Genomic DNA, 128,190 nt, shown 5'->3' with positions numbered 1-128,190 from the left:
CACTTTATGCTGTCTCTGATTTTGTAGCTAGAACTATTTTAGATGTACTTTTTTTGAAATAAAAAAGAACCACAGTAACTCCAGATATCTTACGACTTGTAGGGTTTATCTTAAGCTCCTTTCAGGTAGGTTTGATGGTGTCTTTGTTATCCAGGGACAATTGACAACATGAAATGCCTGAAGACAATTTTGATTGTCATGTATTTGACTTTGATTGCCTGATATCTGGTGGGCAGCAGACAAAGAATGCTTTTACATATTAAGTCTAATTCAGGTTGGCCTGTTATAATGCCTGTAGGGGATTATCTTGGGTTTCTTTAATTTGGGTGGGCAAACCCATACTTTATGGGTGGCACCATTCCCTAGACAGGAGATATTCTAAAGAGGAGAAATAGAACTGACCGTCAGCATGCATACACCAGGACTGTCACCAGTAATTGTGAGCTAAAAATAAACCGTTTCTCCCTTAATCGCTTTAGTCCAGAAATTTTATTGCAGCTACTAGAAACAAAACCAAGACAGCCTGCCTTGCAATACTGCCCATTAGCTAGCTTTTGTCAAAGATGACTTTGGCTCTGTTTTATCAAGAGTTAGAGTCAGCAGTAGAGTTTTGACCTGGTTGCAGGCCCCACAGGTGAGCTGGCCCTGACACTTATTGGCCACGAGGTGAGTGGGCATGGGGCACAGGAGTGATGCCCTCTCCTCCTCGCCCCTGACCACCTGCAAGTGTTGGCCCTGAAGGCACGAGAGCCAGAGAGCTATTGCCCCTCAGTGACCGCAACACTTGGGAGAGCAAGACCTGTACCTCAACTGAGCAGTGTAGTGAAACTGGCTCTGGAGGCATGGGTGCAGGTGACCTGCTCCAGCGGAGACTGAGAGCATGAGAGCTGACCCTGCTTCCTGGGAATGGCAGCCTAACCAGAACAGTGCTGGAAAGGGCACTCCGGTGGTATGGATTAGGGAGAGCTCACAGGATGATCAGCTCAGCTAAACACCCAGACCCAAGGGCTTTGAGTTGGCCCACCCCAAAATCTACTTCATCTATGAATTGTTGAAGTGCCTGAAAGCGCCAGTCCTGCTGCTCCAAAGCTACAGGATCTTCAAGACAAAGGTGGCTGAGAGGAATCCTGATGAGGATCCAATATTGATGGTGTCACAGAAGCCAGAGATCTCCAAGCAGACCAATGACTCATTGCAATGAACATGTGCAAGTGAAGATGCATGGACAGAGGGGTATACTGTGCAACACACTGTGACACCCTGTAACTTCCACAATGAGATGTTTTCTATGCTTTGCTTTGTTTATTTTTTGTTTGTTTGTGTGTTCTTTATTTTCTTTTTGGGGGGTTGGGTTTACAAGGGTGGAGACCAAATACTAAGGGACGAGCAGATGAATGGGACTGGGGTGCACGATGTGAAAGTCATAAGTAATTAGTAAAAAGTTGAAAACTAAAGTTTTAGAGTCTTCTTGAATCTGATAACTCAGACTGGCATTATCCCTTGAGAACATCAAGTAGACTTGTGATTCTATTGAGCAATACAATAAGAATGGAAATGACATTGTATGACTCCCACATCTAAACCAGATCAGAAAAATATGTGGCTTCTACCTACTCCTTTTTCAAGAACTATTGTTATGGTGAGAGTCCCTGCTCAACCACTTCAGCTTAGTTTAGTTTCCAGCTATTCTAACCTGTCACCCACATGTGACACCATCATGACTAACAGTTCAGGTGAACCTATAGTTAATTGTCATCTAGTCATGCTGTCCCTAAGCTCTTAAAAAATACAAAAAACAAAATAAAAAAAAAAACAACCAAGTTTCCTATTTATCTTAGTTAGGGTTTTCATTGTTGTGAAGAGACACCATGACCAGGGCAACTCTTATAAAGGACCACATTTATTTAAGCCTAGCTTACAGGTTCTGAGTTTCAATCCATTATCATCATGGCTGGAAGTAAGGCAGCATCCTAGCACACATGGCACTGGAGGAGCAGAGAGTTCTATATCTTGTTCCAAAGGCAAACAAGAGAAGACTAGGCTTCCAGACAGCTAGGAGGAGGGTCTAAAGCCACCCCCACAATGACACACTTCCTCCAACAAGGTCACACCTACTCCAAAAAGACCACATCTCCTAGTAGTCCCACTCCCTGGGCCAAGCATATTCGAACTGCCACACCATTCTTATAAACCTTAACCACAACAAAGAATATCTAGTCAACCTTCACATTTTACAAAGGCACACATCTTTAATCCCAGTACTTGAGAGGGTGCATCTCTTGGGAGGGTTCTATGAAAAAAAAAAAAAAAAAAGGCTGATCCAAGCCACTGCTTTGTAGTAGTGAGTTAGTTAAATCTCTTTGGCTCCTGGCAGGTGACATGCATGTACTGCACCCATCCAAGAACTTTCTGGATTTGCGAATGAGAGACACACATGCCAGCTAATTTTGATATGGCTTGACTAGCTCAATGGTTGGGGACTTCTAGTCTTCCCTATGATTAACATACATTCTCCCCTCCCCCAACTTTCCCAAATCAACTTGCTAAATGAACATTTCATCTTTGATACCCCAGACTCAGTTGTGGGAGTGGCCCCTAGGGCCATTTTCCCGAATTCTTACATGGCTATTTGCTTTCTTGCCTGTAGCTCTTATGTCTGATGCCTCTGCTAGGAGGACTGGCCCACTCTATCTTTTGTAGCAAAAGATGACAGAGACTGGATGTGGATAGAGAGGTTTCCTTTGATTTTCTAGAGTTTATGAGTATCTAATTAAAAATAGATATAAACATGACTGTGTGAGATAACAGCGCATCACCAAGGTCAAACCTGTTTCATCACCTGGTTCTTTGGGATCCCTGGGTGAAATCTTGTGAGGGAACCTGTTAGTAATTATAATTGATTGGCTAAGCACTGAATCACATCCCTGTTCTCCATCTTCAGTTAATACCATGAAATCTTTGCCACAAGATGGACTGTATTTGGAGGTGGGGTTTTAGGAGGCCATCAAGGTTGAACTAGGATAGAAGGATGGAGCACTAATCTGATAGGAGGGGTGACATTTAAGGAGTGAGAGAGGCCTTCTCTGCACTCATATGGTAGGAAAGGCCATGTAGGAGCTCAGTAAGAAGGAGCCCTATATAAGCCAGAAAGAGAACCCTTTCCAGCAGCTGAACCTACCAACACCTTAATCTTGGACATCTTGCTTCCAGAACCAAGGTATGTATGCTTCTGTTGTTTAAGACACACATTCTATGGTATTGTATTAAGAACACTAGAGCAGAGTAACACATCTTCCTCTTTGTATCTGGACCTGTTTACTCCATTACTTATGCAATAGTGAGAGTCTTTGAAGAATGCACATTAGCTTATGTCCACTGGCTTCTCATGCTCAGTTGGACTGATTTAACTGATGCTGGGACTACACATGATGTGACTCCTACTTGTGTTCCTAGACTTATCTCCAAGCTCCTCTCTCATTCTGTCATATAAACATATGATGTACTTTTATCACTTCTGCCTCAGGACCTTTTTTACTTCTGCTCCCAATCATGGCATGACTGTCTCCAGGTCGTGACTCAGATCTACTATTAGGTCTTCCTCATGAAGGTTTTCCCTGACCGTATTTTAGTCACTCCTGTCTTAGTTAGGTTTCTACTGTTGTACTAGAACACCATGACCAAAAGTAACTTGGGGAAGAAAAGGTTTATTTAAGTTTACAGTTTGTAGTCCATTATCCAGGGAGGTCAGGGAAGGAACTCAAGGTAGGAATTGATGCTAAGGTCATGAAGGGGTGCTCCTCACTAGCTTGCTTGTCATAACTTTCTCTATTTACTTTTTACAGCACTTAAGACTGCCAGCCCAGTGGTTCCACCAACATTGAGCTGGTCCCTCCCACATCAACCATCAATCCAGAGAATAAACCACAGATTTGCCACTTTGGTGGGTGCATTTTCTCAACTGAAGTTCCTCATTCCTAGATGGCATGTGTCAGGTTGACATAAAACTAGCCAGCACACTGCATAGGCACATTTTATTTAATATTCTTCAGATTATTTAGCAGGTGAAAATATTGTGTATATTCATTTATGTTAACCACTAGCAAGAGAGCAAGGCTCCTGCCTGTCTTCATTACCTCTCATATCCCAGGGTCTAGAGCCATGGCAGGTGGTGGGAAGTTGTTATACCTGGTTAGTGGATGAAGAGCTGGAGATGGAGTTATTTCCTACTCATTCATGCTTGTTGGATTCCCATTCATTCATCCCTACCAGCCTAAGCCCCGCCCCTTTGTTAGGAGCTTTAAAAATTGTGTTAATCTATTAAAATTTTTAAAAAATATTTATTCTTATTATATGTGCATGAGTTTTTTTTTTTTAAACCCGCATGTATGTCTGTGTACCATGTGCTTGTAGTGCCCATAGAGGACAGAAGAGAGTGTTGGGTCCCCTGGGACTGTAGCTACAGATGGTTGATAGCCATCATGTGGCTGCTGGGAATTGAATCCCAGTCTCCTGGAAGACATCAAGTGCTGTGCTCTTAACCACTGGGCCATCTCTCCAGCATTTATTTATTTATTTATTTATCTTTCTGTGTGTGTGTGTGTGTGTGTGTGTGTGTGTGTGTGTGTGTGTGTGTGTGCATGAGAGGAGAGAGAGAGGCGGTTGGGGGGGGGGATGTGGAAATTAGGGACAACTTTCTGGAGTTGGTTCTCTCCTTCCACCATGTGGGTCCTGGGAACTGAACTCAATTAAAGTCACCAAGCCTTGGTAATAAGGGTCTTGACCTGCTGAACCACCTGGTGGACCCCTGTCTCATACTTTTCATTCTGACTAGCACTTTATAACTAATAGATCATGGTCTTACTGAAGCCTACTTTGGGATCTTTGGCCATGTGAAACTCCATGCCACATTGCAATCTCTTTGAGGACCAAGCTGGACTTATGATGTCTGTCTGTTGTTTGTGAACTGTTGCATGGATCTATTTTGATTGCCTGCACAGCAGAACCATAGAGCCTTCTCCCACAGCATCTTCAGGAGATCAAAATGATACAGTCTTTAGCAAAGTAGATTTCACACTGACTGAATTCTCAAGTGGAGGAGTGGTGGTTAAGGCAGGAGATTGTTGAGTCTGGCTATTGTTGAACAGCTCTAAGTGTTTATTCTCAGTAGAACCAAAGGGGTTACGAGAGGAGAGGTGGAGACCTGCAAGAGTTGTGAAATTCCATGCTATCAAGGAGACAGAGCTTCATGGCTTCACTCAATTGCTCCTCTAGGCAGGCCTGAATAATGTTCTGAGACTCTCCTTTGCTAGAATAATTTCACCTAAGAATAGTAAGCATTGAATTCCAGACAGCTCAAGCTGGGAGATCACCCACTTGACTCTGCTCAGTAAGAAAAGAATCTGCCGCTGTAACATCACCCAGTAGGAACAAGCATAGGAAGCCCATGTGGGGCTGCTGACCCAAGTCAATACTGCTTCTGTCTTAGTCTTAGTCCCTTGGCCCCAGTAACACACCACAAGAGCACACACTCTCCTCCACTGGCTCCTTCCTTCTCAGAGTTTGACCTGTTATTGATATATGGACTTGTATTGTAGGGACAAACTACTTTCTGGTTGGATGCAATTGGATTTTGGAACTAAATGGGAACCTGGAATTCCTATAGGAATGAGCAGGGAAGAGAAAAAAAATGTGCATTATCACAGGTAGGAGTGAGGCCTGGAGGCATAGGCCATGCACCTAGGGCCCAAAAGATCAGGCACTGTTCTCTATCTTAGCCCCCCGTATCTGTTTTTTCTCCATGCAACCTAAAATATACTTTAAAACAACAACAACAACAACAACAACAACAACAACAACAACAACAACAACAACGACAAAAAACCCCAAAACCCAAATCTCCTGAGTTTTAAACATAGGCAAAAATTGAAAGTCAAAATAAAACATCAACCAGACCCTTGGTATTTTATATAGAGATATGAAGCCATCTGTAGAACTTTTCTAGTGATTTGGGCTGAGTCCTTTCTCCGGGATCTGCATGCAGATGGAGGTATGGGAGACATGTGTAGGAACCAGAAGTAGTATGAGGTAAGTGGGTTGGGGTGCTCACTGTCATGGTTGACCCCAACCTAGCATAACAAAGAGGGTGATTTGGCATCAGCCACGTCTTTCCAAGGCACTTGCGTGGACTTTCTGTGACCCATGCCCAGAGTCTGGGAGTGGTCAGGGAGAAAAGAGGGCCATCAAATCTGCAAATAAAGGTTGGAGAGAAGAACCCAGAAGGTAAAGGTAGTGATGGGAAGGCCACTGAAGAACAGTTCAAGACGGTGTGTGTGTGATTCTGTTCCGACTTCCCCGCCTGGGAGGGAGTGGGACACAGTGTCCAGTTCTTATAGCCACACTGTTTGCTTCCCTGCCACAGCCTCTGGAAGTCTTTACTCAGTCCTGCCCCACTGACCCCAGGGTTGAAAGTGTGAGAAGACAGGAACAGCCTGTTTTTAATTCTTAAACGAAGCCCAGATAACAGTTGAACCACAGTGTCCAGCTTCAGGGCTTAAAGTTCCTTGACTGTCTAAGAGCCCCAAAGCAATAGGGGATGATTTGAGGTGGGCAAGACATGGGTATCAGCTGGCTCAGAGGACTCAAGTGTGCAGTGTGGGCCTCCACTGCCTAGGAACCTACCGGCGAGGAGGGCAGACTTCCTGTCCTTGGAGAACTGCTTGGTGAGTCTAATGAGACTGGAGCTGGGTCTTAGGCATGCAGCCTCTCTGCCCTGGTGCAGAGCATAGCAGGAATCTGGAGGGGCAAGCCTCTGAGTGGCTCTCCCTGCTGGCTCTTTGGCTCACCAGCCAAACTCCTGTGGTTTCAGCCCAGCCTTGGGGACAGCTGGATTTGTTTTGGTGTTCAAACCTGGAGGGGGCAGGGCATGGTTCTAACCCTGAAAAAATAAATTGTTTTCAGGAGAGAGAGAGAGAGAGAGAGAGAGAGAGAGAGAGAGAGAGAGAGAGAGAGAGAGAGACTTCCAGTGGGAGTCCTTGAAGGCTCCTAACCCTGATCACTCCCTCCCAATGCCAGAAAAATGAGTGGCTGACTGGAGCCAGCAGTTAGCAGGTTGCCCTGTGAAATAAAAAATAGGGAAGTGCTGGTAATGGACCCCTGAGATCCAAGACATGGCCTCAGCATAGAATCTCTGGGACCTCCCCATTCTTCTGGATCCTTGCTGTAGGTAACTTGCTGCTTCCAATGCCTGCTGCCAATGTCTGGGTCTCCCAGTTCAGTGAGGTTGCTTCTGGAGATGAATGTAGATCTTCTGGGTGAAGGCAGAAACATGACCACTGAGTGCAAATGTTAGATGCTCTCATTTCAAAATTGAAACAGTAAAGCCTCTGGGCCCAGAATATGTAATTAGAACCAAGGGATGAACCTAAAGGAAATATATTGTCCTAATATAAGATTTATGTACTGGAGCTGTCCCTAAAACTGTTGCCTGTCTGTGGAATTTGTCCCCCTAACTGGGCTGTCATGTCTGGCCTCAGTAGGAGAGGATGCACCTAACCCTGCAGAGATTTGCTGTGCCAAGGTTTGGGGGAATACGGGGGGGGGGGGGGGCGCCATCCTCTCAGAAGAGAAGGGGGATGGGGAATGGGAGAGGGGCTGTGTGTATGGAACTGGGAGGGGGTCATCAATTGAAATGTAAAATGAATAAATGGATACACTTTAAAAAGATATATGTATATATAAGTATAAATGTAAATACTTAATATATGTATATATACATATGTATATATACACATTTGTGTAATATATACATATGTATATATGGTCTGCCATATGTCCCCGGTGGTTGCTCGACCTTAGGCGTCTCTTCAGTGTCAACTTTCCATTTATGCCCCAATCCCCATCTAAACCTCCATCTCAGAGATTTTGTCTCCTCTGTTACTTCCTTGCAAGTTGCTTATGGAAGTCTAGAACGATCGCCCTCCTTGCCTCCTTACTTGCTTGCCACTCAGCAACCTAAGCTGAACCTTGGTGAGGACAGAGATCTTGATGTCCTGTTCTTCACTGCGTCCCTTCCAGCTCAGTGCCAGGCACCATGTAGGAGCTTAGTAAATGTTGATGGAGCACAGAAGGAGTGACTGAAGGAACACTCTGAGAAGAAATGAGCTCTTCCTGACTGAGAAGTAAAGCAGAAATAGGCAGAAGACCTACCCACCCTCTGCTTTAGCAAATATTGGCAAACTCATTCGGGTTTTGGTGGCAAACCAACCTAAACTCTGTAATGACTCAATCGTTAAAGGGAGTTACATCTCCTCCTGTAATGCTTCTCCTCTCCTCTAGGAGGCGTCTCAGGTCATGTTAAAACTCCATTCCTTTTTATATGTGGCTTTTTAGGTCGCCATGTTCAAGTGCATGGAATAGTTTAAAAGGGGTGGAGAGGGTGACAGGCCTGATCGGGGGAGGTCCATATCCTCCCTCTCAGACCCCTTTGACTAGAGCTCCAGCCTAAACAAGAGTTTTGTATGGGTCATGGCCCAAGAGGAAGAAGCGCGAGTTTGGTTTACAAACAATAGGCTCCATCATGCTGCCTGGGCACCAGGTGGGGCCAGGTGGCTTCTGGGAGCCTCTCTTATTGCTGGCATCTCTAGGCTTTGCATTCCCCCGGCTCCCCGCCCCTCCCCCTCCCCCTTTTTGCTAATAACTCAGCACTTAAGGAGAAGTAAGGTTCTTGTCACCTCTCTTTCTTTTCCAACTTTGTAATTCTAGTTCTTTTGGCTCAAGTTTCCCTTGTGTGTTTCTGGTGTGTCATTATGGACAGCTGCGAACATTCGCTTAGCAACCACAAAATTGCCCAAGGCAGACAGACCTGTCGAAGAATGCTGGCTCCATCAGCTCCTAGGTATGCACACTCGGGCAAGTTACCTAACCTTTCTGGCCTTCTGCTTTCTCCTTGGAAATGCAGACAATCACAATAATTATCCCTACTTTGTAACACTGTGAGGCTTAAAAGATCAGAGAGGTGCACCATTTACGGTGCATTTATTCCAGGTCACTGTCCTAAGTACTTTATTTTCATTCTCTTTTAAAAGTTTTGCCTCAACCCAATGGAGAAGATCTATTATTAGCCCGGGTTTTATAGAGGAGAGAGCAGAATCACAGGGAGATTAAGAGGCTTGCCTGAAGTCATGTAGCTAATGGGTTAGGAACCAGGGCTTGAATGAAATCGTCCAACTGCAGAACGCACAAGGTATGGAAGAGACAGAAGCAGTTAAAAGTTGAAAAGGACATTTTTTTTTTTTTTTTTTTTTGATTACTGCTTTCTCTAGAGGCTGAACCAACCCTTGGCTTCATTCTTACAGCAGGAATCATTTGTAAAACATTTCATAGTCCACAAACTGTCTTTATGGCTCTTAGCCCAAGGACTCTTCACAGTAACCATAAGAAACCTTCACCCCTTCTGTCCCCATATAGGGGATAAATGAACCACACAAGGCACAAGGTGCTGGCCAAGGTCACACAGCCAGAAACTGGCAGAGCTGGCTCTTAAACCCTGACTTGTGATAAGGGCAGCACTCTAGCTAAGTTCAAGTTCATCTTTGCTAAGTGCTTAGAATGGGGCTGGGCACAGAGTAAACACGATATAAGTGTTTACTAAAAAACTAAAACTAACAAAGCTCACAGCCCGTTGCTCTGTTCAACAAACAGTTCTCTAGCACCTGAGACATCTGGGGAGTGAGTCAATGCCACCAGACTTCTGAGACGCCTCTTACTCTTCCTTGCCTCTTGTCCCCTCTGTCCTAGGTCGCCTCTGGGTCGGGCTGGTATGTATCTTCTCTCCTTACTCTGCTTGGCTCTTGTTGGCTGCTTGCTATGATCTGGGCTCCTCCCACAGTCAGAATTTGGTTGTTCCTGTTCCTGTTTCTCAGGCCCCTGCCTGCTACAGTCTGATGGAATCTTCTAGGATAGTGTTAACTGGCAGTGATTCCCTGTGTTATCCTGAACTATCAGCTTACTCATCTTCTAACAGGGATGTCAACTAATCCAAAGAAATGCTCTCAGGATCCCCACAAGCCCATGGGAAAGACCCTTGATGAGAGTCTGTTTCTGACAAGACTTTACAAAGGAAGGAAGGAAGGAAGGAAGGAAGGAAGGAAGGAAGGAAGGAAGGAAGGAAGGAAGGAAGGCAAGCTGAGTGTATGCAGGGTTTCACATGAAGTGTTTTCCACTTCGACATGACCCACGGCACTTCTCCTTCATTCCTTTCTTGCTCATTCCTTAAGTTGTTTTAGAAGATTCCTAACATTTCTTGTCAAATTGGTCCCCAAATTATTTCTGACTTGTGCTTTTAGTGGAACAGGTCCAGAAACTCCCAAGCTATGGGAGCATCAAATTGGGACACACACACACACACACACACACACACACACACACACACACACTTCTCTAGTAAGGGGGACTGAGCCTCTATGATGTGTCATATAGCATTTCAGGCACCAAGGCAGCAGGAACAAACAGGCCAGCCATGGCTTCCTATCTCCATGCTCATGGGCACCAGCAACCATAATACCATAAGAACCCTTATCTTGGGGCTGGAGAGATAGCTCAGTGATTAAGAGCACTGACTGCTCTTCCAGAGGTCCTGAGTTCAATTCCCAGCAACCACATGGTGGCTCACAACCATCTGTAATGGGGTCCGATGCCTTCTTCTGAAGTGTCTAAAGACAGCTACAGTATACTCATATACATAAAATAAATAAATCTTAAAAAAAACCCTCAGTTTTTTATTCTGCTGGTTCTGGAGGTTGAGATTTTCAGGATCAAGATGGTGGCATATTTGGTATCTTACATGGGTCTGTTCCTCTCAGGTAGTGTCTTCTTGCTGTGTTCTCATGTGGTAGCGGGGAAAACAAGCTCCTTTATTTTTTTTCTTTTTTTTTATTAGATATTTTATTTACACTTCAGATGCCATCCCCTTTCCCCATTCCCCCCCCTTAGAAAACCCCTATCCTATGCCCCATTTTCCTTTTTGCATTTATACATTTTTTTAAATAATGTTAATCATAAGCTTTATAAGTTTGGAATTGTTCAATCAGAGGTGTAACCCACTGACCGACCTAGATATAACAACTATCTTTGACTGGTGGAGATACATGAATATCTGCCTCCCTGTCTCCCCCCTCTTTCTCTCTTTCATCACCTAGCTTCTCCTATCCTTCTTCTCCTCCTCTTCTTACTCCTTTTCTTCCTCTCAGTACTCCTCCCACCTTAGCTCCTCCTACACATCACCCTTCCTGTTAAAATGAAACTTTTCTCTCAAAATAAAATTAGAGCATAATTATGCCAATTTGTACCCGTGAGGTACAAGATAGTCCTAATACCCAGTCCATCCTTTTGTTGACTAACCAGCACCTCTGTCATCTATCCTAACTAAAACATTTAGTTCTGAACCTGGCTTTAGGATGAATGTCAGCTGACGACCATCCACTCAAATCTTTTCTCTCAAGGTAAATAGCCAGGATTGGCTATGAGGCTATAAGTTTTCAACCCCGTCAGAAATCCAGAATGACTGAGTTAACTATAATTGTGGGAAGCACAAAGCATAGCTTCTAAAACTTAGCCAATTTATAGAGACCTCTGAACACCTGAAAAGCCCCTATACTACCGAACGTTGGAGCATCAAATCTTCAGCCTTCTGGCCCAGAATCATCTGACAGACCTTGGTGATGCAGGATTATTAAGGACTGATTACTCTGTCTAGGCAGATATAATCAGTCGACTATTCTGCATGTGTGTCCTTTTCTGGACAGTAATTTGTCTGTAGATGGAGAGAGGCAATTCTTGCCTAGTGGCTGTTACCACACAACTGGAGTAACTCCAAGGATGCTCAATTTCTTCTTAGAATCCACGACAGGAAGCTGTCAGGAGCAGACAGGTCTCTAATCAATATGAACATTAATATATAAATATTTGTAGCATCAGTTCTATGGACTTCTGATGCTTTGAAAACCAACTATCCATGTAAGGTAACCTGGACTGTTTTCTGTTAACTCCTCTCGGCTATTTCTAAGTAAAATATGGAAAGCACCCTAACAATAAACTCAAAAATATGAATTTGCTATAGTCCCTTAACTCATAGGTTAACCATCCCAAATCAGTTAAAAAAGTTAAAAAAGGGCTGGGTCTAGGCATTGTATTCCTAAATGTGTTATACAGGCACAATGCCCATGAGCGTATCAATATTCATCTCATTTTTATATTAATAAGAGGCTCGTACCAATGAAAACCTTAAATTTGAGATCAAAGTAAATTTTGTACCATTTAAGAATTTATAACTTCATCTTGATAATAATTATACAGATTTCTACCAGTAGGTTATGGCTATGCAGTAAGTCCTAGCTAATCCCCCCTGTTCCAACAAAACCACTACTTGTCCCTAGAAAGACAGACCATTATTAATCACATTAGTCCCCAAGCTCAGGGAATAGGGGCGCTGACTCTTCTTTAACTTCTTCAAGCTGATTAAGGGCGTTGAGATTTTAGAAGAGGGGTGGGGGGAGAGTAAGTTGATAAGCCTCTGATGCTGTGTCTTCACTGAATCCAGATGGAATTCCAGGACATCAGAGGTTTGGGCAGGTCTGCTCAGTATGCTTGATGAGTAGATACACCAAGGCTGTGTATTCTGCAATATACAATTCTCAGAACAAGTTTTAGTATCAAGAAAAAAAAAATTCCCACCCCCTGGGGGCTGACATTTTTTTTTTTAAAGATGTTGGTTCTGAAGACTTTTTTTTTCCCGCTTCTTAAAATTGGTTGTAGAATTTACGTTTCAGATTTTATCCCCTTAGCCTACTTCCTCCCACCACCCAGAAACCTATCCCATCCCCCTCCTCATGCTTCTATGAGGCAGTGACCATACCTACCCCCCTCACTATCCCCTCCCCGCCCTCACATCCCCCCCCCACTGTGTGTTTATTCATTCATTTTTCATTCATTTTTTTATGGGACCAAGAAACTCCTCTCCCACCTATGTCTGACAGGGCCATCCTCCCCTACATATACCTCTGGAGTCTTGGGTCCCTCCCTATGTGTTCCCAGGCTGGTGGTTTAGACCCTGGGGGGCTCTGGTTGTTTGGTATTGTTGCTTACCACCTGGGGTCAATAACCCTTTCTGCTCCTTCAGTCCTCTCACTAAGTTCTCCATTGGGAAACCCCTGATCATATCAGTGGTTAATTGTGAACATTGTCCTCTGAGTGTTTTAGTCTTTGGCTGACCTCTAAGGAGACAGCTATATCATGTTCCTCACATTATGCACTTCCAGCCATCCACAACAGTGTTTAGATTAGGTGGCTGTACATGGGGTGAATACCCAGGTGGAAAGGTCTCCTGATGGCCCCTCCTTCAGTTTCTGTTCCATGTTTTGTTTCCCTATTTGCTCCCTTGAGCATTTTTATTTCTCGTTCTAAGTAGAACTGAGGCATCCCCTCTTGGTCTTCCTTCTTCATGAGCTTCATGTGGTCTGTGGGTTGAGTCTTCGCTAATCCAAGCTTTTGGGCTAACATCCGTGGAGATATGTTTGTGTAACTATCTTCTTTTGGGGTTTTTGGAAGATTACTTTCTTGCTTTTTCTAGGTTGTAGTTTCCCTCCTTGTGTTGGAGTTTTCCACCAATTATTCTTTGAAGTGCTGGATTTGTGTTGAGATACTGTGTAAATTTGGATTTGTCATGGAATATTTTGGTTTCTCCATCAATAATGATTGACAGTTTTGCTGGGTATAGTAGTCTGGGCTGGCATTTGTGTTCTCTTAGGGTCTGTATGATATCGGTCCAGGATCTTCTGGCTTTTATGGTCTCTGGTGAGAAGTCTGGTGTAATTCTTATAGGTCTGCCTTTATATGTTACTTTGCCTTTTTCCCTTACTGCTTTTAGTATTTTTTCTTTGTTTCGTACATTTGATGTTTTGACTATTATATGTCGGGAAGTATTTCTTTTCTGGTCTAAACTATTTGGAGCTCTGTAAGCTTCTTGTATATTTATGGACATCTCTTTCTTTAGGTTAGGGAAGTTTTCCTCTATAATTTTGTTGAGGATATTTACTGGTCCTTTTAGTTGGGAGTCTTCCCCTTCATCTATACCTATTATCCTTAGGTTTGGCCTTCTCATTGTGTCTTGGATTTCTTGTATATTTTGGGTTAGTAGCTTTTTGTATTTTGCATTTTCTTTGACAGTTGTGTCAATGTTTTCCATGGTATCTTCTGCACATGAGATTCCATCTCTTCCATCTCTTGTATTCTGTTGGTGATACTTGTGTCTATGACTCCTGATCTTTTTTTTAGGTTTTCTATCTCCAGGGTATTGTCCCTTTGTGATTTCTTTATTGTTTCTACTTCCATTTTTAGATCCTGCATGGTTCTGTTTAATTCCTTTTCCTGTTTGGTTGCATTTTCTTGAAATTCCTTAAGGGATTTTTGTGTTTCCTCTTTAAGGGTTTCTATCTGTCTACCAGTGGTCTCCTTAAGTTCTTTAAGAGTGTTATTTATGTCTTTCTTAAAGCCCTCTATCATCATCATGAGAAGTGATTTTAATTCTGATTCCTGCTTTTCTGGTGTGATGGGGTGTTCAGGGCTTGCTTTGATGGGGGAGCTGGGTTCTGATGATGCCATGTAACTTTGGTTTCTGTTGCTTACATTCTTGCTCTTGCCTTTTGCCATCTGGTTAACTCTAGTGCTGCCTGTACTTGCTGTCTCTGACTGAAACCTGTCTTTCTAGTTATCTAGCTTGTGTCTGATCTCCTAGGGGTCCAGATGTCTCTGTGATCTTTTCCAGCTGCACTGATTACAGTGGTACCTCTAGGATGCCTCAGGATATGGTGCCTCCAAGGTAGTAGTCCAGCTAGGTGTCTGCTGTTCTGGGTGCAGTGTCTCCTCTAGAATATCTCAGGATATGTTGTCTGAAGCTCTGAGTTCATTTGTTCCTCTCTGGATCTTGATTGAGTGAACCTTCCAGTATGTCTCAGGTGGAATCTGGGGTCCACACAACAGCAGACCTGGCAGAGGTCTGATCTAGGCCTCAGATCTGAGAAGTAGTTTCTAAGACACTGTCCAAGTTAGAATGCCTGGGATCCCTGCTTCCTCTGGGTTCTTGGAGGTTGGGGACAGAGCTGCCACCCAAGATCTGTTCAGTGCTCTGGCCCAGACCCGAAGGAACCAGTGTTCCGGGCCAGGAGTGACTTCCTGGGTCCTTTTGGTTCCCAGTTACTCCCTGTTTAGGGCGGGCCCTGCTGTCTGCTTACCTAGGATACTGCCTGAGTTCGAGTGCTTGGGATCCCTGCTTCCTCTGGGTTCTTGGATGTTGGGGGCAGAGCTGCCACCCAAGATCTGTTCAGTGCTCTGGCCCAGACAGGAAGGAACCAGTGTTCCAGGCCGGGAGTGACTTCCTGGGTCCTTTTGGTTCCCAGTTACTCCCTGTTTAGGGCGGGCCCTGCTGTCTGCTTACCTAGGATACTGCCTGAGTTCGAGTGCCTGGGATCCCTGCTTCCTCTGGGTTCTTGGATGTTGGGGGCAGAGCTGCCACCCAAGATCTGCTCAGTGCTCTGGCCCAGACAGGAAGGAACCAGTGTTCCAGGCTGGGAGTGACTTCCTGGGTCCTTTTGGTTCCCAGTTACTCCCTGTTTAGGGCGGGCCCTGCTGTCTGCTTACCTAGGATACTGCCTGAGTTCGAGTGCCTGGGATCCTTGCTTCCTCTGGGTTCTTGGATGTTGGGGGCAGAGCTGCCACCCAAGATCTGCTCAGTGCTCTGGCCCAGACAGGAAGGAACCAGTGTTCCAGGCTGGGAGTGACTTCCTGGGTCCTTTTGGTTCTCAGTTACTCCCTGTTTAGGGCGGGCCCTGCTGTCTGCTTACCTAGGATACTGCCTGAGTTTGAGTGCTTGGGATCCCTGCTTCCTCTGGGTTCTTGGATGTTGGGGGCAGAGCTGCCACCCAAGATCTGCTCAGTGCTCTGGCCCAGACAGGAAGGAACCAGTGTTCCAGGCTGGGAGTGACTTCCTGGGTCCTTTTGGTTCCCAGTTACTCCCTGTTTAGGGCGGGCCCTGCTGTCTGCTTACCTAGGATACTGCCTGAGTTCGAGTGCCTGGGATCCTTGCTTCCTCTGGATTCTTGGATGTTGGGGGCAGAGCTGCCACCCAAGCTCCTTTATTTTGAGAACATCATTTTCATTTACTTATTTTTTTGAAAGAAGGTCTCATTATGTAACCCAGGCCATCTTCTGAATCATGATCCTCCTGCCTCCATCTCGCACGTTGCTAAGATTACAGGTGTCTATGAGCGTGCTCAGCTAATTTCTTTAAGAACACTGCTGTAGAATGTTGTCCTGTGAGCATTTAATACGCGTTGCTATTTTGATCAGCGTCCCTCTGACTGACTGCCTCAAGAGACCTTCAAGAGCAGTCCTGCTAATGTTTCCTCAGAGGAAGAGGAAGTGGGAAGGATTAGCAGAGTCCCACCTGAAATCTCAGCCAACACCCCTGCACATCCCTGCCAGCTTTGTGCACATCTATCCTAATTGATTCTGGCTTTGCTGTCTCGGGAGGTGCTGGAGTCTTCTGAGGGAGGTGGGTTAACTGAAGAGGGAACTGGAATGCTATGGGGAGGTCATCATCTGTACAAGGGTGAGACTCTATCAGCAATGCAGGTGCTCTGGGGTCACCACACTCTGGTAAGCAACCCCTTGACCTGATAAACTCATAGATTTAAGAAAATGGACGTTGGTGGACTCATACTGTGGTCTGTCATGGGTGAGTATGCACTTGTGTACGTGTCCTCAGGAAAAGTTAACAAAATAGGCACTGATGAAACTAAATGGAGTCTTTTCCCAAATGGCGGTATCTCATAATGCTATTGTTTTGAGACTTAGGTTTAACATACAAAGTTTGAGAGATGCAGCACACGAGAATTCAGACCACAGCATTGCAATCTGCTACTCCCCCTCCCCCCACATGCCCTTCTCAAATGTAAATTGTATCCACTCTATCCCAGTAACCCCGGAGTCTTAACTGTTCCATCATCAATTTTGAAGTCTCATCTAAATATCATCTAAGTCAGATATGAAGGTATGATTCATCCCGAGGAAAATTGCTCTCCAGCTGTGAGCTTATGAAAGTGAACGTTATGTGCTTCCAAAACCTAATGGTGGGGCAAGCATAGTGTAGTCTCACTGTAAAAGAGAGAAATAAGAAAAAAAAAAGCGGTAACAGGTTTCAAGTAATCTGCAAACCTTAATGCCTAGGAAGAGTCTTAAGTCTAGCCTTTGCCTTTAGACTTAGTGAGGAAGGCTTGCTTCTGCAGGTTTGCTGAGCTGTGGTTGTTCCTTCACCCCTGCTAATCATAGCCTCTGGAAGGTCGTGTCCTCACTGAAGTTCTAACACAGGCTGGAGTCTCAAGCTGGCTGTGGGGATCTCAGGGATGTTTTTACACCAATAGTTTCACTGAGTGATACCCTAGTGGGGCTTCCCTACAGTGGTCGTGTCTCTGTGGTTAAAATTTACTAGGGTTCTGCCCCAGGGTTCTCTGAACATCCCTTGAACTGCAAACAGAGGCAGCTACATACTCGTAGGTTATGGACACCAAAGACAGAATCCAATGGATAACAAATATATTGTCTGTACCCTTGTAGTGGTGGTGGGTGGCAATCAAGCCAAGCCATTCACACAGCCTCTAGGTCTGCTGGAGCCAATCCTAGGGCAGCATAAGTTCCAGGACACAGCAACCTGTCAGCAAGCTTTACTATGGAACACTTGGCTTATGGTCTCCTGTGTGCCTCTGAAATCACTGGTCCATTGTGTTGGTAAAACATACCCAACTTCCATGCTAACGTCACCACCAGGTCACGTGGTACATCTTTATACCCTTCCAAACAGCCTTTCTCATCTTTTCCAATATGGATAGGCCAGGAATTCGCATTTTAAAAAGTGCTGCTTCCCTATCGATAAACAATCCTGTCGAAGTTGATTCTCTCTTCTCTCATTTTACTAAAGTTCCCAGAGGAGACAAACTGAACACTTTGCTTAGAAATAACTCCAGATAAAGACCTGTTTTCATTACTTAAGCTTCTGCCCTCCCTGAAATACTGGCATATGAACACAATTCAGACAAGTTTTTCCTGCTTTAGCAAGGATTGCCTTTCATCTGTCCAACAATACATTCCTCCTTTCTGTTTGAGACCTTATCAGAATGAGCTGTTGTAGTGTAGCGACTTCCTTTAAAATGAAGTAAGGAATGCTCCTTAACACTCAAGAAGCAAGCAACTCACAAGTCTCAGGAAATCCCTGAAAGCAAATCCACAAGGCTGGTTCTTAAAAAGGCTATACAAGCAATAAATGTTGCTAAGGACAGATCCTTCAATTTATGGAGTCACTGGAAGTTATACAGAGAGCTCCAGGTTTCAGGTTTTCTTGAGTTGTCGCTCATACTGGGATGGGCTTTTGGTAATACAGAACTTCATTTGAGTCACCTAGGCTTCTATAAGTGACCCCAGTAAACCTACTGATTCACCTAATTGGACTTTGGCAATAGCTTTAATTTTTTGTTTATTTGTTTTTTTTGTTTTTCCCCCATCTGAGGTGAGTCAATATCTATACATGTCTCCACAGAAATACAATACCTTCCTATCAATTCTGCTCACATTCACTTTGGGATTCCCCGAGCACTGAGGCTTTCTCTGAAGGTTTCCTGTTTCTTTTCTGTGCGCTGGCTAAAATCTCCCCTTAATGTCCATTCACAGCGATGTAGGCTTTGTGTAGCATGAACCTCAAAACTCCTCTACCCACGATACGTTACTCATTTCTGAAACTGAAGTACTTGTTCAGCAGCATCTCTATTTCTTGCTACCTATTTTTGTTCTGTCTCTTCAGGCTATTATAATAAAAGTACTGCAAGCTTGTGGCTTATAAATGACACACGTCTATCTCTCACAGTTCTGAAGGCTAAGAGAACTCATGACCAAGACGCCTGTAGACTAAGTGCCTGCTGAAGGCTTGATCCTCCCATAGCTGTGTCCTCATTTGGTAGAAAGGACAAATAACCTCCCTTGAAATTGTTTTGTCATGACAAAATCATTCTTCAAAGGATCCTAATTCCACACGCCATCACTGTGGGAGTTAGGTTTCAGCACATGACCTGGGTGAGAGGAATTTAGCACATGCTCCAATCCAGGCTGTTTGTAAAATCTAATTCTACCTTTCAAGCTAAAAGAGGAAGCCATTCCAAATGACATCTGGATTGTTTGCTTTTAATATCTGTGATAACGTGACATACAGTTCCTGCTGCTGTGTCTTCCCCATTATGATGGACTGCATCCACAAACCGTGAGCCAAAAGAAACTCTTCTTTAAGTTGCTTTTGTGGGATATTTTGTAATACAATGAGACAAGTATAATAACTAATACAGATCCTCATTCTTTTATGTTACCAGGACCCTGGTTTAAAGAAGACCATGTGGTTACAGAGAATAGGACTACATTTCTTATCCTATTACAGATCTGAAAGGGCCATGTATTTGAATTCTGACCAATGATATGTGAGCAGAAATATGTAGGTGGCAGGACACATCCCTCCCCCATCTGTTCTTCTTACTTGGAGAACATAGTGTTGGGCCAACAAAGATAAGGGCAACAGCCTGGAAGAATGTATCAAGAAACAAGATGGAAGGAAAGATAGAGACAATATTTCTTCCTGGTATAAACTACTAATATTTTGTGTGTCCATTACATTACCCAGCTCATTTCATCAGTCAGTGAGAGAGAAAATTTAAAGCTTTTTGCTATGGTTATTACTTGTCTACTTCCTTTGACTTTACCAGTCTGTCCCTCATGTATTTTGATAAGTTTTCATTGGGAATTTACATATTTATAAATACTCCATCTTCCTGATGAGTTGACCCTCAATTAGTTTGTAATATCTTTATCTTTGATATGACTTCTTTGCCTTCATATATCTTTAATTTCAGTTTTATTAGGCTTACAATTCTTCTCTGTATGGTACATCTATACACTGCACAGAAACCCATGGGATGTCTGTTTTTTTTTCTGCCTACATGTCTATACTTAAAACACTTACTTAAAATACTTAAAACACTTCTGTGCAAAAAGGTTTTCATTAAGTCTCCCTTTTATATCTAATCTCTCACTTTTTTGATTATGTGAAGTGCTTCATCCATTATCTCTTTTATAAAACACTTTACATTTTATTAAAAATTTTAGAGTTACAGGAAATTTCAAATGTTCTCTGAAGGGTTTCCCACTTACCCTACATTTAGGTTCCACTATTAACAACAACCAGAGTTATGAGTTTTTGCCTTTTAATGACTATTGATGCAATAGCACTTAGACATATCACCTTTCAGTATTTGATTGTTCTCACTTTGTAATTCCTATTTTCTTCTTTTAGATTTTCTGAATGTTCTTTGGAAATCCTTTTAATTTCTCTATTGATTTGTCAGCTATGCCTCTTCAGCTACTTTCAGCTATTATCAATGGTTTCTCTAAGGATTGCAGTGTAAAATATTTTTTGCCTTGTACACTACAATTTGAATGAATATTTTGTGATCTTGCATAAATATACAAAACTCTTGCAATGACATAGTTCTAGTTGTCCCAGCCTTTCTTCTCTGCATTCTGTATGCCATAGTTGCTATGGGTGACCTAACTATCTATATTATAGGCCCATCAAAGTAACTTAAACATGGTAAGTTTAATATTTAATTAATTTGATAATATTTAATAGTTCTTTGACTAAATGTTTGCTTTTTAATATTTTTATTCTTTAGATTACATAATTTTTATGGCTCTCTCTTTGATCCTCTGGTCTTTCCTCTTATTTTAATTCTATTATTAAGCTTACTTAATATTTTTTAGAGAAAAATTCAGGTGCATTCTTTAATTTCTGTAGCTTCTACTAGGTTTTAAAATACTTCTCTCTTCCTTTTTAAAGATTTTTTATTTTTAATTTGTTGTAAGTCTATTCTCTTGTGAGTTATTTAGCAGAGTTGCTTTTAAGTCTATCTATCTATCTATCTATCTATCTATCTATCTATCTATCTATCTATCTATCTATCTATCTATCACCACATCTGGGTCATCTAGGCATTTGGTCACCTCTAGAGAGTGATTTTCATTTTTTAAAAAATTCTTTATTTTGTTTAATTTCAAGTTGTGAATTATATATCACAAGGTCTATATTGTGAAGACTCTGAATCTGTGATAGTTGTGTATTGTTTAAGTTTGCAGAGATACGACCAAAGGCCCAAATGAGTAACTTGAAGGGAAGAGGGATTTATTTTGGCTCATGGTTTCGTAGGGGTCAGTCCATAGTTCTGTGGCTTCATGCTAGTGAATAGAGTGATGTGAAAATTTCTGGTTTCTTTGGAGACTCAGTTGTCTTATGTGATGTTTTTCTGGAAACTGTCTTATGAGTGAATGTTTTTGCTGAAGCAGACACATGGGAGGCTGTTTTGCTAACAGACACATGGTGTTTTTATGGAAGCAGCCTGGTAAAAGGCCATGTAATGTTTTGCTAGAGCAGATGCTTGAGAGAAAACATGATGTTTGGGAAGGATATAAATATAACCCACCAGACAGTGGATGCCGCTGTGTGGTATTAGCTCACCTTATCATTCTTTGCTAGTTATTATTAGTTGTGACTTCATAGAGAAAAATACCTTCAAAGAACTGATGGAGTTCCTGCAGCTTCTTCCCACTTCTGTGGACTTGAGGCAATTGGCAGAGCCTTGCTGTTTCTTCTGGATTGACCTGCCATTGCTGATTCCTGAATGGTGTTTGCTAGTGGACTGAGCTGCTGCTGCTGATTTTTTGTGAACTGAACTGCTGATATCCTGACAATGAAGATTGAATTTTCCCCAAAGAACAATTTCTAAACAGATTCACGTCTTCCTTCACTCTATTGAACTTTCTTTTCTACTCTCTCTCTGGTGGGTGGTGGGCTAGAACGAAAGTTAAAGCATTTAAGAACCCTCATTAAAAGTAGGTTTTGAAAAATCTAAGCCTGGCAGTGAAATCGTGTGGTAGAGAGTTTTTGTTTTTGGGTTTTTTTTTTTTTTTTTTTTTTGAGCTTATGGGAGACCAGAAGCAGAGAATGAGGCAGGAGCCAATAACAAGATACCAGGGACCCACATCCACAGTGATCAACTTCCTCCAGTTAGGTCTTACTCACCAAAATTTCCCAAACCTCCCAAAATAGCATCACCACTGAGAATCAAGCATTCTGATGAGCCTGGAGGGGACATTTTATATTGAAGTCCCAATAGTTTTGTTTTTGTTTTTTAAAGCTACCAAATATCATGTCAAGTATCAAAAGCATAATCTTGACTATGATGACTCGCATTTCAGATCTGTTTCAACGTTACCTATAAGATGCTTTTAATCAGTTTTGTAGACCCAAGGTAGAAGAGTTGAGCAAAGACATTGGAAGGGTTCTCTCTTTCTGTCTCTGTCTCTCTGTCTCTCTTTCTCTCTCTCTCTCTGCGTGCACATGTACACATCACAGTAATTGTGTACATATCACAGTGCATGTGTGGAGGTCAGAGGAAAACTACCAGGAGTTATTTCTCTCCTTTCATTTTGTTTGAGGCAAGGATTCTCTTGTTTCTACCTCCTCAGCTGATACATGCCAGGCTAGCTGGCCCATGAGCTTCTGGATTACCTACCTCTAACTCCCATATTGCTGTACAAAGTACTAGGATGAGAGATGGTGGAGCACATGGATGGTGCCACAAGAGGAACTAACACAGAACTGGTGTGTTAAAAGCATGTTCAAACCCTAGAAACCTCAAAAGACCCACAGGAGTGGATCAAGCGCTCTCTCTCTCTCTCTCTCTCTCTCTCTCTCTTGCTCTCTCGCTCTCTCTCTCTCTCTCTCTCTCTCTCTCTCTCTCTCTCTGTGCCTGCCTTGGAGCAAGTTAGCAGGTGACCCCCAACTAGGTATCAGAAGCAGACATTAATATACCCAGCACCTGGAACACCTCTCCAAGCTAATGCGGCATCTCAGTGACCTTAGCCTTCAACCAATGACCTTTTTCTTCCCTGTATATTCTCATACCCTTCCCCCAAACTGGTTCACTCCAAATAAAATGTATGCATTCAAACCTACCCTGAATAAAAGAAATATGAACAAGCTAAAATTGTCTCAGACAATTTTAAAGATTGCTAGAGAAAGCCTTTGCCTAAAAGAACTGTAACACTAAGATTCTCAGAGAAGGCCTGGCAGGCAGCATCTAACATCCCAGAAGGAAGAAGTCCCTTTCAAACTCCTTGGTACACCTAAATATGCCCACCTCCCAACTTAATGTCTGCTTCATTAAATTTTTTAAGTTAGATTTTTAAAAACTCTAACTTAACAAATCTAATTAAGTCTCACTTTCAAGGCTTTAACCCATTCTGAATTTATTTTTGTGCATGGTGCAAGATGAGGATCCAGTTTTGGTTTTATCTCTCAGTTTCCCTGTTTAGTCTCTCTGTTCCTCCCCAACTCTCTCTCTCTCGTGTGTGTGTGTGTGTGTGTGTGTGTGTGTGTGTGTGTGTGTGTGTGTGACTATCTTGATGTGCCAACACCATTTATTGACTTTAATGGTGCGTATTGTCAGTATGACAATCACCCAGATGATTCTGAATGTGTCAGTAAGTTATTAACCTTGCTTTAGTTGTTGTGGAAAGTCTCATCTTAATTGTGGGCAGAATCAGTCTCTCAGAAGGGAATCCTGAAGTGCATAAAATGGAAAAAGTAATCTGAGTACTAGCTCTAGCTTTCCTTCAATTCTTACTGCTTCTTTACTGTAGGTGTGCTACGACCGCTTGCTTTAAGCTCCTGCTGCCTTTACTTCCTCACCACGATGGACTGTACTCTGTAACTGTGAGCCAAAAGAAAACCTTTCTCCCTTAAATTGTCTTTGCCAGTTTTTTTTTTTTAATTCTAGTAATAGGAAAGAAACTAAAACACTATTTATCGAAGAGACTATTTTTCCACGTTTTTCTTTCTTTTTCCTTCCTCCCTCCCTCCCTTCTTCCTTTCTCTCTCTTTCCCTCCCTCCCTCCTCCTCCTCTCGTTCTTTCTTTCTTTCTTTCTTTCTTTCTTTCTTTCTTTCTTTCTTTTTCTTTTTGTTTTTTTCTTTAATTCCTGATCTTGTTGTTTCTTGCCTGGTACTCACTGTGAACCTCAGGTTGACCTTGAACTCAGAAAAAGTCTTTGTAATTCCCCCTCCAGAGTACACAGCTACACACTGCCATGCCCGGTTCTCTCTTCTGTACTCTAAGCATGCACACTTTTTTTTCTTTTTTTTTTTTATTTATTAGATATTTTATTTACACTTCAGATGCCATCCCCTTTCCCCATTCCTCCCCTTAGAAAACCTCTATCCCATGCCCCCTTTTCCTTTTTGCATTTATACATTTTTTTAAAAAAATGTTAATCATAGGCTTTATAAGTTTGGTATTGTTCAATCAGAGGTATAACCCACTACCCAACCTAGATATAACAACTATCTTTGACTGGTGGAGATACATGAACATCTGCCTCCCTGTCTCCCCCCTCTTTCTCTCTTTCATCACCTAGCTTCTCCTCTCCTTCTTCTTCTCCTCTTCTTACTCCTTTTCTTCCTCTCAGTACTCCTCCCACCTTAGCTCCTCCCACACATCACCCTTCCTGTTAAAATGAAACTTTTCTCTCAAAATAAAATTAGAGCATAATTATGCCAATTTGTACCCGTGAGGTACAAGATAGTCCTAATACCCAGTCCATCCTTTTGTTGACTAACCAGCACCTCTGTCATCTATCCTAACTAAAACATTTAGTTCTGAACCTGGCTTTAGGATGAATGTCAGCTGACGACCATCCACTCAAATCTTTTCTCTCAAGGTAAATAGCCAGGATTGGCTATGAGGCTATAAGTTTTCAACCCCGTCAGAAATCCAGAATGACTGAGTTAACTATAATTGTGGGAAGCACAAAGCATAGCTTCTAAAACTTACCCAATTTATAGAGACCTCTGAACACCTGGACACCCACTCTACTTCAAAACGTTGGAGCATCTGTTCTTCTGCCTTCTGGCCCAGGATCATCTGACAGACCTTAGTAGCATGCACACTTTTGTAACTTGATTGTCCTTACATGTTTGAGTTTATTACTTAGTGTTTTCCTTGGATATCCATGTCTCTTCCAACACAATACCTTGTGGCTTTAGTGCAACAGCTTTGTCATATAATTTGAAATAAAAAGAAATATTTGTCTCTAACTTTGTTTTCCTCTTTCAAGATTGTTTTTGGTCCGTTTGTAGACTTATATGGTTCCATTTTAATTTTGTAATTATTTTTATTTCTGTTTCTATGAGAAGAACTTTTTGGGCTTTCAACAGAGATTACACCAAGTCTGCGTATCACTTTGGGTCTAATAATACTTTGGTTTTAATAATATTAAATCTTCGAATCCATGAAAATGGTTTATCTTTGTATTTATATTTTCTCCTCACTTTTTAAAATCAATATATAATTTAAAATATGTGTCTTCTTTTTTTGGCTAGGCTCATTGTGGGATTGGGATTGAACCCAAGCCTTCCTCCATGTAGGCAAACACTCCACCAATTGAGCTACCTCTTATCTCTGGGATTTCTTCCATCCACTTCGCACAGTTTATTGTGGTAAAAACTCATGTGAATTTTGAAATGTAGTTTTCTGTCTTGCTATTTTGCTCAATCCACTTATTAGTTCCAACAGGTGTTTGTTTGTTAATTTATTTTACTTTTATCTTGTAGAATCTAGAGTTTCCTGCACACACTGCCATTTTACTAGCAAATAGCATAGCTATGTCTTCCTTTGTAATTTGGATGTCCTTTATGCAATTTTCCTGTCTGTGTTCCTCTTGAAATCAGAGCTAAAATACTATCCTGAATTCTGAACAGAAAAGGCAGTAAAACCTGTGTCTGATTCTGGGAATTACAAGATATGTTGGTACTCAGTGGCTTCATGCAGGGGAGGATGAGGAGCAGAAGCCAACCAGGTCTGGAAATCACATACACTCCGGGGCTCGTAGCTTGGCACACATGCACTCCTCTTTGAGAGCCAAGTCTTCTGCTCTGGTGGGAAATTAATTTCTTGCTTTAAAGACAAGGAGCTCAGACTAACCCCAAATGTCCAGTGGCCCTACAAAACACAGTGATAACTCTGGAAAGGTCAATCAGAAGCATATGGGTTAGATTTCGTTTGAAATCACATGAAGATTTTAATAGAGAAGAAGTTCTCAAGAGAACAAGCATGTTTTGACATTCCTTTCTGAAATCCCAAACATTCGAGAGATGCTTTTGAATAGTCCCCTAAAAGTAAAACAAATGAAAAGCCTTTCGAGTTTTAGAACTTGAAAGAAAAGCTGAGTAGGCTGTCTCCATTCCTTTTGTATACTAGACTGACTATATTCCTGGTATAAAGCCATCTGGAGAAGATCAAAACAACGACAGCATGGCCTGTGTTCAAGATCCCTCTTCTGCCATGTCACCCTTGGGAACTAGGAGAGGCTATTTGAATTGCCTCAAGTTTAGTTCCTTTGTGTGTTAAATAAGGTTATTACATCAGTTCACAGTGCTGTAGAAAAGGGAAGATATCTACGATGGTACTGTGTAAAATTTCTGAATTATAGCTAAGCCCTGATAATGTCCTGTCAATCTGTATTGTTATAATGTTGAATGAATCTGTCCATATAAATAGCATTTTCTCATTCTTTTAACAGATAGCAGTAATTTTAAAAAGTAAGTTGAAAGGAATGGAGAGATTGGCTCTGAGATTATAGATTTATGCTGCTCTTATAAGGGACCCAAGTTCAATTCCTAGTACCCACCTTAAGGGACTCACCACCACCTGTAATTCTAGCTCCAGGGAATCTGGTAATCTCTTCTGGACTCCTAGAGCTCTGCATGTAGTAAGTGTACAGCCCTGCCAAGTACAAATAATTTAAAAATAATAAAAATACATCTCCAAATATAAATTTCTATTTAATTTACTCTTGCATTAGAATAAGGAAGTTCAAGATTTAGCTATAGTACTCAAATATGTTATTTTTGATCATGTCAGAACTGGATTCAATATTTTCTCTACTATTTATTAGTTATATATGTTTGCTGAAGGAATTCACTTCTCTAAATATCTCTTCTCCAAATGCAGTTGTCTCCTTGTATTGCTATCAAGATGAAATAATTTATGTGAGCTGACTGGCATAGTAATCATAAGTTGTAATTGATAAAAAATAGCAACCACCACTATCATCATCAACCACAAATAGTCATTCATTTTCTTATTTCTCCCTATATTAAACATTGTAGTCAACTTAAATTCCTCAGGTATCCATCCAAAATAAAACATTACAAGTACAATTACTGGATACTTGACTGATTCTTTCGTTTTCTTTTTGGGTCAATTCTACTTAACATTGCCCTTCAAATGCACTTTCAAGGAGTATTAGAAACTATATCATCCTTAGAAAGATGGCATCTGGTTATAGATTCACTACAATTGAAATCATTGCAATTATAGGATGCTGCAATTTTGGTGACACGAGGAAGGGTCATCAAATGAACAATTTTTACACCTCTTACTTTCAACCCTGGGGTCCTTAAGCCACAATGCCACAAAAAGAGTAAGAGAGTCTAGGTATAAATTTATATTCTACATCTTCTTGAAAAGTCTTTTACAGCAGAGGAACTAGGGAACATTAATTGTCATGATGAAAGCAGGAGAGAGGAGCTAGTGTGTGTGATAAGAGATTTCCCCTTTCATTCTTCAGGCCTTATGTTGTATGTGCATCTTTTCATCTTCCTTTATCAGATGAAGAAATCACAACAGAACTAAAAATTAAAAATAAGTTCTCACTTGCATAGAAATTTTTTTTCTGGCTTACAGAAAGAAGGAAAATTCAAGAGAAGTTTTCCCACTGTGTCCATCTGTAAAATGGGCTTTCTACAAGGAAACAAAACACGATCTTGTGTAAGATTTTTTTTCTATGAATAGAATACTATGCAAATATCCAGTGCATGCTCAGACCCGATCTCCAAGCCTTTCTTTCTTCTCTGGCAACTCCCCTAAATCACACTGGCTTCTCAAAAGTGTTCTTGAACGTACTAAAACATCATTCCACTCCACATAATGAAAGACCATCTAGTGTACATGCAGATCGTTTTTTTCCAATAACGTTGTAGTGACAAAAATCAACAAGTTTCTTGTCAGAACATCTTGGTCATTAAAAATGCATTAACAACTCATTATTCAAGATGCTGTACTAATTCTATTCATTTCCTATTGAAGCTTATTAAATCCTAAGAGCCTAATCAACCAGAAGTAGTGTTCAGTGGCCACAAAGAATATGTTCCATTAAAAGGGAAAAAAAAGAAATATGACCAAAGTGGTAATTATAAAACATTGTATTTATCTGGCACAAGCTCTTCTAATGGGTTGAATGGTTTTGATGTTCTCATAGAAAAGGGGTTGGGATACAATTTATTAAAAAGTAAAACTAAAGGGGTGTTTAAGTGTGTGTATGTGTGGGAGGCAGGCAGTAAGGCCTTTAAAGGGAATTCCAGAATTCTCTAGAAATGACAGATTACTAGAAGCAATTCTGTAACGGATTTGAAAACTTTACTCCCCCTTTTCATCTGTTGTATTTTTTCTTATTTACTTTACGTCCTCCTCTCATCTTCCCTTCCCTCCTCTCCTCCCAGTCCTTTCCTCTCATTCCTCTCCCTGCTACATTCCAGTCCTTTCTTTCTCCTCAGAGAGGGGGAAGCCTCCCATGGATATCAACCTGCCTTGGCATATTGAACTGCAGTAAAACTATGTATATCTTCTCCTATGTGGCTAGGCAAGGCAGCCCAGTTAGGGGAAATGGATCCAAAGGCGGGCAACAGAGTCAGAGACAGCCCCTGCTCCTGCTGTTAGGAGTCCCACAAGAAGACTGAGCCACACCACTGTTCTGTATGTTCTGAGGGTCTAGGTCTATCCCATGCATGATCTTTGTTTGGCAGTTCAGTCTTTATGAGCCCCTATAGGCCCAGGTTAGTTTATTATGTATGCTTTCTTATGGTGTCCTTGACCTCTCTGGCTCCTTCAGTCCTTCCTCTCCTTCTTCAATAGAATTTTCCAAGCTCTGCCTAATGTTTGGCTGTGGGTCTCTGCATCTGTTTCTATCAGTTGTTGGGTGAAGCCTCTCAGATGACAGATATGCTAGGTACCTGTCTGCAAGTATAGCAGGATATCATCAATAGAGACAGGGGTGGAAGTTCTCTCTTATGGCATGAGTCTCAAGCTGGGCCAGTCATTGGTTGGCCATTCTCTCAATTTCTCTTCCATTTTTACCTCTGTACATCTTGTAGGCAGGACAAATTGTGGTCTAAGTTTTTGTGACTGGGTTGAGGTCCCAGTCCCTCCATTGGCAGTCTTTTTTCTGGTTACAGAAGATGACCGTTTAGGTTCCATATCCCCTATGGCTAGGAATCTTAGCTAGGGCTACCCTCATAAATGCCTGGGAGTTTCCATTGTTCTAGGTTTCTAGCTCATCCCAGAAATAACTGCCTCCCAACCCCACCACTGATTCTTGTTCTTTCTCCCCTGTACTCTCTCCCCCTGACCTCCTGCTCCCCTTCTCAACCATCCCCCACCCAGTTCCCTCTCTCCATTTTCCCCACCCTGTGTCTATTCTGTTTCCCCTTCTCAGTGAGAGTCAAGCAACCCTCATTGGGCCCTTCTTGTTATTTAGCTTCTTTGAGTCTGTCGATTGTAGCGTGGTTATCCTCTACTCTATGGCTAATATTCACTTATAAGTGGATACATATCATGTTTGTCTTTCCGGGTCTGGGTTACCTCACTCTGGATGATATTTTGTAGTTCCATCCATTTGCCTGCAAATTTAATGATGCCATCATTTTAAATAGCTGAATAATATTCCATTGTGTAATTGCATCACATTTTCTTTATCCATTCTTTCGTTGAGGAACATCTGGGTTGTTTCTAGTTTCTGACTATTATCAATAAAGCTGTTATGAGCATAGCTGAGCAAGTAAGTATGTTTGTGGTATAATGAAGCATCTTTTGAGTATATGCCCAGGAGTGGTATAGTTGGAGGCAGGGCTAAATATCATGGAGACAGGAATATTCCTCAATAGTAGCTCTACTTTCTAAATATTTCAGAGCCTTCCAAACTGCAGAGTACAAAGCTTTAGCCTCTTGGGTCATGACTTCATACATAAATTCACAGTTGTATAGAGATTTAAGATGGATGTATATGGAATAGAGGTACAAAATACATACCTAACAAGTGGTTGTGTTGCTCTGTCTACTCCATTAAGTGAGTCCCTCCAAAGGAAGTGTGACAGTTAACTTTGATTATCAGCTTAACAAGATTTAGAAACAATTAGTAGACAAGCCTCTGGATATGTCTGTAAAATGTTAGCTGGATTAGGTTAGCCCATAGATGTATTTTTGAGCGATATCCTTGGTTAGGTTAATTAGAGTGGCAAGATCCCTTAATGATGGGAGGCACCATTCTGTGAGATGGAGTCCTCTACTAAATAAGGAGATAGTGACTGAGCGCTGGCATTCATTACTCTTTGCTTCCTAAGTGCAGATACAATGTGACCTCAAGGGATTGTTGTTATACTTTCTCACCATAGAAGACTGGCCCTCCAATTTCTGATCCAAAAGAAACCCTTCCTCTCTTAGATTGCTTTCGTCAACTTCCCCGGCACCAGCATAAGCAGCTAACACTGGCAGGGACTACATAGTATTAACTTGGTGTGGGCAGCAGAACCACCACCTTGAGACATGGCATAGATTCAGGCTACATTTGTTGCAGTGACCCGAGTTCCATAACTGGAATGCCTCGGATCTTTGCGACCTTTCTGAACACTCTAGTACTGTGTTCTCTATGTTCATACATACATATTTGCTTTTGATTAATCAATAAGAATGTATAGATCATTGGTTAAATATTGAGCCCTGTTTCACCCTCAAAGAGTTGAAGCTTAGTTTGGGAAAAATCAAGACTTATGCATATGAAATAATGGAAGAGCATGACTTTGGATAGGTAGATTCTGCTTTCCCCCCAATATTCCATTTCCTGTCTCTTTGGTGATAGACTCCAACCCCACTTTTTTTGTGGAACTGTCATTCTGTGCTTCGTGCTTCATGCTCTCAGGGACTATTATCCAGTCTTTCAAACACATATGTTATTAAAGGTATCCACCATTATAGTGAGCATCATGAAGCTACTTAAGCAGTCACATGACCTAACTCTTAACTAATTGGTGCATAATATTTCTCTTGTTACGATGCTTGGTTCAGAGATGGGCATAAAGTTATCAAAAGTCTGGCAAAATATGGTTTCTGAACTAAATTCTTGGAGACCTTTGGGCTCACAGTGGCAAATTTAGAAGATCCATTGTCTGCAAAATGTACCAGGGTTTTAAGAAGCTGTAGGATGTAGATTCATGACATGCCCAGATATCTGTGGGAGATGCTTTTGAAAGGAAGCTGGTCCTGTCAGGCAAGAGATGCCACCAGTCAGCTTAGGAAACTCTTAGCATCATGCCATTTAATTCCAGCCATGGCTAGAAAAACTACTTCATCGTGTCTTGGCAGTATCTTTGTTTTGCTGATAACATCATATTATAAGACAGGTTATATTATGACAACCAAGTGTCCCTAAGCTGATGCTCTAACTATCTAATGATGACAATATCACAGAAATCCCAAAGGAGATGAGTACACCAGACTTCTAAGAGACATGGGATCTAGTCAAAGCCAGTAACTCCCTACTGGAGAATTCTAAAGCACCTCCAAGAATGTGCTTCTGGGTGGTGCTGTTAACAGGGCAAGATTCTGCATGTAGCTGTTGGGAACTATCTTGACATTTTGAGGTGGAGACTCTGCCTGACATGGGAGCCATCCCAGAGAAAGGGAGAGATGGGAGAATTTGAGATGACTCCCGACACCAGCATCCATGTCTTGCCTGGAGAGAGAGCTACCTCCAAGCTTTTCAATTTTGCAGCTAACAAAAACCAGCTCATTTTACTTTGTGCTTAACACAATTTAAATTGTAAATTGTCACTTGCTGAACACCACACAAACAAATGCGTGACTCAGATTACAAATGTGGTGATTTCAGTAAACAAAGTGGAAATGATCCCTATGGAAATTAGCATAGCTTCTGAAAGCACATGAAATGGTGGGGAATGGTCTTTGAAAATGAGAGGATATCTGTGTTAGAGCAACAGAAAGGATTATACACGCTATAATAAATTAATCAAAGCAGCGTGGAAATCTGAAAAGAGAGAGAGAACAGAAGCAGTCTGATGTGATAGTAGAAGTAGCAGACAAGGAGTCAAGGTCCTGATTCTTGCTCTAGGCCCAGCCAACCGATATGGCTGACTCAAACTTCGGACTCAGTTTCACCTTATGTTGATGCACAAGACTGGACTCCGGGATTTTCCAACTTTACCTTGTGTAAATCTACCAAGTCTCACATGGCTTCCCAATCCTGTATAGTTACACATCTCTGGAGTTACTTTTTTTGCTCTTGAAATATAAGTTCTCTTGGGTCTTTTGTCTTACTGTCTTTCTCCCAGTTCTTACCCATTTGACAGAGAGCAATCTCTTTTCTTCATGTTCTGAATGAAGTGGAAACGGACAAGCGGGCGGACACTGAAGAGCTGCGACTTTTAAGCTCTGAAAGCACTTGATTGCACCCCCAGCAAGCTCCTTTCTGAAGGCGGGTGATGAAAGCCTGTGGGAAGGGGCCCCTGGTTAATGTGCTTCTGTGGCTATGAAGGAGCAAGCGAGGAGCTTGCAGGCACTTTGCTCTTGGCTTCTCTGCCCTCTTCCCTTTTAGTGGAAAAGGCTTTGGCACCCAGGCCTAAATTAAGATCCAAGATGTATTGTATGCAAATGAGGTAGTGCATTAGCACTGAAGTGAAGCATGCTCCATTTGCAGAACTAACTTCTATTGTCAAGATAACTGGTTTCTTCTTCCTAATCCAGGGCAGACTGGAATCCAGACTCACTGGGGCTTACATCCTCTGCTGGAATATGTTCTGGATCAAAATCATTACAAAAAGGCTTGTTAGATTAATGAGAAATCCTCAAGGTGCACTCGAGTGGGAGACTTAGACACAAATCTCTGAGTTCTAACCACCCAAGCCACCATTCCCAACATTACTCTACAAATGTATTTATTTGCTATATGATACTGCCTTGAAGTTGGGACTTCCTCTTTTTTTTTTTTACTGCTGAGCGCAGAGCCTGACATAGTGCAATTAGTCAATAAATGTTTATTGAATGAGTGAGTGAGCAAATGTTAATGAGAGATTTGTGTGAGTTCTTTTAATTAACCAGAAGCATAAATAGATGCCTATCAGGGTTTCTGATTAACATGAGAGACTCAAAGATACCCAGTACGGCTATGGTTATATTTTTTTAACCATAAACAAAGACATCATATTTGTTTTTATTGTGAATCACTGTGTTTATATGTGTCAGTGTTTATATAGTGTTTATATGACATTCTGAGACTTGACAATAGTCTATGGTCCTCTCGGTTTAAGGAGTGCACAGATTGGGAAGCTTTGGTCTTTTTTTGCCCCATCATTTTTGCATGTGAAGCATAGAAAAGATGATTTATTTTCTTAACAAACGCCTGAAACACCAATTTAGAGAGAGCTTGCATGAGGCCAGAACAACACTGACTAGATGATCCTGCTTGGCTGGTGCGTCCTTGCAGTCCTAGGAATACTGGCTAAGCCTACTGCTCTGAATTCATTTTGGGTATCCTTCAGGAAGAAAGGAGAAGGGTTGAGAGATCAGTTGAATATACTTTATGCTACATATGCCTGAGACCTCTCAAGTTGTTTGAAAGTCATTAAGCCCATAGCTTAGTACTGGTGAGTTTTTGCCAAGTCTATACAAACCCAGACAAATTTGGGAAGAAAGGATCACGGATGAGGAAATTGCCTCCATCAGGAGCCTATGGGTATAACTATGAGGCATTTTCTTGATTAATGATGGGTGTGTGTGTGGGGGGGCTCACAGCACTAGGGGTAGTACTAACCATGAGAAGGTGGAATGAGTTGAGTTGTCTAAAAACACAAGCTGAGCAAGCTATGGTGACAAAAAAGCCCCCCTCCATGGTTTCTGCATTAGTTCCAGCTTTCAGGTTGCTATCTTGAGTTCCTATGTCTTTCCACAATGATGGGCTTTAATGGCTGCAAGGTGAAATAAAGCCTCTCCTCCCCACGTTGCTTTAGTCAGTGTTTACTATAATGAGAAGAGTCCCCGAGTTGTACTTCTACATGTGTGGTTGTTTCTTCATTTTTGTTTTTAATGCAAGGGGTATGAGTTCCTCATCTGAGGATGTTGCCCTGTTATGTGTATGGGCAGTGCTTGCATATTTGAGGTTAAAGATGCTCAACCATGAGACACATCCTTCATTTGCAGGAAGTATGGTGTTGCTCAGGGTTGTGATGGCATGCTGGGTAAGCCAGGGTTATGTAGGTATTTGGAGGCTGAAGGCTTCAGCTGAAACTGGAGTTACATTGCAGATAAGGCAACCTAGGCAACAGGATGCTTGTAAAAGCAAGCAAGCAAGCAAGCAAGCAAGCAAGCAAGCAAGCAAGCAAGCAAGCAAGCAAAAACCATGCTGTAACAAAACCAAAATGACTCCTCCAGTGACCTTTTCATGGGGGTCACTAGACCATTGGAAAACAGATGTTCACATTACAACTCATGACAGTAGCCAAACTACAGCTATGAAGTAGCAACAAAAATGGTTTTATGGTTGGGGGTCACCCCAGCATGAGGAACTATATTAAAGGGTCACAGCACTAGGAAGGTTGAAAACCACTGCTTTAGAATCTAATGCCAAGTGAGTTTGAATTTCAGTAGCTCTACATGGCCCACAGCTATAAGCCAGCCCTAAGGCCCCCGGGCCTCTATTTCCTTCTGTTCTAACCTTAGAAAGTTATTGTGGGGGCATCAAGACAGGGTACTGGTCTCTGTAACCACCAATATTGACCAGTATTTGTCATTATTTCAGGGTTAATTGAGACTCTCAAAGCTCTTACACCTGAAAGGGTCAAAGCAAGAGCTAGAACCCAGCCCCCCACTCCCAAACTCGGAGGCTCCATCAATTCATTTCAAGGTGACAATTCTATATTTGTCTCTATTGTTTAATATTTTTAGCCACCCAGCAGCCATTTCTGCCTGTTTTCTTGCCCCCCCCCGACACCCCAACCTCCCACCTAGGTTAGCAAGTACCTTATACCAGCGTTGAACTCTGTGAAAGCCAGCTGCTACTTAAATCAAAAATATCCTGCCCAAAAGAGGAGTCATAAAAGTGAGGACAATTTTAAATAATAACAGTGAATTATGACTTCCTTTATATTTATTAGGACAACACTGTAAATGGGAAATTGCTGTGCTGTCCGTGGGGAGATGAAGAATTTATTTTCATGGGAATCCCATTGTAGTCTCCCATTAGAGATCTCTTTGCTGGGAAGGAACCGTGTTCATTGGCCAATACATTTACGGTCTTCTTGAGACCCTTTGCCATGCCAATGGACTGGAGTCATCTGAGATGGAAGCTTTGGGGAAGCAGAGAAGCAGGGGTCTGTTTTTCTGTGCAGGGAACACTGTTTCCTGGATTCAAGAACAAAATAATTTTTTTATATGGTTAGATTAGTCCCCGTTCAGTGTCATCACGAAATGGAAACAAAGACGGGATAGTGTGATTTAGGTTAAAATTTAAGGGCAGTTCCTCAGACAAAGCACTGCGTGAATGCAATAAAAGCCCATTTCCCAGCTTCTGCAAATGAAGGCTTCCCTTTGCTGACATGCTCTGTGTGCCTTATGTAGGCAGTTCCTTGTGTCCGGGGCTGACTGCACAATATGTAGCTTTTCTTTCTCTAATATACTTGGACCAGATGAGCTGCAGCTGAACAGTGTCAAATTCTTAGTTTTGTCTTGTCACCCAGATCTTTTTCTTTATTCTGTCATCTGCCCATGGGACCTGCCCGGGCCTGTCCATGAGGATTCAGACTTTAGATAGAATTCAGATTAGGTCTTCTTTGAAGATGTTAGGCTCAAATAGGTTAAGTAAATTTTTTCAAGATCAAAAAGGAGGCAGCTAACAGATGATTTGAGCTTAGGAGTTTCCCTCTGCAATACATTTGGTTTTCTACTGCCCTAGCTTGTCTGGGATCCAGTTCCAGAATGTTTTAGATGTCCCTCACAAAAGAGGGACATCTGAAGGTTGAGTCCACCCAAGTTATTGTGGAAGCCCATGGCTTTCCAGAACGATGTCCCCTGATCTATGTAAAACCCTCATTTGACAGGGTCAGGGGATGGGGTACCCATCTTGCAGGCACAGAAAATACTCTAGTGTGGACTCAGGTACTGTAGAAAGATCAGTCCTGAAATGAATGCTACTCTGGTCCTGGGAAGGCAAAGGCAGGAGAATCGCAAGTGTAAATGTTACAGAAAATTAACAGAAGATGTATTTAACAGGTAACAAGGATTGTGATGGGCACATGCAGGAATTCACTCATCATTATTGCTGCTCTGCTCTGCTGTCTGATCCAGACAGCCTGGAGTACTTGACAGCAGGGTGGAGCAGTGGAGATTCACAAGGGCACCCTTCAGTGACACCCTGGATCTCATGCTGTTCCTGAGGTCATTCCCCTGTTCTAATGTCGAACCAGACCCAGCTTGACTCCTCATGCCTAGGACACACAGGAGTTGGAGAAATGATTACTAATGTACTACTCAGGTCATTTTATAGACTGGTCTTGGAAACTGGGATTCCCAAGCTCTAATAACTGGGTGAGTTGACCTGAGCAAACACCTGCTTTCTCTGAACATAAGGAAGCTTCCTCCCTCCCTCCCTCCCTCCCTCCCTCCCTCCCTCCCTCCCTCCCTCCCTCCCTCCCTCCCTCCCTCCCTCTCTCCCCCTCCCTCCCTCCCTCCTTCCCTCCCTCCCTCCTTTTCTCCCTCTCTTCTTCCTTTCTTCCCTCCTTCCTTCCCTGACTTCTCTTCCCCCCCTCTCTCTCTCCCCCTAGCCCCGTTTCCCTCTCCCCATCTCTTTCTAATTATCATGCTCCCTTATCTCTCAATTTGTGAAAACGTCCGTAATTTGTTGATGTATCGAGTAAATTTGAACTCTGTAAGCTGAAGAACAGATGATAATCTACTTTGCATGAAGTTTATAGTTTAACTGCATGTAGATAACACGCTATATGTGAACACTTAAGAACTGAACTGCAGGTATTAAATACTGAGACCGTCAACAGCTCATTATAATGAGTTTGATTATACAGCGTAGGGAGTTAGCAGCCATCAGTTGTCCCTGTGCAGTATCATAAGCAGCTGAGAATCTGGGATTCCCAGTGGCTCTGTTAACATGCCGAAGGGATCATTTGGATCCTTTTGCTTTGCTCTCAGCCAGCAGACCTGGGCCATGACATCGTAGTTCTTGATGTTAGTGGATATTCTCTATCTGTGGCAGGTTCTCTACCATCAGAACATATCTGCTAGATGTAGTAATGTGAATTAGTAATCATAGCACCTAGGAGGTGGAAACAGCAGGATCTTGAGTCCTGTGCCAGCCTGGACTACAGAGTGATTTCCAGGTTGTTATGGGTTACACCCCAAGATTCTATCTTACAAAACAAAACAAAACAAAACAAAACAAAACAAAACACAAGGGCCGGGGATGTAGCTCAGTGGAAGGTTTCCATTAGCATGCACAAGGATTTTAATGCTATGTTTAAAATAAAATTGGTAACACACATCATGCAGGCATTTGCCCAACTTTTCATCTCTCTGTTCCCTGTGAGCTGATAAAATTCTTTGGTTCTACAAAGACCTCAGTAAGTTGTTGTTGGTCCCGCAGCTATCCCACAGCTTCTGACCCAAGGTTTCCATTTAAATGCCCCACTCACTCCTTGTTGGCTAAACACATGCTCAATGAATGGATATGCTAGATGCCAGTCTTATGATTATATCGGCACTCCAACTGAACCCTCTCCACAGTCCCGTGGCGCTCCACAGGCAGAAGAACAACTCTTAGAGGGGATTGACTCACTTGTCAAAGGCTGCATAGGCTGTGGTAGATTTGACAGCTGATGTATCCCTCACCACATGAATTCTAAATAACTGTGGGGTTACACCTACTGGTCTCTGGCTTTAGCACCCAACTACAAGCATTTGGATGAACACACTCATTGTGGTGGTTTGAATGAAAATATCTTGCTGTAGCCTCATATATTGGAGTGTTTGTTCCTCAGTTTGGTGGAACTGTTTGAAAGGATTAGGGGGTGTGGCTTTATTGGAGGATGTGCGTCACTGGGAGTGAGCTTTGAGATTTCAAAATCCCATGCCATTTCCAGCCTCTCTCTGCCTCCAACTCGTGGATCAGGATATAAGCTCTGTTACTGCCTAGCACCTCTCTACCTACTGCCCACCTCCTCACCAAAATGGTCATGGACTCACCCTCTGAAAGTGTAAGCAAGCCAACAATTAAGTGATATATATATATATATATATATATATATATATATATATATATATTCTATCTCCCTGGTCACAGTGTCTCTTCACAGCAATAGAAAAAGTAACTAGACAGTCTTCCTTCCCTCTTTGGCCTCAGACATTCAGTTGCCGAGTTTAGAGGTTGATGCCCAGTCATGCAAGGGAAAGCCCTGCACCTGGCTCTCCATTAGGACTTCATAATTTCCCAGAATTCCTGGGGAGCCAACTCACTGGGAAAGGAGCAATCACAGCTGCAATCAAAGGCAAGCAAATCAGAGACTCCTTCCCTTCAAATATTTTGATTCACTGGCTACTTATTTGAGTGCTAATCTATATTTATGTCTCTGTCTTTCTGAAATGAATTTCAAAAAGAATGTGAGAAATGGGTGGGGAGATGGAAGCATCTCTTTTCTGGACAATTAGCCAGGGTTGTTTACTGGAGGTTGATTTTTCTCGTCCATAATTGTGTGGGCCCCCTTCTTCTCATTGCCCCCAGTACCATTAATTATGATTTTAGCTGCCGATATTTTGGCTGTCTCCATAATGATAAGAAATTGCATAATGACTCTGAGAGAACAACTGTGGCAGTGCCATTTGAGTGAGGGAGAGAGAGAGAGAGAGAGAGAGAGAGAGAGAGAGAGAGAGAGAGAGGCTTTAAAGAATTTCTAGTTCCTAGTATCCTAGTAGAAGATGTACTTTTGCTGGTTGCATGACCCCTATCATGCCTCCCTTCAATAGTAGGAGGGAAAGAAACCTGGAAAATACAAAGGATGGTAGGTTGATAGTAAAAGGGATAACCTCTTGGGTTTGACTCCTAGATCTCCCCACAATATCAAAACTATCTTCTTAAAACCAATAACGAATACCATTCAAATAAACAAATAAAATATGCTATGACACTGTCACCTCCATTTTTAAGAAAGGGTATGGTGGTGTCCATTTGTAATTCCAGTGCAAGGGAGGGCATAGATAGGGGGGTACTGAGGACTAGTTGGCCAGATAGCCTTTCCTACTTGATGTGTTTCAGGCCAGTGAGAAGCTCTCTCTCAAGAAGTAAAGATGAGAGTGTGTGAGAAACAGCATTCAAAGATGTTCCATTGCCAGCCAGCCAGCCAGCCAGCCAGTACCCTGTTCCAGAGAAACAGGCAGATAGAAGCAGAGACAGAAAAACAGAGAGAACCTAAAGAGGCAGAGAATAAAAGAAAGACAGACAGACACAGTGACACAGAGAAAGAGAGAGACAAAAAGAGACACAGACTAAGGTTAAGTGAGGTTACATTATGTCCCAGCTCATTTCTTGGTAGACAGCAGACCTGGGAAGTGACATTATCTAATGTCAGTGTACTAGCATCTTGGGAAAACTCCTCTGACCTCTCATTAGTATCCTATTCACAACCACAGCCATCAGTTGTCTCCGTAATAAATGCTCAGATATGTTGTTTTATTTCATTCTCATGATGTCAGTGAAGTTGGCACTATTTTACAAGTGAAGACGTTTGGGCTTAGGAATAAAGTGATGTGCTTGAGCCATTCCACTGGTTCAAAAGTCTGTGCTCTTTCCTTTTATCCTTTCAGTCACAACGTAGTGATTTGAAATTTCTTTCTTAGCTGGAAATTTACTTGGAGGCATTGTACTGTGGCTCACAATGCTGTGTGTATGCGTGAGTATGTGTATGTATGTGTGAGTATGTGTGAGTATGTGTATGTATGTGTGAGTATGTGTATGTATGTGTGAGTATGTGTATGTATGTGTGAGTATGTGTATGTATGTGTATGTATATGTGTACATGTGTATGTATGTATGTGTGTGTATGTATGTGTATATATGTGTGAGTATGTGTGTATGTATGTGTATGTATATGTGTATATGTGTATGTATGTATGTGTGCATATGTATGTGTGAGTATGTGTGTATGTGTATGTGTGTGTATGTGTGTGTATGTATATGTATGTGCGTATATGTGTGAGTATGTGTATGTATGTGTATGTATGTGTGAGTATGTGTATGTATGTGTGAGTATGTGTATGTATGTGTGAGTATGTATGTGTGTGTATGTATGTATGTGTGCATATGTGTGAGTATGTGTATGTATGTGTATATATGTATATGTGTGTTTATGTGTATGTATGTGTGTGTATGTGTGAGTATGTGTATGTATGAGTATGTGTATGTATGTGTCTGTATATGTATGTATGTGTCTATATGTGTATGTATATGTGAGTATGTATATGCATGTGTCTCTATATGTATGTATGTGTCTGTATGTGTGTGTATGTGCATATATGTGTGAGTATATGTATGTGTATGTATGTGTGAGTATGTGTCTGTATGTGTCTGTATGTGTCTGATGTGTCTGTATGTGTCTGTATGTGTCTGTATGTGTATGTATGTGTATGTATGTGTATGTATGTGTATGTATGTGTGAGTGTGTGTATGTATGTGTCTGTATGAGGAATGTAGGAAAGTGGCTCAATGTTTTAAGGCTTAAGGATGAGACAAGAAGTCAGAGTAATCATCTCTAGATAGAAATAGTAAATTTTAGAGTTTAAAAAAAAGTAGCAGAATGCAGGATTCTGTGTAATGAACATTTTGGATATTTCAAGATGAATGCCCCTCCCTCTTTTTGATGGCCTCTCATATTTACTACATATCTCAGGCTAGCCTTTTATTCCAATTCTCCTGTTTTTACCTCCCCAGTACCAGGATCACAGCTAACAATTCAGGGTTGCTCTTTCTCCAGTGCTTGGGTTTACATTGGTCTCTTCTCTGTGTCTGTGATCTGTCTCCATGATCTCGTTCAATGAGGATATTGCATAGAGCAGAAGACATTGTTTGGGAGGCCACGGGCTGCCACAGTGACTCAGTTCTTCACAGCTGAGGTGAGCAAGAAAAGGGATAAGAATCATAATGAGAATGTACCCATTGCTTCTTATGGAAAAATTAGACATTGGATCCCCAGATGCCAGAGTCTGAGAAAGCTCAAAGAAATTAAATAAATTTCCAAGGTCAGAGAGGAGGCAGCTAATAGAGGATTTGAGCTTAGGGGTTTCTCTCTGCAAAACAGTTTTTTTTTAAAAAAAAAAAATAATTCTAGCCTGGCTGGGATGAAGTTCCAATTCTTCCTGATGGTGACCTTGAGCAAGGGCCACCAACAAGACATGCACTGCCATCCTCCCAAATCTACAGCTTCACCCCCACTTCCTGAGTCCTGCCACCTGCCTTCCTCCCTCCTCAGCAAAGAGTATTTCCAGATACATCTTCTACCTGGAAGTAAATTTCTTTCTTCCTCAGATATAATTTCATTGCCTGAATAGCTGAGCTATACAACTTGACCAAATTTGGTATTCCTGAGCTTCATTTATCTGTCTGTGAAAGAGACTAATAGTCCTTTATATTGACACAGTGTTCAAATACATTCATATTCCTTAGGATTTGACTTGCCTTTGTGGAGTTTAATTAACTAGCTATTTTAAAATGCTCACATACTGAGTACTTAGTATGTGCCAGGACACAATCCGTTTGTATTCATGTTGTCATATAAGCTTACAATACCTCTACAGAATGCGTACATCATTAGTCCCATTTTAAGAAAACTATGACAATGTTATTGGTTAACTTGATGGAATCCAAAGTCATCTGGGGACAGGAGATGACCCTCTGGGCATGCCTGTGGGGGATTATTTGGATTATACTAATTGATGTTGGCAGACCCTTATCAATTGTGGGTAGGACCATTCCACGGTCAGGGGATCCTAGGCTAAATGAAATAGAACAAACAAGCTGAGCCCTAGTGCGCTTGCAAGCATTGCTCTCTGCTTCTTTATTGTAGGTGAAATGAGGACACCTTCTTCAAGTCCCTGCTGCTTTGAGTTCCCCATCATGATGGACTGGCACTTGACCAGTGAGGTGAGATAAGACCTTTCTCCTTTAAATTACTTTTGTCAGAACATTTATCACAGTAACAGGAAAAATATTCAGACAGTAGCTCATCCACAGTATATGTGTATGTGTGTGTGTGTGTGTGTGTGTGTGTGTATGTGTATGTGTATGTATGCATATATTCACAGAGCAAAGCAACTTGTCTGAAATAAGAGTTCTAATACACCTCTGCCTTCCACAAAGGAAGATAAAATGTTTTTTCTTTTCTTTTTTTCTTCATGAGAAGACCTCATGAGATCTCTAGGTGCAGTTAATAACTAGTCACACAGATTAGGAGAATAAGAATAAGAATCAAGGTACCTGGAGTTGGAAAGATGACTCAGAGTGTGCTGTTCTTACAGGGGGCTAGAGTTTGGTTTTTAGCATCCACACTGGTGGCTCAAAACGACCTCACCTGTAACCCCTGGTCTGAGAGCACTGGTATTCATTTGTGCAAACACACACACACACACACACACACACACACACACACACACACACACACGGGGAGAGAGAGGAGAGAGAGAGAGAGAGAGAGAGAGAGAGAGAGAGAGAGAGAGAGAGAGAGAGAGAGAGAATGAATATGAATTATGATGGTCTTACCTATGTTCAAATTTCAAAGAATATAGACTGGGAACCACAGAACTGGTGATTCCAAGAAACAAGTTCTGCTTCAGTGAAGCCTCCAGGCACATCCCACCTTTCTTGTCAGTTCTGGAAACTGCCAAGGTCTTCCTCATTTTTTTCTATGTTTTCTGCTGGCTAAGTCAACAGCTCTATATACATGTGTGAGTCTGGGGTTTATAGCTGGACCACCTTCACACTTCTTCACACCTTTTCCAAGCCTCCTTAACATGTACTGTGATCTGGGACCCTTGGTTCTTGCCTTTCCCAGAAGGCATTGGGCACTATTGGCAAGGCAGGCTAAAGCCAAGGATAAGAGATGAATGAATGTAGACAACTTGATTGTGTGTCCTGGCTTTGGCAGAGAGAAACACTCAGGGGACCTGGAGTTCCAAAGGCCAGGCCTGAAAGCTTTCAGGGAGTTTTAGCTTGTACTTGGCCCTGAATAACCCCTTGCTGGATCTGTGGGTACTATGGCTGCCAAAAGGCTCAAGAACCACATGCAGTCCTCTTCCATAAAGACTTTCAGCCCAAGAGGCTTCTTGGATGTGCACACTTGAGCCCTCCTCCCAGGGACATACCCTGCAGGCAGCATGCATCTCTCAGGAAGGTTGACTGGGAGTGGATAGGCAGTAAACAGACAAGAACACCAACCCCCAGGAGCTGATGATTCTGTTTATCTATTCAAAGTTCCCTCCCTTCCTCCCTCCCTCCTTTCTTTCCCCCTCCTTCCCTCCCTATCTCCCTTCCTTTCTCCCTCCCTCCTTTCTCTTCTCATCTTTATTCTCTCCTCTCCAATCAGAGAACCAGGTCCAGATATCAGCACCCCTCATCATCAGCCCATTAGCTATAACAGTAGGGAATCCACCTAACCTTTTCTGCCTCAGATTTTTCAACCTGGAAGTAGAAATGATAAATCTCTGTGTGTGTGTGTGTGTGTGTGTGTGTGTGTGTACATATCTATGTGTGTATGGTTGGCAACATAGATAATGTGTATGACTGGTCACATATATGAGGTCACATTTGTGTGCAAGTGTATGTGCCCGTGGAGGCCAGGATTTGATGTTAGGAATCTTCCTCTATGGCTCTTCCAGGTTATTCTTTGAACCACGATCTTAAACCCAGGGCTCAATTATACAGACTAGTGTAGGTAGTTAGCTTAAGCAGGGGACACCCTGTTGTCTCTGTCCCCTTTTACTGGTGGTAACAGGGGAGCCACCATGCTCACTTGGTATTAGATTTTCTTGGGTTTGATATCAGAATATTGGCCTTTCTTTGAGACAAGGCTTTTCTTTCACCTTGGCTCATCTAGAATTCACAGAGATCATACCTGCCTCCATTAGTCTCCCAAGACCTGGCATGTGGTGCCACCATTCCTACACAAAACTCTGGTCCTTCTGCTTGTGCGGCAAGCACTTTCATGGATGGGTACCATTCCCCTAGACCAATCTTTGCAGTTGTCAAGAATCAGAGAGTAGAGTGTACTGCACACTAATATTTAATAAGAGAGGATAATGCTAACTAAACTTTGTTAGTCTCATGTGTGACATGGTAAGGAAAGTAGATAAAGGGCTTTACTTTATCTCTATGTATACCATGCATGTCACTGCAAAATGGAGACTTAGAAATAAGCCTTTAGTCAATGCTCAGAAGGCTTTTATGAACAAAACCATACTTTTGCTACAGGAACTACTGCAGAGACCATCAAGCCTCTGCAACACTGTTACCTCTCTGAGTAGAAAGATATCTCTATCCCCCTGAGTCTCTCTGGGTCCCTGTATATGTGCCCCTGTCTTCTCAGTTCTGTCACTGAACAATATACACACAGACTACACCTCCCTTGGGTCCTTCAGCCCTGAAGAGAGTGGAAAATGCTTGTTAAGCTCATTGGCCATGCTCTCGAGAAAGCAAGAAACCAGCTGTGATGATGGATGGGCTCAGGGACCCTGTCAGTAGAAGACACTGTTGGCCAATGGAGCTGACCACGAGGACATGTTGGAGGTTCACGGGTTTGACAAGTGCGGCTCCTAGAGAAGTTACTGTCGACAGAAGCTTGTGCGTATTCACCCTGCACCAAGCAATCTGTTCTCCAAGCAACTGGCTCTCTGTGTGACACACTGTAGGATAACCAGATACTAAAGCTGGGAAGTCAGAAGCCTAGACAGGGCATTGTGGAAAATCAGGAAAGCAAAATTCAGGAGACAACAGGTAGGCTCTGCGTTCTTCATGTAAAGGCTACTTATCTGCTCATGTTTCTAGAGCAAGAATGGGGAGAAGGGGAGGAAAAGGAAGGAGAGAAAAAAATCAAGCATCTTATCTGAACTTGAAATGCTTTCCCTGAAAAAAAGCACACATCTGGAATCTATTCCTTACGGAAGCCAGCCGCAGACTAGCTCTTTAGTAAGATGGTCTCAGCTGCTGGTCTCAGCTACCCCGATGCTGACCAAGTGTGGCTTGTGCTTCATGGATGGCTGCTAGAATTTTTCTCTGACAAATATTCTTGCCAAAGTTAGTTTTTGGGCCACGGCTCATAAATACACAGTATTTTAGTGAAAGAAGTACAGAATGTCCTCCTGGGGTTGACAAGCAAATAGTTTCATAAATAACCCTCTTGACACGTGCAAGATGTTAACATTTTTGAGGTTTGGGGCAGGGGCAGACACAGATCTAATTGCTCGATTCAGTCTGAAACCACAACTGGACTTTTTTTTTACCTCTCGGGGAACCATGGAAATGTTTTTCTTGGCTTGAAAGTCCTTTGGTTGCTTGTCAGCAGCAAACACAAAGCAATCACTTCAGGAGATCCTGGGCCAGGGCAGATCACAGCCCAGGTGAGTGACTAGACCATCGGTTGAGCCGACTCTCAAGGCACAATTAAATAATATGCAATGTTCTGTGCAAGCAGAGGTCTGGGCCCAGCCATAGAATAGACTATTGTAGAGGTGACAGCCTGCGAGATGGTGACTTAAAAGAGGGAGAATATTCTAGTGAAACATACTATTTGGATATTATTTTAAAAAATTCAACAGGGTTAGTAAGATGGCTCAGTGGACAGAGGTACTTGCCACCAAGCCTGACAGCCTGAGTTCAATCTCCAGGCCCTATATGGTGGAAGAAGAGGATGATTCCTGCAAGTTATCTGACCTTCATGCGCACACACACACACACACACACACACACACACACACACACACAGAGGTGGGGGGAAGTATAATATAAAAGTGTTTTCAAATGGAGTACATTTGGACAGAAGCTGTATTGGGCTAGATCAAGCACTAAGTCTGTAGATATTTTGCTATCAGAAGCACAACAGAATCTTTTAGTCATTCATGGGACAGGCGCTGGTTTGTCAAAAATGTGATTTGTGCTCACCCTGCCACATTGCTAAAGTTCACCCTCTGAAGTGCATTGAAGTCTAATATAGCCACATGAGGAGTGTAATGAATGCAGACACCACATTCTTGGATCCCTGGAAATCCTTTGTGTGTGCTTAAAAGTTTTCTGAGCCCACCACATCTACACCTACAGCTGATTCTCAGAACAGCCTTGTAAGATGAACAGGGTAGACACTGTTTTCCCATTTCATAGGTTGAAACGCAGAAGTCATATGGAAGGATAATTAGCCATGGCATTCTAAGGGTGAATATCAGAACAAGGCTATGGAGTTGGGGCAATAAATGGCTTGATAGATCAGACATTCTAAGAAAGAAGAGAAGGGTCTAAAGGAAATGAGTTCTAGGGTAGGACAATCTATATGGGACACAGGAGAAAGGGCTCTGATGACACAGGTACTCTGTTTCTATGGAGATTCACAGCATCTTCTCTTTGTTTCGCCCTCACTAAGCATCAGAACAATGACCAGTAGAGGCGATTTCTCACACATTTCTTGTCATAGGAAAGCTATTACCATATTTTAAAGCATGAAAAGGTCCTTTGTTTTAATTTTTAAGAGTTCTCTTTAGAAGCAGATGGCTATATACTTTGTTCATATGTTGGTTCTGTAAAGATGGGAACTTTGTAGAGAGCTGTTTTTACTTATCTGTATGTCTATATGTGTCTCGTGACTGCATCTTCATATGTATATGTGGGAGATGTGTTAGTAGAGCCTGTGACTCCCTTGGAGTTGGAATTTACAGCAGCTCCAGGATTCCCATATTGTTAAGTGGGGGCTGGGGTCTGAACTATGGTCCCCATGATTGTGCAGCAAGCACCATTAACACAGAATCATTTCTGTATCCCTAAACATGAGGACTTAAAAATAATTAAAACAGAGTAAGAAAGCACCTCATCATCTTATGCACAAAGTATGTTGTACCTCAGTATTGACTAAGACGGTGTAAATCAGTTTATAATGGAAGTTATGATAAAACAATAGTAATAGGGTGAGGGAGAGATGATTTCATAAGTAAACTGCTTGCAATATGAGAATGAGACGAGACTTCTGATTCCCAGAACCCACTCAAAAGCTGGGTAGGCCAAGTGGCACCAATAGCCGCACAAGATACAATAGTGAGCTCTGGGTTCAAGGAGAGACCTGCCTCAAAATATGGGATAGAGAGAGATTAAGGAAGACACTCAACATCAACTTTAGGCCTACATACACATGTGTACATCATGAGTGCTCCTACATTGAGCATGTACACACACACACACACACACACACACACACACCCCACATACACATACATCCACAAAAAGAGATGCTAATGATCACTGTCATCTGACCACTGAGCCATACTCCCATCTCAGATCCATTTCTTGAGTGGGGTGATTTCAATGAAAGCATAAATGGGAAATGGAGTTCTTTTTCTCTTCAAAGACTGGGCTCTGAAATACTCTGAAGACTCCCACCAGCCTCCTGATGACACCTGAGATGCATCCACACTTTGTTTTATTGGTTTTGATTGATGTGTGTAGTTGGTCAGTTACCCTCAGTTTCAGGTACTAAATAGTTTCTATGAGGCTAGATTCACCCTTTAGCGTACTACCCCAGTTAAAGTCCATCCTGACCCAGTTCAAGTTACAGAGCTTAGCTAAGAGCTTAGTCAAGACCTATAGTAACAGTGGCATCCTTTCTCTCCTGCCAGAGAATTTGAATGTCTTCAGAGACAGGAGAGAGGTAAGGATGAGGGGAATAGATGCTTTTACAGGAACACTGCAGCACCCACTGACACTCTTTTTGGGACAGATGCCTTCTTCTTTTTTTTTTTTTTTTTTAGATGGAAGATAATTTTATATTTATGTACAGAAAACCCAAGTGTACATTTTTAACCCAGTTTAGTGGCGAGTTCTTTAGCCTTTGCCTTCTCCAGCTTGGCAATGCGAGCCACAGACTTAGGACCCAGGACGTTGCCTCCCCAGTGGCGGCGGATCTCGTCGTATCTGTCATTATAATTGGTCCTAATGGCTTCCACCAGCTTAGCTAGAGCACCCTTGTCTTCCGAGTTAACCTGTGTGAAGGCAACAGTGGTGCATGTCTTCCTGTGGACCAGGCGCCCCAGCCTGGCCTTTCCCTTGATGATGCAGTAAGGCACCCCCATCTTTCGACACAGGGCAGGCAGGAAAACCACCAGCTCAATGGGGTCTACATCATGGGCAATCACCACCAGCTGAGCCTTCTTGTTCTCCACCAAGGTGGTGACTGTATTGACTCCTGCTCGGAGGACAGGTGGTCTCTTAGTTGGGACGTCCCCTTTGCCAGCAGCCTTCTTCTCAGCACGGGCCAGTAGCCTTTGCTTCTTCTCTTGCTTCGTCTCTGGCCTGTACTTGTGGGCAAGCTTAAGCAGTTGAGTAGCTGTTTGCCTGTCCAGGGCCTGGGTGAACTGGTTAATGGCGGGAGGTACTTTGAGCCGCTTGTAGAGGATGGCTCTTTGCCGCTGCAGCCTGATGTATCGGGGCCACTTAACGAAGCGTGTTAGATCTCTTTTGGGCTGGATGTCCTGCCCAATGCCGAAGTTCTTGGGCCTTTTCTCGAACAGTGGATTGACCACCTTTTTGGCCTCCTGTTTCTTGACGACGGCGGGGGCCGGGGCCACCTTCTTCCCCTTGGCCTTCTTTCCTTTAGGCATCTTGCGCGGCTGGAGGAGAGAGAAAGAAGAGGGAATTGTGGACAGATGCCTTCTTGATGGACCACTATGGTCGAATGAAAGTTTCCAGAGGCCCTGAATGAATATCTAGGCTTACCTTCCATGACAGGAATCCATGGCTGCCCTGATTGTAACTCCACCATGCAGCACTGTTGAAGTGCGGTGACTATGAGCTCTTGTAGTCCCTGAGAATCTCCATGTTTTGCTTTGTCAAACTGTTAGCATGCTCTTTCCTCCATTCCTATCTCTAGACCTTACCATGGCACAGGGTTCCACTCTACTACCTGCCTTCTGGGCAGACCTGGCTCTGAGGTCACCAACGCCATCAAATGTATGTCATACTGTGCCAGCTATCCTCTGCTTCCCTTGACCCCTGTCTAATGTTAGATGTTTTTATTTTTTTATGCCTAGGGTGATGCTAAAATACTGTGAGGAATGCAACTCAATGGAGAAAGGACTTACATTAGCTCAATGCTCAGGTTATAGCGTGTCTCAGCAGGGAAGTCACAACAGAAGCTTGACGCAGCTGGTTATACTGTGTCCTCAGTCAGAAGAGAGTGATAAACGCTTGGTTAGCCTGTTTTCTTCTTTTATTCAGCCCAGGACTCCAAGCCTAGGGAATGCTACTGCCCACTTTTAGTCTGGCTCTCTCTATATCAATCAATCAATCAGTGTAATGAAGGTAGTTCCCCACAGGCATGCCCCAAAGTCCATCTCTTGATGATTCTCAAGTTGACAGTTAACAGTAACCATCACAAAAGAGCCAAGTCTTTCCATTCTTCATAGCTATGAAGACCCAATACAGGACTTAATTCTACTTAGCCATGTCCAATTTTGTGACACTGTGATACAATATTGTCACCTGCCAAGTTTCTTCTTGAGAATTACATAGCTGAGGTGAAAACCAAATTACTTCAAAATCTCATAATGTGTTAGCTAAGTTTAGGATGGTGTATTGGTCAATCAAGTTTCCTGAGATCCTTGAATGATGCTCCCGGCTACACACCTCTCCTCTTCCCTTGTTCCTGAGCTTTGGAGAGGGCATCTTTTTTTGAGACATTATGATCTCTTTGAACCTATTGTCTATTGCTGGTTAATGAGAGTTGTGGTATTGGGCGAAATGCCTTTCATAGGCTCATGTGTTTGAATACTTGGTCCCCAGATGGAAATGAGATTCGAGGTAGGGCTTAACTAGAGGAAGTATGACACTGGACATAGGACTTGAGGTTCTTAGCCAGCTCTACTTTCTGTTTGTTTTAGGCAGTATGGCCACCAGTGACATGCTCTTGCCACCGTGCTTTCTCTGCCACGATTGGATTCTACCTCCATGAACTGTAAGACAAAAGTATACCCTTACTCCTTTAAGTCGCTTCTTTTCAGGTTGTTTTTATTATAACATAGAGAAAAATAACAAATGCTGTGGTTATTGTTGCTAGGCTTGTTCTGCTATGCTGCCCATTACTAGGTGTGTCAAAGGGAGCTAGCGCCTTCCTGCAGCATATAGATCCGCTTGCTTCTATTGAATTCTAGTAGGGGCTTTAATTGAATTTTAGATACAATAGGAATTGAAGTTGAATATTCTGTGCCTACATTTATACCATGAAGCATGTATGCCAGATAGCACTAATTATTCATATCTTAGAGATGAAGGCACAATGGCTGAGACAGGTCAACAAGTTGCCAAGAGACATACAGCAGGTTTGTGGAAGAGCCTCACTGTTCATAATCTGTAGTCCACATCGTAGAGAAAGCAGTAGACTCATAGATATACTAATATGTCTAAAACTTTCATCTCTTTTGTAAACTTAAAAAGTCCATGTAAGCTCCAGGGAAGTGACTTGGATCCACCTCTCACAGGTCTAATGGACTCCAGATAAGTATTCCTGTCAATCAACAACTTAAGTTTTTCCACCTGCCTACTTCTGAGGGCAGAATCTTTCTGTTCCCCTGAACGTGGGACACCTCCCGTATCCCAACTACCAGGATGATGGGCCTGAAAGTGTCAAGTGCACATCCAAGATAAAGATTTTCCTTAACTCCTTAATCTTATTTCCTGTTCCTGGTCTATACCTGTCCCAACAGATTTCCAATCAACTGAAGATTGCAAACTGCTCCAAATGTGCCAGCCCTGGATGCTTCTGACAGAATTTCCAACCAACTTGAGCCTCTATGTCTTAAACTGGTTGAAGGCCATTAGTCGCAGGTGGTCCAACATCACAGACTGCTCCAAAGTGGTCTGCACTTCCCTAGCCCCAGGTGGTCCCCTGTCCCCAGGTGGACAGTGAGCCAAACAGGTGTCCCCCAGCCTATACTTCTTTCTCTCTTGCTGGCTTTGAGCATCATTCCAGCCATCCTGGGCCCCCAAAATGGATGCCCAACTTCAGATGAATGTAGTTATAGAAGATGTTGACCCTTATGAGCACCAAAAAGGCTGGAACGTTAGACCTCAAAGAAACTCAGGACAAATGGTGTATATAACATATCAGAGAGGGCAGTGGCTACCAGGTTCTCTCAGAATCTCTCAGCATCTCAAATACTGGCTACAGAGTTGTTCTGCCAATTTCTTACCCTAAATGTCTATAGCCTGTGAGCTTCCCTTTCCTTCCCCAAGCCTCACTTTCCTTTATAACTCAGTGATTTTGGCTATGTGGTTCTTGGTCCCTTGGCTTTTCTCTTGCCCCTCTCTTCCTTTCTCAATCCCTTGCCACTCTATAGCCCAGCTCAGTGTGATGGACCAGTTCAGTCTGGACTCTTCTAGATGCTCCTGGTATTATTTCGGCTCAGATCTACAATAAAGACCCCCTCCCCCATTATACTTATGAGTGGTCATTTCCTCATTTTTCCATTCAAAGACAAATTCTCAACTCTGCTAGCCCTTTCTACTAATTTTAAAAATAACTTTCATTTATTAGACTAAAAAGAATTCCATAAAACCTTGCTTCTGTTGTCTGTCAATGACAGCGGGTTTGGAGTGATTTGGTTAATTCACCTCGTGTGAAAACCCAATTGAACTGGCCATCATTGACAAACCTGCATGATCTGGTGAAGGTCGTGGAGCCAAGCGGGAAAGCCTGTGCTATTAGGGTTGACACCAGAATCGTGATTAAATGGGGTTGGGGGAGTCTCACTGTGTGGCATCAGGCCTCTTACCATCTTTTACCTGCACTCAAATGAATAATTATACTGCCAGGGGGAAGTGTACTTTACTCTTATAGTGCATTCAGATCTGCGATCGCTTTCATGTGTTCCTCTCAGTAAAGCAGTCACAACCAGTGCTACTGGCCCATCCTCACTTAAGAAAATGAAGATCCCAGAAGATGAAAGGATTCCCAAGCTCCCCCAGTGGGTGAGAGGCTAGGGAGGGAGGGAAAACTCCATCATTTCCCTTCAGAGTCCTTGGCTTGGGAGAGACTCTTCAAAAGGACAGTGTATTCAAAGGGACATTCAGAAGCACCTCTCTTGTCTGACTGTGGAGCTGGGCTTCCTGCTGCACTGCCTCTGTAGCCTAGAGAGATCTTGTCACCTGTCCGAGCTCTGCTTTTGCTGAGTAATCCTGACAGTATGCTGGTGCATGAATTACATCCTATGTATTCCTCGAAGTTTTACTTCCTGCCATTTTCTTTAAGAAAGTGGAAGATAAATCAAGAGATAGAAAATTGCTAAGGACACCCGTGATTCTTTCTTATTTCTAGGAGCCCTTAGAGATACCTTCTCCCATGTTCTCTTTCCTCTCTCTATGAGAAATAACATCACTTTGGGGTTCATTGGTAACTATTTATTGAGCACTTAGTTTATGCTCATTGCTTTGCTTGTATCTTTTTGTTGTTGTTTGACTTTAGAAGAAGAGAAAGGGATACTTCGTATCCAATTGCTTCTCCAACACCACCAAAGTTAGATGTCTTTCTGAACTGTTTGTTTCTAGTTTTCAAAAAGGTCATATGTATAAGTATATACACACATACATATACTTATGTACATATGTACATGCTTATAGGTATAAGTATCATCATTAGCTAATATCTTTGTCTAAAGTGGTGTCTTGCCAGCAAACACACTCACATTTCTATGATGGAGCATGAAAATAGCGAAGAGAATAAGAAAGTGGTATAAACGTCCAGGTCAACTTTCCCACCCAGGCTGATGCGTAACAACCTTAATGAAGACAGTGTGGCTCCCTAGAGTTCTTTAACCTAGAAAATTACAACAAATGGGTCTGTGTTATCTGTTTACAGATGTCCACACAGAAGGGCAGAGAAATTCTCATCTTGGTCATATGGCTTACAAGTGACACCGCTCTGTTAGAAACTAGGTCTCTTGATTTCAGCACCTATGCTTCTAATCAAGAAGACCTCATGAAGCATTTCTCTCTGGAAGCATATGATATGGATATTTGCACCAAGAGGTACCTGTAACTTCTATTCTTGACATAGGACAACAGAAGTATTGGAGTTTCTGGAATAGATTTAAGGACACATTTTTATCAACTATGTTTGGTACTCTGTGCTCTAATGTGAAGTCCATGGCCCAGTCACCTTGGCACCAGCTTGTTAGAAACATGATCTCCCCATCTATGACCTGTTGAGTCAGAAATAGGGGTTAGAAGGCTCTCGAAGCTCACTGGCAAAGGCCAGTTTGAACAGCTGTAATCTGAAGCATTCTGCTAGTATGATTCACCCACACAGTTACTGGGTGAAATAGGTGTTGTTGACACCTAGTGTCACCTAACACAGCTCAGGTGAGGTCCGGAGAGATTAAATGACTTGCCTAAGGCAAGGGCATACAACTGGTGTGTTCCTGACTTGACCAGATGACAGTCTGACTCCATGATCCAGGCTCTTCACCCTGAGATATTTTTGCAGGAAGTAAAGTCATAGCTATGCTGGGGGTGGGAGCGGAGTTGAGGAGCTGTTCTTGCCTGTTTGGGTGAGAGCTAGAAAATCACTTGCTGTTCAGCTCCCTTCTCTCTACCTAACTTTCCCTAAGCTCCTTATCCTATGACACAGCAGAGCTGTTCACTTCAGCTAACATTTTTTTTTTTCTTCTGGCACATGGTGCAATTTGCTCTCTTATGTCACTGTGAGTTCACAGGGCATGTCGCTGCATCAACCAATGAAATGAGAGGGGAAGTGACATGCCGTACTTCCGGGAAGCTGCAAAACAGTACATCTGGCAGTTTTGCCTCCTGCTATAGGGATCCTGGAAGGACTTAAAAGGAGGTAAAACCCCCATCACCTGGGTGTCTGGAGTCCACACTGGGCGCACATTGCAAGGGAGAAAATAAAATGTTTGTGCTTGTAAACTTGTGGAAATCTGGGGAGTTGTTTGGTACCCTGGCACAACGTAGTCTGTCCTGGCTGACTCTCTGACTCATCTGCCTTTTCTCCAGAGGCTGATTTACACTGCAGGAATGCCAGCCAGCAGCTCCGTGGGTGGGAAAAATGTACCTGCTTTTATGTGTTCAAGCTAATAGCCTCTTTTTCTTACTGCCTGTGAGGGTTTGTCTTCTTTTTCGGTGCCAACTTTATTTCTGATTTGTTTTCCTTGTTGGACCTCTACAACTTCTTATTTTCCAAGGCTATTTTTAGTGCCTCCATTCTACCCTGAAGGAAATAGTTCACATCTTGGTGCCCAGGGCTTTTTTAGCTCCTTTTAATGGGGAAGGACAACACATATCAATTCTTTTAGTCACCATGTCATTTCCCCAAGAGGCTCAGAGAAGAACAAAATGTCTCCTTAAAATGACTTTGGGATGTTAGTCTGCAGCTTCCTTTCCACAAGGAGATTTTTGGTTGTCTTCCTTCCTTCCTTCTCCCCTTTCTCCCTCCTTTCCTCCCTTCCTTTCTTCCATATGTAGGTTATCCTTTGAACCTAGTGACTGGCTAGCTTACTGAGTCAGTCTTTTGGGAATTGAGTTCAAAAAAGAGGTACCATTTCCAAGTTCCCTGTAATTTATCTACAGGTCCAGGTATTTTGGTTGGTCTTGGGTTGGCTATGCATCCAACATTCTGAGCTATATATGATGTTTACTATAGCTTACCCCCATTCATCAAAAAGTTACAATGGATAAAAATAACTAAAACCAGGAAAAAAATCAGCAACTAAACCTTTGTGCTTTTAAATTGTGGAGATCTGGGGAGTTGTTACCCTGACAACAATGTAGTCAGTCCTGGCTGAGATCATTCTCAAGATGTTTGTAACGACTGTTTGTAAATATCCCGACTGGGAAACAGAATACCCCTTAATATGTGAATAGATAAGCAACCGTCATGTATCTAGATTATAACAAGGCATTCAGTGATTAAAATAAATCAACTCTGAAATCACGAGAAGATATGAATAAGCTTAAATCCATATTACTAAATGCAAAAACTATGTGGGAATGGATGTAGACTATATGATTCTGACTCTATGACATTCAGAAAAAGGTAAAATTGTGAAAGAAGTAAATGATTAGTGGTTTCCAGAGGTTTCCATGTGGAAAGAGATGAATGGACATATGGAGTTTAGGAAACTTTTAGGGCAATAAATCTATTCGGTGAAGTGCCATAGTGGTAGGAAAATGTCGTTATGTATTTACCAACATTCACAGAACGTGCAACCCAGTAGTGAACTTTAGGGCAGACCATGAACCCTGGGCAATTATGACACATCAATGAGGCTCATTGCTCATAAAACCTGGACCATGCCAGAGGGGAATGTGGGCAGTGGGAGACCATGTGAGTACAGGCAGGAGTTATAAGGAAATAATCCATTGTTCCAGCTTGATTTTGCTTCTAACATAATTTATATTAATTTGAGTGCTAAAAACAACACCCCCCACATTCTCTTCTATGTTTTTAGAAGAAATCATGTCTCCTTACAAGTAAGGATAATGGCCCAGCCATTTCCCATTCAGTGCCGCCCATCTAAAAAGGAGAGCTAATCAGGAGAAAAGTAGGGTGTGTGTAGCTACAGTTGTGTGGGAAAGTGCAGAAGCCATGGACTGGAATAATCAGGACAATCAGGGTCCTATTTACAGCAAGTTGTGACCTATTTCTTAACTAGCAATTCTCAGCCAGACTTCTCCAATCTGCCTTCATGAGAGATGCCTGGGAATCTCTCATGGTAGAAGAGAAACACGAGTCTTCTTCAACTCTAAGTCAAGTTCTTGGGTTTGAGCACTCACGTACCTCTGGAGCACTCAGGCAGTAGGGCAGGATATGCCTCAGAAACCTTTAGAGGTGGGAAGTCTAAACAGACTGTGGATGTGGACAAAGAGTCAAGAAATACACAGAATTTGAAAGCTAGGAGACCAGGAGCCAGGTATGGAGTCTTGGCAATGGTTGGAAGGGGGGAGTTATGAACAGCATCGAAGCTTTGAAGTGACTTCCTTCTAGCCAGGGACTCAGCATTCAACTGAGATCTGTGCTCTGTAGAAGACATAACTTACCTTGAGGCTTATTCTTTGGTGTAGTGTTTTTGGAGGAAGCTTCCCGGAATTTGCCCAACCCTTTGGGGGTCTGGAATGATAAGAAAAAGAAGTTGGGGACCTTGAAGAAGTGGGAAGTCTGAGGCTTGGAGTTCAGGATGCCACAGGCTCAGCACCTGAACACATAATGGGAAAAAAGTTATCAAGTTTCCCCCAAATCTCTGAGGAAGCCAGCTGCTGAGTGGAGAATCTTTCCTTACTGGAAGGAAGAAAATCAGTTGAGATAGCCAAGGATGCATGATATTCCACCAAATCCCACTACAGCATTGTGCCCATTACCCCAAAAGAAATTGTTTCCGCTTCCTCCTGTTGGGCTAGGATTTACTAGCCATCTAAACCTTCCCTTTGGTACAGCTTGTGAATATTTTAAGAGAACATCTGTTGATGCTTAACATGAATGAAAACAAAAAGATTGGCTTAGTTTTTGGGTCGTCACAAAAACATCAGCAGCAGAGCTTACACTGCACGGAAGAAGCAGTTATTTGTCGGGTTCGTGTTTGTTGAGCAATTTAACTGTAATAGTAAAAGTTTTACTGACTGTGAAAATAGCAACAAAAATAACAACAACAATAACAACAAATATGTCAATTGCTACTGAGTCTCTCAGCTAAGGTCAAATGTTTGATGCTGTACAGATCTGGCCCAGGGAAAATTTTCTGGATTCTTCAGTGGCTTTCCAGGTTTATTTCCTCTCTGTCACAACCCACTCACTGTAAGTGCAGGATCACTACAAGTACACACTCTAGTATAAAAAACTTTAAATGTCACCAAGGTGCCTATTTTAGAGGGGGGGGGATCTCTTTGAACTGTATTTGAATGCTATTATGAAAGTTTGCATCTGTTGCAATTTTAAAGTTTAAAGTTGAGAATACAGTGGGGGCTGAGGCTCAGGGTTGAGGATAGTATTTGGCTAAAGGCAGCCTGGACTTTTGTTAGGAGTTCTCTGGTCATCCTTTAAAAAAAAAAAAAATCAGCCGGGCGGTGGTGGCGCACGCCTTTAATCTCAGCACTTGGGAGGCAGAGGCAGAGGCAGAGGCAGAGGCAGGCAGATTTCTGAATACGAGGACAGCCTGGTCTACAGAATGAGTTCCAGGACAGCCAGGGCTACACAGAGAAACCCTGTCTCGAAAAACCAAAAAAAAAAAAAAAAAGCTCATAAAAAATCATATAAATGAAAACATTTGCAAACTACATGGGACCATTAGATTCAAAAAAAAAAAAAAAAAAACTATTCTTATTCCAGGTGACCAAGGACAGATATTGATATGAGTGGATGAAGAAACCAAGCCCCTAACGTGAATTATTAGCAGTCTGCAAGTGTATGAAGTGGTAAGGTGTGGCTTTTGAGAAGTAGCTATTCTGTGCAGTCATTCAAGCCAGAACACTAAGCAGGAATGACAGCTGGAGTAAATGACAGAGACACAAAGTCATATGACACACGGTAGGCAGAGGAAATCAGCTTTCATTCATGAAGTCCCTCCTAAACATTTACTGAGTAGCTGTTATACACCAGGTACTCAGTAGGTATTGGGAGTGCAAAGATAAAAGCCCAGATATCTGGTTCCATTTGGCTCACAGAATCATGGATCTGCTGGAATATATGCCCCTCGGGGGCCAAGGTACACCTGCCAGGTCATTACCTCGACACCACCGGGCCTCCCTCCCAGTAGATGACTAATTTCGATGGATTGCATCAAAGAGTGAATTTAAGTTCAACCAGTGGGAAAGACAAAGTCATCTGGTAAACCAAAGGTCCTGTAATCCAGTCCAAGGTTGATTTATTTCTTCCTGGACACTGGACAGGAGCTGTCAGAGCTCTCCTTTCCACTGAAGACTCCATTTCTCTGGAGGCCCGATTCCCTGGTGTGCTGATTTAGGGGAGAGCTAAGTGGTGACTGGATTGCCAAGTCTCACAAGTCAGACATGAGTCTTCCCCGGCATTCTTTGTCAAGTTCTTGGGTTTGAGCACTCACATTTAATATCAAGTTGCTTCCTGGTCTGCTCTTCCAAGTACACAGGCTGCTTAGACCTTTTTTGGAGCTCCATCACTCCAATCTTCCCCACTGGAGTCAAAACACTGTCTGGTATCCTGCAGGACAATTGCATATCCTCAAACGGAACGAGTCACCCAAGAACCAGCTGGAAGGCTTCCATCCGCTGCTTGCCTCACTGGAAACGGATGAGTGAAGCATGACAGCTGGGTTGCTCATTATATTCAACCTGCATGTGACTGGATGTCCACTGCGTAGAGATGGTAGCTTTGTCTATGAGATTCTTGAGCTCTTGCCCGCATATCTCAAGTTAGTCTCCTTCTTCTTGAAGCCTCCTGGATGATACTCACATAGAGACCTTGGTGTTGGAAAAGCTCCTTCCTCCCTGTTGCTTTTTTTTTTTCCACATCTCAATAAACCCTTCTCCTCTCATATTTTTCAAATGCAATCACAAAGGGACCACTTAATTAACAGGCTGCCATTGTCTAAAGGCTGATTTGGAAGCTTACAGCCATTGAAGGAACCTCACACTGTTCCAGACGACAGAAACAGTGGGATGCACCATCTGGGAGGGAGTTTCTGAGGAAACAGATGCCAGTGTTTCCGTGATTAACAACCTAATATCATAACTCCATAGTATGTTGTGCCATTTGGTTAGGAGATACGGCCCTCTGAGCCAGTATTCTGACGTCTCGCCAAATCCTGCAGCATCAAAATATTTGCTCTGGCATTGGGCCTTCATTTACTCTCCCCTTGTGTCTGTTTTCTCCTATACAGCCTCAGCAGGGCTGGGTGGGTTGAAAGGGTTCAGCTGAAACTTAGCTGATGAGTTTGTTGTCTTGGAGTGTGGTCCTTACATAGCTGGAAGCCAACAACAGGTAGATTCGTAGTCCCAAGATCTGTTTCAAGATGAAGCAATTTTTGGCCCAGGACTCTGAACTTTGGTTCAGAACAAAAATGCCAGCCTTGGCCTTCTATCACCGTGTCTCATTTCAACCTTTATCTTTATGTTCCTCTTCACTAGTTCACTTGACTGAGCTCCTACTATGTTTGGGGCACCTAGATGGGCCCCCTAGTTGGCTGTAAAAATGCATAAGCTTTCAGTGTTTCACCGCATGAGCTAAAAAATTTACATAATCTCCTTAAAACATAACCACACCTGTTCAGTTTATTTGTACAAGAAATAACTACTTTTTATAGAAAAATTTATAAAAAACACAGGAACAACAGACGGGGGAGGGAGGAGAGATAGATAGATAGATAGAGAGAGAGAGAGAGAGAGAGAGAGAGAGAGAGAGAGAGAGAGAGAGAGAGAGATTTTGTAATATGGTTTCTTCTAGTCTTTTCTCCTGCAACAGTTTTGCCCAGGCTAGACAGTGTGGGTTGTGCACACTTCCAGGAGAATAGCTCCTTTGATTTGGTGCCATGAGGTCATTCTTAATCCTTTGTCTCCTTTGTCAGTGACTCCTTGCCCTCCTCAGGGAAACTTCTTTACCCTTAATCCTACTTTCTGCTTCCTTCTGCTTGGGCTAATCTCATCTCCCTCAGGAGTAAACTGGAGTTATGTGGACTGTTTGCTGTTGCCTGATGAATCTTGGTTTGGATCTCTGTCTCTTCCACATAGCTAGTAGCTAAGAATATGGCAAATCACTTCACTTTTCAGCACCTCAGACGTCTCCTCCCTTAGATGGGCGATTAGAACCTTGCAGAATTATTGTCTAGGTTAAACCAGGTGAGCTGCACAAACAGTAAACCAGAGACCATGTCTTTCAGCCTCTTCCATGCTTTTTTGCATACTGGAGTGTGGGGACCAGTGTTGCCCAGGTTACAAATACTTTAAAATTACCCATTGTTCCCAAGATATGGCCTCAATCTTTGCATTCGGTAATAGGACCCTGAATGATTTAATGCCTCCCGACTATTCTTACTTTGTACCAGGCTACTTTGTTCTGCATCACCGTGTGGTGTGATTCCATCTTCCTTCCTGCTGAGGATGTTTGCATGGATTTGTCTCTCTGCCTGAGGGCACCTTCCTCTGCTACCCATGCCTCTTTGCCCTTGTTCTCAACCTTTTAACCCTGGCACAACTGTCCCATCATTAATGAACCATTTCTGAGCTCTCCAGAATAGGGCAGTCCTCCCCAGCCTTGTGTCAGCACCAGTCCCTGTGCCCACAGGCACCTTCATATCTGATATAGATTTATGCAGTTTTCACTTTCCTTTCTAAAATTAACTCTCCTAAGGAGAGATGCCAGGCTTGGTTTTGCTCTCTGATGAATTTTTAGTAACTACAACAGCACCTGGTACACAGTAGGTGCAGCATAAATATCATTGAATAATAAGGGAATTGTTTCCTCATTGCCAATCTCCATGCGTAAAAGCTGCCGTGTCTTCCTTTCAACTACTGTCATCACGAACCACTCCAGCCACATACTAGGCTTCAAGTGTCCAGAAAAGAAAGGGTCCAGAAAGTACTAGAATGAGTTCTAAGACTTGACATCTTCCCAAGTTGTTCCCTTTCTCTTTTTGCAGGAAAAAAAAATCAATCAAGCCGGGTCTATTCAAACACAACTTCTTCACTGGAAAGCCTTCCCTGGTCTCCCCTGAGTGTGGCACTAATTGTACCCTTTGTAGTATAAACAGTCCTGATTGCCTTCACTCCTTGCAAACACAGCAGGCTACTCGGGGAGGTATTAGTGTATCTTCACTCTGGCTAGTTCAAAGTGTGAGTGTTACAACTCTGAGGGGAAAGGTATCCTGACAGTCGAGGAATATCACAAAGTCACACGACACAACAAACCTCAGACTGGAAGAAACACAAGAGGATGACTGCCTCTGCTTGGGTGAGATGCATCAGGGAACGGAGCAGGAGGCAGGCTCTTACAGGTTCCTTGAGGGCAGAGTTTTCTGGGATAGAGATTTCCAGTCCAAGGATTGGTGGAATTTTGGGCTCAAGGATTGGTGGGTTATTGAGCTCAGGGACTGCTGGGTGTTTGTTTGTTTGTTTGTTTGTTTGTTTTTTGTTTCTTGTTTTTTGTTTTTAAGCTCAAGAATTGGTGGGTTGTCAAGGGAAGAGATTGGTGGATTTGGGTGAGTTTTCAAGCCTGAGAGTGGGCTTGGACCTTACACAAGGTTCTCAGCAAGGGCTGGCTCTACCTTCCAGCTTCTTCCTCCCCTGCCTCCTGGGCCCCACTGCAGCCTCATGCTCTTTCACTCTTCAGACTTTCCACAGTTTCTGGTCTCTCTGGATTGAGATATTCACTCTCTCCTGTCTGAAACTTTCCCACCTCCTCTCCACCTGCCTAATTTCCATCTTCCTAATTGATTATATGTCAGCTCTTCTCTTCAAAGTGGCTTCTGACTGGAAGCCCTTAATTATGTGGGTCACAAGTGGTGTATATCAGCCTGGGAGTGCAGATCGGGTGTCCTTCATCTGAAATGTGTGGGACCTGGGTGTTTTGAATTTTTGAAGTTTTAGATTCTGGACAGAAAGGGTCAGGTTTTTTGTAACATTTGACTCCAGTGAGTATATAGCTATTAAATGCCCAGATGGGCTTAGGATAGCACTCCAAGGCTGCAAATTTCAGTGGCTTTCTTGCCTAGCATTTGTTCCTTATGGAGATAACACATTAAAAGGAGTTAACCTTAAGGGCTGGGAAGATGGCTGGTCAGTAAAGTATCTGTACCTGCCTGGGAAGTATATAAAGCCCATGTGGGTTATTGAGGTAACAATAACATTACAGATAGACTACCTGTAACCCTTTCACAGGGTTGGGGGTGACAGGCAGATTCCCATGTACTTCCAGAATGAGCAAGCTTTGTCCTCTATGAGAGACTGTCTCAAAAAAAAAAAAATAATGTGGAGAGAAACAGAAGAAGATGTCTGCCCTGGACCTCTGGCTTCCCACATACTCCCCCCTCCACATGCATATACACCCACACTCACATTGTGTATCAATTTCCTCCAAGGTAAACATTCATTTTGGTGGGAAATTTGTTAAGATACAGGGTGCTCTCAAAGGAGGTGAAACATACCATCCTCCACGGAGACTTATTAAGTTCAGGAAGTAAACAACTAAAAGACTTCAGGAAGTTCCTAAAACTGACCAGATTTGCTAGGGACTTCTGAGAGACAGTTTCAGACAAGCTGCCTAGAAAAGGCTCAGATCAGTCAAGAGCAGAGACCAGCAGAGCTATCTACAAGAGACTCAGATCACCCAAGCAAGTTACCTAAAAAAGAATGTTCTCCGACTTGTCAAGCTGCCTGCAAGTTGTGTTTATGCCCCAGGCTTCCAGCTTTGATGACCGTCACCCATGCTAAGGTGGCCTTTTGGTGAAACACAAATGTTCATTTCTATTTCTGTAATCACCCTTTACCCACATTCCTATAACCCTAGTACAACTTAGTGGTTCACCAAGTTGAACTTTGATAGTATCTGAACTTTGTATGTCATTGGTTCTCTATCTGGTTGGGTTGACTTTTATTCATGTCTTCCCAGGAATGGTGTCACCAAACTAGTATGCACACATGTAAGCACACTCATGCATATGTTATACAGACATATACATACAAATAAGATAAAACACAGCTAGAGAGATGGCTCTGGCTGAGAGCACTGGCTACTCTTGCAGAGGACCTGGGCTTGCTTCCCAGTACCTACATAGTAATTCACAACCCTCACTATCCCCAGTTTGAGGGAATCCAATGTCCTCTTTTGTGATCCATGGGCTCCTACATGCACATGGTGCCCATGCATACACTCATGCCAGTATTCATCCATATAAAGCATCTTCTAAAATAAATAAAATAATAGTTAAGTTTGGTCAGCAATGCTATTTTCCTAAAGCTGCCATTTTCTTCACTATAAAAGTAGATACCCTTCCTAGAGCACTTTTATTTTTTAATCTCAACCCATTTGCAAGGAATGATGTGTCTGATAAACTTATTTGAATCCCAGATTAGGGAGTAAGAGTGGGGTCCAGAGGAAATGAGGCATATCTATTTTTATTCACCATCCATGTTTATAAGAGAACAATTAAAACTCATCAGAAAGAAAAACTTTTTGATTCGTTTATCTAGAAACTACGTGGTTTTCTGTCTGTAAATATATTTGGGCTTTAGTGAAAAAAAATAGATTCATCACATTATAGAGAAATTTAACAATGTATAATATCATGGGAATCTGTGCGGTACTAGAAAGACATCCACACCGCAAAGGGACAGTAAGTTATTGTCCTGGCTGCTGCATTCTCTCTTGTTTACTTTCCTCTGTCCCTTCCTGCACTCTCTTTCTTTTCTCCTCCTTCTGAGCTGGCAGTCCTAGCTGCAGACAAGAGGATCCACACGGATGAGTTTGGGTAGTTGAGATTTATTACTAATAGAGCAAATGTGCACTTGATATTTGTTTTTGTTAGATCATTATTGCTAAATAGTTCATAAAGTTATTGAGCAGGTTGAGTAAACAGTGTCTGGAGCAAGCAGTTGGGAAGATTGCTCTGCAAAGCACAGCACAGAACCAGGCCACCAAAGGATCGGAAGAGTGAGGGAAACCACTGTCACGTAAAGCAGAACAAAACCAAGCCAGAGCTAGCCCTATCCCTACCACACGCAAAACAAGACAAGACAAAGCAAAACAAAACCCCTCAATGCTTATGTTTGTGTGGAATTATAAAACCCCATTTGCTTTAGAATCAAGGTGCACAGAAATTGATTTCACGTCTTTATGGAAAGAGTTGTAAATCCCCAGGAAGGGGCAAAGAACCAGGACAGGGTGAAGACTCCAGGCCAGTTTCACTGTCTACAACATGAGGAGGACCAAGGCAGCAGGGAGCTGAGCTAGTTTTGAAGGCTGTTGTGCAGTTGTGTCTGTGACAGGGTGATAGGTGAGTGAGCACTTGTGGGAAGGTAACTTGAAGCAAGGATAATAGCATGCACAAACGCTCAAGGCCTTATCTGGGGTGGGTAGTGGTTCTTTATGTGGGGGTACATTGTGTGAAGGTGAGTCTCTGCATATCCACTTGTTAATTCTGTACTTGCAGAGACCTAAGTGCTAGCAGGATGTTTGACTCATTACTGGTCTATGAATATTCTGTAAATATTCATTCTCCCTCATCTGCCTAAGGCAATGTAGAATTGTATCTGACTGGCTGTAATACAGATTTGATGACCACTAGCTGGGCAGAAAGTGGAAGGTGGATCTTCTGGGCTCCAGAGAGATGCTAGGAGAAGAATGAGATATGAGATTCAGCCAGAGAATGTGGAGGTGAATGGATGGACCAGAACAGAGCAGAAAGGTAGAGCTGGCCATGTGGTGGGATGTAGTGTCAGGATTAGTCGGTTTAGAGTAGCTCTGAGATTGCGTTAGCTCAAAGGCCCAAGCTTTAAGATATTCAAAAGCCTCAGCATCATGATGAGTATTGCTGGCGGGTCTGAGATAGTCCCACTATACCCTTGTTTGCAGCATTATGAGTCTAAGATGAGAGGAACAGTTGAGGTAAGTGAGGAGACAGATCATGAAGGGTCTCATCATTACAGCTGGGGAAAGGACACACTTTCTTTGTACCTTAGTCTCAGAACACTTCTGACACCAAATGCCTGAGTTTTTTCCCTACATTAATTAATTTTCCAGCTCTCTGGACACTGTCCTATGACTCAATTGCAATAATAACTGTGTGTTGCTGAAAAAACTCAGAGGCCAAGGCTTCAGTGTACCATTTAAGGCACAAGTCACAAGTCCCAGGGTAGCACCTGTACTGGTCACTCTTGCGTAAGTAAGGGATTCTCACCATCTTCTATTTTGGTTTGAAATTTTCCCAAGTGGCTCACACCGAGAACTAACCATTACCTGGGGACAGGAAAATGGCAGAGATGTTAAGGAAAAGGCTCAGGGTGTGGCAATGCACGATGAATCCATGTTCTATGTGGGTATGCTAACCTCCAAGAATCTGAATAAAATCACCAGTCTGTAAACTCTGTGTACTCCTAATTTTATGGAGGTGTCATATACTGGTGTGATTGATCAGACGATTGGCCATTTGGAGATTGAACTCAATATCCCTGGAAATTAGAGGCTGGAGCTCAAAGGCCCAGTCCTTTAATCCCATGGCTGCTTCTTCTGGCAACCACTTTCAAATGATACTCTGGAAATCCCAAGCATTTTAGGAGCTTTGTGTGAGGAATCAGAAATGAAGATAAATATATACTAAAATATCCTAACTAAGGAGCCCTGATCATCTCTGGTTAGTAGTGATGTTGGAGGAGGGACTTTATGAAGAACCTTGAGAAGTTAACATCTGCAACTGAAAGAATGCTCTGTGGACAGCTTTCAGAATAAATGAGAGGGAGTCAAGATTGGAGGACAATGGGGAAAAGCATATTAGAACGATGGTGGCACAAGGCATCAGCAGTAAGGTAGGGAGATATGTGTTTATTTCCCAGATACTGAAGCTTGACAGGATGTGCTACCTGAGCAGATTTAGGGATACAAGGAACACAGTCAATAATGCTGCCATGTTTCTGGGTGACCAATGGCGTGGATGGTGATTTACCACCAAGATGGAGGAACCTTGGTGAGAAAGAGGATTCAATATTTGGGTGATTTGAGGTTGGGGTACAGGATAGATAGAATAATGGTCCCTCAAAGAAACTCTCATATATTATTACCATATTTGTCAAATGAGACTTTGCAGCTATGATTATGGGTTCTGAATGGGAAGATGAGTCTGGACTATCTGGGTGGACTCAAGGAAACCACAAGGGTATTTGTAAAAGGGAGGGAGGATGTGACAATAGAAGATGAAATTGGGCTGAACTAGCCACAACCCAGGCTACCCTAGAAAGTCAAATCAAATGTATTGTTCTAGAAGACTTCCAAAGATGATGTAGATCTGTGGGGAATTTTCATTTCATCACACTGAGACTGACTTATAACCTTCAACTTGTATTGTTTTAAGCTAATGAATACATGATCTGTTCTAGAAGCAAATTAAAAGATAATTCTAGAGGGGTGTGGGAAATCCACTAGGATGTACTTGATCTAAGGATAAAATACCCACACTGGAGATGCAGACACTAATGTGACTGGCAAATGGCCTTGGATTTCCCAGGAAGACAGTATGGACTCAGAGGGTTTAATTCAGGAAGTTTGTTTGAGAGTAAGCAGGGAATATAGCTTGAAGAAATCAAAGGAATAATAAAGTGTGGTGTTGGGATATCTAAAGGCAAGGTATCAAGATGGAAGTCTTTCCTGACAATTACCAATCAAGCAACTTGTGCCCATTAAATCTGGCCAGCAAACTAAGAAATCTTGAAGGATGAGATTGGAGCTGACTCACAACTGAGCAGGAGGAGCTATGGTACAGGGTGAAGTAGTGGAAGGTAGAGAGTGAAGATCAAAGGTAGACCCTTGGCTTTGATGGGGAGAAAGAGATTGAATAGGAGCTGGGAAAGGATGAGAGATGATGGGAGGTGATTTCTTTTTAAAGATGAAAAAGTGAGAATGGTGAGAATTTTGACTGCAGCTATGAAGAAGTTGAAAAGGCGTCTGGGACCAGGACAGAGGAAAGTTGATGGACAAAGTCAGGTATTTGAAGAGTCTGTTGAGGCATGGGCCCAAAGCAAACACCAATGTCAGGATCAGTCCTAGATGGGAGAATGATAATACTTCTGTCAGGAATGAAGAGAAGGAGGCCACACGGATTGGAGGATGAGGAGACAGTAAGCTGTGCAAGAAGAGATGGAAATGGAAGGGAACATTTCATGTACCAGTTATTATGTTCTGACACTTCACAACAATCTCCCTTGCTTCTCTGGATGTGTGTCCAGAGGTCAGTCATTATTAGGTGTCTTCTCTAATTTTGTATCTGTGGGGAGCCGACAGAAGTTGGCTATCATCCTTGCAGCCATCTTGAGCCATATACTCTGACAACAGACTTGATTACAATAGCCTACAACAGCTGAGCACACTCTGATAACATCTTGTTTTAGATACCCAGGATTTTCCCTTGGGTGTGTGAGACTTGAAGCTGTGATTTAGAGCCGAGACTTAAGGGCGTGACTTAGCGATCAGATTTAGAGACAAGGCCTAAGGGCATGACTTAAAGGCGTGACTTAGAGGCGTGGCTTAGAAGTGAGACATATAAAAGGAGAGAGGCAGACAGAAGAGTTCAGTACAACTTGCAGCAAATTATTAGGTATTAGGCACTTAGCACTTGGAAGAAGTAACTTGGAACTTGGAGGCACTAGGGACTAGCAACTAGGGACTAGGAACTCAAGACTTGGGACTTGGACTAAGAAGAGAGACTGAAGAGTAAACGGGATTGAATCATACTCTGTCTGGTCTCCATTCTTTGAGTCCTTCCTCACTCTCTCTCTTGCTGAACCCCGACCTTCGGACTGGAGCAGCTTGAGGCAGTGCGAGCTCTAACAATTTAGCCCCCAAGGCTTCTGGCAGTGTGGGTTCCAACATTGATAGAGCGGTCCCTGACATTTTAGCCCCCAAACGTGGGGTAGAGCGGTCCGCAACAGTATCTGCCAGATCGTGTGTGTGTGTGTGTGTGTGTGTGTGTGTGTGTGTATCTGAGTATGTCTGTGTACATAAGTGCATGTGCCATCAAAGGCCAGAGGAAAGCACTGGAGTAAGAGGCAGCTGTAAGTTACCAGATGTGAGTCCTCATGATTTAACTCCAGTCCTTTGGAAGAGCAGCTAGCCCTCTTAACTGTGGTGTCATCATCCTGACCCACACACCTCACTCCATCTTATTTTTAAAAACAATCTTCTACATTTAACATGGAGTTTGAAGATTGGCTAAACTGGGTGGCCTGAAATCCTCCTGTCTTAGCCCCCAATGTTAGGATTGAAGGACACACCAGACATTTTAGATGACTTACTGAAGGACTGAACTCAGGTCCTCATGTGTATTTATGCAACAAGAATCTTACTGACGGAACCCACTCCTTAAGTTACGAAAATTCCTTTTTAAGTCATGGTAGTAAAATGTGACATTTTTTCACTCTTAGTAGAAGACTATAGACATTGGAATAAAGATGATGATGTAACAGTGGGTCAGCATAGAAATCAGAGCCGCAGATGAAAAAATAAAAACCCTCTACCCATCATAACAACATAAAACGTAGGAACTGCCATACTGGGATAGATCCATGGTCTATATCAACACAGGCTGACAGTCTCCTGCCAACAGAGGTCCCATGGGATGGGCACCCAGACAGCAGAGACATGCCGTACCCTTCCTTGATCTTGGTTAATAGACAGAGAAACCATTTCCCCCATGACGTCAACCACAAAGGTTAGGTATATCCCAGCATCCATTTATGGTTCTGTTGTGCATAAATACACCCAATCTCTTTCCAACTGCCTCCACCATTCCCCATGGGGTTATGTGTTTCATTAGCTATTTCCCACCATGTGACACATTTTAAAAACTATTTCTAGCTTACTGTGAGGCCCAAAGAGTGGCCATTTATCCCAGGAGGTATCAAACTTAATTATGCAAATGAAGTCCTTCTAGCACACCATAAACCCTAGCACATCAGACAGTTCAGAAAGGTTAGCAGTGACGGAGAAGAAGGCAACAGCATTGTTTCTGTCTTCTGTGTCATTGTTCTTGTGTGGAGGAAGGGTGCACCGAGGAAGGCCAACTGCAGCTGTGAGGTTTGATAAAGGAGGTCAGGGAAGAAACCAGAAGTCAGGAAACCAACTCACAAAAACGCTTGAAGTATGGGCTTGTGGGCTTCAACTTTCTGTGGCTGAGGCCAAATAGCTGAGAAAATCAACTTAAAGGAGGAAGGAGGATTTTTTTTTTTTTCTTCAGGCAGTTCAGTTCAACGTTTGCAGTGTCCATTGCTGTGTACTTGGGATCATGCAGAGTTGGGGAGCATCCTGCCAGGGAACACGAGCTGGAGAAAAGCTGTCCCAGAGGGAGAGACACATGAGACTTTTGGAGGAGGTAGAGAGAAGGGAAGAGAGGGAGAAGGAGAGAGTCAAGGAGAGGATATGAGGAAAGAAGGGGAGAGCATCTGGGACATGCCACACCCTGCAAAGACCTACCCCCAGGGGTCTGCTTCCTCCATTTAGGCCTGTACTCCTACAGTTTCCCCTCCTTCCTCCAATGCTACCAGATGCTCCCAAGCCTGAAATATCTGGGAGATATTTCAGATCCGAGCTGTAACAGGACTACAAAGCCCAGGAAAAGCAGTATTAAGACAAGATCCCTGTAACATGTCCACTCCCAGCTCAGAACTACACAGGCAGACTGCTTCCCTTTGCTAGGTAGAAGTCTGAACCCATCTCAGGCTGCACCTAGGCCAAGCCATCTGACAGACCCTTCAGCTTCAGTACCCCCAAAACACTCATTTTATTTATTTTACCATTGTGATGGATAAAGCCCCTAGTTGGTCTCATGCTTACTAAGCTATTTCCCAGCCAAAGCAATCCAGAGAATGTTAACTATCTCCTTCCATTCCCCACCCCACCCCCCACACACAATGAATTATTGACTTCCAGAGCACGCAATCTTTAACTGTGAGGTATTCCAGAATGCGCAGGTTATCAAAAATGTGCAGAGGGAGAGAGTTTTGGTTCAGCCCTGGGAGGCTGAGGTGGGAAAATTTATCCTTATTTATTTACATGGAAATAGAATGAGCTTTTGGCCAGCTTGTTAATGGGTTCTTAAAGAGAAACAGGCTTCCTGTGGCCTGCTTAGAATGATTGGTGGTCCTCCCTGCCATGTAAAACATCAAACTAAGAAAGCAGGACTTCTAGACTCTTCCTATGTTGGGGATGGGGGAGCAGAGTAAGTAGGCAAAGACAGTGTCCACTCTCAGTTGCCCTGTCTCTGCCCTCATTTATATAACTGGCTTTTGACAGTGCATTTAATCTTGCTCGGGTCTCAGTTTTTCTACCAAGCAAATGGGGATATGTTCTTTACCCAAGCCAACCCAGTGAATTCTGGAGATGAGATTAAAAAGTTAGGTTTTCAGGGTGCAGTTTTAGTTTGTGTTTCTGAAGAGCACATGTGATTTTTCCCAGAAAGAAAGAGACAGGTCCTAATCATATTTAAAAATAAGCTTTAGCATTTCCTAAGTGCTTGGCCAATTATTCCAAATAACATTCATTCCAGAGGCTGCTGGGGGAGCGGGGCCATGGTGAGTCACATGATGGATGTCTTAGATGGTGGAGCAGCCAGAGACAGACAGTGTCTCATGCCACAATCGAGCAGGGAACAGATCACCTAAGATTTCTCTTGTACAGCCACTGGTGTCTACAGCAGGTGCCTGAAGGCCTTTCTGGGTTCCTTCTACAGTGTTTCTGCCGAGAGCTTCCTCTGTGCCAGGTACTGGGCTATGTAGGTGCTGCTTAGATACACAGTTGATGGATAGAGGGAGGGAAGTTGCTAAACTAAGATGCAGTTACCATGGAAAGCAGGTACTGCAGTCTTGTAAGGGAGATTGAGTGAGGAGATGTGAGTTAGAGGAGAGGGTCCAGGTAGGTCTCATTGAGTTGTTTCTGTCACTACTAGCAGGAAGGGTCATATGGAGGGAAGAGTGTGCGGGCCCTGAGTTGGACTGTGCACTGTGTTGGAAGACTGAGAATAGGGGTGGCTGAGGATGTGAGCAGAGATGGGGAGTGGTGTCAGGTGACACAGAAGAGCAAACTTGGCTTGGGTTTACCCCAGCTCTCCTACCTGTCATCTGTATCATCTTGGGCAAGCTAACTCATCTCTCTGAGTTCCATGCCCTGTGTAAGCCAATGAAGAACTGGTAGCTTGCAAGTCATAGAGGTTCAAAATTGACAACAGTCTAGGAGTCCTCTCTAATCTGGCCTCCGTTAGCTTCTTGTTCTTCCCTGTGTTCTTTAGTCCCAGTGTGCTCTTTTCTGCTGTTCTCAGGCTTGTGAGGCGTAGCGTACCTCTATACTATGTCCTCCAACGTCATTTAGTGCTCAGGGGTGAGTCTTACTTCCTCAAAGACTTTGGTCACCACTTAAATATTGTATCCCTTTCCTGACCAATTGATTTAAAATGGTCACCCCAATGAACTCCAAACATCTGTCCCTATTTATTTATTTTTTTAGCAGTACTGAGCACAGTGAAACTCTCTTACAGTCACTGACTTTGTGTATTATTTACTCTCCAGAAAAAGAGAGAGATGCTATGAGGCCATATTTATCCATTTTGTTCAACCTAGTATCCCTAACATCCAGGGAAAGGGCCTGGCATCTAGTAGGAACCCAATAAATAATACTAGAAACATAGAAATGACAGTGTATAAAGAAGTCCTAAACGCGGACTTTTGTGTTTTGCTTTTAGCTTCATTTCCTTCTTATTCAGATAGTTATGCCCCATTAGACATTGAAAGATGCATTCTTCTGATCCATCTCTCCATGCTTTGATACCTCAGCTAGCCCAGATTCACGCAAGTTCCAGTTTCTTCATAAATCAATCTGAAACTCTCTTTCCTGGGGCCTTCGAGATCTCGTCCCCTTGTGGTTATCTCTAATTTTTCCAGTCTTTACATCTTTCGTGGACTTTATTATTTGGACACCAAGTGGAACTCTGTATTTTAACCTTTTGAAATGTGTACTCTAGCCAAAACTTTGATCTCAGAGCTCATAACATTTTAAAGTGAGCCACAAACTTAGCGATTCTTTTATTGAAGGATCTGCGTGCCAAGTCTCAGATGAGGTGCCGTGATATGATGTAAGACTTGACATAGCTTGAATTCTGAAGCTCTGATGATAAACATATTTGTGTGAAAGGAATGAATGAATAAAACACATAGCTAATTTGAAGTTGGGCATGAGATGGAGTTAAAAATATTGAGGTCACTTTGGTAAGTTATGGGAAGTCAGTTCCTTTTGGGACAGGAAATACTATTTCTTGAAGATTTTGGAGGGGGAAATCACTTTGGTAAGTTATGGGAAGTCAGTTCCTTTTGGGACAGGAAATACTATTTCTTGAAGATTTTGGAGGGGGAAATCACTTTGGTAAGTTATGGGAAGTCAGTTCCTTTTGGGACAGGAAATACTATTTCTTGAAGATTTTGGGTGGGGAGACATAGTTATGAAGGTACTTCTGAGGACCTGAATGAAGATTCCCAAGGTCAGACTGAACCGCCTTGTGAGAGGCTTTCTGGAATGTGGGAGAAGGGTAAAGGTAGGATATGATGTGGCTACTTTTGGCTTTGTGGCACATCAGCTCTTGATGGCAGTAGAGAGTGCTGGGTCATGGTTCATTTTATATCCTGTCATCTAAGATCTACTTAAGGAGATCCACCTGAAGTTCTGACTGTTCACTAGGGACCCCTTATTTAGAGCACAGAATTCTCTTCCTGGCTTGCAAATGATTGCTTATGGGAAATGTTTTTTTTTCTCTTCTTAGCAATGGTACACACTGTCAAATTCATTTATTCCTCTGCCAGTGTGCTCCCAAGGGGGATGTTGTACTGTCAAACAGCTCCGCCTGTGTGCCAGGCTCTAGTGGCTTCTAGCACTTGGGGATCTGATATCCTGTGAGGCTATCTGCCATCACTCTACCTGAGAACATCTTCATTTAGCATAAGGTATGACTGCCACAGGCCAACCCGGCTAAGGGCGAGGAGTTATCGGGTACACATGGTAAATTGGCACACACATAGATGGTCACCCTCTGTGTCTTGCTTCTCATGGCCCTTGTACCTTCAGAGTGTTCTTCACACTGTCTCAGTATCATTGTCATCAGCATCATCATCACCAGCCAGATTAAGCCCCATCAGATCATTTGCAATTATTGCTTTAATAGATGTAATTTTCTGAGCAGAGAAGCCCTAATCAACAAAATGTTCTTGGTCCTGCAGCCGCCTTCATAAGGTGTGTTGGCGTGTTTGCAGTTTTAGTAGGGAAAATGCATCTGTTCTGTCAAAGTCAAAGAAATAGTCACAGTTCTGATGCCCCCACGCTGACAGGTGCAGACGTGATTTGTGGGGGGAAATTGGTATAGAATGGGGCTGACAAGCAGAAGCCCAGGATATTTCATATAGGGGGTGTGATTTGTTTTGTAAATTAGATAAATTACACAAATTACTCTTTTTGCATGAGTGAAGTGTATATGGGGTGAGGACATGCGTATTATGGTGTTTGTGGAGGTCAGATGAGAGCTGTGTGGAATCACTTTTCTCCTGCCTTTATGTGGCTTCCAAGGATCAGACTCAAGTCACCAGGTTTTGCCACAAGTGTTTTACGTGCTATCTTGTCAGTCTGGTTTCTGATTTTAATTAGTTTGCTCCCATCGGGATCCTCAGTAACTTTCCTCTCCTGAGTTCTGGTCAATAAAACTATCAACTTGGACCCGTAATATTTTACTTGTTTTATTTCAGAAACCTACAGAGGGAATCCGGGAACTTAACTGATGCAAAAGCCTCGGACAGATTAATAAAAGGTTGTCGTGTACAATGTTATTTGCAAAGTCCATTATATGTTATACTAAGATGCTGTAGTGTGATGAGATGAAGGACTTTAAACACTAAGGACTCACAGGTGGCAGAAGTCATACAGTTTGTTGACACATGACAGGAACTGAATCCACACTGGGCTAAGCAAGAAAAGGGACTTGGTTGGTATAAATAACAGGTAAAATCAAAATTGGATTTTGCTTCTGACATAACTGAATTCCACAAATGATCCTATCAGGACTCTGCCTCTGGACTCAGCACACCTCTCCTCCATGCCATAGCTCCTACATACTGGCAAGGTAGCTGGGCCAGGCGCATGCCCTCCACATTACAAGCCTCATGGGAAGCATAGAATCTCTTTCTTCCTGCTCTCCCAAGCAATATCCCTCCATGACAGGGTCTGAGCTTGATTCCTTTGTGTGACTCACATGTTTTATTTTTCTGAAATAAACACTGAAGCCAAGGAGTGGGGCTGGTTCTGCCTGAGTTGGAACATAGGTTTGGGAGTAAGAGCTAGCAAGCTGTTACATATCAATACAAGACAATTAAAGGGCATGTATTTAAGTATTCACTAGGAAGACAGACCAATGAACTCTTTTGAAGAAAAAAAAATGGAATCTAAGAGTCCTAACTATCAGAAAGGAGCCTTCTATTTGAGCAAATACCTTCTTTTCTCCTAATGTTCCCAGCTTTGATAATGTGCTCCCATCTCATGGATATGTGTATATCTTAAAGCATATGTTTTTCTGGCAGGGACCCAAACTCACCCTCATTTTCTCTACTTGACAGGAATGATCAAGGCTGTAATGAATACCTTCATTCTTCCTCCATCACCATAATTCAGAGTGCTCATTTGGCAATTAACCACTCAGCTATGGTGATGGAGTTTGCATTTTTATTTGTATTGTTTTGACTCTCATAATTAAAAAAAAGAAACCTTTAATGAGTTTGTGGCTTGTCTTCTACCCAGATAGCAAATTCCTTAAAGGCAGAGACTATATTTCATGCTTCTCTGACTAGTATTGCATTCTTAAAAACATTTGTTGGTTTCCTTTAAGTTAAATATTCTGATTAAACATTCCTCCTCAGAGCTACAAACTCTAATTTTAAGAAGGAAATGTAAATACCACTAGAACTTTAGGCAAGGTAGCCTGCTTCCCATTGGGAACAGCGGTGGAAGCTTGTTGGGTGGTTATAAAATGGGAGTGTAGCTATGCAAATACCTCTGACAAAGTGGCAAAATCAGGTCATGAGAACTCCTTATTTTCCATACCAGATACAATCCATCAGTGTGTCTCATTGCTGCACTAGAAGCGGGCATTGCTAACTGTTTAAGCAACTGTCCCAAGAATGAGGTTGCCCACTCTCTACATTGTCTTTTATCTTGGTCAGCTGCTTTGTTTGAGCAAATGGAAGCTTGAAGGAAGAGCAGCCATGACAGGGATACTAAGGCAATGCAGCAAGTTGGTGAGACAGGATACAGACGAATCAGTTGATGTTAAACTCTTTCCCTCTTCTTCCTATTTTGCCACTTACCACCCACTGCCAACACACACACCTTACAGTCTACATAGTCAAGGCTAGCACTGAGCTCATCATGTAGTCAAAGGTGACTCTGAGCAGAATGTCCTATTTTTCATTAGGTCTTCACTGTTCCTCATCCCACTTTGGCGCACACTTGACTCAAATTCATTGTCTAACCTCAGGTAGTAAGAGACAGAGACAAGTCTACAATAGTGTCTGATTCTCTTCGATGCATAGGAGTGTGATAAGAGGCATCAGTTAGTTGATAGGAGCGTGTCTTAAAACTTCACTCACTGTTAATTCGTCCGAAGTAGAAAATGTTTAAGGTATTGAAGCAGTAAGCTAGATGAAGACTGGCTTGTGATTAAGGAATGTCAAATTATGAACAGATGTGTCAAAGTGGAAAGTGGAAAAAATAAAAAAGCTGCCAGAGTTTGCAGAGTCTTGAGTGTCATGTTAAGGGATTTGAACTTGTGCTTTGAATATCAGGAAGCTGATCTCATTATTAGCTGTGAGTGGGATGAATTGGAAGATAAAGATTGTCTTAGCCCTCAATCTCACAGAACCCAGAGGAAGCGAGCCTCCCAGGAGCTCTAACCCAGGCAGTATCTTGGGTAAGGAGAAAGCAACACTGTCCCCAAACAGGGAGTAACTGAGACCCACTAGGACCCAGGAAGTCACTCCTGGCCTGGAGCACTGATTCCTCCCTGTCTGTGCCTGAGCACTGAGCAGATCTTTGGCCTCAGCTCTAACCCCAGTAGTGACACCCACCCCACACAGTTCTGATACAACCAAGAGAATAGGAAGGACAGGCTCCAGTCAGAGACAGGGCAGGTAGCACTAAAGAGATCCAGATGGTGAAAGGCAAGCACAAGAACATAAGCATCAGCAACCCAGGGTACCTGGCATCATTAGAACCTAGTTCTCCCACACAAGAAAGTCCTGAATTCCCCATATCACTAGGAAAGCAAGATTCAGATTTAAAATCACTTCTAATGATGATGATGGAGGACTTTAAGAAGAACATAAATAACACTCTCTGTTGTGGTAAATCTCCTGCCCACAGGGAGTCCATAGAATAAAGACACAAGTCAATAAATATCAAATGAATGCTGCATGCCTAGATTGGGCAGATTTACCACTAAACTACACTATTCCCCGGCTAAAAGAGCTCTTAACAACTTGCGGTTTCCTTGGTCAAGGTCTTCTTCGTCTTCTCTCTCTACATCAACTGCCCTATGCTTCCACCAACTGCCAACTCCTCCCTCCCTTCAATGGCTCTCCTCTTTCCCTGCCTCTGGCTCCTCCCACTCCTCTTCCACTGCCCAATCACTGGCTGTAGCCTTTATTTAACAAATTTGATTGGACAGAAGGTTTACAAGATTCACTCCTTCTTCGCAGCCCCTCCCAGGAGTGGAATTACCATGACAACAAGAGGCTAGGGCTATCCACCACATTTCCCCCTTTTTGTCCAAAAAAAAAAATTTTTTTTTCTTTTCACATATTAATTGAACACTAACTATATTACCATGTTGTGATTGTTAAAGTACAAGATAAACCTAACACCCAGTCCATCATTTTTGTTAACTAAATAGAACCTTTGCCATCTCTCTCAATTAAAAAATTTAGTTCTGAACCTGGCTTATGTCCTGTCTTCAGAATGAATAGCATCTGAAAACCATCCTCTCAAAGTAAATAGCCTGGGTGGGCTGTGAGATTATAAATCTTCAACCCATCAGAAATCCAGAATGACTCAGTTTAATAAAGATATGGGAAGCACAAAGCATGGGTTCTAAAACTCAACCAATTTAAATAGACCACTGAACATCTAGACAGTTCCTTATTTCAAATCATTGGAGCATCTGGTCTTCAGCCTTCTGGCCCAGGATCATCTGACAGACCTAGTAATGCAGAATTACTAGGGGCTGATTACTCTGTCTTGGCAGATATAATCAGTCGACTATTCCGCAAGTGTGTTTCTTTTTTGCACAATATTTCATCTGTAGATGAAAAGAGGCAATTCTTGCCTAGTGACTGTCACACCACAACTGGAGTAACTCAAAAGATGCTCAATTTCTTTTTAGAATCCAAGACTGGAAGCTGTCAGGATCAGATAGGTCTTCAATAAAATAAATGTTTATATAAGAATGTTTGTAATGTCAATTCTATGGATTTCTGACGTTTTTGAAAATCAACTATGTAAGGCAATCTAAACAGTTGTCTGTTAATTCCTTTCCACTATTTCTAATTAAAATCTAGAAAACATCCTAACAGTAAGCAATGAGCCATGCAATTACCATAGGCCTCTGATTCACAAGCCAACCATCTCAAATCAAGTGGTTTTTTTTTTTTTTTTTTTGATTAAAAAGGACTGGGTCTAAGCCTTGTATTTCTAAATAAGATATATAGGCACAATGCCTACATGAGAGTAATATGTTAATCCCACTTTATTCCTGAGATTTAGCTCTCTAATTCCTTTCCTGTCTGAAGCTACATTTGTAAAGTATTCCTTAAATTACAACACATGTATAATTTAGAAAGTAACCAGAACCATCCACCCCAACATAAGGAACTGGGGTGATGATCTCCTTTTGTCTGCTTCCAGCTGAATTGGGGAGAAGAATTCCCATCTGGGGGCCCAAAGGGAAACAGGAAAATTGGCTTAGTCAAAGGAGAGCTAGCTGGCATCATTTGCCTTGAAGTCACTGTGTACTGAAAAAGTTCATAGCAAAGCTGACACCATAACTGTTACAGTCAGAAAGGCTGGACAGGCAAGCTAGCTGTTCTGGAAAAGTTCTGGAAGCAAGTCCTTAAAAGAAGCGACTTCGATGCAGTTGCAGTAGAATCAAGCACGAAGCTGGAATAGGAGGTCCTAGAGACTCAGAATCCCCGAGTATAAATCATGGTAGGGCTGAGTTTCTCTTCTTTCATCCTGTAACGTATAAAACTTAAAAGCAACAGATAGTTGCTTTTAAGAGAATTTGAGGAGAACACAGGTAAACAGGTAGAAGCCCTTAAAGAGGAAACACAAAAATCCCTTAAAGAATTACAAGCGAACACAACCAAATAGGTGAAGGAATTGAACAAAACCATCCAGGACATAAAAATGGAAGTAGAAACAATAAAGAAATCACAAAGGGAGACTACCCTGGAGATAGAAAACCTAGGAAAGAAATCGGGAGTCATAGATGCAAGCATCACCAACAGAATATAAGAGATAGAAAGAGAGAATCTCAGGTGCAGAAGATACCATAGAAAATTTTGACACAATTGTCAAAGAAAACGCAAAATTTGTAAAGTTCTTAACACAAAATATCCAGGAAATCCAGGACACAATGAGAAGACCAAACCTAAAGATAATAGGTATAGATGAGAGTGAAAATTCCCAACTTAAAGGGCCAATAAATATCTTCAACAAAATTATAGAAGAAAACTTCCCAAATCTAAAGAATGAGATTCCCATAAACATATAAGAAGCCTATAGAACACCAAATAGACTAGACCAGAAAAGAAAATACCTCCTGTCACATAATAATCAAAACACCAAGTGCACAAAACAAAGAAAGAATATTAAATGCAGTAAGGGAAAAAGGCTAAGTAACATATAAAGGCAGACCTATCAGAATTACACCACACTTCTCACCAGATACTATGAAAGCTAGAAGATGCTGGACAGATGTCATACCCTAAGAGAACACAAATGCTATCCCAGGCTACTATACCCAGAAAAAAATCTCAATTACCATAGATGGAGACACCAAGATATTCCATGACAAAACCAAATTTACACAATATCTTTCCACAAACCCAGCATTACAAAGGATAATAGTGGGGAAGCTCCAATACACAGAGGGAAATTATACCCTAGAAAGAACAAGAAAGTAATCCTCTTCCAACAAATCCAAAAGAAGATAGCCACACCAAGATAATTCCACCTCTAATGACAAAAATAACAGGAAGCAACAATCACTGTTTTTTAATATCTCTTAACATCAATATACTCAATTCCCCAATTAAAAGACATAGGCTAACAGACTAGATACGTAAACAGGATCCAGCATTTTGCTGCATACAGGAAACCCACCTCAGTGACAAAGACAGATTTACCTTAGAGTAAAAGGCTGGAAAACAAATTTTCAAGCAAATGGTCCCAAGAAACAAGCTGGAGTAGCCATTTTAAAATCTCCAGCCTGAGAACACAAAGGGAGGAACTCATGGCTCCACCTGTATAAGTAGTTGAGGGTGGTCTTGCCAGGCATCAATGGAAGTGGATGGCCTTGGTGCCTGAAAGTTTGGATTTTATAGTGTTGGGGGAATTTGAGAGCAGAGAGGCAGGAATGGGAGGATGGTGGGAGCACACCCTCATAGAAACTCCCAGAATTATATGATTAGACATGAGGCAGGCTGCCAGAAGACTAGATTCCAGAGTTTAAACAAAAAATTATCTTGATACTAAAATTTGTTTTGAGAATTGTATATTGCAGAATACACAGCCTCGGGGTATCTATTCATCAAGCATGCTGAGCAGACCTGTTCGAACCTCTGATGTCCTGGAATTCCAGCTGGATGCAGTGAAGACACATTGTCAGAGGCTTATCAATTTACTCTTCCCCCTGCCCCTCTTCTAATATCTCAACATCCATAATCAACTTGAAGAAGTTAATGGAGAGATGGCACCCCTATTCCCTTGGGGACTGAGGTGGTTAATATTGGGCTGTCTTTCTAGGGAAAAGTAGTGGTTTTGTTGGAACAGGGAGGAATAGCTAGGATTTATTGCATAGCCATAACCTATTGGTAGAAATCTGTATAATTGTTATTAAGATGAACTTATAATTTCTTAAATGGTACAAAATTACTTTGATTTTAAATTTAAGGTTTTCATTGGTATGAGTTTCTTATTGATATAAAAGTGAGATTAATATTGTTACTCTCATAGACATTGTGCCTATATAACACATTTAGGAATACAAGGCTTAGACCAAGTCCTTCTTTAGCATTTTTAACTGATTTGAGATGGTTAGCCTGTGAGTTAGGGGCCTATAGCATATTCATGGCTCTGAGTTTATTGTTAGGATGTTTTCTAGATTTTATTTAGAAATAGCTGAGAGGAGTTAACAGACAACAGTCCAGATTGCCTTACATGGATAGTTGGTCTTCAAAACATTAGAAGTCCACAGAATTGACATTACAAACATTTCTGTATTAATGTTCATTTTGATTAGAGACCTATCTGCTCCTGACAGCTTCCTGTCTTGGATTCTAAGAAGAAATTCAGCATCTTTGGAGTTACTCCAGTTGTGGTGAGACAGCCACTAGGCAAGAATTGCCTCTTTTCATCTACAGATAAATCACTGTCCAGAAAAGGACACACTTGTGGAATAGTCGATTAATTATATCTGCCAAGACAGAGTAATCAGCCCTTAGTAATTCTGTATCACTAGGTCTGTCAGATGATTCTGGGCCAGAAGGCTGAAGATCGGATGCTCCAACGTTTTGTAGTATAGGGACTGTTCAGGTGTTCAGCAGTCTCTATAAATTGGCTAAGTTTTAGAAGCTATGCTTTGTGCTTCCCATAATTTCAGTTAACTCACTCATTCTGGATTTCTGACGGGGTTGAAGACTTATAGTCTCATAGCCAATCCCGGCTATTTACTTTGAGAGAAAAGATTTGAGAGGATGGTTTTCAGCTGACATTCATTTTAAAGCCAAGGGGGGGGAAAAGTCAGGTTCAGAACTAAGTCTTTTAGTTAGGAAGGATGACAGAGGTTCTGGTTAGTCAACAAAATGATGGACTGGGTATTAGGTCTATCTTGTACCTTACTGACACAAATTGGTATAGTTATGCTCTAATTGTATTTTAAGAGAAAAGTTTTATTTTAACAGGAAGGGTGATATGTAGGAGGAGCTAAGATGGGAGGAGTAAGGAGAGGAAGAGGAGGAGTAAGAAAAGAAGGAGGAGAAGGAGAGGAGGAGCTAGGTAATGAGAGAGAGAGAGGTGTGTGTGTGGGAACATGAAGGTGCATGTCTCTGCCAGTCACAGATAGTTGGTATATCTAGATTGGGTTACACTTCTGATTGTATGGGCATCTTGTTATTGAGCATTACCAAATTTATAAAGCCTTTGATTAACATTAAAAAATTGTATAAAAGCAAAAAGAAGAAGGGGGATGGGATAGGGTTTTTCTAGGGAGGGGAAATGGAGAAAGGGAATGGCATCTGAAATGTAAATAAAATATTCAATAAAAAATTTTAAAAAAGATTGTCTTAGTTACACTGAATAGCATGGCCAGTAGAAAGCCCAATACTACAGAATTGAAGCTGGGCAGAAAGAAGCCACCACCTGGTCATTGAGCAGAGAGGAGGACATGAACTAGACAAGTGACCATGGTATAGAAGAAAGGACAAAGTATAGAGAAATTAAACTCACAGATATCTAAAAATGGGGTGTGTGTGTGTGTGTGTGTGTATGAGTGTAGGACATGAGGTCAGTGGAATACTTGTCATTTCTGGGCTTAGTGTTAATTGAGGTATACAGTATAACAGGGTTAATATCCCAGATAGGAGATGGTATGGCTTAGAGCATGCTGAGGTTTAGACTATTGTGTGAAACCAAGTGGAGATGACCAGTAAGTTGTCAGGTCCATCCATTGCATGCACTAAAGACAAGATGACATCAACACCAGATATCTGGGAGTCTGCCTAAAGGAAATGGAGTGTGGATTAAGTGTCAGAGAGTGAGAAAGAAGCCAATAATACAAGATTAGGAATAAAAGTACATACAGCCCAGCTGGAAATAGGAGACCATTCATGGAGACAGAAGAAGAGTGTTCAGTGAGCAGGAAAAAAAAAAGTATGGAATTGTTTTTTGAGGACACTGAAGATTTCAAGGAAGAAAGAAGTACTACTGAGATTAAAAATGAAAGAAAGTCAAGGGAATTGGATTGTCAGATATAATGTGCTAAAATACAGTTAAATTTGAATTTCAGATAAAATCAAATTATCTATATCATCTATCATCTATTTATCATCTATCATTTATATATCTACTGTCTGTCCATAATTTGTCTATCATTATTTATCTATTTATCATCTATCTAAGCATCATTTACCTATCATCTATCATTATATATCTATTGTCTATTCATCATCTGTCTATCATTGTCTACCTATTATCTATTTATCATCTATCTATCTATCTATCTATCTATCTATCTATCTATCTATCTATCCCCATCTTCCTAAACATTAAATATAATTGGAATTTTATATTTTATCTGCCAAATTTGCAAGTTGCCCAGACACTTACCAGAAATCTTTGACTTTGGAGAGTCTTAGGGGTTCTGTGCCAGAGCAAAAATATGGAAAGAACCTGGAGATCTGTGAGTAGATGCAGGCACATATATGGAAGAAGTGGTATGTGTGAGGGAACTAATGTAGTAGAATATTTTGGTGTCAGAGGAAAGTGAGAAATTAGTAATAGGAGAAGAGAAGACCAAAGTAAACATTAGCATTTTATTTTAGAAAAAAGGAGAGATAAATAAAGAAAGCAAGAAAATATATCCATTTGTTGGTATGGAACTCTGAAGGAAGCTTAGGAGAAGATATGATGTGTCTATCTGGGCTAGACATTAAGGCAATCTCCTTAGGGAGTTGTGAAGCTGAGAGAAAATGAGGTGCTGGTACCAGACAATGTGAAAGGTAGAAAGGAAGCTTACAGGGTTTGTGTAGAATGGTCTCTCTTGCTTTCAGGTCCAGGGAAGGGCATCAGTTGCTGAAAGCTGAGCATCAGTGGATATTGGAACATTGAGGTTGAAGGAAACGGTAGAAAGGACACTTCTTGGGTACTATAGAGGAGAAAGCTTTAAGACACAAGTTTGAAAAAGTAATCTCAGATGACAGAGGCTAAGACAGACATCTATGAACAGGTAGTAATGCATGGTGGGAAAAAGACCATCACATCATCATATTTCAAGGTAGACAGGCCTGTGTATAGAACTTGTCTATGTTCATAATGCATTACTACCACCATACATACATACAACACGTATCACATAACTTTCTCATACAATACAGTGTTGGTTGGTTGCAGGTAGCTATAGCTGTCCTTCAGGAAGTAGCTACAGCTCAGTCTAATGCTTATTGCAGTATCAGATGAGTGGAACTGAGGTTTGAGGTCATGCCTTCCCATGGTAGAGGATGTTGATATGAGAATCCAACATGCACCACAGAATTATGCTTTGCTTTGCCTTCCCTTTTCTTCCCTTTCTTTTCCTTCCTTCCTTCCTTCCTTCCTTCCTTCCTTCCTTCCTTCCTTCCTTCCTTCCTTCCTTCTTTTGTGTTTTGTTTGTTTTGCTTTTGTTTTTATAATACAGGATTTCTCTGTGTAGCCCTGGCTGTTGTGGAACTCACTGTGTAGATCAACCTGGCCTCAAAGTCCCTCTGTCTCCCAAGTGCTGAAATTAAGGCACATACCATGACTGCCCGGCTCAGAATTATGTTTTAAGTTTAGATGTATCCCCTGCTATGTGTACTTGTGTTCAAATGGCCAAACTCAACATCTATATGGAGAAAAGATATACTCCAGAATAGGGAGATGAAACTAAATATTAACAAATAGTCACATATTAACAAATAATCATGAAAAAAATGGTGAAACTTTGGGCAAGGTAGTTTAGGTTTACATTTATATTCATGTGTGTATATATGCTGACAAAGTTTATGTATAATGGGCTCTCTTGCCTGACAATACAGGGAGGGTCATCAATTGATGAGAACTGGGTAGTGTGGGACATTGAAGTTTATGTATGGCCTAAAAATATGGGGGAATCTATGGAAGTGGAGGAAGTCTAAAGGGAGGAGAGGGAATAAGAAAGAAGTGGGAGAAGAGAGACAAAATATCCAGCTTTTTCTCATAAGTGAATCTAGATTTATATACATTTAAATATATATGTATATATATACTGCACACACACACACACATATGGAGAGAGAGAGACTGGAGATCAAATATGAGCACAATGATGACACACATGCACGAAGATGTCATAATGAAACTCATTATTTTTGTGCTAACTTAAAAATCAATTTAAAATATCAGACAGAATATCCAAGAAATCAATAATTCATTGGTTTTAAATTGCATGCCATTCTGGGGAGCTTTGCAGAATCCTGTTTTTTCCTGCTCCAACTGCTTAGGGCAGGAATCAGCCCTCTCTCCAGCACGCCCATGCCCTGCTCGTACTGACCCACGAGTCACTTAGTAGTCCTCTCTTTCCTCAGCTCAGTATCTGAGGGACTTTGTGCTTGCACACAAGTAACCCTTATTGTACTTAATAATGGCCTCACAGTACAAGGACAGAGATGATGGGAATTCAGATACTCCAAGAAAAATGTCATAAAGTGACACGAGTACCATCTGCCATCACAAGAGAAAAGAGGGTGAGTGGAACATGATAAAATATTTTCAGGTGGAGAGATCACAGTCACTTTTATTTTACAGTAACACTTTGTTACTGTAATGGTTGTATTGTGTCATGGTCAATAACAACCTCTTGCTGTGCCCAGTTTGTAAATTAAATTTATGTTACGGATACATATGTATAGGGGAAACAAGGTATCTAAAAGTACTATCTGTGAATCCAGACTTGGATATCTTGGGATTACTTTCTCTTCCACATTGTAGGTCTACCTAATGACATGCTGGATTCTTTTTGCCTTCAAAATCCCATTTCTAAAAGTCTTACTCGAAAGAATCAAATAGTCTCTTACCCCAAAGGACCCTCTGACTTTAGAGGAAATGACAAGTTCAGCAGCAGCTTCATTTAGCTTGCATTTCTTTGACCCAGCCAAGTACCTGGGGCATAGAGAAGACTGGCTTCAATCAACCTAAGGAATCCATAGAAACCAAATTGTCTCGGCATTTCGCCTCGCCCATTAGCGGTACCATTTAAGTGTGTAGAAAGAGCGATGTTTTGCAGGGAAGGGTCAAGCCTTTCTCACATCACCTGGAGGAGTTTAGCCACCTTGAATAATGAGCTATGTTAGTTCAATGTGACCTCTGACAATGGGGAAGCAGAAAGCTGAAGAGGAGGTGGCAGAAATACCTCCAGTCTTCCCAGGTGTCACTGCTGTCTTATAAATGTGTGAAAACCTGCCTGGGAACAATGTCTGGCAGATTCCCAGAAACTGCTTGCCATATGCTACTGATTTTTTTTTTTCACAAAATGCAAGATGATGGAGGCATGCTGAATAATGTTCAAGCGACCAATTATATTAATTAGGGTTGTGAGTGGCTGGGAGAGACAGACATCAACACCTAAGGGCTTACATAAGACAGATTGTATGTGTGCAGATAAACAGCCTTCTGCGATATCAGAGTGGTAGGTGTTTCTGATGTGGATCCATCCAGTAGGTTAGTGTAGGAGGATTTACTAAGTGGTATGATTATGTTTATTTTTCTTTTGGTGTGTGTGTGGTTTCCATGTGTGTGCATGCACATGGAGGCCTGAAGTTGATGGTCACCTGTCTTCCTGGATCACTCTTCCCTTTATCTTCTCAAAGAAAGGCACCTCACTGGACCTGAGGCTTTCTAGTTCTGGCTATTTTTCTGGCTAGCTTTCTTGCCTCCTGGATCCCCTGCCTCTGCCATTTGAGTACTGGGATTGCAGGTGACTGCCATGCCTGACTGAATTTTACATGAATGCTGGTGATCTGAACTCTAGTTCTGCTCCTTGCATGGCAAGTATTTTATCCACTGAGCCAACTTTATTTATTTGTCTGTCTGTCTATCTATCTATGCACCTATCTATGTATCTATCATATCATATCTATCTATCTATCTATCTATCTATCTATCTATCTATCTATCTACTTACCTACCTCTGTCATCTATTTACATATGTATATATGTATGTATCTATCTATTTATCTATCATCTATCTAATCTAATTCTGTCATCTATCTTGTCTGTCTGTCTGTCTGTCTGTCTATCAATCATCTATCTAATCTGTGTGTGTGTGTGTGAGTATGCAAGTGCACATGTGTGCCTGTGCATGCAGAGGCCAGAGAACAACCTCAGGTCCTGTTCCTCAGATGATCTCCACCCTGTTTTTTGATGCAGGGTCTCTCCCTGCTTTGAACTGTTCCACGTAGGTTAAGCTGGCTGACTGGTAAATCCCGGGGCCTCGCCTTGCTGGTGCATATCCTCCTCCCTGGCTCTTTTTACATGGTTTCTTAGGATCAAGCTCAGATCCTTATGGTGCAGGTAACCACTTTCCAACTGAACTACTTATTTCCCCAGCCCTCCTACATATTATGCTGAGATTTAAACAAACCCAAAGACTCTGAAGGTGTATTTCAGTTTTAACTGTAGCTTAAAGAGGGTTTACAGGTGTCGAATGCAAACATCGAGCAATAGAACTAAACAGAGCTAACTGATAGGTTATTCTAGAGGTTTGGATATGCTTGGCCCAGGGAATGGGGCTATTAGGAGGTGTGGCCTTGTTGGAGTAAGTATGGCCTTGTTGGAGGAAGTGTGTCACTGTGGGGAAGGCCTTGAAACCCTCTTCCTAGCTGCCTGAAAACAGTCTGCTCCTGGCTTCCTTTTGATGAAGATATAGAACTCTCAACTATGTTTGCCTGGACACTGCCATGCTCCTGCCCTGATGATAATGGGCTGGACCTCTGAACCTGTAAGCCAGCCCCAATTAAATGTTGACCTTTATAAGAGTTTCCTTGGCCACGGTGTCTCTTCACAGTAATGGAAACCCTAACTAAGACAGTTATCTAAATATGTACCACATCCTAATCTGATGAACAAAGTACAAGACCCAACCTAGGTTTATAAGTAAAGAGACTTGGATACAGAAAGCTTATTACATGGAGAGAAAAAAAATACTCATGAAAAACTATAACTTATCCATCTTTGTCTAAATTTCTGTTTTGAGAATAACGGTTGTCACCTCTCCATTGTCCATTCAGTCTCCATGTAGCAAAATGATCTCTGATGAACACTGCTCTGATAGCATTTGTACACTTAAAACTCCCCAATGCTTCAGCTGCATTCAGAGTGAAACTCAAGCCCTGGTCAACTTTCCAAACCTTGGGTCCATCTTTCCTCTCCATCCCTACCCTGGACCAGTATCCTATCAGATCCACTTTAGCTAAAATGGCCTCTCTTCTGCTTACACTGAGTAGCTTTTGCCATGTAGCTTTTCTAGTGCCAGCTCCTTCCCTGGGCCAGTCATCCCTCAAAGGAAAGACTGGACTCTTTTCAGGTAACCCTCACCTTCTCAGAACGCTTCTCCTTTAGCTTCATCATCCCATGTCCTGGTTCATTATCCCAGGTTTCAAAGTCAAGACTGACATCTGAGTATGTCTCTGCTATGGTTTTGTTATCCCGGAAAGAGTCTAAGCACTGAGGGTTGAGCCTAGCTCATGTGCACACTCAGTTAGCTTTGTGTTAAATCACTAATTATACAACCAATTGCTGTGGCTCCCTGATCACTCATAAAAGAAGGATATTACCATGGATCCAGAATCAAGAAATTCTTCTGTAAGGAGAGCAATGGGCTGGTGCAGAGAAAAGAGAAAGATTTGGGTTGTGGCTTTCCAGTTGAAATCATGGAAGGGTTGGAGTAAGAAAGTGGGGCTCAGTGGGATGATTGTTCTCTCTTTGTGTGTGTGCATATTTGTGTGTGTGCGTGGGTGTGTGTGCACATGAATGTGTGTGTGTGTGTGTGTGTGTGTGTGTGTGTATAGAGGCCAGAGGTTGATGTCAGGTATGCTTTTCAAACATAGTCCATCTTATTTTTTTCCAGCTAGGGTCTCTTACCACATCTGGACTTTCCTTATTTGGGTAGACTCTCTGTCCAGCAAGCCCCAGGGATACTCCCGTCTCTGCTGCCCCAGGAGCTTCTTTACACAGTTTCTGGACCAATTGGCCTCAGGTATTCATGCTTGCATAGTAAACATTACACTGAGTTGTCTCACTAGCCCCCAGTTCTTCTTCTTAACCATTAGCAAATAGCTTCTATTTCTGAGTCCCATCCAATCACAGACAGACCAGGTTTTCATAAGGAACTACGACCAAGGTCATAGGCCAAAATATTCTAGTAATGCCTTCATCAAAAGAAAACATATGACTTGCTTGTAGACCAAAAATGTTTCCAAGATGGAGGGGATAGAACCAATGAACAGTTCTTCAGTTTGTCCTGTGCTGAGGAGAAATACCAGGCCCTTCCAAGACACCCTGTGAGAACTGCGCTGGTCATAGAGAAGAAGACTGCTTAACATTGAGGCCAGAAGCCTGGGGTGAGATGCGGAGCCAAACAACTCTGGGATAAAGGCTGGATTCCTAAGACCTTTGGAAAGCAACTCTTTGCCCCATTTATTTACAATGAATACATATGAAGTAACCGAGAATTGGTCGTTTCTAAGGAGTCAAACTAATATGCCAACACTATTGTGGGTGTAGATCTGAGTTTCATGGTGCCATTTAAGGTTTAAGGTTCTTGTGTCTCGGGACAAGGAATTGGACCAGGGACACATGGTTAGAAATAGAAATAGCTTATTAAGGAGTGGGTTAGGCGTCAGGGAAAGTCTTGCACTGTGAAAGATCTCTGTGTGAGACCCTGAGTCTCAGAATCCTTTAAAAGTCATTTACACAACTCCACATGTGTATAGCATTGTGCTCTTTTTTTTTAAGATGCTCTATTTGTTACTTGTATATAGCCCAGGTAGGAAGGGCTTCTAGTCTTTCTCTGCTAACTAGCTTTTTTTTTCTTTCAAATGTTAATCTTGATGTGGCTTTCTCCTGTCCCAACTCTCCTGTCACAGTACATATATCATCTCCCAGAATATATCTTTTTTTTTTCTTGGAAGCAAAGCCAAGAAAGGCTTGTGGTCCAAAATCAACAAATAGAGGACACCACTGGAGACCCAGTAGACATCTAGAGAAAGGCCATGTCGGGTGAGTCTGATCCTTGGAGAAATGGTGTAAGGCAATCAATCAAACTTGGTGGAGACTGAGAACCAGGGTGAGCAGTCAGCATTCTGAGGGAGAAACCAGCTTTGCTCTTCTTGCTGGTGACCTTGGAGATAAGAGAAAGAGTGAAGCCTGGGCTTACATTTCTCATGATAAGGCCCTGCCCAGTTTCTCTCATAGTTTCCTAGGTCAAAAGATGAGTGAATGAGATGCTCACCGGTGATGGAAATCCTGAGCTCTTAAGGCCAGGAGGCTTTTCTTCCCTGTTCTCACCTGGCATATGGAATATAAATGGGAAGGAATTTCAACTTTCTTAAGATGCTAACCCCATTCTTTCTTGACAAATTGTATATAGAAGCCCAGGCATTCAACCTATGATACCATTTGTTTCTTCTTTAGATTCAAAAGTTTGATATGTACCCATTACGGAAACATCATGTTGAGGCTTTTGAGGTGTGCCACTGTGTCGGTGCTTTGTTGAGACTTCTGTTGTGTAGCTACCCAGTCCTTCTTCCTTATTTTCTACTTCATCCCCTGCTCAGGTGGCTCCATGTGAGCTGTCTCTTCGTACCTCAGTCCAAAGTTGGAGTTGGAGTTGGAGATGGCCGCCAGGCCTTGAAGCTGAAAGGCTATTGGACTGGAGCTGCTGAAGGCCATTACAGCACATCATGGAAGTGGCAGCAGCAGCAGCAGCAGCAGCAGCAGCAGCAGCAGCAGCAGCAGCAGCAGCAGCACTATGATGTCATCCACAGCATCTTGCTTAGGTAACCTTTTACTTAGGTAAAACCAAATCCTTGACTTTGACATAGAAAAGAATTTCAGGGTACGACAGGTTAAAGCAGAGCTGGAGTTTATTTTTTAAAAAACAAACAAACAGAAAGAAGGGGGCTGTACAGCTAGCTTAGCTAACAAAGTGTCTGCTGTGTAGGTATGAGAACCTTAGTTCAGAAGCCCTGCACATGTGCATAAGCCAGCTTTAAGTATGCGTGTCTATAGTCCCAGTGTTTGCAGGGGCAATATGTGTAGAGACAGGTGGGTCCCTGCAGGTCATTGGTCAGCCATTCTAGGCAAATTGACAAACTCCAGGTTCAGTAAGAGACCCCCATCTCAAAAATAAGGTAGAGAATAATGGAGAAAGGCACTTGGTATTGACTTTTGTGCCTTTTTTTTTTTTTTGTGCCTTTTGTGGGTTTATGCACCCTTGACCCCATGCATACATGTATGGTAATACATAGAAAGAAAGAGAGAGGAAGAGGGAATTAGAGGCAGGAGGAAGGAAGGAAGGAAGGAAGGAAGGAAGGAAGGAAGGAAGGAAGGAAGGGAGGGAGGGAGGGAGGGAGGGAGGAAGGAAGGAAGGAAGGAAAGAAGGAAGAAATGATAAAAAGGAGGGCAAGAGACAGCCAGGGAAATAATGAAAGCACACTGAGGGTGTGGCTGCGGGCTTAAGAGAAGAGGCATGCTCGATTGTCTTAGATTTAACCACATGTAGTGTTCTGGTGGCTCTCAAAGTACAGCTCAAAGAGTTTCTAAGAAATTTTCCCCTTCTTCTTCTTCTTCTTTTTTTTTTTTTTTAATAAATGAGATTATAAAGTGGCTCCCAGGGCACCTTAGATGGGATTATACTTTGATAATCTAAAACCAGGAGCACCTATGGGTAAATTAAGACATGAGTGCTTTTACTATGTGAGAGGGCCAGAAAACAGATGAGAGGAAAGAAGGACCCTAAGCAAATGTGTTGAGATTCTCGATTCTCAGCTGGAGAGAGGATTCAACTAGACTCCGAGGTGAGGGGATCCTTTTTCTTCTCATGTTCACAACATTTCCTGTCTTTTCCTTCTGTCCTAGAAGTGGTCAACCATTATCCTTTTATGTAAGCAAGATCCCTTTGTCATTTGAAGTCAGTTTGGTTTGGATTTTTGTCTCCTACAATGAAAGTGAATCAATCCAGTCTTAAGGAAATGTGACTCGGATAAGCAGTTGGGAGTAATACTAGTTTTAATGGACTTTGTCATGTAAAATCAGGCAAGATAGCAGGAGGCTTTTTTTTTTTTTTTTTTTTTTTTTTTTTTTTTTTTTTTTGGATTTACAGGCACACATGAAATTGTTGGGCAAGTTAGTTTAGGTGTTTGACTAAAAGGATTGAAAAAATATAAATTATAAAAATAGTATATAATACATGTGGAGGTATGTCTTGTATTGGAAAATTTAAAGTGGTTTATATGTATTTTCAAGCAATATTTGAGGTGTATTTTTAGGACCTCTGAGATCCTTTAGATCCCCTTGGTTCTCAGGATGCGGTTGAAAACTATTAATAGAGGAAAATGGGAAGCATTCTAGAACATTCTAGTGCTTTGGCACTTGTCTTTCGCTGCCACAAAATATAGCTTCTACAGTGGTACTGCCTACTATTACCAGGACTCAACCAGAATCCTCAAATGAAATCTATCAGACAAGTCTTCTCCCCTGAAAAAGTGTAAAGAAGGCATGAACAGAAGAAAGAGGTTGAATCTTTCTCTTTTCCTCCCTAACACTAGTGTTCTCAAGAGGTCTGACTATTTGTTTGTTTGTTTGACCAAATATAGCTGCTGAGAGGTATCTACAAGAACAGAACCAAAAACACTAAAATTTCTTTATTGTATAAACATAACTTTTTTCCTTTTAAAGGTAGAAAGTTATTAACAAACCATTCTTACAAACTATTAAAAACAAAGACATTTTCTTCTTGAGTCAAATGAGAGGGCTGCTTACAGAAGCTAGAAGAACTAAGCATAAAATCAGAGTAATACCTGATGCTGCACTAGAGAATGAGTTCACTGAAGGCAAGAGCAATGCTGGGCATTCTGGAAACTTCCTAATATAGTTCCCCTCAAACAGAGGAGGATTTCTTTTATAAAACTATTTGCATGCCTGAAATAAAAAGTAGGAATCCAAGAGTTTAGTCTTATTTGGGTGACATTTAGATAGTTTCCATTCAAAAGGTGAGAGGTCTAAAATGTCCAGGAATATTTGCATCTCTAGATAAGTGTATTAAAGAAAGATGGAGGTGTTTGGCTCTCTCTTTCTACAGGGACCCCAAGATGTTAGAGATGGAAGGGATTTTCAATCTAGTCCAGCTTCCTCAAGATGAAATGTCTGATCTCCCTGCTAGAAGCTCTTCAGTACAGTGATGGTATGAACTTCTCTGCCGAAGTGAAATCTACTGTGAAGTCACAGGCTCGTCTTGTCTGAAAGGGTTGGTTGTTTCCACCACTGGAGACACTTGAGTTGGGTAAATCCACTGGCCATCAGGAGTAAGAGGTACAAGTGGTTAGGTCTACTGTGAACGGGTCCAGATTTGTAGGGGATTTTGAACGATGGAAATGGTGGTAGCATCATTTTTGAGTTTACGCTAGTAGCCACATAAAAATAGAATAATAGGCTGACAGGCTAGCTCTATTTTCCTGCCAAGGCTGGAAGGAGAGAATGGGCTCCTCCATGTGTGAGCCATACTGTGTGTGCATATGTCCAAACACAGAAAATAAATCAGCAAACATTAAAAAGGCAGACTGAAAAATCCAAGTCATGTGGCAAGGTATTCCCAAGAATATCACAATACAAGTGGTAGGAAAAGAAGAGCAAGCTCTCCAGGTCTCGTACGGCATGTCTGTGTCTGATGATGGAAAGTAAGTGAAGGGGTTTGTGTAGATCTGAGAGCCCAGACCCACTGTGGACACTGACAATCATGAGTCCACACGAGAGGGAGGATGATTCTGTGCAAGTCAGCAGCTAGGGTGTATGGGGGCATCTAGGAAGATTGTGGAAGAGTTGGAACATCGGGCTCCTTTAAATTCCCAAGACTGATTACCTGAGATCACCCCCACCCCTAGGAAAGGGTTCCACATGAAGGAGAAATTGCTTGTTATAGAATAAAAATAGAACAGGATATTGACATCAGAGCTGAGTAAAAGCTGCCCATCCAGCCAAACGTTGAAGGGTGGTAGACAGATGACTGAGGGAATATCTCAGAAGCCAAGCCAGGTAGAGAGCAAGAAAGGTTCAAGGCAGGAGGTGGGGGTGTTTAAGTATGATGCCTGTAGCTCTCAGAAATGAGAATAAACTCTAGATTCTGGGGATAGCATTGGGTACTGAAATGAAAAGAAAATCCAAACAAGTTATTTATATTTAAGTCAAAGTTACATTGTTGTTGTTATTTGAGGCATCCCACTGTGGGCTTTCAGATGGCCTGGGAATTCTGTTCGTTGAGCTGGCAGTGACTACTACTATGGTGTATGTAGCAGCTTGAGAATATTTCCCTATATCTGTGTTTTGTTTTACCATAGATAAGTAATAAGAGTAGATGGTAAGCAAACCTTGGCTGTCAGCTAACACTAAATGCTCATTCCTCAATGTAATTCAGCTAACATCTATAGATAATGCAGCTCACTCAATTTCTGAGTTCTTCATTTCAGTGGCTAGATGCCCTAAATATAGACTCAAGGGCTTGCTTCCTTTGCTCACTGTATGACGGGGTGAATAACTGATTTTACTTGAATCTGTTTGCTCATCTGTTAAATGGAGCAATAATATATCTCAAGGCTGTTGACGTGAACTCTGTATGATAAACTTGTGCTACAGTTTCAACCTCATAGTGTGAGCTTAATAAATGGAAACTATTATTACCCACCCCTGCAGAGTTATTATTTTTCTTTTATTGAAGATAGTTTTTTCTCATACAATATATCCTTATTATACTTTCCTCACCCTCTACTCTTCCCAGTTCCTTCCCACCTTCCCTCTCCTTCAGATTTATTCCCTTTCTGTCTCTCATTAGAAAGAGATAAAAAGCAAATATGACAAATAATGTAAGATGAGAGGAAAACAATTGTTTTAATGTTGGACATGGCAACCCAACAGGAGGAAAAGAATCAAAACTCAGAGACACAAGTGTTCTCACAGTCAAGAGAACATCCTAAGCTAATAGCTATAATATTCATGAAGAGGACCTGGTGTAGACCCTTGCAGGCCCTGTGCTTGCTGCTGTGCTCTCCTTTGTGGTCTCTTATGTACCTTGCTTAGTCGTTTCAGAAGGCCTTGTTCTTCTGGTGTTCTCTATTCCCTCTGGATCTTCCAGTCTTTCTGTCTCCAATTCTGTGGAATGCCCTGAGCTCATAGGGGAAGGATTTAGTGAAGACATCCCATTTAGATCTATGTGTCCCAAGGAATCTCTCTCCAAGTAATGTCTAGCAGAGAGTCTCTGCTTCTGTTCCTGTCTGTTGCAGGAGGAAGCTTCTTTGATGATGACTGAATAAAGACACTGATCTATGAGTACTTCAGAATATCAGTAGGAGTCATTTGATTGATACTGTTTGTTTGTTTGTTTGATTTAGACAAGTAGTGTTTGGTTTTACCATAATATCAAGTCTTTAGGATATCAAGTCTCCAGTTCTTTGTTACACAAGCAATAACAAGTATAAGTTTCTTCTTGTGGAGTGAGCCTTAGGTTAAATCAGAGATTGGTCAGCTACTCCCATAAGTTCTGTGATAGACAGCATTGCTCTAGCATACTATGTAGGCAGGACGGATTATAAATCAAACATTTGTAGCAGACCTGAACTGTTTGTTTAAGATGCTATTTTTTTCCAAGTGTGTATTTATGGCTTCTTTATAAAAAAAATCAGGGGTCCACATGTGTTTGGATTTATGTTTGAATCTTTAATTTGATTCTATTGATTTACATGTCTGTTTTTCTGCTAATACAATGTGGTTTTTATTACTATAACTCTGTAGAACAACTTAAATTAGGGATGGTAATGCCTCCAGAAATTTTGTTTGTTTGTTTTGTTTGTTTGTTTTTGTTTGTTTTTATTTTTGTTTTTTGTTTTTTGAGACAGGGTTTCTCTGTGTAACTTTGGCTGTCCTGGGACTCACTCTGTAGACCAGGCTGGCCTCAAACTCAGAAATCCACAGAAATTCTTTTATTGTTCAGAATTTTTTAAGCTATCCTGGATTATTTTTGTTTTTCCTATGAAGTTGAGAATTGTCTGTTCAAAGTCTGTGAATAATTGAGTTGGAATTTTGAAAGGGATTGCATTGAATCTGTAGATTGCTTTTGGTAGAATGGCCATTTTTACTACATTAAATCTACTGATCCATGAGCATGGAAAAATCTTTCTATCTTTTAATAGCTTCAATTTTTTTCTTCAGTGACTTGAAAGTTTTTTTCTTTTAACTCTTTCACTTGTTTAATTAGAGTAATTGGGGTAACAAAATATCTTGTTACCCCAAGATATTTTGTATTATTTGAGACTATTGTGAAAGGTGTTGTTTCCGTGTTTCTTTCTCCATCTGTTTGTTATTTGTGTATAGGAAGGCTACTGGTTTTTTTGAGTTAATCTTGTTTCCAGCCACTTTGCTAAAAGGCTTTATCAGCTGTAGAGTTCCCTTGTAGAGTTCTTGGGGTTGCTTATGTATACTATCATACTATTTGCAAATAATGATATTTTGGCTTCTTCTTTTCCAATTTTTATCTCTTTAATCTCTTTCAGTTGTCATATTACTCTACCTGAAACTCCAAGTACTATATTGAACAGGTAGGAAGAGAGTGGATATCCTTGTCTTACTCTTGATTTTACTGGAATTGCTTTGAGGTTCTTTTCATTCAATTTGATGTTGGCTATAGGCTTGCTGTAAATTGCCTTTATTACGTTAAGGTATATCCCTTGTATCCCTAATCTCTTCAGAACATTTACCATAAAGCTGTGCTGGGGTTTGTCAAAGGCCCTTTCTGCATCGAATGAGATGCAGATGACTATGTGGTTTTTTTCTTTTAGTTTGTGTGGTAGATTACATAGAGTGATTTTATTATTGAATCATTCCTGCATCTCTGGGATGAAGCCTATTTGGTCATAATAGATGATCTTTTTGATGGGTTCTTGGATTCAGTTTGCAAGTATTTTATTGAGTTTTAAAATCCATGTTCATAAGGGAAATTGGTTGTAAGTCTCTTTCTTTGTTCAGTCTTTATGTGGTTTATGTATTAGGGTAACTGGGGCCTCATAAAATGAATTGGACAATGTTCTTTCTGTTTTTATTTTGTGGAATAATTTGAAGAGTATTAACTTTTTTTGAAATTCTGGTAGAATTCTATGCTGAAATCATCCCGCCCTGACCTAACCCGCTCACCTCTGCTTTTTTGGTTTTAATGTTTTTGGTTTTTTTTTTTTTTTTTTTCTGTTTTAATGACTGCTTCTATTTCACTAGGGATTTTATGTCTATTTAAATTGTTTATCTGATCTTGATTTAACTTTGATAAGTTGTACCTATTTATTTCCTCATTGTCCCTTGCTTTGCTCACCCTTTCTTTTCTGAATTTGTTATTAGAATATTCTCCATCTGCCTTTTAGTTAATTTGGATAAGGGTTTGTCTATCCTATTGATTTCCTCACAGTGCCAACTCTTTGTTTCATTGATTATTTATATTGTTCTCTTTGTTTCTATTTCATTGATATCATCCCTTGGGTGTGAGAGCTTTTAGGCATGCTGTTAAGTTGTTAACATGAGATCACTCCATTTTCTTTTTATGGTGGCACTTGGTGTTATGAACTTTCCTCTTAATATTGCTTTCAATTCGTCCCATAGTTTATTAATTTTCATTGAATTCTAAAAAGTCTTTAATTTTTTAAAAATTATGTCTTGAACCATTTATTTTCAGTAGACAATTGTTCAGTTTCCATAAGTTTTTAAAATTTCTGTGGTTATTGATATCCAGCTTTAATCCATGGTGGGCTGTTAAGATGCAGGGAGTTCTCTCAATTTTTTTTTTGTATCTGTTGAGACTTTTTTGTGTCCAAGTATGTGGTAAATTCTGGAGAAAGTTCTATGAGGTGAATTGTGGAGTGTATCTTGTGTGTGTGTGTGTGTGTGTGTGTGTGTTTGGGATAAATGTTTTATAAATATCTGTTAGGTCCGTTTGATTTATATCATCTGTTAGCTCCAGTATTTCTCTGTTTAGTTTTTGTCTGGATAACCTGTGCATTGATTAGAGTGGGATAATGAAGTCTGCCACTATTGATATATGAGGGTCCAAATGTGATTTAGCTGTTGTAGTGTTTCTTTCACAAACTTGGGTACCCTTGGGTTTCAGATGTTTAGTAAATTTTCTTTTTTCTTCATTAATCTAATCAATTCCTTTTGTTCTTTGACAATCTAATACATATATAGATATAGATACAGATATAATGCATTATGATTGTTCTCTCACCTCTCTAAAACTTACCTCCTTCCTTCCTCTGTCCGTCTGCCTCCCCTCCTATTCCCTAGTGTCTTTTCCATACTCATGTTTTTTTCTATTGTTTGTCCTCCTCTGAATTTGACCAAAGCCCTTTGTGTGGCCGTGCGATTGGAACTATACACTGAAGGCTAGAAAGTTCACCAGCAAGTAAATAACTGAAAACAATGATTATTCTTTTCTCAGAACCTATCAGTAGCCAACAGTTCAGTTGTAAGAGATAAGGTCCATTAGACCATTTTTCACCCACGGTTGACTGTTGAGGGGGCCTATCTTGTGCAAATCCAGTGTGGGTGACCAGTACTGCTGTTTGTGCTGGTTAATTATTTTGTCAAATTGACACAAGTAGGATCATCTGAGAAGAAATAACCTCACCTGAAAAAATTTTTTTCTATCAGATTGAACTTTAGAAAAGTCTATAGGCATTGTTTCTCTTGGGCATATAGTTCCAGATGTATAAGAAGTCAGGATGCACAAGCCACAAGAAAAGTCAACAAGATATAATGTTCCTCTATGGCTCCTGCTATTGCTCTTCTTTGAGTTTTTAACCAGATTTTCTTTCTATAAGCTATAAACTGCAACATTAAATATACCTTTTCTGCCCAAAGTTTCTTTTGATCATTGTGCTTACCACAGCCATAAAGAGCAAACTGGGACATACTGGCTGTACCATATCTAAGGAATGAGATTCTGCTGCCTTTCTCCCTGCCTCCAAGCTCTTAATTTTTTTTTCTTTTCTCTCTTCAACAATATCCTTAGTAGCCTTAGTAGGCTTGTATAAATGGCTTGCTTATGTCTGAGCCCTTATCTGATCTTCATTCTAAGTGTTCTGGGTAGTCATGAAGTTTTTTCATTCATGGGCATTTATTACAAAGAGATGTGTCTGGTTAGGGTTTTTATAAGAGCATAAAAATAAATATTTAGAAGGCAATTTGACATTTTGTCTATTTTGATGAACATCAGTAGCCATTTCCTTTAGAGAGCTTATTACCTCCACAGGCATGAGTTTTTAACCAGGTCTACAGTACCAGGCTTTAGTTTCCTTTAGTGAGCTTCAAATCCAATAGGAGATTGGATTGGTTGGTAATCCTGATAACAGTTATGCCACTATTGCATATGTGATCACAACTTGTTTGAGTATTTGCTTAGGCTAGTAGAGTCCACTGTTGGGTAAGACTATTGATGTCTCTTCTCTTGTAGCTGGCTACATAGCACTTTCCAACACTTTAAAATCACCAGCACAAAGGTAGATTTGAAAAAGGTTTCCAATTAAATTCCAACTTAATTTCTCTGTGTCTTGCAATGAGGGTCACACATGGACTTTTAGTTACTAAAACTTGTTTTAGATCTATACAGCTATGTAGGAGGAACTAAGGTAGGAAGATAAAGAGAGGAAGAAGATGAAGAAGAGAAGAGGGGGATCTAGGAGAGAGATGGAGAACGAGAGAGGGGGACGTGGAGGCTGATGTTCACTTGTCTGTAGCAGTCAAAGGTAGTTGGTATATCTAGGTTGGGTATTGGGTTACACCTCTGATTGTAAGGGCATCTTGTTATTAATTATAATAAATAAGCCTTTAGATAATCTAAGCATTAGAGTCTCATCTTCCTACTGGGCCAGCATGGATGGTGGGATGGTTTGGGCAATGCCCAGCCTTGTAGAGACAGTGTGGAGGATTGGAAGAGCCATCTCCCACGCTGGTGTCTCGTGGGTGGCAGGGCTGGGGTTTGTGGCTGGCTGTTTATAGCTGCAGCACGTACGTGGCCTCATGGCCTCAGAACATGGTGTCTGATCTAGGCAGAGACAATGCAGCTTAGACAGTCAGATTGACTGGTGGCTGCTTTTTAAAATAATTACTACAACACAGCTATAAGAAAGTAAAGTTGTTTCTTACAAATTGCTAAGTTTATCGTGTTTTGCTGCAGCAGCAGGGCTAATCCAAGAAGAAGGAATATCCTGATCAATTAGTGATCTACAAATAGGCAGTTAATCATATAGGAAAGAATGTACACCCAATATCTGCCATCTTGGCTCTCATATTGAAAGTATCCTGAAAATGGTAGGTGGAGAGACATCTTTGTTGGGACCACTGTATGTCAAAGTCTACATGAAGCTCTTTAGAAACATACTCTCAAGAAACTAAACACCTGTCCTTTGAGGAGATAAATAGGGTTCCCCTTTTCACCAATAGAGTTGGAAACTTCAAATCTTATCTAAGATCTGAGCTCTAAATTCTGGGGTTTTTTTATTGCCTCTAATTAAAACTCTGGGCACCCATGCAACCTAGGAGAAGTGGGTTTCAAGTGTTGACAGAAAACAAGAACAAACACACATGAAGAGTCTTTGTCTTGGAACAGTAGTTCTGGCCTTCATAATGGTTCTTGTAGCATTCTTTTCACAGCTGGAGGTCCTTGAAGAGTCTCAGAAGAGGAGAAAGAACAATACATTTCTAATATTTAGTAATTATCATGAAAAGTACTTGCTTCTTGTTTACACTTAAACTTCAGCACAGAGGCATGCTATGTTCTGTCTCAGCACAATGTGTATGATATGTACCTAGCCAGCTGCCTCACTGGCCTCCTAGCTCCTTCTGAGAGAATAGACTTGTTTATGCCTCTGATGAAAGCACTGCACAGCCATACATCCTTCCTGCCCTTGTCTCATCCTTCCTGCCCTTGTCTCATCCTTCCGAGAATGCTTCAAATGACTGACTACTCCTTGACCACTGTTGGATTCCCACTTTATTTGTTGGGGTAAAGGAGTGGGTAAGACCTCAGTTCAACAGAGCTGTGGAAGTAGGTCAGTGCTAGGCCATTTGTCACTTCATCATCTTTAGAAGAAACTTTACAAGTTATAGAAATAGAAGGGTGAGAGTCTGAGTTCAACAATGAATAATTTTTTAAATAGAACATAACCTCTGTAAGCCTTTTTTTTACCTACAAGAACAACAACAACAAGAGAATCTTCAGGCCACACTTGCCAAAAACCTAGTAAACTGTGCAGAGACCTTCTCCTGTCTCTCTGTTCCCCCAGATCTAGTCCTACATTCTCTTCCCTAGTGTTTCAATAGTACAGCAACTGCAGCCTTCTCTCCCTTCACCCATATCTTCTGTGGATACCCAGACTATCTCCTGCTAACCTCCCTCCCCTAACTCACTGCTATATCCCAGACCCTAACTAAGCAAGCATTGCCTGCTAACCCAAGGGTCACAACTCCCAGGCCAACAAGAGGCTGAAGGAAGGAGGTAAGTTTTAGAGAGGTGAGAGAACAATCATAATGCATTATATCTGTATCTATATCTATATATGTATTAGATTGTCAAAGAACAAAAAGAATTGATTAGATTAATGAAGAAAAAAGAAAATTTACTAAACATCTGAAACAAAGAAAGTTGAGTTTAGTAAACACTGGGGAAGTAGTAATTTTTTTCATCTTTATAAATTTTACCCATTAAGTTAACAACTCTCTTACTGTCTGTCAGTCACACATGTTCAAATAAACATACAAGATAATATAAACATCATGTTATCACTACACTAAAAAATCATCAGAATTACTTTCTTTTCTTCTTTTCTTTTTATTTTGAACCTCAATGGAAGAAGCCATTACTTCTCTTTTGAAGCTCCTAAAAGCCTCTGTCTAGGCCATGCACATAGTCTCTAATATGTCACAGAGTGTTGAATCCTTCTCTCTGGCTACAGCCAGGAAATGATCTCTGTTGTTAAGAACCCATAACACTAGCTGAGTCTACTGGATTATCTTCCAGTAGATTATATGTCCACCTGCAGACCCATAAACTTAATCATATCTACGAAGTCCCTTTCACCATGTAAGGTACATGTGTGATTTAGGGATGGTATATGGCTTGACGTTCTTCCATCAAACTTTATGGGTTAAACTTAATCCATAAATTCATATGTTAATGGCATTTATAAGTAGAGCCTTTAAGAGGCAATTGGGATTAAAGGAGTTCATGGTACAGAGCCACTGTGATGGCACTAATGGTTTTACAAGAAGAAACAGAGACCCACGTTAGCACCATGTAGTTACTATTTTATGTTCTATTGCAGCAATAAACTCTCTTCAGAGTCTGTCCCCATGCTTTTAGACTTCAGAGCATCCTGACTACACACTAAGTACACTTCTGCTTTTTCTACATCACTTGGCCTGGGATGTTTCATTATAGCAACACATAATGCAATAGGATAGAAGAGTCTGGACATTAGTGGGGCAGATATCCTGCCTTTACTCTAACACCCTAGGTAGCCATTCATGGTGATTCAGAGTTTGTCCTAAGAGGTCAAAATTAAACTGCTTGGGAGATAGTGACGATTAACTTTCTCTACCAGCTTGACTAGATTTAGACTCTCATAGACGACATCTAGGTGTGTCTATGAAGAGCAAAGGCCTGTGACATAAACTAGGGGCCCAGGCTGAATGAATGAAGGAAAAAATATGAGGAAGCTGACTGAGTGCCATCATTCCACACTCTCCTGATCTGCTCAGAAGAGAGCAAGCTACCTCATACTTTTGCCACTATAGCTGGGAGTTGCTCCTCCACCAAGAGCCAAAACAAACCCTTTCTCCCTTAATTGTGTCTTTGTCCGGCATTTGCTCACAACATTGTGAAAGGGAACTAAAACAGATTCATTAGGAAGAAACCAAACAACAGAAGAAAAAAAAGAGGCCCAGTTAAGAGACAATAGGAAAAAAAGAGACTACTTATCATACACTTAAAATTTACAGATGAAAACAAAGGTCTAGGGAGATAGGTCAGTCAGTAAAGCAACTAGTTTCGATGCCAAAACCCAGTTCCAAAGTTAGATATATATATTTAAAATCCAGGAAGTAGTGAGATGGGAGACAGAAATAGTAGATTTATGGAGCCTTCTAGTTATCTAGCCTAAACTACTTGGCCCATAAGAGACCCCATATCTCTTATGAAAGTTGGAATGGACCTCAGAAATGATGCATACATTCACACATATGAGCACACTTAAAGTGAAAGTAAAATAGCACTATTGAGAACTAATTGGCATAGAATGGATTGCACATGGCTGACGTGCTAACAAGTTTTGACATGTGCCCACCTGGGAAACAATTACTGCAAGATTATGGTCATACCTAGTATCATGAGAAGTCTGTTTGTGTGTTTTATTACTCCTTTGTCTTACCTCTACCAGTAACCATCATATTCATAAACAACTACTATTCTGCTCCAGGGTAGTTTCCACTGTTTAGAATTTTTCATAAACCAAATGATAAGCACGCTTTGGGAGTTTGGTGTCTTTTAGTGAGTGCAATGATTTTGACATTCATCAACATTCTTTTCTTGTTTATATGAGGCACGATCTTAAGTAGCCCAGGCTGGTCTTGATCTCATTATGTAGATAAAGATAACCTTGAACTCCTGATTCACTCTTTTATTATTGATGGCTTAGGTTGTCTCCCATTTTTTTTTTAAAATTATTCATTTTTATTTCATGTGTGTGAGTATCTCAGTTATGGTTTCTATTGGTGTGATAAAGGCCATGCACAATGCAACTTGGGAAGGGAAAGGTTCATTTCACATGTCCTATCATGGAAGGAAGTCCAGGCAGGAACCTGTAGGTGGGAACTGAATCATGGCCAGGAAAGAACACAAATGACTGGTTTCCTCTCTGTGGTGTGCTCACCTGCTTTTCTTATGCAACCCTGGAACACTTGATCAAGAGTGGCCCCAGACCCAGTGAGGAAGGCCTTTCCAATCAATCATTAACCAAGAAAATGTCCTGCAATCTTGCCTACAGGTAATCTGAATGAGGCATTTTCTTAATAGAGATTCCTTTTCCCAAGTATGTCTAACTTGTGTCAAGTTGCCTGAAGTAATAAACCCAACCAACCAATCAACCAAGCAAAGGAGACCAAAGGGACAAGTGTTTTGCTTTCATGTATGTGCATGCACCATGTACATACCTGTTGCCTTCAGAAGCTAGAACAAGGCATTAACTCCTCCAGAACTGATGTTGTGGAGGAGGTTGTGGGAACTGGGAACTAAGCCTGAGTCCTCTACAAGAACAGCAAGTATTCTTATCCATTAAGCCATCTGTAGAGCTCCTGGATTTTCCCAGTTTTAAGTTGGAAAGATGAAGACAGCTGCTGCCAACATTTATGTATTCATCTTTACTTGGACACATTTATGTGAAAATTCCCAACTACTTTTTAATGGTTTCTAATGTGGGCATGCCATTTTCCAGAATCTTATCAGTACTTCGATTGCTTTATGCCCTTGACAATGTTTAGTATGGTCAATATTTTTAATGGAGTCATTTTGACAGGTGTGCAGTAGTAACTCCTCATCTTATCTGCATGTAATTTGTGATAATGATATTGAGCATTTACATAATATGCTGATTTGCCACCCTTGCATCTTTGGTGAAGTGTCAGTTAAATTTTTATAAACAAGTCATATACATCTTATACAGAATAATTAACACAAATTTGTATATTATAAATTCAGATTGTACCTTCCAAAAAATTTGTCTAATTATTTAAGTTGTCAAGCCTATATGCAGTCATTTTATAGTTTGCATTTGTACCTGTGTTTGTATGTATGGTATGTTTACATATGTGTTCCCATGTATGTGGCTGTACATGCAGATGTGTGTATGTACATGTGGTGGCCCAGCACTGACTTTGGGCATCTTCCTTGATCACTTCACTCTTTTGTCTATTGAGGCATGAACTAAGCTTCATGACTTCAGCTAGTCTAGTTACCAGATTACCCTGGGATGCCCTATCTCCATCATCTCCATCTTCTGAGTGGTGGGACAATACACAAATGCCAGGGTTGCTGGGCTTTGATATGGACTGTGAGCATCCAGACTCTGGTTTGATGCTGTGTGGCAAGCTCTATAAGCACTGTGCTAGCTCCACAGCCTCTAAATTTGTTATTCTACAGATGAAGGCTGTTCAGGACATTGTCTTCTCATTTACTACAGATGTCCACACAGCCCATGGCACCATTCCATTTTCTACTACTGATATTAGATGACTTATATGCTCTTTCTTGCTTCCTGCTCAGTCTGGCTAGTGGGTTATCTGTTTCACTCATCTCTAGAACAGGGTTTTGATTGATGCTAATGATTTTCTCTGTTATTTCCCTATTTTCTTTGTTATTAGTTTGCTCCTTTTTGGGTTTCTTTGCTTTTTCCATCTTCTCTTTTTTGCTCATTTTGGCATTGCCTTTTTTTTTTTTTTTTTTCATGTGGAAACTGACATCATGGATTTGAGAACTTTTATCTTTTTTGATACTGTAGACCCTGAGTTTTAATGTTTCTCCCTAAGTATTGTTTTAATGGTGTTCCATACATTTTGATGTCTTGTGTTTTCATTTAACTCAAAATGCTTTGTTTTTAATTTCTTCTTTAATTCAAAGGTTGTTAATCAGTGCCATATATTGGTAAATGTTTCTTGAAAGGCTAAGCATTGGATAAAGTTTTTCATATGTATTATTCATGATATCCCAACCACACCTACCTTTATAAAAAGGCTATTTACTTACATCCCTGTTTTAAAGATACAAGGTGACACTGAACAACCTAAACAACTTAGTCAATGGCAAAGAGCTACCAAGTACCAAGAGAAGAATGCAGACCCAAGACATGCATCTAGGTTAAACTATTACTCTCTCTCTCTGTGATTCTCCCATGCCTGTTCCTTACAAGCATGGTAGAGTTACTTCTGCTCAAGATGCTGACTTCAGAACCTATGATCCTCTCTTTCTCTCTCCCTCTCCCTCTGACTCCCCCTCCCCTTCTCCTTCTCCCTCTCCTTTCTTTCTCCTTCTCCTTCTCCCCCCCCATCTCTTCTCCCCCAAGTCCTGGGGTCCATCTTCTTAATGGCTCCTTCCCAGCACCCCAACAATACAGCTACTGCTAAGGTAGACACAAAGGAGAATTCTGTCTGCCTGTCAAAGGAACTGCAAAGCTGCATGGAAGACCTGACTCAGAAACCTGCTGTTGGAGCCTACTGCTGAGGAATATTCAATTACTAGATCATCCTAACAACACCCAGGAACACAGACAGGAGTCAGAGGCTTTCACTGACTCCCAGCAGGTAGCAGAGAATGGCTGATTAGGCTCCCAGAGTGCACTGGTGTTGAGGGAGCCTCTAAACCACTGGGCTTTACTTATCTGTTTGTGGAATTGCATAATAGCTTTCAAGTCAACGTGGCTTGGAATGACTATTTCCTTCCTCATCTCTTGAATTTACCTCTGGGGCATTAAAACTGTGGTCTCATTGCTAATAAACATCTTTGTTTTGCTAGTACAATCCTTGTTTACTGGGACTGATGCCAATCTGGGAGCCGATTACTCCAATTCAACAAAAGGGTTTTTGATCATCTGCAGCTCCAATTAGCCAAGTGATCCAAGCCCTCCTTTTTACTTCTATCCCCACAGTAATTTGACTAGCTTGTTAATGATCTCACTGGCTGTGCCCATGGCTTTATACAATGGGTTGACTTGGAAAGAGGTTTTCCAGGGCCAGGCTCCTCTTGTATACAAAGTCACTTTAACTTCCAGTTATTTGCAGGAGCTCAAATTGTCCACGATTGACTACTTCCTAATGGCAGTTAGGTTAAAGACCGAAGGAAAGGGGGTGTGGAGCCTTGGTGAGCGGTGCATTCCACATGCCATTTCTCTACCACCTGAAATGCTAAATGGCCAGGACCAAAGAAAGTAAAAAGAACTCCTGGGGACATTTGCTCAGCACCTAAATTTAAAACTTTTTATTTCCTGAGAAATGATGCAAAGGCTGTAAAATGAAATTGTTAACATCAAAGCCCAAAGAAGTCACCATTCAGAATGACAGAAAACTGCTTACACATCGGCTTCCTGCTACGTGGAAGCTACAAAGTTGAAGAGAAATGATTTATCCTTCAGACCCTTTGACAACCACTTTGTCAGGAGGAACAATTCAATCTTGGTTTATGTGGCTATATTATCTTACATTCTTAGGATTCTATGATGAGAATCAGTCTGAGGCCATGCCCTCAACTGATTGAGAGACGATGCTCATTGATTAGTGATATCTGCCATAAACAGTCAGGAGGTACATTTGTTAAATAGTTTGCCTGTACCAGGTATATAGTAGTGTCCAAGACATTCAATGAGGGATGAGGAAGCCTCAAGTTCTAGAGTTGGAAGGATTAATGAGCTCATTTGTCTTGTGATTCAAAACTTCTCTGGTGCCTTCTATATTCACTTCTGCCTCTATACATAATCCTTGATGTTAACTGGATATAGTAAAATAGTCAAGGTATCATTTTAATGAGTCCCTAAAATTTTAGACGGTGGAAGCTTGTTTCTCCAATGTGGCAATGTGGACAGGAGGGATTTCTGGGAGGTGACAGTACCATGAGGACTCTGTCTTCATCAATAGACTTATTCAAACAAGCATAAATGGGTTACCATGATTGGCTTGGTTAAAAAAGTTATAAAAGTCTCTCTCATGCATGCTGACATGTCTTACTAGGTGATGGCCTCCACTATGGATGATGCAGACAGAAGGACCTAACCAGAAGCTGAAAGGATGCTGGCACCATGCTCTTAGGTTGCCCAACATCTAGAACTTGTGGTATCTGATACTTTAAAATTAACCACTCTGTGGCAGTCAGTTATAGTAAGAGAAATCCAACCACAATGAACCTTGATGTCAGTTGAGAACACTGAATTGAGTTCTCTAGCAAACAACAACAAGAACACCACAAAAAATTAAACCAAACCAAACCAATGAAACAGCATCTCCATAAAAGTAAGATTTACCTTTGATTTGTGTGTGTATGCCACTTTATGTGATTGTATGTGATTTTTTGCACGTGAATGTAAATGAATGCGTGTGTGTGTTTGAGACTATGATTATATGTACAAGTAGGTGTATGTGTCTATGTATGAATGTGAATGTCTGTATGTGTGTGAGACTCATGTCTGTGCAAGTGTCTGATTGTGTGTGACTCTATGAATAAATTTATATGTCTCTCTGTGTGAGGATATGTCTGTGTTGGTGTGTGATTATGCATGTGAGTGTGTGTGTGTGTTTCTCTTTGAGAATACATTGGTCAAGAAAAACATTCCTTATGATGTAGGGGCTACTTGCCAAACTAGCACATATCTCCATGAACATAGCAGCTGTGATCCCAGCCAGAATCAACTCTTGTTTACAGTGAATGAGAAGCAGTACATAATAGAAGTTCAACTCATTATGATGAGTCTAGCTCGGCCTGTGATGGCAATTCCACAGTGCTGGTGCCATTGTCAGGGCCCCTTATATTCAAAATTGACACAGTGGATTGGTGTCATCCTTGCCATGGTGACAGTAGTTGACATGGAAACTGTTGTTCCTGCCTTCTCTGCATAACCATTGTGTCTCACTCATGCTTATTAAGTGTCAGAAACATTTGTCTGCCCACCATCCTTTCCTATTAGCTCTAGGAGCAGCACTGAAATTATCTTTGGGGAAACCTACCTTCTCTGATACCCTGAACTGCTTATTTTAGACTGCGTCTCTCCCACCTCACTCCCCGCTGAGAATGCAACCCTTCCAAGTTGTAGGGGGTTGCTTAGGTATGATTCTGTGACTCATTGCATGGCCTCAAGTGTGATCTCTTGACTTCTTCTAAAATGATCAGGAGTTGCTGGCCATTGTCAAGCCTATGGAATATGAATCCAAAGCTGCTGGTTCCTGTCCTTACCATAGCAGCACCGAACATGCTAGAATAAACACACAAAAGGGCAAACAACTGAGGTAGTCTGAGAAGTGAATTCATGCTTGGGAAAGGGTGGGCACCTAGATCTAGCCTGTGCCAAAACCAAGTGTGTCTTTAGAGTTTCTAAATATGTGAAAGAAAGAATTTAGAGCAATTTATAGCCCAGGGCGGCCTGGAACTCTCAATCTCTGCCCCAAGCCTCCAGAGCTCTAGGATTTCAAGCATGTGACATCGCCCACTTTCTTATCTATTTTCCTATGGAAGATGTCTGCATTTGAGCCTGCTTCCTGTCACTGGCCATCCACAAAAGTCCTGAAAACTACACCAAATAATTTTTGTGAAAATTTCCCCTCTCCTAGAGATGTTTATAGGTATTGGACAGTGGTAGATAGACCACTAAAAACTTCATTTTAGCATAACTTTCATCTTCTGCTAAGCCAGTGATTCTTAACTTGTGGCTAGTGGCCCCTTTGGAAAACCTTTAATTCCAAAAAGTATGTATTTACATTATGACTCATAACAGTAGTGAAATTACAGTACTGAAGTAGAAATGAAAATAATTTTAGGGTTGGGGATTACCACAACATGAGCAAATATATTAAAGGGTCACAGCATTAGGAAGGTTGAGAACCATTGCCTAAATATCACCACATACCAGCTCCTCTGGGCTCACCATCAGGAAACTATCTGGAAATCTTGTGCTGGGTGCCATTGTGAGGAGATGAATAAGTTGGGGGCTGCCCCTCACTAAGTCTGCTGTGTAACTGAGAAGGCAGAGCTCACACAGGCTAATGTCAGAGAAATTCATACCTTCAGGGCTACAGCCTACTAGTGAGTCACAATATTATTATGAGGTGTGCCACAAGGAATTTGTGAGTCATATAGCTAAAGTACCAGTGTTCTCAAATGATTAAAAAAATAAACATGAATTAGAGTAGATTCAAGGTTATCTTAATATTAATATTATATTCATTCAATTGCTTCTCCAGGATGTTTTCCTGAGTGGGAGAAAAGGGGTTGGCATAACAGCTAATGCCCACACAACCCTGTTTCAAGGACTGTGTTGTTCCTAAGGATGCCATCCACCATATGTGTCCAAACGATGACAATAATATCCCTGTGAAGCAAATGGAAAGCAAATGGCAGGAACATTTGCCAGTGGGTGCTGATGTATTGCAAAGGCTGTTTCATTTGCAGGAGATACTTCTATGCAATGCTCTCTGCTATGGAGACTAAAGAACCACCAGCTACTAAACAGGGCGAGCTATCACCAGTACTTCTGGGGCTCAGGGAAGGGCTAGATTGTCTTATGCTAGAGTTCTTGGAAAAGACCTTAAGCAGAGGCCATGAGGCTTAGGCAGGGGCCATGAAGGATGTTGAGAATATGAAGGAGAGGAAACAAGGAAGACTGGAGGCTCTAGTAAAAATGAGATGAGCATAGGATGCCAGGAGCTCATGTCTACATCCGGGAACCTTTAATGTTCGTACCAGTGTATCACAAGGGAAGTTTGGTCGCAGCTGAGGATGCTCTTGGATGTTGTATGCACTCTCTCACCTCCTGGTCCTTGTCCATGGTGCTAGCTTTTCCAGTGTCCCCTTCAGTTAAGAGTCTCCCAAAGACTCCCAGACATTCTCAGGTCTGTTTTACTCTTCCTTAATAAGAGAAACTGCTTCTTCTGGGACAAGCAGAGTAAGCTATCCCTCCTTTGGAGACAAGACTAAGAATTCTCAGAGCTCTTCTCAGATGAAGACTTCCCCCTATTCTCTTTAAACTCTAAACCAGGCCCTCTTGTAGCTGTCTCAGTTCCCTTCAAGCTGCCCAGCTAGCTCTTCTAAAGTAGCCACATTGCTAGCTAGCATCTCATATTTTTTTTTTTTAAAAAAAAGATAAGACATTCAATTTTAGAATGATCCCTTTAAAACCTTCAAAGTAACTAATGAGTGAGGGTCAATACAGTTAAATTCATGGTCTCACTGCATGTTCTCCAGGATGTTATCTAGTAGAACTAATTGTATTGGCTTTGTTTTTTTTTTTGTTTTTTTTGTTTTTTTTTTTCCCTTGCAATGCTGGGTTGGAGACTAAGACCTTCCATATGCCAAGGAACTGTCCTGCCTTGAAATCACATCCTCAGCTCATCTACATTTTATAGACAGGGAGACAAGACTTTAGACAAGTTAAATTATGGGATGTCTGAAGCAAGATCAGCAACAGGATGCCAGGCAGACCAGTGCTATTAAGTAGGGTGGTCCCCTGTACCCACAAACTGCTGTTAGCATCAGAACAGCTCCATGGCCTTATCCTGGCAGATCAGGTCCTCTGCCATCAAGATATGGCTGAATTCTGGAGTTTCCATCACTCACAGATACTAACAAGACAATCGGACTGTCGTGTGATGGAACAGACCGTCAGTATGCAGAAATGGGATGTTCCCACCTCTGTGATTAAATTTAGTCTGCGTCCTCTCCCTGGCGTGCACCTCCTCCAGCTGAACCACTCCCTTAAAGTCTTCTTTTTCTACAAAGATTTTCAGTTCACTGTCTCACTTTATTGCTGCCCAGATCTATCTCTGCCTCTCCCACATACGTCCTTCCTGTCTCTTTCATAACATGTCTCCTAGTTGGTCTTATTTTATGCACATTTATGAGCAGTTACTGTATTGTGAACTTCTAACAGGCAGGAATTGGATTCTACTCATTAAGTGTTCAAGTCAGAGCCCAGTGTGTCAGAGCTGCTCAAGAAGGCAAGTGGACTGGATAGCGGCACTTGGGATGTAGCTAGCTAGACCACAAGTCTTACCCTTCTCCAAATACATTCCCAAAGCAACCAACCAAATACATACATACATACATACATACATACATACATACATACATGGATAAAGGCTAGTGGAGTGGCATAGGATGACCAACAAATCCTACCCTTTTCCAAATACATTCCCATAGCAACCCGCCAAATACTTAAATAGTTAAGGCCAATTCCCTGACTTAAGCCTCCTCCTCATCTGCTCTCTTCTTAGCTGTAGTGCAGTAGAACTGAGAGATTTTAATTGATTCATTGGTACTTGGGTTACTTCACAAGGGGAGCTTAATCACCAAGTAGCTTGGGAAATGTACTCAGTTTTCAAGTGAGCAATGCTGTGCAGACATGTTTAAGAAGACTCTCTGACTTGCCTCTGTTGCTGAGTGAGATACCTCAGTGCTGCTGGGCTCCTAAGCATCCCCTGTGATAATCCGGAAAATACTTACTAAGAGACAACAAGGCCTTGGTGGATCTGGGGGTCGGTATGAGTAGAGCAGGAAGATACAGCACTCCCCAGGTTTTAAGCATAAGGAAGGCTGGCGCTCAAGCAGAAGCCTTTGCTTCAGAACATTGCAATTAGGAACAATGTTAAAGGGAACTCTAATGAAAGGACAGAATGGTGTCTATGCAAATCCATGTCCTCCAAAACCATCAGAATAGAATGAAGGCCCCTAGAGATGTACTTTAGTTAAGAAGACTTTACACTGGGTTTGAATGGGCCTTTGCTTCAAGAATCCTCATAAGGATAGAACAGGGCAAGTAAGCACACACAGACTAGACCACCAGTAAAGACAGGCAGTGACTGGTGGGAGGTGTCTACTAGCCATGGTAAGTTAAAGACTACTCACAACTGCCAGAAGCTAGGAGAGAGGAGTGAACAGATTTTTCCCTCAGAACCTCCAGAAGGAACTAATCCTCATGACACCTTGACTGCAGACTTAGCCTCCAGATCTGTGACTGCGGCGGAATACATTTCTGCTGTTTTAAGTCACCAAGTGTGTCATGGCAGTCCTCGGAAACTAAAATAAGAATCAACATGCACAGATGGCCTCGCACAGAACAGGTGCTTTGCTTCTTCTCTGAAGTTAATCCACAGAAGGAAGGAAGGAAGGAAGGAAGGAAGGAAGGAAGGAAGGAAGGAAGGAAGGAAGAAAGGAAAAGGAAGGTCCCTTTGCAAAGACAGGAAAGCATGTTACTTGGTTTTGTTTGTTTGCTTGCTCTGTTTGTGTTTTCTGCCTTTTTGCTGGGAGAAATAACTGATAGAAGGCAAGGTTTCTTTTGGGTCACAGTTTGAGAGGTGATGCTACCCCATGTCATAGGAGGCCCAGCATGGGAGCCCAAGGTGGTGGGTCACATTGTGTCTGCAGTCTGGAAATAGAAAGATGAATTTTGTTGATTGCTTGGTTTCCTCCTGTCCCCTTTTAATTGATTATGGTACCCCAACCTAGTTTATGGCACACAGCCTAGTTTATGGTGGTGTTAACATGTAACATGGATCTTTTACCGTAGTTAAACCTACCTGGAAGTGTCCTTACAGGCACACCTTAAGGTGTGTCTCTTAGGTGACTCTAAATCTAGTCTACTGGCAGTGCCAACTGATCTTCACTGAAGAAATGAGATCTAGAGAGGTTAAGAACTTATTCCTACTAACAAAGCTTCAGTAAGGTGGTAGGACCTGGGTTTATGTAACTGTACTGAGCTGTAGAGTTATGGCTCCCTCTCTGATACCTTACTTTTCTTTTCCTGGGGGCTTCCTAATGACAAGTGTTTTTCCCAAAGGCTTATATATTGGCTCATTGAATTAGCATCTTTGTCTATTTTGATCACAGATGTTTCCCAAGAGCACAGAGCAATTTCTGGCACAAAATAATTACTTAATAAATATTTGATGAATAAATGCATCCTCCTACAAATTCCATGAGGTTAAGTATAATCATTATATTTACTTGACAGAAGAGGAATTCAAGGTATGGAAATGATCTGTAACCAGCTCAGAGTCCTGAGCCTTTGTGTTAGATCACACTGTGTAATTGATTTCTCTCCCCAACACACCGAACGATGCTGGCCTTTGTGAACCCAGCTCCTTACAATCAGCTGTTAATCTGCCTTTGCTTCACTATTTGCATCATCTTTACTATTAACAGTATTGTTCAGTGCTGGGTACTGAGCTACGCGTTCGTCAAACACCATTGCTTTAAGCTGGTATGCCCCATGGAGAACCTACCGTAATTCCTTAGGATATTGGAAATTGAAGCACAGGGGATAAAGTCATGTGCTCAAGACCACAAGGCTTGTAAATAGCAGTATTGGGTAAGTTCTTTCTGATCCCAAGACTTCTACTCATAGCCACTAAGTAGGTGACTTCACTTGCAGGCATCTTTCCAAGGCAAATAATTGCAGAAGTCTAGAAACTGAAAATAAATTTTTGACTCTGTAACCCCACCCTCTTCCTGGTATGTGAATATGACTTTTTCTCTCAGTTGTAGACCTATGATATCTGTGCATGCTTAGGTCATCATGAATAAATTCTCTTGCATCTTTTCTGAAATGAACAAGGTACATTCCAATTCTTCTCTCCACTTTCCAGCACCTGAAGCTAAAGTTTGCTCTCATCTGCTTGTCTGTCAACCACAGAAAGTAGGCTCAGGGATGGAAGAAGACTATGACTATCTGAGGGACACATCACTGAACTAGATAAATGCTGTCTTTCTCCCAGGAGACTTAATCCAGTGTTTTCTCCTTGCTCCCAAGTGTTCTATCTTATTTACAGCCCCCAGCAATTGCTGGCTTCATGTCATGGAGAACAGTTTCCTGTGAAATCCCAAGAGTCACTCCCCCTTGAGCTAAGGGTCCAGGTTCTGAAATGGCATTGTGTTCTAACTGCAATTAATTTCATCCAAATGATAACACAGGAGAGTTTCTGCTTTCAGAGGAAGGTTTCTGGAAAAGGGTGAACATTAAATGATAGAGATGAAAGCCCCCCTGCTCTTGGGAAAGTCTGGTTTTACTTAGAGCACCCTAAAGTCTCTTTGGTCCCAGTGTCCAAGTTTACTTGAACAACATAACGGGGCCTGTAACACTTGGCAGTTTGTTAATGCAGAAAATGAGTGATCCTCCTCTCAAGCCATTTTCCCAAATGACAAGCCCTAGCTGGCTTGAGTCCCAGTATCTTTCACATGAGCCAACACAGCACCATATTACTGTTCTTTCCACGTGCCCCTGATAGGACTCAGAGTGGGAGACAAGAGTTCTCTCATGGGACAGGAAGGAAAGCATCCATCTAGGGCCTCTCTTGGAACTTGTCACTTAAGTAGTCAAGTCAAAGTGACACATGTTCTTAGCTTTCATGGCATGGTGCAGAATGAGAGGAGGAGGAGATTGGGTAGGGAAAGGAGAGACATGAGAGCCTTGATGCAGGGAAAGGCAGCCTCGGCAAGGTGAGGTTGACTGTGACATTGGGCTGAAGAGTCGTCATCACTCAGGAGGAAGGCAAGGAGTTGGCAGATAGCCTGAGCAAAGTCTTGACCCCAGGCATAGCCCATCAAACTCTTCCTTCTTTGGGAAGTGTGCCATCACTTTTAAAACAATACCAAGTGATATGGCTAATCCAAAGATATATGGAAGGAGGCATCCATAATGATGTTATATTGCGTGGATTCATGACAATTCTAAAGCCTTCCATATGCATCCTTATGTCCATGGCACCAGAGTGAGTATTCAGTCAAAATTTATTGAATGAATGAGTCTCATGAGAAGTGTTATGAATTAACGTATTTTCCCCTGTTAATAGCTTTGAGAAAATTTGTTTAAAATTAAAATGCACATCTTATTAATGCAGCAGTGCCAAAACCTTACTACATTAATTTCCACATTTAATTCCCACAATTATCTGGAGAAAAGTGTGTTTGTGACTTTGAATATATTGTCAGGTGAAATTTCTGTGTATCGGTTTCCCCATCTGTAAAGCAGAGATCAGTGCAGCTCTTATCTCAAAAAGTCACATGAAAGCAAAATGGCAGAATTCGAACAAGGCACTTGACACTCTTCTGTTGGAGACTGCTACACTTGCATCTCCTTCTCCTTCACTCCTAGAAGGTGAACCCAAATGGGGCCTTGGGATGCAGCACCCAAGCTGACAGCTGTGGTCCATGTGCCTGTTTCAGTCATCACCTTGGACCCTTCTGTTGGTTGATGCTTCCCGTTAAAATGGAAGTGGCTGAAATTGCTTCCAGCCTGACAACCTTGGCTTATAATGCTGCGTTGTAAAGCATTGTGTTTTCCCCCCTCTTCAGTGTTAGTTGTTCTTGGGAAAGCCCTCTGAAACCCCATGTGCTGTCATGGGCTAAAGAAGCTGAAGGCAGATGAGAGGCGAGCCGCTGAAATATTGCCAATGGCCTCTGACATCTCCATATTCTTCTGAACTGTATCCCATAAGTGCACAGTGGGCATGACTCACTGAATTCCATGACTACATCTGCTTACACTGCCCACCCTGCCCGACCCCGAGGATTGACACTTGGTCCTTCTAACACCATCTTTCTTCTTCTATCAGGTCTATGCTGCTGATGTCTGGGTGGGCCTTGCAGAGAGCTTGGAATCTGCAGACATCAGAGAGAAGGGGAAGAAGGAAGAGCAGGAGAAAGAGAGGAATGATTGGAAGCAGAGGGAAGGGGGACAGGAGGGAGGGAGAAGGAGAGGGGAAGAGAAGAAGAAAAAACTAAGAGAGAATAACTGCAAAAGAGTTGAGATTTGAGAATATCTGGGGGCAAGGGGTGAGTTCAGTTATGGAAAGGGACTGTGATCCAGGGATTGGTGAGTTCAGCTGTAGAAAAGGACTATGATCCAGAGATCGTTAGCATGAGAGCAGGCAGAAGGCCAGTTTATGGGCTGATTCTAGTCAAACATTAACCAAACTATGATCTTCTGCAAGAAGAGCAGGGTCTCCTAACTGTTGAGGCATCTCACTAGATTGGGTTTTCAGATATAAGGAATGGCTTCAAAAGACAGCATTCCTTGCTTGAAAGATCTGCTCTGAGAGCAACATTTTCTCCTGGGACAATGCTGAGAGCTGAATGGCAGCTACCTGAGTGTGGCTGCTCCAGAGGAGGCTTACGCCACTTCTGATTACCACAGTGCTCACCATTGTCCATGCCATTAACTTAAATCCTCTCTCCAGTCCCTAAAGGTACTCAAACTTGGAAGCCTTCATTTATATTTTTAGAACCGGAACACCATTTCCCCCCTAATAACTCCAATACAAAGGCAGTAATTGGGAGCTGGGTTTGAAGGAAGTCAAGAAAGGGGACAGGGGAAATAGAGATGAAAAAGGAGAGAAAAATTTAAAAATGCGAAGGGTGGAGTTGGAGGCAAGAGTCTAGGGTTCCTACCTGGAAAGGGGTCCCAGGGACAGGACAGAGGGGAAGCTCACAGGGGTGGGTGGAGTTGGAGGCAAGAGTCTAGGGTCTCTATTTTTGAACAAGAGACAGAGGCAGGCTGTGGGGATGGATAGAGTGGGCTGCTCAGGTCTAAGGTTCCTACCTGGACTAAGGAAGGAAAAAATCTGGGGCCAGGGTGCGGAGAGGGTAAATGTGTGGCACAAACTGGAGGAATTACAGTGTTTCTTTCCCCTGTAGCTTAACTGGCCTGTTTCCTTCAACAAGGAGTGTAATCTTTGCAGGTTAGTAACTTTCTTCATTAGTTCAGGGTTGTACCAACAGGTTCATCATCAAATAATGAACATTCCAAGGGACTCCTCTGAGCATAATCAGAGGGAGATCCTTAAATAAATAAATTAGTCAACAACAATGTACTCTTTCTATTAGCCTTCTTGGATGATTGATTTAGCGTTATTGAGCCTAGAATTTCTGGTACACAAATAACATTGTTGCTGCCTTCCTCTGGCTTATATTAATTTCATAAAGCAAGGTACTTGGTCCCAAGTGTTTCTAGGTTTAAGCTCGCATTGAGGATGGTAGACTTGTGTGGGAGGGGTGGAGGTGGAAGAAAGCGAAGGTTTTATTGTGCATTGTTTCATTAAAGCATGAGTCAATCTTAACCATTTAAGTAGTTTTCATCTCCCTGACAACCAGAAGTTTGCCAATATTGCAGATTGTTTCCGGTGAAGATTCTTAAACTGTATAACTAGTTCTAAAAGAGAGAGATCTCTCTGGCTAAGGGGCTTACAGACTCCTTGTTCATTGGGTTGAGTCTGACAGGCGTAACTCTCTAAGCAGTTCTCTCTAACCCAGTCAAATTGGTCTGGAGAACACATTCTCCATTCCGTAAATAACATGAGCCCTTATTGTGTGGCAGAATAAGAAAAACCATGCCTCTGGGAAAGCTCTGGGCCTACAGGATAGAGCTGTGCACTAAGAAAGACCACAGGGCTCCACTGTAGCTCCCAACTGTGGCGGACATCTTAAAGGAACTTAAACCAACCATGTAAGGTCATGTAAGGTGGAGAGGGTTCTTTTGGAAGAGTTCTTCACAAGGAATGAACCTGCTCCTGAGCAGTGACAAAGAATGGTCCCATGAATATGGGAGGAGAAGAGGGTGTGCCCCCCCAGAAGGAGTGGGAACTGTAGGGTTTGGAGGCGAGCAGGACCTTGCTCTGGGCAGGCTTGCTGGAACCAGTAAATGAGTAATTATGAAATATTTTAAGGGAAATGCAGTTTTGCTCCTCTTAAGCAGCAATGTTAATTGGAAGAAGGTTAATAAATATCTGTAGGAACAAAGCCCTAGGGAATTTATTTTGATGAATAGAGAACACTTGTAATTATCATAACGGGATTGTCTGTAAATAAATGCTTCTAAAAATGCCCAAATTGACATTTTAAAAACAGTTTGTTCTCTTAGTCATCTTAGAGATGCTCTCTCCAAAATGCTAAGACCTTCTGTATGCATTCCTAGCCTTCCTTTCCCCATCCCCATTCCCTCATAAAAGTTCTGAAAGCTCTTAGGAGTTTGGAATTCTCCAGATCAGTATCAACCATGGTTTTTGTCTGAATTATCACAACATTTTAATTTCTGGGTTTGGGAGTGAGGAGTGACCTTATGCTGGTTAGTTCGTTCGTTCGTTCATTCATTCATTCATTCATTCATTCATTCATTCATTCATTGTCAATTTAACAGGAAGTAAAGCCATTGGGAAGAGGAAATCTCAATTGAGGAAATGACTATCATGTTGATGTATAGGCAAGTCTATGGGTTTATTTTCTTAATTAGGGATTGTCGTGGCAAAGCTTAGCTCACTGTGGGTGGTGACACCAATGGACAGGTGGTCCTTGGCTGTATAAGAAAGCAGGCTGAGCAAGCCTTGGGGAGCAAGCCAGTAAGCAGCATTCCTTCACAGTAAGCAACATTTTTTTATGGCCTCTGCTTTTGTTCTTGCCTCTAGGTTTCTGCTATCAATTTCTACTCCAACTTTCCTTTATGGTGGACTGTATCTTGGGAAGTCAAATAAACCCTTTCTTCCCCAGGTTGCTTTTAGTCCCAGTATTTACTACAGCAACACTACAAGTAAGTCAAGGGTATTCCTAGAATGATACTAGTTGATAATTATTGTATTAATTACATTAATGACAGAAGTATTCCATTCTGCATATAAAGAAAATGAAGATAAAGATGGTCATGTAACCTGGACAAGTTTATAGGGAAAATGAATGGGGGAGTAAAGATTACAGCCCAGGCTTTCTGGGATGATTTGTAGTAAGAATGGTATAAGAAGGTAAGCAGCCTGATTCCAGCCTCTACTCCACTGTTAATTGGACTTTGGGTTTATCATCCCATGGCTTGATTTCTTTGGTACCTACTTAGTCATTTCTCCTAAGTGCTGTCAAGTGCTCTGGATGCTGCAGGCACCATAGAAATGAGAAGCAGAAGCTAACTTCAAGGAGATTACCATCACAAGGAAAGAAAACACATCATTAAATGATCACACAAATAAATGTAGAATTCCAAGAGAAGCCGGTATCTCATTACACAGCGGGCCTGCACAGAGAAAATAACCCTGGATGTGTTTTTGACTTTTATGAGCCAAGCCTAAGTGTTGAGTAGTATTAGGTCCATACCTGGAGAATAATTATTTGTAGGATGGGAGAAGCAAATCCCTCTGTGTAAAACCCTTTGGTGGGTAGAGAACTTAACCCTGAAATAAGATCTCAGTGTTTGGGGTTGCAGGGGCTAGGAGACATAACAGGAGAACCAGAAAGTGAGGTAAGTCAACAATGTTAGAGTTTGAAGCTTTTCCCAGACTCCCAACAGACTTAACAGTATCCAGATTTTAGGACTGCCTTTGCTTCTCTCCTGCCTTTCTCTTTCTGGAATTCTCTCTCAATCTCACTCTTTCTTTCAAAAGAAGAAAGTCTTGTTTATGTGAATACCATGTTTAAAGGGCTTATCATGACTTCTTGTTGGTCACCTCATGATGACCATCAGTACCTGGAGCTGTAACCCAGTGTTTGTGTTCTCTGGAACCTGCTACTGGCCATGGAAGAAGCATCATTCTCCTCCTAGACAAGAAAGCCCAGACATCCTTGCTTTGGCAAAAGAGCCAGAACTGCCAGGAAGGCCCAGTGGCTGAGGCCTTGAATACTGGAAAGGAAATCAGTCTCAGCAAAAGCACAGAGCTGTCAGACCCCTCCACTCTCTGCCTGGGATGCTAATCTGTCTGACGACAGTGGATGACAGACAAAAGGTCACACAGACACTTTGTATTGTCTTCCCCCACCCCTTCATTTTATTCCTGATGGTGTGATGAATGGGGGTTGGGGGGAGGTGTCTGCTGAGCCTCTGCATTTACCAGATGCAACTTCTCTTTCTGGAGGAATACTGTTTCCTGGTGTCTCTGAGGAAATAAAGATGATGAATAGAGAGACATCTTAAACTTTATTAGCATGGACAGGCAGATAGGCCCCAGTACTGATTAATATAGGGATATTTGCTTTTTTTAAAAATCGGTGTCAATTCGGGGTTTACTATCCTAAAGGAAGAGTGGAAGCTGAGCAATCGTGTCCTCTTTGTGGAGTAGGAAGGAGATGCTAAAGAGTTGGTTAACCATCTCATAACAATTAATAGCTGTACCTCAAATGTCAGGACCCTCAGAGGGAAGCTGAAAAAACTCTATAGTTTTAGTCTGAGTTAACAAAACATCCTTCTTGACACAGAAAAGAGGGTATGTCCAATGTAAGTGTGCGAGCACACACACAGACACACACACGCACACACACAGACACACACACAGACACACACACGCACACACACAGACACACACACAGACACACACACACACACACACACACACACACACACACACACACACACACACACCACAAATACAAAGCAGTGATATTACTGAAGGAATGGGCTTGTCTCAGGCATTTTGTAACTAAGAATGAGGCAGTGCCTTAGCTACTTTTCTAGTGCTGTGATAAAACAGCACAGCAAAAGCAGGTTAAGGATCATAGTGCTGAGGTCCGCTCCATCATGGAGTCAAAGAAGCAGCATCTGGAAGCAGCTAGTCACATTGCAACCTTAGACAGGGAGAAGAGAGCAATGGGTGTTTGTGCTCAGGTTCCTTTCTCGTTTTTGCATAATCCAGGATTCTATCTCAGGGAATCACTCATTCATGTACAAAGGGTCCGGCCACCCCACTTAATCTAATAGAATTCACACAGACATGCTCAGAGGCCCTGCTCACCCAGGGTAATTCTGGATCTCATCCTGGGATTAACCTTTCCAGGCAGGAATGCTTTTGTTCCAATCCTGGGATTACTTAAAGTTTCCCCCTCATTTTAGTCCTCAGCTTCCACTCTTCCTTTAGGACAGCAAACCCCATATTGACAATGATTCAAAAAAAAAAAAAAAAAAAAAAAAAAAAAAAAAAAAGCAGCAAACAACATCTCTGTATTAATCAGTACTGGGGCCTATCTGAGCAGTCAGGTTCCTTTTCCTTCCTCAGAAGGACAGAATAGCCAGATACCCACATTTTGGGGATCACTTGGGTCAATGTGAATGTTTGAAGCCAAAGTTAAATGCTTCGGTTCCTTCTATGCTCCGACTCATGCACAGGGCCTTTAAGATTTGATCCTGCTTCAGACAAACCACATCACCTTGTCTCTCTGATTCACAATTCACTCATCTTCAACATCAAGGGCTGCAGCCCTGGGTAGTTCAACATGGTTAAATTTAAATGTAAAATTTAGACTATTAGACTGACTATATCATCAAAGCCTACAGTTCTTCCAATACATTTGAAGGTAACAGAGTATTTGTGGAATGGTGGTGCTAGGAAGGGGTTTGACTATTTATTTTTAAATGACTTGTTTGGAAAGGGGCTGGAGAGGTGGGTCAGAAGTTAAGTCACTTGTTGCTGTTGCAGAAGACTGTGCTTTGCTCTAAGCTCCTACACAGTGGTTCTTAACCATCTCTTACTCCAGTTCCAGGGCATTTGATACTTTTTTTGTTGGTCTCTGTTGCACCAGCCACTAATAAGGTATACATACATATATTAAAATACTAACTCATATACACAAAATAAAAACTAAATAATATTTAAAAATAAACACATAATTTGGGGAAAACTTTAAAAATAAATAGCTTAGAATTCTTTGTAATGTATAGACTAGATAAAGGGATGATTCCAGAGTCCTACATTGCCTGATGAAACAGTGTGCCCTTGGCTATTGATTCCCTCCCTTCTTCTCTCCCTCCCTTCCTCCCTCCTTCTCTCCTTTCCTCCCTCCTCCTCTCCTTCCCTTCCTTCTTTCTTTCCTTTCTCTCTTTTTCTTGAGCATGTATGTTCTCATTTTGTTTTAAAATACTGTTATTTCTATAGTGTGGGATGTATACATCTGCATCATTCAATAGGTTGTGGATGTGTGTTGTATGAGCTAGGAAAATCACTTGTACTTCCTGGAGCTCTGAGCACCTCCTTTGGGTCTTCAGACTTCTGGGATGTCCCAAGTCCATTTGCTGCAGCAAAAAGGAAAACCTCTGTAAGAAATCTAAATGTGATGAGACTGCTCTTCCAATGGCCAGCTGGTCAACCTCAGCCTGTGTGCCTTGTCATGAGTCATAGCCATTCTACTGCTCATGAAAAAAAATAGCCAAGAAATACACATAAATTGGAAGCAAAACTACTGGAGATATGCTACACTACTATGTGTTAGAGCAGACAATAACATTGCCCAATAATAAGTGAGGGAAAATTAGAAGTTTCTTAAATATTTCAAGTAGGAAAGTACCTCACCCTCTCTCATGGAAGTTAGCCTCCAATGTGAATAAAAGCTAGAGTTCTCCACACTAATATTCTAAACCTATTGAGCCTGGTCAACATCCCTGTGTCTAAACATGCTGCCAGTTGAACCAGAACAGGGCCAATATTTCATTTGGTTTAAATCCATGTTTTTTCTGCTCCTTCACAGAGTTACCTAAGTGATTTGGTAGCCAGCAATTCTCACTTAGAGAGTCTTCAGGAATGTGTGTGTGTGTGTGTGTGTGTGTGTGTGTGTGTGTGTGTAAATGATTAGTTTCTATTATTCAATAAAATATATTTGTAAAGTTTCCTCACATTATTGATATATGATAAAATACTATTTTATAAGATTAAGGATTGCTTTTCTTTCTTTCTTTCTCTCTCTCTCTTTTTTCATTTTCAAATTCGGAAAACCCAACACAGCTGTGAGGACTTTTACATACAATAACCCAAGAGAGTTCCTGTCTGACCAGTTCCCAGATAACAGAAGAACAAAATGAGTGTGGAACAGTTGATCATTTTTTTTTTTTTTGAAACAAGATACATTTTTCCCATGTTCAGATCTGAAAATACTCAGTTGTAATTTAATCTACCTTTATTAGATTACCCAGTTATGTCCAGAAAATTGTGGAAAGCATCTAAAATTAAGATGTAAGGTCAGAGAAGTGGGCTGGACGTGAGAATTCCTGCTGTTCTCCCCTGACATGTATTCTCAGAAGAGACACTGTGGGTAAAGCCCTTGGCTCACTTGAGACAGAAGAACCCAGTGTCTCCCAGGACTAACCGCGGGGAGGTCTGCTTCTACTTCTTTCATTTTGACCTCAGAGTAACCTCAGGGCTCATGATGTCAGATGTAAAGGAGGTCAGAAATGACTAGGTTATCAAGTTGTTCTCTACTGATTAAACAACAACAATCTTTAATGTGTTGGTGCACATTTATAATCTCAGCTACTCAGGAGGCTGAGTCAGGAGGACGCCAAGCTGGTAACCAGCCTGAGTTACACAGTGAATTTAACTAGACATTCTGTATTTACATTGCTACATCTGAAGACCAACTTCATGTTAGTTGCCTCTCCCCCATGCCATAATATCATTTATAGTACCAAAAGTAAAACCAAAATTAAATAATACTCCATGTAGCTGTTCCTCATGTTGGGTCATAAATGCAAGTATATAGCATGTTGCATCTCTCTCTCTCTCTCTCTCTCTCTCTCTCTCTCTCTCTCTCTCTCTCTCTCTCTCTTTCTCTCTCTCTCTATCTCTCAAATGTAAAACTTCATTGGTTTGAGAATGTCAAGTCAATAGAAAGTTCAACCTTAGTTTTTATGGGGTCTGGCGTCTCTGCTGAATTCTTTATCAATCAAGGAGCCAGAGATAGCATTCAGAGTATAGGAACAAGTCTTTAAACTCCAGGCTAATGCAGTGGCTAGCCATGTGCCCATGGCTTGGAGCTTAGTAGTCACAGTAGGTAATGTGTTCTATTTTGAGGTCCTTCTGGGAAAAAATAATTTTTTTCTTTTCTTCCAAAACTACTTTATTGTATTTGTTTTTTATGTAAACATGTATTTGTGTGTGCGTGTGCGTGTGCCTGTGCCTGTGCCTGTGCCTGTGCCTCTGCATGAGTGCATGCACATGTCAGAGGAAGTCAGACAAAAATTTGTGGAAATTGATTCTCTTCCCACCATATGGGACCCAAGGATTGAACTCATGTCTTCAGACACCTTTAGCTGTGGAGCCATTTCACTGGGCTCATTATTTATTATTGATTTATCTGTGACCAAGCTGCAGTGCACTTATCAGCTGTGTTGGAAGATGATCTCCTCATCTGAGTGACTAACAGTTTTCAAGTTTTGTGAACTATCTTTTTTTTTTTTTTTTTCTCCTCTGGCTAACTTCAAAACCATTCTCTGGCTTCTGGTTGACCTCAACAGTAGACTGCTTTTGGAGATTTCATGAACAATAGGAAGCTTTGTTGGTTTCAGGTAATTTCTATTTCCTTCCATGTGTGAAAAAAACAATGCCCGAGGAAGATGTTTCTTCTAAGCCTTTCTGATGGTAGTGGCAGAAGAACACAGCCTGGAGACTGGCAGAAGTATTGTTGATAGTGGATGTTCTCTTTGTCTCTCTACACCGTTTGTCCAAGGGTCAAGTCTTCTTCCTACACCCATTCAGGTTCATTCAAGGTTTTGTCTCGTGACTTGCTTTGGACAATGGGGTGATAATGGGCATGACTTTGACTGAACTCAGGCTTGAAAAAGTGCAAAGTGCTTGTGCATTTGAGTGTGTCTACTGAACCTCTGCCATTGCCATTGCTGGTTTTGTAATGACTTGTTTTCCTAAAAAAAAAAAACTTGTTATTTTAAGACAGAGATAAAAAGAGAACTTTGTCTGGAAGCACTTGGTATTCATCTGTGATAGTAATACAGTAATTGTATTAAAAATTACAATGCACAAAGCTGTGCAATTAAGGCTACCTGCCTATTTCCATGTGTACTAATTACTTGTTGTATGACAAAACACTGGCAAAAGCAACTTTTCAACAGTTCAAGAGTACATCATGGCAGAGAGGGTTGACCGGGGAGAGTAGCACAAGCTGTGGAAACAGGTATATAGGGCAGTTGGCCAAATTGTATCTGTAGTCAGGAAGCAGAGGAATGACTGCTATTTCCCAACTGACTCCTTTTTTCTTTTTCCTCTTGATTGACAGCCCATAGGACAATGCCAGCCACAGACAGAGAATGTCTTTCTCACTTTTACTTCTCTAAAAACACAATCGCAGACATGCCCCAAGGTGTGCCTCCTAGGTGATTCCGAATCCAGTCTAGAGTGCAAGGAAAATTAATCATAATATCAGAATCTGACATCATCTTATAAATTATTTATTCTTTTTAGAAGCTAATGTTCATTTAATGCCTTGGAGTTCACAAAGTGTTCTCATATCCATTATCATCTTCAATTTGTTTTACTGTTCAGGGCTAAGGTGAGGTTGGCATCATTAACCCTGTCTGATGGGAAGATCTACAGTAGTAAGTCAGTTTTGAGTTCCAGGCTGGAGCTGCAACTCTATCCAAGTCTCTCTATTCTTCCTACAACACCATAGCAGTCCTAGAACATCCTGCATGGGGCCAGACTCCATAGTTATCTGCAAATACATAAGGAAGATGATCAAACTTCTGTACTAAAGTTGTAAATGTAAAGACTAAGCTACTAGAAGTTTTGTTCACCTAATTCTGGTCAAGCTTCCCAAAAGTGTTGGCAGTAGAGTAATTGTGAGTAGGGTAGTTGTCACTATTAGCTTCAGTTGTCAACTTTGTAAAAGCCCAGAGTCACCTGGGAAGAGGGAACTTTAGTTGAGGAACTATATCCATCAGATTGACATGTTGGAATGTCTGTGGGATCATTCTTGGATTGCTAATTGGTGTCAGCCTAGTCCACTGTGGGTGGTACCATCCCCAGGCAGGTGGGCCTAGGCTGTACAAGCAAGGTAGATGAATGATGAGTCTGGGAGCAAGCCAATAATCAATATTTCTTCATAGGTTTTGCTTCAAGCTTCTGCCTTGTGGTCCTACCCTGGTTTCCTTTGAAAATGGACCTGTAAAGCTAAAATAAACCCTTTCGTCCTCAAGTTGCTTTTGGCCAATGTTTTGTTACAGTCATAGAAAATAAACTATGGTAGAGATGGAAGTAGGAAAGAAAAAACTAGAAGCTGTTTGAAATATGTTTTAGAAATTCAGACTTAAACATATTAAATGTCTTTTCTGTGAGTATTTGTGCATCTGGAGGGCTTATGTGAAGGACCCGCTGAGTAAGTATTAGAGAGTACTTCTCTTCTCTAACTTAGAAATTTACTGATATCAGAATGTTTTAAGACCAGATCATCTTGCTGGATGAAGGTTCCATGACACTCACTGTGGACACTACTCTGATTCTTGCCTTTGGTATCTTCCTTTTGTGATACCCAGAGCTGTTCTTATAGCAGGCATCCTCTGGGCTCTTTGAGGATTCATTAATGAGTTAGTTATAATTCTAAGACTCTTAACTTAAGGGGATGATAATCCAACATATTCCTTAAGGTTTTTTGCAATCCTCCCGAAACAAAACAAAACAGAACCTCACTTTAATTAACTTGATGATGCTGTGAAAATTCATTAGGTTAAGTAGGTTATTAAGCAATTAGTATTTGATAAGAATAGGGGACATGGGCAGTTTGACTTCAGCCCAGAGGGTTGCTGGAAATACCATTCAGTGAACACTCAGACATCCCTGTCTGCATTTTTCTACTGAGGTCACAGCTTCCTGAGAGGCAGAATCTGATTTCCTTGGCTTGGGTCAGATGTCTCTGCTCCAGAAGCATTTAGTACAGAGACAGGACAGAAGGTGCCATGGAGACAACCCCTGTGATCTGGGCAGCTATCCCAATTCATGTCTCCTGCATCTGGCCTGAACAAAAGTCATATCTTTGGAGAGAAAGGAGAGAGGTTGGTTTGAAGATGGTACATACCATGGAATATAGCCTTGAATGACTGTTAGTTTTCCTGCAGGGTTTGAAGATGGTGATGTTCTTCCTTTGATCACCAGAACTTGAAAATTGAACACTTAGACTCACACTTGACCTGGACAAGTATGTTTCCAATGAGAGCATTTTCTGAGACACAGAATCAGTTGCCTATGGCCTAGTGGGGGTATTGAGTAGACTCCTCTGTGCTTTCTTAGTTCTCTCTAGCTCTCTCCTCTTTTGCTAAAGGCACAGTGCATTGTGTGATACAACTCTACTGTGTAAAGAGACGTATTAGGGTGACATCCCGAGAAAATAGCAATATTTCCCTTGTAAATTACTCACGAATGGATGATATCATCAGGATGGCATCATGAAAGGAAAGAAACATTCGGGAGCCATGTTTTTATGCATTAATTCAAAGACAATCCAAACTTTTACTTTTTAGAGCATGAGTCAAAAGACTGAGATTTTTCTTCTGCTTTTTGAAATTTCAAATTCAGAAACAAATGAGGCAGTTAAAAAAAAATGAGCCCCCAAGGACAGCACCACCTACTACTATACAGCACTGTGGAGCTTTATTTGAATATATTTTGCTTTTATTGCTTTGTTCTCGTTCCTTACTGTGAGTTACAAAATAGTGTGGGAAAATGGTTAATGCAGAATAAAAGTTAAAATTAAAGCAACTTTTTCCACTATGGTGCTGTCTCCTTCCCACCCACTGTCCCAGGAGGCCTGTTCAGCTGGTTTTTAGTAGCACAAAGGCTACCCTACCGGCTTCCGGACCTGTATCAATCTATTTATCCTAATGGATTGATCTCCTAGCTTCTGGACAGCATCATATGGTGATATTTACAACTGGAACTGGTATGTAATGGGAATACCTCCCCTAAGAGTGCTGAAAATTTGGGGGACTTATGAAGGATTCACTTTAGTTCAAAGAACTTCATATCCAGAGAAGAAAATATTTTGGATCCAAAT

The 128,190-nt window shown here is 41.7% G+C and overlaps 1 long non-coding RNA gene across 2 annotated transcripts; it reads left to right on the top strand.

The window, feature by feature from the left end:
* Window positions 1–6,520: 6,520 nt before the first annotated feature.
* On the top strand, window positions 6,521–94,311 carry LOC143442828 (uncharacterized). Of its 2 annotated transcripts, XR_013111343.1 has the most exons (6): window positions 6,521–6,719; window positions 42,438–42,514; window positions 88,483–88,611; window positions 89,546–89,633; window positions 90,191–90,412; window positions 92,716–94,311. It is a non-coding gene; the product is annotated as an uncharacterized LOC143442828 (long non-coding RNA). The 2 variants fall into 2 exon arrangements; XR_013111344.1 differs by lacking the exons at window positions 6,521–6,719; window positions 42,438–42,514 and adding an exon at window positions 70,768–71,046.
* Window positions 94,312–128,190: the final 33,879 nt, after the last annotated feature.

Source organism: Arvicanthis niloticus, chromosome 6 (genome assembly GCF_011762505.2).
Source record: "Arvicanthis niloticus isolate mArvNil1 chromosome 6, mArvNil1.pat.X, whole genome shotgun sequence".
NCBI lineage: Eukaryota > Metazoa > Chordata > Mammalia > Rodentia > Muridae > Arvicanthis > Arvicanthis niloticus.
Note: the sequence above shows the minus strand (reverse complement) of the source record. Positions and strands in the feature narration are given on the sequence as shown.